Source organism: Lutjanus erythropterus, chromosome 9, assembly GCF_056507025.1.
Source record: "Lutjanus erythropterus isolate fLutEry1 chromosome 9, fLutEry1.hap2, whole genome shotgun sequence".
Classification (NCBI taxonomy): Eukaryota; Metazoa; Chordata; class Actinopteri; order Lutjaniformes; family Lutjanidae; genus Lutjanus; species Lutjanus erythropterus.
The window spans coordinates 33,415,824-33,528,632 of NC_139325.1; the positions used below are offsets into that span (position 1 = coordinate 33,415,824).

At 40.4% G+C, this 112,809-nt stretch overlaps 8 protein-coding genes across 11 annotated transcripts in view; 1 reads left to right on the top strand and 7 right to left on the bottom strand.

The window, feature by feature from the left end:
• The window catches only part of vars1 (valyl-tRNA synthetase 1), a 23,161-nt gene extending 13,020 nt beyond the window's left edge, over positions 1-10,141 (bottom strand). The window contains exons 1-16 of the mRNA XM_084727203.1: positions 10,010-10,141; positions 9,104-9,459; positions 8,878-9,021; positions 7,308-7,512; positions 7,109-7,224; positions 5,708-5,783; positions 4,797-4,897; positions 4,556-4,683; positions 3,771-3,935; positions 3,591-3,672; positions 3,383-3,502; positions 1,401-1,509; positions 1,132-1,311; positions 839-963; positions 610-713; positions 336-494 (exon numbers count right to left, since the gene is read on the bottom strand). Coding sequence (XP_084583329.1) covers positions 336-494; positions 610-713; positions 839-963; positions 1,132-1,311; positions 1,401-1,509; positions 3,383-3,502; positions 3,591-3,672; positions 3,771-3,935; positions 4,556-4,683; positions 4,797-4,897; positions 5,708-5,783; positions 7,109-7,224; positions 7,308-7,512; positions 8,878-9,021; positions 9,104-9,457 — 2,168 coding nt within the window. The 5' untranslated portion in view covers positions 9,458-9,459; positions 10,010-10,141. The remainder of the gene's footprint in view (positions 1-335; positions 495-609; positions 714-838; positions 964-1,131; positions 1,312-1,400; positions 1,510-3,382; positions 3,503-3,590; positions 3,673-3,770; positions 3,936-4,555; positions 4,684-4,796; positions 4,898-5,707; positions 5,784-7,108; positions 7,225-7,307; positions 7,513-8,877; positions 9,022-9,103; positions 9,460-10,009) is intronic.
• A 2,778-nt stretch (positions 10,142-12,919) lies between these two features.
• LOC146321900 (uncharacterized) lies at positions 12,920-18,680 on the bottom strand. Its single transcript, XM_084727205.1, has 3 exons — positions 17,991-18,680; positions 14,461-15,396; positions 12,920-13,839 (listed from the first exon to the last, which is right to left on the bottom strand). Exons 1-3 carry the CDS (start codon positions 18,315-18,317, stop codon positions 13,327-13,329), a joined length of 1,776 nt encoding a protein of 591 aa, XP_084583331.1. The 5' UTR covers positions 18,318-18,680; the 3' UTR covers positions 12,920-13,326.
• A 3,476-nt stretch (positions 18,681-22,156) lies between these two features.
• ino80e (INO80 complex subunit E) lies at positions 22,157-26,594 on the bottom strand. Its single transcript, XM_084727206.1, has 8 exons — positions 26,477-26,594; positions 26,124-26,206; positions 25,950-26,020; positions 25,800-25,852; positions 25,268-25,349; positions 24,101-24,218; positions 23,670-23,768; positions 22,157-22,990 (listed from the first exon to the last, which is right to left on the bottom strand). The coding sequence occupies exons 1-8, from the start codon at positions 26,592-26,594 to the stop codon at positions 22,784-22,786; spliced, it is 831 nt and encodes a 276-aa protein (XP_084583332.1). The 3' UTR covers positions 22,157-22,783.
• A 3,948-nt stretch (positions 26,595-30,542) lies between these two features.
• Positions 30,543-36,808, top strand: LOC146321902 (zinc-binding protein A33). Of its 2 annotated transcripts, XM_084727208.1 has the most exons (7): positions 30,543-30,678; positions 30,887-30,959; positions 31,181-31,276; positions 32,810-33,043; positions 35,298-35,320; positions 35,416-35,531; positions 35,878-36,808. In XM_084727208.1, exons 2-7 carry the CDS (start codon positions 30,894-30,896, stop codon positions 36,429-36,431), a joined length of 1,089 nt encoding a protein of 362 aa, XP_084583334.1. In that variant the 5' UTR covers positions 30,543-30,678; positions 30,887-30,893; the 3' UTR covers positions 36,432-36,808. The 2 variants fall into 2 exon arrangements, with proteins under 2 accessions (XP_084583334.1, XP_084583333.1); XM_084727207.1 differs by having other exon boundaries at positions 30,576-30,959.
• Positions 36,809-41,811: 5,003 nt separating this feature from the next.
• LOC146321903 (uncharacterized) lies at positions 41,812-61,804 on the bottom strand. Its single transcript, XM_084727209.1, has 11 exons — positions 61,534-61,804; positions 52,789-52,854; positions 52,551-52,571; positions 52,145-52,420; positions 48,183-48,303; positions 47,854-48,029; positions 47,429-47,571; positions 46,950-47,097; positions 46,519-46,700; positions 45,718-45,810; positions 41,812-44,121 (listed from the first exon to the last, which is right to left on the bottom strand). The coding sequence occupies exons 2-11, from the start codon at positions 52,832-52,834 to the stop codon at positions 43,423-43,425; spliced, it is 1,905 nt and encodes a 634-aa protein (XP_084583335.1). The 5' UTR covers positions 52,835-52,854; positions 61,534-61,804; the 3' UTR covers positions 41,812-43,422.
• A 2,963-nt stretch (positions 61,805-64,767) lies between these two features.
• On the bottom strand, positions 64,768-78,124 carry mdc1 (mediator of DNA damage checkpoint 1). The gene is made up of 11 exons (XM_084727213.1): positions 77,714-78,124; positions 76,330-76,926; positions 76,170-76,248; positions 74,487-75,754; positions 72,120-72,182; positions 67,977-71,713; positions 67,400-67,537; positions 66,650-66,832; positions 66,417-66,542; positions 65,705-65,815; positions 64,768-65,570 (listed from the first exon to the last, which is right to left on the bottom strand). The coding sequence occupies exons 1-11, from the start codon at positions 77,832-77,834 to the stop codon at positions 65,367-65,369; spliced, it is 6,627 nt and encodes a 2,208-aa protein (XP_084583339.1). The 5' UTR covers positions 77,835-78,124; the 3' UTR covers positions 64,768-65,366.
• A 2,790-nt stretch (positions 78,125-80,914) lies between these two features.
• Positions 80,915-87,407, bottom strand: tubb5 (tubulin, beta 5). Of its 2 annotated transcripts, none has more exons than XM_084727211.1 (5): positions 87,250-87,407; positions 83,817-83,925; positions 82,356-82,463; positions 82,015-82,259; positions 80,915-81,895 (listed from the first exon to the last, which is right to left on the bottom strand). In XM_084727211.1, exons 1-5 carry the CDS (start codon positions 87,304-87,306, stop codon positions 81,083-81,085), a joined length of 1,332 nt encoding a protein of 443 aa, XP_084583337.1. In that variant the 5' UTR covers positions 87,307-87,407; the 3' UTR covers positions 80,915-81,082. The 2 variants fall into 2 exon arrangements, with proteins under 2 accessions (XP_084583337.1, XP_084583336.1); XM_084727210.1 differs by having other exon boundaries at positions 82,356-82,466.
• A 5,720-nt stretch (positions 87,408-93,127) lies between these two features.
• arhgef5 (Rho guanine nucleotide exchange factor (GEF) 5) lies at positions 93,128-110,493 on the bottom strand. Of its 2 annotated transcripts, none has more exons than XM_084727214.1 (15): positions 109,984-110,493; positions 104,391-107,978; positions 103,008-103,053; positions 101,745-101,794; positions 100,601-100,971; positions 98,874-99,034; positions 97,823-97,975; positions 97,479-97,608; positions 97,283-97,357; positions 97,080-97,169; positions 95,960-96,102; positions 95,634-95,777; positions 95,457-95,527; positions 93,970-94,074; positions 93,128-93,878 (listed from the first exon to the last, which is right to left on the bottom strand). In XM_084727214.1, the coding sequence occupies exons 2-15, from the start codon at positions 107,956-107,958 to the stop codon at positions 93,736-93,738; spliced, it is 5,250 nt and encodes a 1,749-aa protein (XP_084583340.1). In that variant the 5' UTR covers positions 107,959-107,978; positions 109,984-110,493; the 3' UTR covers positions 93,128-93,735. The 2 variants fall into 2 exon arrangements, with proteins under 2 accessions (XP_084583340.1, XP_084583341.1); XM_084727215.1 differs by having other exon boundaries at positions 105,063-107,978; positions 109,984-110,491.
• Between the last annotated feature and the right edge of the window lie 2,316 nt (positions 110,494-112,809).

Below are 112,809 nucleotides of genomic sequence, written 5' to 3' on the forward strand. Positions count from 1 at the left end.
GAAGGGTGACAGACAAAATGGAAGAGTGACAGACACAAAGACACTCATCTCCTTCATGAAACTTCTGTCACTGTGCTGCATTATTGTAAACCATGATGAAGTGTCCTGTCTCTGTCTCTCCCTCCTCATCTCCTCAGTGTATGTTGATGGTTAGTTTGCGGTCTGCTGTGGTCTAAAACATCCTCACTGATGTAAATTATCCTGGTTGCCTTAATACAAAATCATGGATAACGAGATTTGAGATTCACAGGAAAAAATGTTTTTATGTTTTATTTGGAAGATTAATCAATAAGCATAAAACAGACAAAAAAATTTTTGAATGAAGAGATAATTACCTGATGTTGTCCATCCAGTTGAACCACGTCTTGAGGTGGTGATCGGGGATGATTTTGAGCTGTCCCTCTCTGACAGCGTCTGCGGCCTGCTTGCCCATATCTCTGCAGTTCACATACCACTGCGGCTTCATCAGCGGCTCCACAATGTCCTTGGAACGACTGAAAGGGCAGACAGATACACAGTGGACCTTACAGGATGATCCTGAATATGACGAAAAGATCTAATACACAAACGGTCTGCATTCCGCTTATGCACACATGAACCTCAGTTTACCTGCAGACGGGGACGACCATAGGGTTGTCTTTGATCTCTTTAAACTGGCCCCTGTCCTTGAGAGCCTGCAGCACTGCCTTCCTAGCCTCGAAACGTTTCATGCCCTGCGGGACGGACAGAATAGTTAAAAATGAAGAATTAAGAAATAAAACTTTGAAGAAGTCTGACTTTTAGTGTCATGGTGGAAATGCACACACTGCAGGGGGAGGGCGATAATGAGACACTATACCAGGAAGGGAGGAGGCACGTTAATGAGCAGGCCATTCTCATCCAGGATGTTGATGAAGGGCAGATTGTGTCTCTCTCCAACCTCGTAGTCATTATGGTCATGGGCCGGGGTGATTTTGACAGCACCTGAACAGAAAATGGTGCAGAGGGACGGAACAGGCACAGAGAAGGAAAGAAAAAAAAAGAACAGGCGTAATAAGGAAAGCGTCTCAGCTTAACGGCTTGTTATGATTACTGATTCTCAGCACACTGCAAAATAACAGGCAGCTTTTCTCCTCCTGTAACGATGCCTACCTGTCCCAAAGTTCATGTCCACAAAGTCGTCGAAGACAATCGGCATCTTGCGGTCACAGAAGGGGTGCAGCACCATTTTTCCCTTCAGATGCTGATATCTGGAGTCAGCGGGGTGGACAGCGACAGCAGTGTCTCCCAGCATCGTCTCAATACGAGTTGTTGCCACGATCACCTCCTCGTCTGAGGAACGGAGAGAAAAGAGTAAAGAACAGTAGTACAGAAGTGGCACAAGGTGGTCAAAATATCCTGCTCTCTATGAGCTCACGTACCTGATCCGTCCACCTTGTAGGCGAAAGACACCAAAACGCCAAACTCCACTTTCTCTTTGTAACCAGGCACAGGCAGCATTGTCCTGCCAGTCAGCTCCTTCTTATCCACCTGCAAACCAACCAGATGATTTAATCAAGAGAGAACAGCACGACCAGGGCTGTTAGGATCTGTCACCATCACAGCCTTATAAAAAGGTTAACAAAGCAGGTCTGGGTGCTGTTAGAAAACATTTGCCATGTATACCAAATTTACAATTTTAAGGATTATTTTGTGGCATTTTGCAGTCTAGTCTGGACTTTGAACAGGGACATCACAGCTTGTATGGTACACAGCTCAGCCCCTCAGCCAGTGACGTCCAACTTGCTGCCTGTGGCCCTCAATGGGGAGCCAGATGGCCCTCCGACCATTTTCTAATTCACCATAAGTGGAAAAAATGAAAATAAGCTGATTCACAGGAAGAAGGGACTGATTTGCCAATTTTGTATGATGGGATAAGTGAGGCCATTAGTAACAAAGAAGGCCAATCTTTGCGTGATGTCTGTGAAAAGTGCAGTGAGATCAGATGGTGAGCTCTGCAGGGAAAGACAACTATTAGCTGAAGAGGAGCAAAAGCTTCACAGAAATGAGGATAATTCTGATCTCATAATTGTGTATTCTGCACTAAATGAGCTTAAATGTGCTCTTCATTCTGTCCCTGGAAGGTGCAGTTTATATTTATCAATCATTACAACGTTTCAGCGACTGCATGATGGAAAGGTTTACAGCTGTTTAATGTTGTATGAACTCTGACAAAATTTGACCCAAGTGTTAACGACTAAATTACAGTTGCGGTTAAATTCAGTAAATATCTGATTAATCTGTCAATCTTTGCACCAAATTAATTTAGTAAATATGTTAATTAGGAAGATGAGTCATTGGGCCTATTAAGGTTTATTCATTTTATCTGACAAATAACGATATTACTCATGTTTATTTAGTAAGTGGCCTCCCGGGCAAAGCAAGTTGAGTAGCTTTCCCTCGGCTAATTTCTTATTTCTTCTGTGACAAACTTCTCAGATACATCAGTGTTTAACTTTGTTTAAACACAAACAGCCATGCAAAAGTATTGCTTGGATGAAATTGAGTATACACTGAACAAAATTAGGGATTAAATCTGGAAATGTCTGATGAAAGAATATAGATCTAAGAATCTAAACCCAGACAACTTTTGGTGCTTCACAGTTTGCAACGCGCTGCGCTTCAGACGCAGTTTTGTAGGTACTCGACCCTCTTGTCTAGACCTCAAATGCCACGCTACACTGAAATGTCTCTCTATATACTGTAGGATCAGTCTTGTCTGCGCATTTCAATGCATCCAGCAGCAAATGAGCAGCCAAACTTTTTGTGCAGTGTGTGTTTTCCCTCAATATATGTAAATGCTCCTGATGTATTTTTCCATCAACAGAATACTTCATTGGAATGACCGCATAAAACAGTCTTTAGCAAATTTGTATTTTATGCAGTCATACCAGTAAAGCCAATAATTGAATTGAATTGAACTGAATTGAGAAAGGAAAGAAGGAGGGAGCTGGGCAGACAGGTGTTGGTGATCAGAGCAAAGGAATTAAAAGTTTAGTACTGAAGTTGTCAAGTGGCAGTAAATGTACAGTTTGTCCATGAACACTGCAGAGGAAGTTCAAGAAGTTCACACTTCCCAGCTGCTGAGTAAAATGAAGGGAGAGTGTGTGGGATTAAAGTCGAGACAGGGGGTAAAAGTTGTGGTATTTAATGCCCAGGTTTCTTAAATATACTATTTCAGCATTTCTTTTTGTTAAATGTCAACCAATGCAATGAGTGTAAAAGCCTAAAATTAAGACGATACGAGAAGAATAAAATGAGTAAACAAAACACGTTCATGACTTTTGTGGTTTTTACTGGCAACAGCCTAAATTTTTAACATTCAGTAAGTTGCATTCTGGATCATTTTAAACAAAATACTTGCCTCTATGTCAGAGATGGCAGAGTTCAGTGAGCAGGACCAGTTGACCAGCCTCTTGCTCCTGTAGATCACTCCCTCATCATGCATGCGGATAAAGGCCTCTTGGACTGCATAGGAAAGTTTCTAGACAGAGAAACGGGTACAGACATGAGAATCAGGAATATAACTTCAGACTCTACTCACATTAGTTCAGGGATTTCACAAAACTCACAGGGTCCATGGTGAAGCAGGCTCTGTCCCAGTCCAGAGAGGAGCCCAGCTTCTTCAGCTGGTGGTAGATACGGTCTCCCTTCCTAAAAAAGGGGCAAAGTTATTACTGTGTCTTTATCCCAGTTTTTATCCCAGTTCAAATCTCTCACATCTCCTCCTTCCTGCTACTTCCGTCACTCACTCGTTCTTCCATTTCCAGACTTCCTGGATGAAGTTTTCCCTGCCGAGGTCGTGACGGCTCATACCCCTCTCTCTCATCAGCTTCTTTTCCACCACCACCTGGGTGGCGATACCGGCGTGATCACAGCCCGGGTTCCACAAGGTGGTCTCTCCTCGCATCCTGTGCCTGAACAGACAGGAAGGCACGCAAATTTCATTTTCAACTCAACTGGCTTTACTAGCATGACGTCTTGCTGACAAAGCGAAAAGTCACACATACGACAGAATATACAGTATACTACTACTACTACTACTACTACTTCTCTTCAGAGAACTCAGAGTCTTTAACAGGATGCTTTATTTTGGTTCAATATTGGGCTGAAGGCTTGAAATTTGCTGTCCAATAAATAACAGCATTCTAATTCATTTACTGATTGAATTTCTGTTTTCTACTGATTGAATTATTTTAAGTTTATTACCATTACTTGTCAGTTGCTTTCTGACAGTCTTGTTGTTACATGAATGCTTTGTACTGACTTTATGAAGTAGTTCCAGATGTTATTACTGTTAATTTTAATTAAGAGGGGGAACTGGCCCAGCTCCGCTCAGCTCTGCATGCGTGGTTCGGACAGTTTCTGTGGACAGGATATTTTTTACAGAAGTCAAGACAGACTTTTTGGACTGCGTTTGAATCCCAGTGCTCGTGTTTGATTAATGAACCCCAAACTTCACTTCCATATAAAAGGACTGGCTCAATAAGTCTGTGACACAGATTGAAATGGATGGACAGAAAGACAAGAGTCTCACCATCTGGTCAGAGTATCCTGAATGGCGTTGGTGAGGGCGTGACCCAGGTGAAGTGATCCAGTCACATTAGGTGGAGGGATACACATCATGAACATGCCATGAGAGTTCTGCTCACTGATGCTCTTCCTCTGCAAAACGCAGTGAGGAAGACAGACGTGTTATTGCAGGCCAAAATTAAAAACGAAAAAAGACAACATTTTCTGTTGAGTGAATACAGCGTGAAGCGGAAGGACTTCCTTACCCCGTACTCGGGCTTAAAGAATCCCTGCTTCTCCCACCACGGATACCAAGCAGCCTCCACATACTGAGGACTGTAGGAGTCAGGAAGCGGACTGACGACATCTGACACCAGAATGGAAAAAGAGAAAAGGTTGACATATGGACCTGAAGCTAATCACAATAAAATATGATAAAATTATTCATATTATGGAGGGTATGCAGCAGTAATGTCAGTTTTTCTCATAATACAATCCCCCTCACCACCACTAAGAGGCAGAAAAGGTCATCAAAATGTGACAGTGAGGTCTGTGGACACTGAAACGGTTTCAGACATAAATATGGACATCGACTATGGAGAAGTTACTGTGAACAAACCCTTAAGTCAGGATCCAATATTAACTTTTTAGCTCACCAGCCAAATGTCTGACAGATGAAAAAATCTGCTTAACTTTAATTTTACCTGCCAAAATATAAAATGTATATACACATGTATAGCCTTTCTGTGTCACATATCATACATGTATAATAACTATGGTTGGGTGCTGATCACATTTGAACTGATAAGGTACCCAGTGGTATCTTTTGTCTGTACTTTACTCTCTCTGTCATAACAAAAATGTGAAGTATTTTATAAAAAAAAAGGTTTAAACTTAGCAATTTCAACATTGTTTTTTAATTAGATTATTTTGTTATTTATTTAGAGCATTTTACACACCATACAAAATAAAAAACTCTCCCTCTCTTGTCTTAAACCGTCCTTACAACCTGCAGCCTGTCTGTCACCAGGGCAAGGCTGTTGTTTATATCATGGAGGAAACGCAAGAAATATCGTTTCTGTTACTTCGTTGTCATTGTTAGCATTGCTGCGTTTCATACACTGTTGTCGTGTATTAAACATGTACATATGTATTCCCACCCACACTGATAAATCACCTTTTTTCTCCCCAGGTGGAGTGGGGATATTGTATGTGATCACTCCCAACTCCTTCTTTTCTGGTTTGGCCTTTTTCTAAAAGAGAAAAAAAAAGAGCATAACATCTGATTTGATGACAAGTGATCTTTAAAGACATAATGCATATAATCTCATATAATCATAATCCCTTTAAATCAACACTGGAAGTGTCTGGTGGTGTCTGTACCTGCAGAGACCCTGCTGCACGATCATAGCCAAAATAATAATCATGATTATTTGATCAATACTGAGATCCCAATTATTCCTTGATTTCAGGGACAAAATTGTTTTATTGCACTTTTCCTTCCATGTTGTACTACACTGCTGCAAAGTGTGCATCAAAAGAGACTGACCTTTATTCACAATCTCCTTGAAGCAAGACATCAATAATATTGAACCAAAACTTTTTTTTTTTTTTTTTTTTTAAAGGTTATTTTTTTGGCATTTTTGCCTTTATTGACAGTGACAGCTGAAGGTATGACAGGAAAGGGGGGTGAAGAGACAGGGGATGACATGCAGCAAATGAGCCGCAGGCGGGATTCGAACCAGTGGCCGCTGCAGAGGACTAACAGCCTCAATACATGGTGCGCACGCCCTACCGACTAAGCTATAGGGGCGCCCTGAACCAAAACTTTTAACCTAAAATTAAATCACCACCAGTGCTTTCACTTTCAAGTTGAGAAGGTGACGCTCTTACGGATGTCTGTGTTGACTCTGAACAGAGACGGGGATTAAATAATAACTATAGTGAAAATATCTTCTTGACCTTTGTCATTCATTGTACCGCAGTTTGTGGCATTTTTTTCAGGTGACTGAAGAAGTTAGTTGTGTTGCTTAGCAGCACAGACACCAAGCGTCAACACTCTTTGCATATCGGTTCGTTCTTGCGTAACATCAGTTACCCTGAATCTAAAATACCTCCAAATAATAGACGATGATCTGTTTCGTGGAACTAGCTCTTCACCTTCAGCACAGGTTGCTGCAGAGTGGCAGGCTGTGTGCTGACCTGTGTCTACTGTATGTTATTTTGTATTTTATGCACTTGGTATGAACCTTTTTGCACAGTATTTATTTATTTTGTGTACTTTGTATGAGCCAGTTGTACTGTAGAATGTGCCTGTATGTGTGTCGATGGGTCCAGCTTTGTACGGTCAAAGTCAAATCTCCCTGTGGGGACAATAAACTATCTAGTCATTTTTTGATCTAGTTTAGGAAATGCTTGATTTGATATGCAGCAGTTTTCTATTAGTGGAGCACATATTTCATCAATATCACAGTCAATCATGTTCATTTAACTGTGGGAGGCCAAAATTGTGATCAAGATTAATATTTCATGAAATATTTTTGTTTCTCAAAGCCGTGCCAAAGTTAAATATCCTTACCTCTGTCGGTGGCTGCGTCTTTTTCTTCGCCTCCATTTCCTTCTTCTGCTGGAACTTTTCCAGCTTTTCTCTCTTCTTAGCTTCTTTCTTCAGCTGAGCTTCTGTCTTTGGTGGGCCTGAAGGAGGAAACACAAAGAAAATCAGAATACTGTTTACACAAGAAGAAATATTCATGAACTGTAACACACGACTTCCTGACCATTAGCTGTGGCATCAGCAGAATCACCAGCAGGACTGCCATTAGCAGCTGTGGCATTTCCAGCAGCATTCTGCAGTGTAACCGGCACCATCTTCTCACACAGAGCGATCTTCCCCAACACCTTCAGGAACTGTGGCTGATTTACGCAGGTTGTGAACCACCTGGTAACACTGGTCAGCACCTTCCTGTCTGATGGCTCCAAAACCTAAAAAGTAAGAAACAAAATATAATTAGACTACGGCTAGGCGATTGGAGGAGTCCATCACTGGTTGTGTTTTTTTCAGGGGGGCGGATTAGACAGAGGACAAGTGAGAGAAAAACTGTAGAGCCAGAATATTTTCACATCTAACTCTGTGAATTCAGGATTTATTTCAACCAAACCAAAGTGGTGATTGTTGGAACAGTGGAAAGGTGAGGGTTTTTGGTGAGTTTTACTTTGTTTTTTGGTCGATTTTGAATGAAGTCTGTTTTACAGTGAGTTAACAACGCATATACTGATTTAACACCAAAATTAGTGTGTATATGCAGGTTTTTAAAATGTGGGTAAACCTGCTACATATAGTTGATTGACCATTTATCCCATTGCTAGTAGAATCTGTCTGTGTGCCGGGAAGCCAAGACTCAACTCGTGTGTGTAGAACAGAGAGAAAGGCATTTTTAAAAGTCTCTGAGTGTGCAGCTCTTTAGTTGCTTTTAACTGAAACTCTGTGGTATGAAGTTTAGTTGATCTACTGTACCACTGTTTGTACTTTTAGCTATCTGTGTTTTTTCTACTTTTTCATAGTAAAATAACTTCTATTATCACGAATTAATAAGAAATAAGATGTTCATCCACTGTTCAGACGCCCCATGAAACATGAGCACTTCATCAGTAAATACACACCTTTGAGTGGGTGCAAATTCCCCCAAACCAAGTCAAGCCAAGCAGCACAGATGTATGAAAAAGGGGCAAAAGAGGCAACAAGCCTACCTTATCTCTGCCAAAAAGGGCTGAAAACAGCATGTCAACCTGGGTGTAATGTTTCCATTACTGCCAATCACAGCTGGAGCCAATAAATACCTGTGACTACTGCAGAGTTATATGACCCAGGAGTAAATTCTGATTGTATCCTTTTTCATTATAAACAAAAGCCAGATGTTATAGAGGGTTTTTTTGCCCAGGGTAAAAGGGGCTTTAGCTCCGTACAAAAGAGAAACTTTCAGATTCAGGGTACACTGATGTAATTTTCCATTTAATAAGGAAAATAAGTGTAAGAGCATTTATTGGACGTAGCAAACGTAAATTGCGTACATAACGTAGCAAACTCGCCACTCACACATATCTACTAGCTGAGACACGGGAGAGCGGGAGGAGGTAATCAACACATAAATCACTAGTTGATGGGCTGATGGCAGTTGGTTGGCAAATTCTGACATATTGCCCAACCCTTAATCAAACCGTGGTTGACTGATTTAAAGCACAGATAAATGCTGACAGGCAGCAACTAATTTCTCAGTACTTCAGATTACGGAAACATGCTGAAAGACAATCAGTAACTATGTGGAAAAGCCTGTAAGACAGCATACATACATATTTGAAAGGCAGAAGAACAGCTGTAGCTACAGCCATGTCAGCCAGGGTGATGCTCTCCCCCACCAGGAAGGTTCTCGGCTCCAGGGCCTGATCAAGAACCTTCAGAAGACGCATCAGCTCTGCACGGGAACTCTGCTGGAGCTGATAACAAACAACAAGTCAAGTGAAAGTAAAACCTCACAATAATACATCCCACAAATGTCCAAGTAAGCATTGCTCTCACCTTCTTATCTACTCCCATCATCCCCATCAGAGGAAAGACCACAGCGCAGGACACAGGGGTCAGTTCATTGTCTGCAAAGCTGAGCCACTGCCACACCTGGCTCTGTTGCTTTGTATCTACACCAGCTCTCTTCCCCTGCAAGGCCAGGTACCAGGACACAGCACTAGCCCCGTTGAGGACGGAGTCACCGTCCCCGGCACCCAGCACCAGGGTCGGTCTGGAGCGGGCATTCAGAGATGCAGGAGGGTCCTCTGTCAGGGTCTTCGGACGGGAGGACGGACAAAACTCTGCAGCTAAGAGAGCCAGAAGACTCCTGAAGTCATCAGGGTGAGGGGACACGTAGAGAGTGGCCATCTCTGGTACAGACACAGAAAAGGACATGTTAATCCGGTTTTGACTTGTGTATTTTTTTTATTTGCAGTCTGTGAGTAGTTTAGAAAAACGAGTATGTCTACCATGTCATTTAAGACATTCAGTACCACAGTGACAATGGTGGAGTGGGTGTGTTCACCGGTAATGTCAGTTCAACGGTAATCAACCATAAGGTTAGTAAGAGACAACAAACTGGTTTTAATGCATTTAACAAAACAGTTCTTCTAACCTAACGCCACATAGCTATATATATTTTAAAGCGTCAGAGGTAACCGCCTATGTTAGCCGGTTAGCTCTCTGTTTCACTTTCTGCAAAGCTGATCTCAGCCACCTGTCAAAGGCTGACGAAATCATGCTAAACAGACTAGTTAGCTTTAGCTAATCAGACAAACTACAACTCGACTTTCACTGTAAGTGCATGCTGAGCTTAACGTTTCTTCACGTGCGTAATCTTTGTTTTAAACTCGTTTTAAAGTTAGTGTTGAATAAAGCTGTGGCTTGTTATTTCAATGTTCTGAAGAAAGTTGTCCATACCTTTGAATGAAACAGTAAGAGACGTCAGCTTAAGTTAGCATACACAGCAACAGAGCCACATGAGTCCTCACCGCCTCTCTGCCGTCTGATGCAACGAGAATGAGAGCAGCAACGTGTTCCGGTTTGAGCCGCTACTTCCGCTACGAAGCGGAAGTGATGTTTTATTATGATTTTTTTTTTTTTTTTTTTAATTATCAAAATAACAGTAACAACCAATGGTAGAAAAGTATACAGATAATTCAAATTCAAATTCTTTTAAAATTATATATATATATATATATATATATATATATATATATATATATATATATATATATATATATATATATATAATAAAATACTTTTTAAAAGTACTGAAGTATCATCAAAATGTACACAAATGTACAAAGTGTATCCAAAGTTAAATAACTAATAATGCAAAACAGTTCATTTCAGAGTGTTGTATAATAATATATACTTGGATTATTAATTATTATTAATATCGTGTCTCGTTAAAATGGAGCCAGTTTTAACTTATTTTATAGTGTTGGGGGGTCTTATTTGTGGGAATTCATTCACTCATTCATTCATTCAACATTGTTCTTGTCATGTAAGAAAAAAAAAAATCCAACCAATGCAACGTACATCCGACTCCTAGCGACAGCTAATTTGCAGTCCGTTTTCCTTGTTAGGCTTTTAAGGGATAAAACACTCTAGTGCAGAAACGGAAATTAACAATAAAACAGAAATAGACAGACAACCACGACAAACACTGATATAATCAACAATGGCTGAAAGTAAACAACCACTATAAATATAATTGAGACTGCAATATGTCCTGTATATCAGTGGTTCTCAGCCTGGGGTCAGGACCCCTAAGGGGGTCGCAAAATAATTTCTGAGTGATGCCAGCTGGTTTTATAAGGATAAAATAAAATAACATATTATGGCGAGCAGCATGGGCCAGCTCCTGTTTAAGTATAAAATAAGATAACATATTGTGGCAAGCAGCATGGAGTGAGAGCCAGGAGGCAGCTCTCAGGGACGTCAGCCCCTTAAAGATATTCAGCATGAGGGACAAGCACTCAAAAATGTGCAAAATACGGCTTACCTCAAGAAATGTCACAGCCACTTTACTAAAAGTTAAAACTACAAATCAGCACAAAAATGACATGTCAAACAGTCTCAAGCTCCCACCGAGCTTTGGAAATACCATCCTGACTTCCTGCAAAATGGATTTTCTTCTTTTTTTTTGTGGGGGTTGTGAACATCAGCCTTTTTGACTATTCTTGAGGACACGACTTGAAGAGACTGAGAATCACAACTGTATATCACCAGCTGATTAGCTATATGTTTTGCATGTAAAATCTTAATCTGTAAAGTGACTAGTAACTACAGCTGTCAGATAAATTTAGTCAGCAGGGGATATGAAGTAGGATGCCATCCCTTTGGTCGGAAAAACCAAAATGCATCCCGTTTGTAAGCCTGCCATCAGAAAGAGTGAATGCTAGTCTAGTCTGCCTGACCCATTGATCCTGTACCTGACTGAAGTTTGTGCAAGCTAGAATCTCTGGTCGTGACCATGACTCTGAAACAGCAGCAGCCTCACTGTGTTGTGTATTGATTAATCCATGCTGCTGTCTGTGGTGCTGAAGTGGCAGACAGATCCCTCAGTCTCACCCTTCTGACAGTTTTGTCTTGGATTTATACAGAAAAATCTCTAAACTATATACTAAATGCTCAATTCTGTAGCCTATATTCTCTGTAGAGTAGTGTTATCTTCATGATCAAGTTGCTTCAAGTTGCAATATTTGGTTGTGGAAAAGCAAGAGGGTCACAGAGACACACTGCTGTCAGTAGTTTTCCTATAATATTTCTATGATTGTTAGAATCTGTGCTGCTGCAAATACACCACCAGATCAGACCTCTGTAAGAAAATGTTTTCAGAGAGACATGACAGATACAGATTTTAGTGTAGGATGAGGGCAAATTCTTAGGGATAAGCTGGGTTTCACCCTGAAAAGTAGTGGAGAAGAAGCTGATAGTATCAGAAATGGAAATATCTAAATACAGTAGGAATATCTCAAAAATACAGTATTGAGTAAATATACTTAGTTATTTTCTACGAGCATTAAAACGGTGTGGAAATACAAGTTAAAATCCTGAATTAAGGGTTTTACTGAGCAAAATGTCCTAAGTATCATCAGCTAAATATGTTAAGTGTATCAAGAGTAAAAGTAGGATACTGTGCAGAATGGACTCCTCAAGATTATATTATATCATGTATGTTTATCACATCATTGAAGTATATTTATTGATGCTTTAAGTAGCAATGATGAGCTGAAAGAATCAAAACTTCTCATGTGTTTTATCTGCAAATTGTTAATCTGCAAAAAATAACTACTTCCTATATCTGTCAGGTAATTAAGTTGAGTATTTAAAGTACAGTGTGTCCCCCTTAAATTTCACTTAAAGTGCAGCAGAATGTTTTACCTATTTTTTGTATTCATATTTCAATATGTAAGTATTGTTTTGTCATTATTCTATTATTGTATGTTACCATGGGCATTTACATTTCTTGTTTTCCCTTTGAAATTATTTTCTGGGATGAACTCCTTGAGAAGAACCATCTCGTTTTCAAGGGGGAAACATTTCCTTAGAACGATGCATAGGCATCAGGCTCATCAAAATACCATTTAAGAAAGGTGCTGGTCTGATAAAAGACAGCAAAGAAAACATAAAAGACAGTCCGCACACTGTGGCTCCCTTAAGTGCACTTTATCGACACATCCACACGTGACGTTTTGAGCTAGAGGAAGAGCATTAGCTTGAAACGTCACCTGTGAATGTGCCAATAAACTGCACTTAAGGGAGCAACACTGTGCAGACCTTCTTTTATGGAAACATTTCCGTTACACAAGCACGTACAAATTACAATAAGGCAGCAATCTCCTTTATTCAAATGTACAGGTAAGCAAACATTTATCATAACAATTATCATACAAGAATTATTTGAATAATTACATCCAAAAGCTTTGTGCACAGTGTTTTTAAATCACAGCTGGGTTGTTCATCCCATCTCTCAAATACAGTAGATTATTTGGACAGCCAGCCACAGTGAAGTGTGAGCCCTACAGTGGAAGAAATCTGTGATTCACTGAGTTTGTTTTAGTGAATAACAATCCTTCTGTAACAGCTAAGGCATATCAAATGACATCAGATTGAACCAGCCCCCCCCCCTTTTTTTTCACACTCAAAAGAAATTTACAAACCAAAGCTAGAGAAAACGTGAAAAGTTTGTTCCTAATGTCCTGTAGTTGGGACTCTTCCTCCACTTTTCACTCCTCCTCCCCAAAAGCCCCTCTTGCTGCACCAATGAACATATCCACCACACCCATTATAAATCCCCCTCCCGTCCTAAAAACATTACCCACCCCATTTCCACTTCTCCACACCAGCTTCCCAAACCCTCCACCTACAGCTTTAGCCTGACCCCCCATCTCCGACACCACTGTTCCCACATACCCCTCGCTCTGCTCCCACAGACGCCCCCCGAAGAACTTGGTCACCCACCACCCGTTATCCAGCACGTCCCCAAATATCCCCACTGTGTCTCCGGCCAGGGTTCCCACGCCTGCGACCCCGGTGTGGCAGCTGTTCAGCAGGGCCCCCAGCATGGAGGAGGTGCAGTAGTACGCGCTGGAGAAGCAGCCTTCCCCGATACCCAGCAGCATGTCTCCTGCAGAGCCCATCCAGGACAGGAGGTCAGATATCAGGAGGTGGAACAGGTTGTAGGTGTCTCCAGGCAGAGCGGACAGAACGCCAAGGTCCTCCTGAAGAACGTATGTCACCTGAGTCAAGATGAGACAAAGATGTCAGTTTTTAAGTGAGATCAAAACATGTGAATAATGAAATTACAGAATAACCCGAGGCAACGTAATGAGCTACACCTCCTACTGTCCTCACAACTCATTCCAGTCTCTGGGAGGAGCAAACTGGAACAAGGAGATTTATTAAACGACCCAGAAAATGAACATGTTAAAATGCCAATAGTTTCTCCACAAACTGACCACAGCAGACCTGTGGTTTTTCTGGCATGCTCCCCTTCAGAAGCTGAGAAATCATTAATAATAACTGGGAAAGCACCTAATAACAAAGGGCTGAAATCAAGGGTCAGCATGACAGTGCAGGAAAACTTTGGTTTGTTTATTTTTCGTACATGAGTCAAACTCTTTAAACTTGGTTTCATGTAGTTTTCCCCGCCCCACAAAGCCACTGCACTAAACTAACATCTTAATGTTTTATTTTATTGTTTTTATCTTCTTCTAGGCTGACCTCTCTTTGACCAGTATCTCCAAAACTTGGAAAGTCACTCTAAAACAAACTATATGGAAATCAGGCCAGAGTTAAAATATGTATTTTTGAGACTGGACAACAAAACTATGTCTATTTGGTTCTGTCACTTGTATCACCTGTCCAGGTAACTGTGTGATTGTGGAGAACACGGGCCGCAGTGGAGCTTTGACGATGGACAAGGTGGTGGACAGGATGTAGACCAGAATGCTGCTGGAATTTGTGTCTGTCTCTTGTTCATCCACGGTCTCATATGCAGCTGCAGACTCAGAGGACTTAGATCTGACAGCTCTTGAACGCGTCACATCACGTTGTCCTCCACTGCTGCTGCTCTTTGAAGTTTCCTCTGTGACGTCTGCAGCATCACTGCTGCTCTCCGAAGTCCCTGCGTCGTCTGAAGTTTCTTGTGTGACTGCAGCATCATCTTCCTCCGGCTGAGCATCAACACCGGCCACCTGTTCTCCTGTAACCGCCGCCTCTCTGCTCTCCTGAATGTCCTCGTTTGAATCTTGGCGGGTGGCATCTGAACCAACCTCCTCTTCCTCAGTGACTCCACCAGCAGTGTCTTCATTTTCTTCTGTGTTCTCACCCGTAAGATCTGCATCCAGCTCTTCTGCATTTCCAGCAGGTTCATCACCGAAAAGACCAGCAGAGATCCCAACAGCCCCCTCATCTGCTCCTTCACAGCCCTCTGAGAACAGCTCAGCCACTCCGAGCATCTCCTCCAGCTGCCTTACACTCACTTGCCGCTCCTCTTCTTCCGCCTCTTTGATAAACCCCACGCTGAAGCCAGTCTTCCCCTCAGGGACAGCGCAGCACACTGCAGACCACAGCGGCCTCGTGGGACACTCCTCCTCTCCATCCTCAGCAGCCCCGAGGCCTCCCACCCCGGTCAGGATGTAGAGATCGCCGCCTAAAGTGGTGCAATCAGGAGTTACGCTCGACTGGACCAGTGTTGTGACTGTTGAGTCCCACTGTTGAAGCAGGGAGTCTGAGGGTGAGGCAGGATGCACGCCTCCTCTGAGAAGAGCTGGTACTTTAATGTCTTCTTCTGTCTGGCAGAAAAAATAATCAAAACCAAGTGTTAAAATATGACAACATTATGTCTGAAAAATACCATTTTCAAATATAAATCAACATATTATTTAATTGAACTTGAGAAAAATTCTGTATTCTGTTCTTGCATATCAACAGCCTCTCTTTCAGATGCAGGGACTTGTAAATTACAAATGTACAGTATATTTAAAATTACATTGTATGCATATTTCTGCATTCTCACTGGTCAAAATACTCATAACTATTTCCTGTTTCCTCAGCTTCCATTGCTGAGAGGATATCGCTCATGAAGGGGCACCGCAGGGAAGACAGTAGAGTAAAACCAGGAATAAGATGCTTTGTTTATAAATGTTAACAGCTTGTTGTTTATTTTAAAGATTATATTTTTTTTTCCAGCGTTCAAAACATATGTGAATAACTATTATTCAGTTTAAAAGCAGTCACATGAACTATTTTTAAAAAGGGAAAAGTGTTATACCTCAAATGGGAAATGTATTTTGAAAGATGCAGAGTCCTAAATTGGAAAATAAAGGTCATGTTATAGAGCAAATCATTATATTTTTTTATTTTAGCCAAGATACATTAGAAAATAGTAAGTAACTAAATATTTATAATAAGTATTATCCACAAAATGTACTTAACGTATCTAAAGTAAAAGTACTCGTTCTGCAGAAAAATGGCCCCTGTGACTGCATGTTATTATATACGAAGATCCATCAGAGGCTGTTACTGTTGTAGCTGTTGAAGATGACGATTTTAATATTTATGTGCAGTTAAGTAGTTAGTCGAGAGTCACTGTTCTGGTCAGAGAAAAAAATCTGAGGTGTCTTAGATGATTAGTGAGGTATAAAAGAAGAAAGAAACAATTCTGTTATTTATTTTTTATAGCTGTTGCTTTTTGTGAAATATTGAATACTTTTACATCTTTGGGCCTTGACCAGATATTTACATTAAATTGCTTTTAGAGGGGAAATGTCTCTTTGATGCAACTGCTCACAACTCATAGACATTATAGGCAACAAATGCTTTATTTGTAAGAAATCACAATCAAAAAAAGGGTGGGAATGACTGGTTTAATTTTGAACAATTAGCTTATCATACACCAAAATCAAAATAGGATATTTCCTCTTTCCTCATCTTTCTCGAAGAAAATAGTTCTTACATGTAACTGATCACAAGCTCTATTGATTATCTTGAGTAACCGGGTCATGATCAGATGTGTTGTAGCATTTTAAGCACCACAAGTCGAGTGCCATCTAGTTCCATTATATTTGAGAGAAAGCAGACATCTCCACGGCTGATATCTCCACGACTCAGCAGCTCATACCAGAGGAGTCTAGATGGATAAATAGCATTACAGGCTGGAGCAGCAAGAAAATATTGATACACATGAGTTATATATTATAAGTTACATCATTATGGTTTGTTATATAGTATCAATTATCAAAAGCACTGTATCATAATATCGCAGCACATTAAAAGATTTGTAGCAGTGGTTCATTTTGTGTACAAATTCCAGCACACTAAGTTTTGTTATGTATCCACGCTGTTCTCTTTGCATAAAGAAGTATATTTTTTCTTTTACAGGGAGATAGCGATATATCACTTTGCCTGCAATATATCACAATATATTTAATCATAACCCCTGTATCATGATACGTAAATCACATCATCAGATTCTTGCCAATACACAGCCTCACTGCAGGCCTGACTTTGGGGTGAACTGTCCCTTTAATCTGGACAGTAACTATAAACAATGGTATATATGTCAGATAACCACAGTGAAAGATAACAAATAGAATGGAAATACCCCAAAATAACAAATACAGTACTTGAGTAAATGTACTTAGTTACTTTCTGCCGCTGTAAACATGCTGGAGCACCAGTCTGGGATTTTGTTCTCTAAAATCCCATTATTCAAAAACAGTAACTACTGCGGGTCTGTTCAATTGGAGGCCCGTGGGCCAAATCCGGCCTTCTAATGACCTCATGTGGCCCTTTGATCATTTAGAAATCTGAATATATTAGTATATCATTATGGTTTTTATTTAAATAACCTGCTAAGACTCTAAGTTTATGGGATAAGTAGACTTATTATTATTTAAAGGCAGTGAATCTAGAAGTGTCAGGATGAATGCAATAAGATGTTAAATGCAGCATTATGTTAAACAAGCTACTTCTAATCTACAATTACAAAGGTGCATTGTGTTTTTGAAAACTAATAAAGTGGAGAAAAAAAAAAAAAAGTGTGGTATTTCACACATTTAAATTCCTGACTTTACAGGTCAGACAGGAAATGTAAACATCCAGACCCTTGGAACTTTTTCAAATCTGGTCCTTCTGAAAAGGTAACAGAACAGACCTGACCTGCTGTATATCTGTTAGATAAACATAATGAAGTAAAAAACAACAATAATTGCTTCTAAAAAAAAAAAAGTATAAAGTAACATAAAATGGAAATCAAGGCAGAGGTGCAGCATTTGAGTAAATGTACTTTGTTTCCTTCCACCAGTGATTTTGTACAATACTTTCAAATTCCATTATTCAAAAACAGGTAATACAACTTTAACAAGCATGATGGCTGCATCCTTACCACAGGCTCTCCCCCCTCCTCTCCCTCTGTCTCTGTCCCTCCATGGCTGAGATGGAAGGCAGAGTAGACAGCTGTGTCACAGGTCGGTCTGGACAGAGTGGCAAACGCCTGTCCCCCGGGAAGTCTGTGGCAGAGTGGGCGCAGCAGTGGCCCCGCAGAGGCTCCCCGAGGAGGCGTCTGTCTGTAGAAGCAGTGGCTGCAGAGGCTGAAGCCTGCTGCCTCTGAGCTGTCCTCAGCTGGAAGAGACAGGCCCGGGCCCAGCGCTGCCAGCAGCAGCAGCAGCCAGACAGCCGCAGCAGCTGCACTGACAGCAGCAGGACACAGCATGGTGGTGGTGAGCTCAGCAAATCCCCCCCCTCTCCTTCACACACACACTCACTCACACACACAGAGCGAGTGGGAGAGGCTTATAAATTATCCAGTGGTTTCCGTATATAGATGGAAAAGATAAGGTGGTCAAGGTTGGCTGCTGGTGCCTTGTTGTTTTCCTCACTCGCTCCTTGTCCTCTCCTTCAGTTTGTCTCCAACCATGTCTGTCTTCTTTTATTGTCAGCAGCTGGACTCTTGAGACACTCTGAGAGACAGAGTGAATCTCTGTTGCAGGCACAATCTTGCTTACTCCTTCATTTCCCTTTCCCTGACAACCTCGCCCCCTCCGTCAGTTCCACCCTCTCTGACTCTCCCTCTGGCTGTACCCCTCCCTCTTTATACTCTCTATGGTTACACCTTTAACTCCCAGTGCTGTTAGGTACACAAGCCAAGCCTACACCCATTTAATGCTGTCAATTACCTGTAAGTCTGCATTCCCAAACAATGGTCGCTGTTCAAGCTTGGCACTTTGATTGACACACTCTTGTTGGCCATTATTCTCAGTGAAGCACATTCCTGAACGTGCTGACTATGTAACAAGTCAAACACTTCCATATCGAGCAGAACTTCAGGTAAAATGTGAGCGACTGAGCTCTAAATTTAACTATGTCACTTCATGAAATCCTCATTAAAGCTTAATCCTGACAGTGTCAGAGCCACGGGTCACTGTCTCACCCAGACTGCAGCTCGCTCCCTTTCATGGCTCACAGATTGCAGCACGCTTTCCTTAATATCAGAAACAGGCCTGTCGAGACATGATGCTGGCACTGGCTGTTCTTTATTAAATCGTTATGTGGTTGCAAAAACAGTAATTTGCATGTAGTCTAATATCTCCTCCTCCTGACTCCTGTCCAGAGGTACACACAGACAAACGTACAGACATTCTGTACTCAAGTAGAAGTACAGATACCTGTGTAAAAAAAATAAGACTCTGGTAAAAGTAGAAGTTCAAATTCAACTTCTTTACTAAAGTGAAAGTGAAAAAGTTCAGGCTCTGACATTACTCAAAGGTTAAAAGTAAAAAGTCACCCTCTGAAAGACCTTTCTACCAGCAGTTTGTGTGCAAAACTAACTGAATCTCACTTTTTCTCTTTCGTCTTTCTCTGTTTCATCTTGTTACGTCTTTTACAATATCTTTTTCAACTTGTTAGCTTTTCATCTTTTATGTTGTTCTTTGTCTTGTTACTTCTTTTACAAAGTTTTTAGTGTTTGCATCTTTTTCATATGATGTTAGTTTTTCATCTTGTTACGTCTTTTTATATCTTTTACAGCATTTTTTATTTTATGTATATCACCTTGCTTTTCCTCTTGTTCTGTCATTTTTAGCCCTTACATCTTTTTTGTCTTGTTATATCTTTCACGTAGTTATTAGTATTGTTACGTCTTTTTCATCTTGTTACATCTTTCTACATTGTTGTGGCATTTTTACATTGTTTTTCATCTTGTCACGTTGTTTTTAGTCTGGTTTTTTGTCTACTTATGTCTTTTATGCTGTTTTTCGTTGTATTACATCTTTTCCGGCTTGTCACATCATACTTAATCCTGTTTAATCGTGTTAGATCTTTTACGACAGCTATGGCTTTATGTCTTGTTACATCTTTTTCATCTTGTTATATCTTATTCGCCTTGTTTCATCTCTTACACCTTGTTACTTCCTTTTTGTCTCCTTATGTCTTTTTTGTCTTGTTATGTCATGTTGTTTTGTCACTAAGGATTTGTCTTTTAACTGTCCCATCCATTTAGGCTGAGATCAGTCTTGATGTTGAGGAGGCAGCGTGCAATGATGCAAAATAATCAATAATTTACCTCAAATGCATTAAAACTGAAGTAATGAGCCTGTTTTGAAAATGTAAGTAATCGAAACTACAGATATTTGTGTTAAAATGTAGGGAGTAAAAAGTTGTCCAAAAAAATACATACTCAAGTAAAGTTCAGATACCTGAAAAATCTAATACTTAGTTACTTGCCACCTCTGCTCCTGTCCTGAGCATGTGTGAGAGTAAACAGAGAAATATCTAGGTCTCTTAGACGAGGTGGAATCCAGCCAGGCTGCCCTCATGTTGCTTAAGAGTTACGACCAACATGAGCCAAATGTTTCCTGGGCTTCTGTCAAGAGTGGTATCAGGATTCCTTTCCAAAGAGGTCAAGCAAGCAAAAAAAAACCCCTGTGCAATAACCAACATGACCCAAGTTCACATGAACATTCCCTTAGTCATAGATTTAGTGTAATGAATGCTGTCAGTCCTGCACACAGTGAGTACTGACAGACTGCAGCATACCTCAGTGACTGACTGGAGCTCTGGAATGAGTTTTAGGGTGTGATGCCTCGGGTGGGGCATCAAGTCGGACTATAAAGTATGTGTGACACTTTCACTGCTTTAAAACAACTGAATTGGTGCGTCCATATGCGCGGACTACTTTAAAGGAAATGTTTACTTCGGTATATGAAGTGGAATTCTCTGGACAAGGATTTAAAATGTTGCTCAAATATTTTTACAATTAAAAAAAAAAATAGCGAGAAAAAATAATTGGATATTGTGAACTTGTTGAGTGATATTTATGTTGCGAAGACTGTCATCTAGAAAATGTTAATTGAAATGAACAAAATAAACAACTGTAAAATAAACTAAACCATTTTCTGCACTTTATACTTTCTACCCATCTACATTTTGGATGCAAAAATTGTACTTTTTACTCCACCATGTTTATTTTATAACTTAAATTACTAGTTTTGTTTTTCAGATTCAGATCATTTATATATATATATATATATATATATATATATATATATATATATATATATATACATACATATATATATGAAAATCAACTTATAAACTAGGATTCATTATTGTATATTATACTACCCAACAATCTATACACAGTAATCAAAATTGGCCACATCATTGCCAGCTGCAACATTAAACCATTATTCATACAACATAAAAGACCCATACAGATAGTAAACGATGTTGGACATCAGGAGCAAACTAACAATTTGTTTTAAAAGGCAGATACACTGAAACTCAGGGATCTGGTATAATTTAAAACTGCACAAATTCTGCACAAAGCAAGAAATAATGCACCTCCTGGCAAAATACAATATTATTGGAAAAGGACAGGGATTATGACTTAAGAAGAGAATTTTATTTGAACAAATTTCAAAAATTTGAAAAGTATGTGGATCAATCTGTGGGGTGATTTTGTGCAGTGGACTAGAGTAAGAAACGTAAGTGAAGATATTTTTGACAGGTACAGATATGACTACGGGGAATGCAAAGCATCTTTAATGATAATATTGTTGATACTTTTTTCCTCTTCACATTCTTGATTATGGAGTGTGGCTGATTAGGTATGAAGAGGATGACCGTAGCGGTTTAGTTCTGTGGTTGGACACCGGGGCGGAGAAGCTTTATGTGACTGATTCATTATTAATGGATTCAGTATAGAACCTAGATGAGCATGTTTCTTCTTCCTACTCATTTTGAGACATGAAATGTTAATTTAATCCAGAAATACCAAATATATTAATCTGATATTGCCCATTCTGTACTTTCACTTTAGGTACTTATAGTATAATCTGATGCTAATACTGTTATACTTAAGTAAAGTTTTGAATAAAGGATTTGAATGAGTAGTTTTACATTGTGATGTCATTACTTTACAGAAGTTAAAGATCTGAGTACTTCCTCTGGTTCCACTGGTTTTAGACAAACACACAGCCCTAATGGAGGTAAAATAGCCTCAGTAGCATGTTGTTGTCAAGCCTGACACACAATTTAAACTTCAAACTGAAATGATTAACATTTTGCATTTTATTCTCTGACACACACAGTTTGATAGGTGCAAAAATAATATATCTCCATTGACATAAAGAAGCTTTGATTTTTTGGATTTGTTTAAAAAAACATCAACGTAGTACAAATAGCAGGTGTAACAAGCAAAGAAGACTTAACAACTGAAACATCAATATCACACTCTAACAGTCTTAATGGTGGTTGCACAATGCAAAACAAATAAACCAAAACTCTCTGTGTACAGGACACACCTAGCTGTAGTCACAGTTTGTAGATTGCTGGATTGTTAAGATGAAAAAAAAAAAGATCAGCAGGCAGCTTGAAACTGTAAAATGCAAAGTCTCCCATGGGCTTTTCTTAAAAAGGTACGAGTTGCAGTTTTGTCATATATTTAATTCACAACATATTGAAGAACCTCATTTATCTGAGAGATAGTTCTGTCAGTGATGCTGCAATGAATCAAAAGTCCACAAGGGGGGGCTTTGTTCCACTTCTGAAAATGTGAAATGGGCAACTGAATACAGGAAGTGCATTCAGTCGAGTTCTGTCTTCACTCTCACACACACACGCACAGATGTACAACCTCTACATCCCCCGTTTTGAACACATGTTAACACACACTCCAGCTCACTCATTAGGGATGTCAATGACTAGTTCGGCCTCGTCTCCCTCCCCTCTGTCTTCATCTCCTCTGTCGCTGTCTGCATCGCTGTCTCCCTCCTCCTCAGCTGCATCTCCACTAAGCATCTGTCTGGGGACCCAGCTGAAGGGGCCGCCGGCTGTCTGAGGGGCCGCGGTGGCTGATGGGTAATTAGCTGCCATTGGGGCAACAACCTGAGAGGAAGTAGGAGTAAAGCAAAGTTGTTGGGAATGAGAAAGGGGTGGAGATATGAAGAAATAATAAGGGCATGATGCATGGATGGCTGCATAACATATGTAAATCAGGACAAGCATGCAGCATGTATATGAAGTTACAGACAAACTGACCAGAAAGCCATTTCATCATTGAGCCAAATTAAAAATGGCTTAGGCATTTTCTACAAAAATTACCCTGAAGTCTCTATTACAACAGGAAAACACTGATCAGATACTGTATTATTTTTATTATTCAAGGAGGCCTAACAACATCTGTCAGAGGGACTGCTGATGAAAACTAGCCTTATCTAATTCAGGTACATTTACATTTGTTTAAATGTTGATTAATGTACATTGTCCCTTTCAAATAAATCAATAAATACAGGAGAAACTGTTTTGTATCAAATCTTGTCAGCATGACAAAGTAAAATGAAAGAATACGGAGAATTTAGACTCTCTAAATGAGTATATCAAAGTAGATACAAATCACTTCTGTGTTTCTGTTCATACATGTGACCAACATATAATGGCCTACTGTATTGTCCAATATAAATGGCACATTTGTGTACAATTTTGAGAAGTAAGCAGCATATCTACATTATCATTATTATTATTATTATTATCTCTGAGCATTTTATTTTCCCTTTTCCTCTCTCACCTTCCCCGTTGTCTCTTTCTTGTTTTTAGGCGTCTTTGTTTTTTTCTCTTTCTTCATTCGTTCAGCTGGAGGAGCCAAATACTCTGGTGGGAAGGGCATCTGCCCAACACACAAGCAGGCCCCAAAGTGCCAAATGACCACACGAACACACATGCACACGGGCACAGGCAATTTACACGACAGACACACACAAAAACAGAAAAAAAAAAACATACGCAGAATAATGAACAATGCAAGGACAGTGAAGCCATTATAAGCATCAAACAAAAACCAAAGGAAGAGATAAAACAGACTTATGAATAAAATGACAAAACAATCAAATTATATAAATAATGCAAAATTAAAACAGGGATTATGTTTGCTGATGAGGAGATGATGTTGGCAGCGATGTTACTGTTATGATATGAGAAAGATGGGAGATGGAAACTCACAGTGTTGAGGTAGGGTCCAGAGCCTGATGACTGTAGGGGATTTACACCAGGACGGGACAGCAGGGAGAGATGAGGGGAGGATGATGAAGGAAGACACGCTCCAGGACTGCCTCTTCGCCTGAAAAGAGTACATGAGAAATCCAGTGAGGAATAACAGCATGAGCATTCAGAGTGCAAAATGTTTCATTCACATTGGTAAATTTGGTACAACAGGCCATACCAAGCTGGATTAAAGATAAGAGATAAGATATAAGATATTCCTTTATTAGTCCCACAGTGGGGAAATTTTCAGTGTTACAGCAGCAAAGTGTATAGCAAAAATAGTAGAAACAACAGCAAAAAGAGACAATAAATAGCAGCAAGCAATATAAACAGGGAAATATAACTGGGAAAAATATATAACATAGGAAATGGTAACAGCAAATATACATTATTTACAAATTTACACCATGGCATAGGGGGATTATGGATATTGCACATTGAGTTAGGGATTTTGGTACAGGTATTGCACACTGGATGATAATACACCTGGTTGGAGTATTGATATTGCACATAGGAACACACAGTTGAGGTACATTATAGTGCAAAAAAATGCATCATACATTTTTTAACTGTGCAATTTTAAGATCAACTAGATCACATTGTATGCAATTCCAAATTAGTAAATACTGTTTTGGTTGAGCTTCTAAAAAACAATAATGCCTGGACAGTAATGACCAACAAAAAAACAGAGGAAAATTCAACTGGCATCAAACAGGAGTTTATAGTTTATGTTATGATTAACCAGAAATTACTTGTATTGAAGTCTCAGTTTAGCACTTAACTTATAATACATTAGCTGATAATACCAGTCAACTCGATCTTATTTTCACCCACTAACTTAAACAAAATAGCCACTAGTTGTTGCAGGCCTTTTTCCATTTACACCCCTGAAGACACTATATTTTTACAGGTTCAATTGTAGTGCACTAATCATGTACCATATATACTGCATGTTCATATTCATGTCATAGTGCAAGCAACCCAAGAAATTTTCACTTGGTTCCAGCATCCCACAGGTGCAGCAGTGAATAGTGAAAGGCTGTTAAGGTACTGACAAGATACTCAAGCGTTAGCCTGATCCACTGGGTCTAATTTCTGAATTTTATGTTAAGATACTCAACTTACTTCTTTACTACATCTCGTTCTCTTTCCCTCTCCCTCGGGCCTTCACCTTCACTATTTTCTGAGGAAACTGTCGCTTCAGAATCTGGAACAAAAGACAGGAGAACCTGAACCAAAAGTAGAGTTTACTGAGGTACAACTCTTATAATAGAAATGAAATGAAAGCACACCACAGTAGAGCTGCAACAATTAGTCAATAAATCAATTAGCTGGTCGAAAGAAAATATATTGCAAACTACTAAGAGTATTTTCAGTCACTTTTCAAACAATAATGGCTCCTTTAACGTAAGAATTTATATAAAAAATGCAGCGTCTTTGATATTTGAACTGTTGGTTCAACAAAAGAAGCAATCTGAAGATGACTTTGGCCTCCTGGAAATTGTGATGAGTATTTTTTTTACATTTTTTTTTAGATTTGATAGAGGGAACAATTATTGGTTAATCACAAAAAATAATTGGTAAATTAATCGATAATGAAAATAAGCATTAGTGACAGCCCCACACTTCATTCTTTGGGATGAGGTCTGATAAATACCTGAGGAGTCTTCATCTACTCTCTCATACTGCAGCAGTCTGTCTAGAAGGAAGCTAGAAAACAAGTGAAGGATATTATTATTATTATTTACTGTTCACATAATAGTGTTTGAGAGCCACACAGTTTCTTGTGTACACAATGTAATCACACCTTTTGTCCCTGGAAACTTTGAGGAGTTTTCTCTGTGCTCTCCTCAGCTCCTCCTGAAAGCATTCCTGTTCCTGGAAAAGATAAACCAAACACGAAATCACAAAATGCATTTGTAAAATACCGAAACAAGATTGATCAAAACTGACGGTGCAGGCTCAAGATGTTGACACTCACATAAACAAGAAATTTTAATTTTCTTTTGAGGTTTTTGTATTTCCGCTTGTAGTCAACTTCAACGTCCGCTTGACCGTTCATTTCTGAAAATACAGCATGCAAATAATGAAAAATTGAAATCTGACGCCTGTTAACAGTTGTAGTTTTACACTGCAGGTAAAATGAACCGCCTGTGAAAACACATAACGTAACTATTGTAAGCTAAGCTAACGTTAGCTAGCTAGTTGGACCCGTTAGCTCACACAGCTCGGCCGCTGAGCTCACGGGGCTGTGAAAATATCCACCACGATTTATACCACATATGCAGACATGATAGCTATAAAATATTTTTATCCTTTAAAAACTATTGATACCTCTCGTTTGAGTCTGTCTGTGCGACATCGTCTTGTTTACTTTCGTGACGTCGTTTTCGTGCGTCCTAATGGGCGGGGCCTTCTTCTTCTTCTCTGTGTGTTTTAACAGCAGGCTCATCATCGCCACCTTCTGTTTCGGAGCGTGAACCGACGACTGCATCCCACCACACATTAATCCTGTTTGTCTTATTTAAAAAAACAAAAACACAAATACATTTTTCTGATCCGTTAAATAAATAAATCAGACATAAATAACTGAATACATAAATAAATATGAAATGAAAAAGGCTATTTCTGTGCTTTTACATAATATTTATTTATTTACAAATTTCTAAATGTATTTATCTTTATTAGCATTATTCATTTGTATACTTATGCTTATATATTTTTATAGGCTTAACTATTACAATCCATGATTACGTGCACAACAGAATCCTCAACCTGCCATAACTCACCTGTGCAATACATGCAACATTTTTATTTTCATTATATATGAGTATAACATGATGCACATTTTTGTACATAATTCTTACATTTCATATTAGTTTTTTTCTATTTCACCTCATACAGTACTTTCAATTTATTGCTGTCTCCATATCTATATATTTCTGGTATATAGTAAAGAATAAGGCACATATTTCATACATACATACATCATACAGTGCACGTGGCACACACTCTACCACCTGAGCTATAGGGGTGCCCCTTCATACATACTTTTAATGTATATATTATTATATTGTGTATATTTTGTCATTTTTATATTAATCGCCATTGCATTTGTAGTAGAATGTATATATTTTCACTTACTTCTAATTTTCTGTTCTCATAATTTCACTTTATATTTTTATATTCTTGAATGGGAGCACCTGTAACGTGAGCAACTGCTGTCCACCTCCTCATTTCCCCTCAGACCTCCATGTGCAGGAACCCACATAAATAGAACTGACATACCTTGTTGAATAAGTCCGGAACATACTTGTAACACGTTGAATAAAATATCTTGACAGCTGAAAATGAAGGATCTCAGGCTTTTGAGAACTGAAACAGAACGAGAGCAGATTAAAGTGTTTCCCGGTTCATTCTCGTCCACCCTCTGCAGATCTCTGACAGCGTCTCCGACTCCGCAGACTCACAGATAATCCTGCATTCACTCATCCAAGCAACTTTTCTTTCTGGAAGTGAAAAGCAGTTCCAGTTGTCTGGTGTTCTGTGGGCAGTTGCACCTTAGTTGGTCATAACTTGCCATTCTAAATCCAACCTAATATTTACGCCTGTTGCACCACCTTGCCTTAAGCCTTCCTCTTGCCAAGACAGAGTTTAAATCTTACACCTAGTCAGGGGAGGCATAAGGTCAAAATCTCAGTCAGCGTTTTCATGTGCTAGCTGTACAGCTCTGGCAGTTTTCTTAATACAAGATAAAATCCTTTTATCCTCCATAATGTTACACACTGCAAGGCAACAGCCATAGTCTTGTGAGTAATAACATGAAAGTGCATTGCTAAGATCAGGCATAATTAAGACTAGGTTTAAGTCTGGTGCAACCCTTTCCTGGATCTTTTGACCCATTATATATCTGTATATAGTGGGAGTAGTGCTCTCTTACATGACCTGGAAAATGCTGTTAACAGATGAACTTTTCCTCTCTGACTTATTGAGCTCCAGCATGTACAGTATCCTACATGTCTGTCGGGGTGTTGAGTGTGTCCAGTTTGATATTAATAACCTGCAGGTCCTCTGCATATCTTTTGCACACACAAAGCTTGCTCTCTGTCCTCTGCCTTGCTCCCTGTTCACTCCTGCAATACCACATTAGTGGGGTGTTGCTCTTTCATGTCCTTTGAGGTTAGCACAGCAGTTGGTCATTAACTGCTTCTGTCTAATATCTAGTGGCATCTCTCCCACAAGGACGTGCAGGGCTGGAGTGACTCGTCCAGTAACACTGTCTTAGAGCTTTACGCTTGTATCTTGTTTTTCCAACAAAGTTTTTGAGGCTCAACCATAAACTACACTGCAAAGCAAAATAATCAGTTAATTTGGCAAATAATATATATAAATATATATATTTATCAATAATCAAAATAATCATTAGTTGCAGCTCTACATGCTTTCCATATATTTTGTACTGTGTCTGTGCTTTTATATAGCAGTAATACTGTAATATATAGCGTGTACGGTATGCAAAAAGTCAAATTCACATGTGAACATATAATTATTAGGTAGTGTTGATTGTAAATAAGCCTTTTGATTCCTGCAATTTGCTTAAACAATTTAGTTAATCAAAAACTGAAAGACAGTTCATTAAGTTAAAATTTAAAAGCCAACAGTAATTCACAGCTGTTTTGATTCTCAGTCAGGAATTGCTGATATTGCACGTTTTGTATGTTATTGAGTCATCCTGTCAGTGTCCCCTCCACCTGCCGCATACTGTGGTGCACTCACTGAGTTTGCAGCTCAACCTCAGCTCAGCACAGTCACTTGCCAGGACCTGGCACCATGAATTATAGATGAGGAACATTTGCAGAGATGAGTAATGCCGCTTCAGTTCACCCATACCCACAGCCAGACCCCCTGGTGTCTGTTTGTGTGTGTGTGTGTGTGTCTGTGTGTGTGCATATGTGTTTGTGCGTGTGGGGGTGATGGGGGGAGAGAGGGAGACAAAGAAGGAGGTAGAGATATAAAAAGTTTAGATGTGAAGTGGACAGACTCAAGGCAGGTTTAAAAAAAAAAACAGAAGAAATTTTAAGAAAAACAGAAAAACACATAATGTTCCAATAAAACTCCCAGAAGTTGGGGTTTCTGTTTGGTAACACTCTCATAACATTATAAGAATGTTGTGCAGATGTGTTTTTTCATCAAAACACACCCAAAATGTTGTGGTAACCTTTTGAAGTAAAGTTTTTGGGGGGCAAGTTTTTGTGAGGTTCTCTGCTTGGGTTCTTTTACATAACTCAACCACAACATTTTAAGAACGCTGCACAAATGATTTTGTTCAACAAAACAATCCCAAAACATTATAATTACCACATGAAGAAACACTTTTTGGATAGTTTTTGTAATGTATTCCTGATGTTCCCTACTGGTGGCCTTCTGAGTAACTGTGTGCAAACGTCGTAGTTCAACAAAACATTCCCAAAATGTTCTAATAATCATATGAAGTTTTAAAGGTAGGTTCTGTAACATATCACTGAGGTTCCCTGCTGATGCTCTTTAAGGCAACTGTCCCACAATGTTTTAAGAATATTTTGTTGAAAGAAACATTCCCAAAAGCGTTCAAGTAACCTTCCTGGAACATTCAACTAACCTTCTGAGAACATTACTCTGTTAGTTTTATAGAGGTTAAAACTGACCTTTTAATATCTAAGGAACATTAAGGCGAAACATTGAAGTAACCCTCTTGGCACTTTACTGATCAGTCCTTGTAAATGTAGAGTTTAATTACTTTGAGTTACTGTTGTATCACTGATTGTATGTCTACACCTCTTGAAGTGATAATAAATATTTGATCACAAAAACGTAACCCTCATGGAACTTTAAAAAAGAAAAACTTTGCAGTTTTAACATCTATGGAATGTACTGCAGGAACATTCAAGGACCGTTTCCAGAACGTTACTTTGACATTTTGGGAACTAAATCTCATTGGCCGGGTTGTGACTATGCAGAAGGATGCAGATATGAACTCCTGGAGGTGCAGAGAGCAGAAACGCTGACTGTACGTTTAGAAACAGCGCTCCCTCCTCTCAGACAATATGAAGCCAGCGGGGTGCAGATTTCCAAACAGCATCCTTTTAGTGAGCACTGCAACAGCTCATAGCCGCCGCACTGGATCCTCTCACACCCCCAGATATTAGAGAGCCACCTAACTAAAATAAACATGCATTGTTTCCCTTCCAGGCGAAACAACTGCTGATATGAAACACAATATCTGAGTGACTGGCTGCCTCGCTCCACCGCCAGATTCTTCTTTGTTTCCAAAGACACTGGGAGACAGAAATAGACTCTTATGTGTCTGCTGCCATAAATCGCTGCTGCCAGCCTGCCAGCCAGCCTGCAAGCCCTCCTGGCAGCTCCAGTCATCTGCCTCCCCACCCCTTCTCCTTTCTCTCCTCCACTTTTAATGGATCCATATATTCTCAAGTCAGGCTGTGGATACTGATCTGTGCTTGTCAATAGCTTTTCTCTTGCTAATTTTCTGCTTGGATGTATGTCCTTGTTGCTCTTTTAGTATGACCAGTCTGTTTTTTTTTATTATGCTGGCATGTGTGTGTTTTCCCTCCCTTCCTCTCCCCTCTCACTGTCTATATTGTTGTGTTTTCATGTCCTCTAATTTGTCCCTCCCTCTCGCTCCCTCCATCACTTTCGTTGCGCTTTCTCAAGAGTCTTCTCTATTTCTGTTTGTCCAATTTGCAGAACTGGAATGTACCAAAACCACACAAAAGACACCAACAACAACTGCAATAAACGGCTTCTCTGTGATTACAAGGTAAGCCTCATGTTTTATGTTTTATGTTTTTGACCTGCTGCAGCTGACATGAGACATTTTCACTCATAATCTAATTGTATTTATTTTAAAGTTCATATTTCTTATGTTTGCAGGATAATAAATCAATAACATTTCTGTTCCATGTGTATTTTTTTCTCCAATTCTCTGTCTCCTGTGTGTGTGTGTCTGTGTCTGTGTCTGTGTGTGTGTCTGTGTTACAGGAAAAGCTTGTCCAGGCTATTAAAAGAATCAAGCACGAGGTAGATGAGTGCAGGGAAGCAGAGAGGGAGACGTACGTAGAGTCAGTGGAAGTAGAGGTACTGTTGCATTATTAATCCTTTAATCTTTATTGAGAAATACACTCGTTTCATACACAGTGATTCCAGTGCAACACAAAATAAACGAGTATATATTCATGGCAGTTCTGCTGAGGCCAGTTTTGAAAATGATTATCCATATTGTCATATCCACACACACTGAATATTTAGTCACACTTAGGCTGAACTGATAACAGATTCTTCCTAAATTTTCTGTCCCTTTTTGCTCGAATAAAAGCTGAGAGCGCTCGGTAACCAGAGGAACCTCGGTCAGATTTCTCCTTTCCTGTTTCCTGTACTTAGATCACTAGATCAGGAGGGTTAAAAATGCATTTAGATTAGTAACCTGATCAAAGTATGACAATATTAAAGTGATGTAACTTAATTACTTTCCATTTATTGTCAATTACCTCGATACCAATATGGTGAAATTGTTTGGCCTACTATAATGTTTTATTTTTGTTGTAGGTTTATTAAAGGGATGTGCAAATGTAGGTTTAGATTAATGGCAGACATTACGCACATTTAAATATACTTTTTAAAGTAACATGCTAGTCATACTTTACACTCATACTTCAAGTAAACTGGCAATAATTTATTCACAGACACACCATCCTGGCCACCAATGTCACCATTTACAGTCCCAAAGTATTTTTCAGTAGTAACAGTACTGACAGGTTAGCTAGCTAACCTGCGATTGTTTTGTGTAGTTAACGTTAGCGGTTTGTGTGTGTAGCTAATGATAGCGGTTGGTCTGTGTACCTAACATTAGCAGCTGGTCTGTGTTGCTAACATTAGTAGTTGGTATGTGACGGTTAAGTTCATGGTTGGTCTGTGTAGCTACTGTTAGTGGTTGGTCTGTGAGGCTAAAGTTAGTGGTTGGCCTGTGTTGCTAACATTAGTAGTTGGTCTGTGAAGCTAAAATTCACTGTTGGTCTATGAAGCTAACTTAAGTGGTTGGTCTGTGTAGCTAAAGTTCTGCAACTGTAACTGTAATGGAATATAGTTACCTTTGTTATGTATCCTAACTATGTAATCCCACAACATGTAATCCATTATTCCCCAAGCTTGTCAGTCTATGCTGAAAAGAAAACCAAATTGTGAAGATGATCAAAAGATGCTGCTGGGAAACAAAAGACTTGCTAACTGGCTAGGTTATGATTGATGTTGATTAGCTAGTCAGCTAGCGTTTTTGCTTATATTAGTTTTTAGACGTACCTAGCTAGCTAATGATTTACGTATATTAGCTTGCTGGTTAACTAATACTGATGTAGATTAATTAGTTAGCTAGCAACATTATTTCACTTAATATGTGATATAGGCCTATATGTCACTTTCACCGGTCTCTCAGAAACATCTGTTTGCCATCTTCAAAATTTGTTGTTGTTTTTTTTATTTGCAACATACACAACACCAGCACTTAGCATATCTAGGTACAGGAAACAGGAAAGAATAAGGCTGACCAAAGGTCCAAAAGGGGATGGATTTAGGAAGGGTCAGTTGGCCATCTTTGTCCTTGTTTTCGTCTTTCAGAGCAGTTTTGATGCCCTGGAACGAGAAATCAGAGCTGAGTTTCAGAACCTCCATCGTTTCCTGGATGAGGAGGAGTGTAAGGACCTGGAGCGACTGAAGAGGGAGAGACAGAAACAACTGAAGCAGCTGAAGGAAAGAGAGAAGAAGATAGCAGAGCAAGGGAGGGACCTGGAGAGAGCCATCACAGTGCTCAACAGCAAACTGGCCGAGGAGGATAGTCCTAAACTGCTAAAAGTGAGGAGATTACATCTGATTAGCATTGAAGTTGGCTTTTTAATGGCTTGAACAAACCGCGGCTATATAAAGCTGGGGTGTGGCGATGGGGATGAAGTAAATCTGGAGGGTGAGATAATGTGTGAGTGGGTACAGAGGAGGAGGTGGAGAATAGTTTGGCCTCCCTCCATAAAACATTCTGGAAACTTCTGTGCACAACAGCGTGGGTTTATTTGGGGTCACTGCAGAAGCATTCCCCTGGGCCTGGGACAAAACATTACTCACCTTACTTGTGACTTGTCAACATAACTGTCTATTATTGTTCCTCCTGTTCCTCCTTTGAGCGCCGAGCTGCTGGGAAACGATGTGACTCTGCAGGTTTGCATCAAAGGCACCCGCAGTGCCACCCCGTTAGCTGCTCTGTTGTTTCTCGGCACTCATTTGATCAATTATAGACATTGATTGGCTAAACAGTTGACTTGCCCGAATTTGCAGGTCAAAATCAATTCCTCATTTAAAAGTGAAAGGACAAAAGGCAGTCAGTGCATTTGTCAGCAAATAGGAAGTGGCTGTATAAGGCATTGTGGCAGCCTGGAGTCCAAACACAAATGTTGCAACCACTCATTTTAAAGGTGCAATAAGCAACTGACCTAAGCGTTACGGGTCAGGTGTTTGCATATCTTAAAAACCCTGACCCATGCATCACTACTTGCAGTTTGAGCTTATTAAGGGACCATTTATTCATTTTATTTTCTGCAAGAGAAACAGAAAACAAATCGGTTTTACCTCCATTTCCTACATTACTTTATGCTGTTTACTGTTGTTCATTAGTGGGTCATTCAATTTATGTGAATTATTCATGTTAAAATACCCTCTGCATCCCAGTGAGTGGACTGACTGTTAAACCAAACTCCACTCTAAAAGCAGCTCTTTTATGGTAGGGCCATATTTTTTCACTGTAAAACCTTTAGTTACACCATCACCAAGAGTCTTTTCTGATTCACTTCGATCTACATGCACAATTAGCACATGTCATTTACTCAGTAACATCATTAGATAATGATGAAGATGTTTGCCACACATGTACTGACTGGCCCGGCACTACAGCACTTCTTTTCACACGATGAGAGGAAAGTGGTACGTGGTTCAGACCATTGAGAGAAGACATCCCTCCCCTTCCGGTGAACTGTAGTCAATGGTTTTATGATCCTGTTTGAACTGTGCTACAGCTGTTTGTTAATTAAAAAAATAATTTTACAAGTCAAGAAAGTCAAAAACTATGTATCAGACTATAAAGATATGTAATTAGACACAATATAACGGTCATTTCCCACATAGTTCCATGCGTCCTTTACATTGTTAATAAATACATTCACTAGAGGGTACTGCTCAGAGTCAACCCTGAAGACAAAGAAAAGTCAAAAGTTTATGACAACAACAAACATGGCAACACTGGAGGAAGTTGTAATTGTGTACAACTTGAAAAGAGGCAAAAGTGGAGGCAGTGTTGTAGACGGAGGTGAACTGTGCGCCATTAAATATTTTTTCACATTTTTTCACTGCCTAATTGATGATGTACATTATTTACAATACTACTGGATATTTAAAACTCCATTGTGTCTCACTTAAACTACTGCCTACACCGCTACACCGCGCCCACAACTACCACAGGTACTGCACCGTCCAGTCCGTGGCCGTATGTTTTCAGAAAACGTGCAAAAATATGGATGAAATTAACGTAGAGTACAGACAGAAGGCTCCATCCATATCCATATGCATACATGAGCCTTTAGATGACCACTTTTTCATTTGTTTGTTTGTCACGAAAATAGAAAATGCCCTTAAATTCCAGTTGGGAGCTGCATCTTGCTGTTAGGCCCGGGATTGTTACCACACAGACCTTTTCATCTAGTAACATTGTAGTCACCGGGCACTGCTGCTAACTGAGCTGCCATTAGCTTGTTAGCTAGCTCACTAAGTGGTCCCATTAGACTAGGACGCAGCCTCCATGACCGACAGAGGCCACTCTGACCACCTGGAATACAGCACCAAGGTGATTTACAGCAGCTCCAACCAGGACTCTGACATGAGTATGATGAAGACACAGCTGGTTCAGATGACGACAGGAAACATGAAGTGGTTGAGTATTTGTTTTTGTGAAGTCGGAAGTTATTTATTCCAGTTTTGAACAATGATGGTTATGTGATTATACTGTGTTGAAATAAAGGTTTAACCAGTTACAACCAGCTTGTCTAAACCGTTTCTCTCTTTGCAGGAAATTCAAGATCTCGTAAAAAGGCAAGTTTTGATCTTGTGTGGGTGCATGCTTGGCATTTCCTCTCCTTTCTGCACATCATCATTCAGCGCTCCCCTTTTCCATTTTGCCCAAGCAGATCTCAGGTCAGCTTCGTCCTTCCAGCGGAGGTGGACACCGAGGTGCGCTCTGGCCAGTTTATTGGGCCCATACAGTACAGGATATGGAAGCACATGAAAAGCTGCCTTTACCCAAGTATGTTCACATATCTTATCTGACACAATGCAAAAGAAGTTAATATCTTAATAACATGCAGCATATCTGCATTTAAATGTCTATAAACATTAGATTTTGTTGAGTTGTGTACTTATATTATCCCACATGTCTCCAACAATGTTAAAACCCAGATAAAAACATAATTCAAGATAACTGTGTATGTGTCCTGCTAGCCGTTATCATTCTAGTTAGTTAGTCTGCCGTTCATCATTTACTGCTCCCATTTAGACATTTTAAAGCAGAAATGTAACATATTATAGCTTTAATGTGAGACCTCCAGCTACAGAACTTACATATTGTGCATTTAATCTCTACTTCCCTTTAGATATTACATCAGTGACCTTTGACCCTGAGACAGCCCACCCTAATCTGTCCCTGTCCGAGTCCTGCACCTCAGTGTGGTTTGACGAGGATAAGGACACGAAGGATTGCCCGGCCCACCCGCGACGGTTCCACTATTATTACTGCGTTTTCGGCCACCAGGGCTTCACCACAGGCCGACACTACTGGGAGGTGGAGGTGGGACATAAGACAGCGTGGAGGTTGGGCGTGGCACAAGAAGATGTCCCAAGAGGAGAGATGGCTGCTACCGGCACCTCCAGTGGCCTCTGGACCCTGGCCCTCAAGGGCGGATCGGTCCTGGCCTGCATCGACCCAAAGCCCATCAAGGTCAACGTATCGGTCCGTCTTGTCCGCATCGGCGTGTTCTTAGACTGTGAAAAGGAGGAGGTGTCGTTCTATAATGCTGTTACCATGGCGCCGATCTACACCTTCACTATGGGAACGGTCATGGTTCCTCTGTTCCCCTTCTATAATCCATGTGACACAGATGACGGGAAGAACACGGCACCACTTGAGATCTTTCACCCTTCACTATGATAATCAACTGTTCTCACCAGCTTGAACGCTGATGGTCAATAGAGCAGTGATTTTCAATACAAATTTTATATTAGTAGAATTATTATTACATTTAGGCTGTGTTGCACAAACAAGTATTATTTTTAAAACCTGATTAAACTAGACTTAAGGAGGTTTAACTTTTAAAATCACTGCCTTCTTGAGATGAACTGAGTCAAAATAATCAAGTCCCTCAAAGAAAGTTCAGGGAAAGACTGAACCCAGTTGAGTTTTATGATGTGTCTCTTCTTTCTTTCACTCTAATTCATAATTCACATTTTTCTTAAAGGAGGAGAAACTAGAGCTTCTCTGCAAGCCATGAGTATGCTTACTAGACCAACTTTTTAGCTAGCAAACAATACAATGTTACAATGTTGTTTTTAAAATACATTTTGTTACTTTTTTGCTAGCTGGCAAACAACGTAACATTGTTTTAACATTTTAGTTAGCTAGCAAACAATGTAACGTTTTAAGTTTTTGCTCACTAGCAAACAATGTAACATTCTGTTAACTTAGTAGCTAGCTAGCAAAAAATGTAATATTTTGTTAAAGAATACAGAGCAACAAAAAATGAATGGCTTCCCCCCCTTCTTTTATATTTACTAGGTCCCAACAGCACTAAAATATATTATTCATTTATTTTAACTTGGGTAAGCGAGCTTCTCCGTATCAATTAAACTTAATTTTGGTCAGGTTTCATTGGGTTACATCACAAAACTTGAGCCTACTAACCTGAAATCAATCTTTACAGACAGAGCTCTGCTGAATTTTAAAGCTGGATTTAGTTTTTCTTTGTTTTTAGTTTTGATAAATTCTGATTAGCATTAATCTTTCATGGTGCAATGCTGTCGTAGAGTTGAAACAAATAGTCTACTGAAAGAGGCATCTATTTTGATTGTTAATTAATGATTTTAAGTAATTTTCCAAACAAAAATGTCAAGCATTTGTTGGTTCCAGCTTCTGTACTGCTGATTTTCTTTTGTCTTATGTGAAAGTAAATGGAAGGTAATTGAGATGGATTTATATATATATATATATATATATATATATATATATATGTGTGTATATATATATATATATATATATATATATATATATATATATATATATATATATATATATTTATATGTATATATATATATATACATGTCTATATATATATAGACATATATATATACAGTGATTAATTCATGATTCACTGAGAAAATAATATTATCTATAACTAATTATCTGCAATGCAAATAACTGTTAGTTTCAGCCCTGTTAGTTGTTAGTTGCATATAATGTGCTCACAAAAAAGTGTTGTAAATACAAAAACTTCACATTAAATGATTTTAAAGAAAATTAATAAAACATGGCTGTTTCTATTTTTAATGTACATCTTCTTCTCATACTATGATTGCTTGAATGTTTGATTTTGAGGGAAATCAATGTTGTCAAATATACAAGTAATTTTTCAAATAAATTTTGATCTGATGCAGTTGTATTCATATGAGTTCAGGAAAACAAAGCACGGTGGAGGTTATAATTTGCAGCCAGTCTGGAGCTTCAGGGTCCACGGCAGGTGTGAACAGTATTATGATGTTACCTTTGGCCTGTATATAAATATCTTTGTTGTGCTTCCTCTGCCATGATGTGTCCTGGCGAGGTCCTGGAAGTGCAAAACAAGGCAGTGGGATTAGTGGCACGCAGGGCCTGAGGGGCGAGAAAGTGGCGCGTGACACCGAGAGAACAAATGATGGCTGACACTGAGTGAGATGACTCACTGAGATGGGATGGACAGCTCTGAGACAGAAATGTCCTTCTGCAGGTTTGTTGCTCCGAGAGGAGGAAGACAAAGAAAACAGGACAGCAAATGTCATAATCACTTGTTTATTCTTAGTATTCCTTTAAACATGAAATAAAGAAAAAAACTATTTTCTTTACAAAACATCTGTGTGAAGTGTTGTGCAAAAAAGGGAGTACAGAGAGGACATGTGGGATGTCACACCACACCAAGGCCAGAACAGCAGAAGTAAACAGAGAGGATCAGGGCAGAGACAACTCACATAGTGCAAGAAGTGCCAGTGGTATTATTAAACGTAGTGCTTTCTATTAGTGGGTTATCAGAGGTGGGTTTGAAACCAGAAATCCCTCTGGCACCAGATGTAATAACTCCAATCCCACTAGACTGAACTGTCTTTGAGATGCTGGTAACGTGTAAACCAAAGGCTTTTCCTGCCCACCACACACCATCTGTCTCTCTCTACTCACTCTTGAGTGGCTTGGTATTACAATCACCTACAATATACAGTAGTGGCGGTGCACGAAATTGCTGTTTTAGCAGTCCCTCATCAATAGCTTCCCACAACATAACCCCGAGGGTCAGCCGCACAAAGCTTTGTCATTCATCTGCTGCTCTCATGAGTTCACTCACACAGTCCAAACTCTGTCTCGATTAATGAAATGGAAAACACCCTCATGTACAAACAGAGCACACTCATCATTCTTTACGCTACTCAGAATCATTCTACAATATGTCACATATCTCCTACACATTAGCATATCATAGGCCATTGTTCAGTCAGGTGTGCAAACAGCTTTCAACTTGCGTGAATATCGAGAAAAAGGTGCCATTAGGAGTGTCGGCTAATGACAGAATATAGGCCAACTATCCAATATTGTACGTTTTAGGCACTAAACAAAGACAAGAGTCACTCAAATATCTCAAAGTTACAATATCCTTTACAATATGTTGTGGCTTTAAACACATTCACACTCATGACTTAAACACAGCACTTGTTTTCTTCACATTGCGAGACGATTTAAGCAGGCACATGAATACCTTACACACGACAGATGGAGAAGCACATAAAGTACAGTTGTTTCACTCTGTACAAACCGCCTATGCATAGACTCAGCACACACACAGAGTCGTAAATCATTCACACTCATACATTATGTTCATCACAGGCACAGAAATCCCAAACACACAGTGATGGCCACATTAAAGGAACAGTTCAGATTATCTGATGTGGGGTTGTATGAGGTACTTAGCGATGGTCAGCGTGTTAGCTACAGTAGATACCTGTCGGCACGTCCCCAGTTGGAGAGGCAGAGAGGAGCGTAAACACAAAAGCCAAGCAATAAACTGGCGTGGACAGCGTCGGCAACAAACGGTATTTTAACCACTTAAAAAAAACGGTTCATCCAAAAAAATCAATATCGGTCTAAGTGTATGCAATATTTAAAACATTTTCCCCACTTTACTTTGCCGTCAGACAGGAAACTGTCATTACAAAAGCCAAATAGCACTCTATCCAAACCAACCAAATTCCATGGGTGAAATCAGTAATTTTTACAAAGGAGTTGCTGGCCTACTGTTGCCTCAAACTGTTAGTTTCTTTGTGTTATTGTGTGACTTCTGTGTTTTGAAAGGTTAGTTTGGATTCACCAGTCACATAATGGCACAAACTAACTAACATATCGGGCAGCGGCAGACCAGCAACTTCCATGATCTGCAAGGTAAAATGACTGATTTCAGCCATGGAGTTTGGTTGGTTTGGAGAGACCAATATTTGTCTGTAATGACTGGCTGTTTTTTGGAGGGGTGGAGGTTTTTTAAGTGGCTAAAATGCATTATTTTGCTGCTCCTATCCAGAGCAGATCACTGCTTAGCTTCTGTGCTCGTGCTCCTCTCTGCTTCTCCAAACTGGAAGCACGCTGGGAGCGATATCCATTGTCGTATCGATAAGTGCATCCCCACAACCCCGCACCAAATAATCTGAACTATCCCTTTAAGCCACCACTCCTCCACACACGCACATACGCAACTTTAGGACAATAAAAGCCTGTTTGTTCAGGATATGTCATGGGCATGCTGCAGTGAATGCTTTAAGTGACATAGGTTAAACATTTTAATACAACATGTAAATACTGTGAGAGATACTGTATGCTGTGACTTATCATCAGGTTGGAATGGCAATAACAGCAGATAATTGATCTAAAAAGATCTAATATAGTCTTGATGGATTTTTACAGTATTTGGTTGTTAAATTAGTTCAAGACGTTAGTGAATATTAGTGTTTATAGTATATAGTAATGTATATATTCTGGATTTAATGTTGGTGAGAAATTTAAATTAGTTTACTTCTTTATTATTAAGTATAATACAACAACCGTTCTATACACTAAAAACATTCAGCCTTAAGGGGTTAAACTGGCGTACACATGCAATATTTACAAGGCTGGAATGTGTGTGTCGGGTTTGTGTGTCTGTGTGTGTAGATATATATCTATAAAGACAATTTTTAGTAACGCCAACAAAAAGGGTTTGTGTTTCCTTCAAAGATCCAGGCTAGAAATTAGGCATATTCAGTGTTTTATATGTTTTACATTAGAATGAGTTTGTTCATGTGTAATACTATCCAATACTGTTTATTTAACTTCGAGGCCTCTTTGATTTTTTTTTTGTTTGTTTTAGTTTATATATTCATTTATCTTTGTATCAAATCTGACATCTAAACCTATCTAAACTTGTCATATGGCTTTTTAAAAATGCTGACATGTCGCCTGATATTAATCTACTTGTAAGAAAAGCTACAGAGAAAGGCCAGTTGGTTGTGTAATTTTTCCCACATTTCACTGATCATTTGATTGAATTTTCATGGCAATCATTTTGTGCTTCTCTCAAAAATCCAAAATGCTTTTTTTTTTTTTTGTTGTTGATTTCAGTGCACTCAACCAGGACAGTCATTGGTTTTCCAGTGGTCAGTTAAAACATGAGGTAGAGACGTGCATTTAGTAACACTAAAATTTATCTGCACACCTTCTCTGTACCACACAAGAGTTTCAACTAAGATTAATTTGTGTTCACTGAACATCTACATATCTCCAAACTCGCGCCAACAGCTCCAGACAAACGATGTCGTGGCATTGGTAAAGGCCTCATAGGAGTATTTTGGAGCCATTAAAGGGAAAATTCATCATTCTTCAAGTGGATGTTCAATCAGTGTTGATGGCAAATACAATCAATTGAAGCAACAAATGTGTGTTGTGAGTTCTCCTGCTTGTGGAGCGATGGCAACAGTGCCTACTGCCCCTTTTACATACACATGTGTTGGTCTGGCCTGACTTGGTATGACTCCATTAAAGCAAGGCTTGAAGGTGTGTCTGTAACTGATACATGCTTGTCTTGAGTCAACTGGCTGTGAAATAGTGAATAAACACATTTCCTTTCCTGTAAGTTCTTCACAATAAAACTTCTCCATCATCTCGCAATTTAAAAGCTTTTATTATGAAGCAGAAAAATCAGGGAATGTTACGTTTTCATCAGCAGTAACTTAACACGACTCCTATCCATTTGGAAGAGACCGTGAAACAGATACCTCAAAGTACAAACAGCGACACAGAAGCGAAACTAAACTTCAAACCACAGAGATTTAGTTAGGAGCTACAAAACTGCTGAGAGCTGAACACCAAGACTTTAAAAATGCTTTCTTTTCTCTCTGGCCTCCAGGCATGAGCTGATTATAAATACAAGCTGAAAATAGCATCAACTACATCACTATGGCATCACTGATGCAGGAAGAACAACAGATTCTGCGGCAGGAGAACTCTCGGTCAAAATAGCAAACGCTGGAATTTATTGCTTCCATTGATTATACTTATCAACAATGATGAGACATCCACATGAAAAGTGGTGAATATCTCCTTTAAGCATACTATACATACATGTTTAAGCTTCTGCCAAATTTCAGAGGGCCAAAGACACAAGAATAAATAAAAAAACTATGTCAAAATTCTAATTTAAGTCAAAGGCCTTGTACAAATGATGCCCAGCAAATGAATGGAGAGAAAAGAAGAAGGAAAGACAGACAAAAGAAAAGCCTGAAAGTAGACAAGAAGTTAAGGAGGGAAGGATAATGAAAGGAAAAAAAACAAAAGGAACAAGCACTATTTGAACTTACCAGACACTTTCATTCAGTATTTCCCCTTTGGAAAGCCCAATGCAGCGGGAACATGGTGGTCCATTAAGTGCCTGGAGTTGCTGCTGGCGTGAGCCTCCTATTAAACTTGAGGAATAATGGGATTTTTATAGAGCCAGCGGGAAATCCAGATCAAAGACAGTAAAGTGGTTGATCCGGACTTGAGGGATCAGTCTGCAAAACACATTTTAATCATCTGAGATATCCCCTGGGAGTCTGAATCTCAATCTCAGAGACTATAAATAGTGGGGTTAGTATTATTAGTACGTGTGGTTAAAGTTATGCAAAACTAATCTTTTTTTTTTTAATATATGTGATAATGTATTGCACATGTTTCTGAAGCCAGAGGACTGGCACAAGCGTATAACATCCACATTTAAGCTATGTACAAAATGCACACAACAGAGTGTCGTTTGTGTGATCAAAAAGGGCTTTCGTTTGTGTCCAATCAAAAGACGGCCATCACACATTTTAGGTTGGTGATGAGATCGGCTGAAAATTTCATGCAGTTTGTTTGTGTGTTTTATCCACATGCTGATAGACGAACAAGCATTTAAATGGGAAACAACGGTTAGTTAAGAAATTCTAGCATGTTCTTGTTTCGATGAAATGTTGTAAACCTTTCCGGCGACCTCATTATGTTAGAAAAGACCTTATTTGTGGAGTTTTATTTGTAAACTCTGCAAAGGAGTTCATTTGCAGTCCGTTTTACCGTCAAGTTACCAAAAAATGAGGCTGCGAGGTGTACACAACTAAAATGTTTAACAATCAACAAGCCACATTTGTTGTGTGGAGTTTCTCTGAATCAGAAAGTCTCAAAGGTTACGTGTTAGTTATAGACGAGTGAGATACTGTTATCAAGTTGTGTTCAGGCATTAGTTAAACCAAAGTCCTCGCCCCGGTTTCAGTGGTTTCTTCATTATTTGGTAGGGGGTGTTCGATTGTCTACAGTGGTGGTAGATGGAGAAAATCTGTGGGGCTTCCCTTGGATTTAGCAGGGGCAGTTCTCAGGTGGTGGTGGTGGTGGTTGAATCCTCAGCCACAGTGCCGTCTTTACTGGCCTCCAGCGCGGCACCACTGGATTTTAGCTCCACTTCAGGGGTTTTAGGGGGAGCTGCTTTTGGACCTGAGCCTCCGATAATCTCAGCGTGATCTGGGCTTGATTTGGAATCCGGACCTGGCTCAGGTGTACCGTTGGTTATAGGTTCTGGTGTGGTCGTTTTAGGGGGATCAGGCGTGGGAGTCAGGGCGCTCTTAGTTTCAGGTGTTGGAGTGGTGGCTTTAGGAGCAGCTGGTTTAGGCTCCGGGCTCGGGCTGGGTGCAGGCTTTGGATCAGCCGGGCTCAGACCAGCCTTGGGCTCAGGGCTCGGGGCTGGGCTGAGCTTAACGTCCGCGGGTTTGGACACGTCTAGCTTTGCTTCCGCTGGCGGATCAGGGGTTTTCTCAGGTGCTGGGGAGGTTTTGGTTTCAGCTACTGGACTGGACTTAATTTCCAAAGCTGGAGGAGCGCTTGGCTGGGACTCGGCAGCAGGTGGTGGACTTGATTTGGTTTCAGGGGCAACAGAGACGGTTACAGCCACAGACTCAGAGGTTGGATCAGGAGCATCAGTGTCAGTGTCCAGTGGGAGGGCGGTGTTAAATCCAACACCAGAGTCACTGGTCTCAAGGTTACCGATCCCGACCTCTTTAGAGGAAACCTCCAGACCCTGAGTTCAAACAGACAACGAGGTAAGTTTATTTGTATAGCACCTTTCAATAACAAGACAAGTGACCATTCACTAAGCCCCTCCCACGAACAGCAACTGCCCAATCATAGCTTAGCAACTGTAACCAGGCACCGCAGGCCTGTCAAGCTTTGCATATCTCTACATGTTTAAGCGGTGGGCATGGGGCTCTAAGAAGAGCAACACTCGGTGTCTCAGTCATGAGTTTGACGACCTGCTCTCATTCCAAAGTTGTCAAATATTGACATTTTGTCCCCGTCCATGCCCGGCTGACTAGCTTACTACCTGCCACTGCATTTGCCAAATTCATTGCTTATCCCCAGGAGTTAATTTGGGATTTGTTATGTATGGGGGTTTGAGGAGGAGGATGTGGGCTGGTACATAACCTACTTAAATAAAATTGGCCACTGGTTAGCTTAGCTTTTATCCCTATTCTGACTGGGAGACCTTAATATAATCCCTGCGCTTCCTTTTCCCATTTCTGTAGTTTATTATAGACGTGTTGTATTGTTTACTAGGATGTAGCTTTAGCCTTAGTCTTTTAGCATTAACGTCACATCACGTACACAGCCGTTACACAACTTTCAGTCCCTTTTATAGGGTTCTCGTTTTAAAAATGTGTCACAAAAAAATCAGCTGGAGAAAGCCTTCTTAGCTGACTCAAGGAGTTTAAGCATTAGCTTACATTAGCTAGCTACACTCTACTAGCGAGAGTCACCGTTTCAGCTGGAAATACTTCTCTGTGGAATCAAAGACATAGTGTTTCAGAAATTACTGCAAATTTCTATGTAAAATATTATCACAACAGCCTTCATATGTGCAGTGTGAGACTGGAAAGCTTGACAGATGTAGCAACAGTAACTAAGGAGGGCGGGGCTTAGTGAAGGGTCAATTCCAAAACTTTTTGCAGAGGAGATAAAAAAGACAAAATATAACATATTCACAAGGCAATATAAAGGGAACATATAAAAAGGAGTTTAAAAACAGTCAAATAAAATGGAAGATAATAAGCTATAATTTAATAAAACAGGAGATTAAAAGTCAGAGGGCAGTTAAAGTGCAGGGCAAGATAGGAAGGTACTATCCCAAATGTAATTTAACAAAAGGCAGTGGCAAACAGAAAGGTTTTAAGCCTTGATTTAAAGGAACTGAAGGTTGGAGCAGACCTCAGGTTTTCTGGGAGTTTGTTCCAGCTACATGGTGCATAAATATGCTGCTTCTCCGTGTTTCGTTTTGACTCTGGGGACATTAAACAGACCTGTCCCAGAAGACCTGAGAGGTCTGGACGTTTCATAACATAGCAGCAGATCAGAGATTTTATTTTCACCTTAAACCATACAGCGCTTTATAAACCAATAGTAATATTGTGAAAACAAATTGTTTGTCACACAGGAAGCCACTGCAAAGATCTGAGACCTGGACTGATGTGATCCACTGTGTTGATGTTAGTGAGGACTCTAGCAGCAGCGTTCTGAATAAGCTGCAGCTGTCTGAACGCAGAAAACAGCATAAAAATTGACACATTATTAGACCTTTTAAAGACTCTGTTTAAAGAACAGAAATGTCACATATGCTTACTTTAATGTCTACCTCAGTGCTCTGAGATTTCTCTGTATTATCTGCCTGGGAATGCTTGGACTCCTCACTGAGTTTGGTGATGTTCTTGACCACCTGAGAAGATGCACATGAAACAACAGTCATGCATTATATCAGGATATGCATCGTCATCATCATCATCATCACCACATTATCATTTGTCCCTCTAATCCACTGGATCCCAACCTGGGGGTTCTGACCCTCAGGAGGGGTCACAAAAGCTTCATTCAGGGTTGTGAGTCCTTTTTGATTTATTTCTCTGGAAAGAAGTAAATTAAGTTGTTATTTTAAAGTTTAGATTATTATTTAAGATATAAACAAATAAATTAATGAATAAAATCTCACAGGATAAAGGCACAGAGAAGACCTGAACACAATACTCAGCGAGCCTTCGCCCATGTCCTGCTTTTTAAAGGTATGCTGGTAAAACAACCAAAGAGCTTGTAGAACAATGGCCAAGCAGAATTTGTCAAAAAAGGCATATTAAGTATGCATGATTGTTAAAAATAAACTCAAATAACACAGAGAGAAAATTGTATAAAAAGTTCCTAATAATATCAGGAAAACTCATTCACAGAGAATAATCTGCTCATCAGTCAAATTACTTGTTTTACATAAATGCCCTGCAGTTATTGTCTTCACTCTTTGGGTTAATTGTAAGGATGTTTTGTACAGTTATTGCTATGCATTATTCATAATATTTATAAAACATCTCTCTTAATCAGGGGTCGACACTTTACTCAGTCATACAAAAGGAAGAAGGTGTGGAACCGCTGCTCTCACCTGTCTGAAGGCCTCTCCTTCATCCTCTTTGCCAGCATTCTGGGCGAGCTTCTCCAGGGCAGCAGCCCTCTTGGCCCTCTTCTTCACTTTGATCAGGCAGGACAGCAGACACACCAGCAGAAGGAAAACCAGCAGGCCCAACAGGGCGATGATGGCCACATACAGTGACTCCAGCTTGTAGGCTGCGTGGAGGCGTGGTGAGAAAAGAGAAAGAAAAACAGGAGAGGGAGAGTAAAAAATTCATCTGACCTTTCTTTGACATGTTGAAATTCCAGTGCATGAATATGGTAGACAAAAGAAGGGGATTATTCTTTCCTTTTTTAGCTACAAAACAATTATTTTGGCACTACAATGTTTTGATACCATCCTTAAGCAGCTATCACAGTGATATAAACCTCGTTTAGCCCGTTCAGCCCCATCCCCATCCTTACGTAGTACTTGCAGGTGGATGTTGGCCACAGGGAACCCCAGTATGTCCACAATTTTGAACTCCCCTGCATCTGAACCCTTGACCTGATCCAGAAAAACCAATGAACCCTCCAAAGAGAGACGTTCCTCGAGTCCCAGGTTAGCTCGTTCCTAGAACGAAAAGACATTCATACATTTATACCCTTAATTTAAAAAGAACTGAAGTGCATGGAAAATATAACAATAAGCACAGTGCTGCATGTTGTAAAATGCAGAATTAGTTTTGCATATGTGTTCTGAGGAAGGTTCTTCAACAGGTGACTTAAAACGATCTTCCTCCTCTGATTTATTTTCTTCTTTTGCTCGGCACTAATCCTGAAAATCTTTTAGATCAATTTTAGCTTTTAATTTTATTCTCAACCTTTTGACATAAAATACAGAAAACAAACAAATAAACACAACAGTGGTGGGACTAAAGGACATAATAAGAGGCTCCAGTTACTTCTGTAAATTCTCCTTTGTCCAGCAGCAGACGGGGTGTGGGGTCATTGCTGGGGCTGTAGTAGAGGCGGACCAACGAGCTGTTGAGTATCAGGTCAATCTTCAGTCTTTTACCATATGGCAAGGTCACAAAGTTTTGGTGCTCTGAGACACAGACAGACAGACAGACAGACAGACAGACAGAGGAGGAGGAAGGATGTACATTAAATACATCACAGCTCTCTTTACAGGCCCATGGATCATCTAAAATGCATTAGCCTGCTGGAGCCCATTAACATTTGGGTCTTTAAAAAGCCATTATGGCAGACAAGAGGAGTGTTATAACCAGAAAGGAAACAACAACAACATCCTGATGGAATCGGTCAAAACAGGTCAAGCATGGGAGAGGGAAAAAAATACACAACCTGTTTTCATTTGTGTTCTCACCTCTGACTTTGAGACACACTTTGCTTTGGATATCGCCTTGATCATCCCTGACAGTGTAGCTGCCTTCGTCTGCGCCCGTGACGGCACTGAGGGAGACGTGGTGCTCGTTGACGTTAATTCGACCCTGGTAGCCGTCCCTGGACATGCCTGCCGTGGTCAGCAGCACCAGAGCAGGTCTGCGGGAGGGAAAGTCAAAGACGGATGAACTTTTCATAACCTTTTCTCATTAAGTCTCAGCCACGCTGTCGCAGTGCATGTGCGTCATGGCAGGAAAATGTCATTACAGATTCTCTTGGGTTAAAATATTGGTGTAATTTTTCTGACTCTACCTCGATGTCAGGTTGGCCTCCACAGCACTGGGTCTGTACTCCAGGGTGATTTCAGAAGTCAGCCCCGACAGCGGGAGTTTGAAGCTTTCTCCATATTTAACCATCTGCTCATTGGAGCAATCTAGAAGGTAAAAGCAGGGTAGTTAATTGTTTGTTCTTGAGTAAAAGGAAGCAACAAGGTTAATTACATGGGCCTGACATTTAGAGGTGAAATGTGTGAGCATTTAAAGGCATTTAAAAATGAGTATTGCAGGCCAAATAATGAATTAGAGCCACAGACAGCACATTAAAGAGGCTGAAACTAGTTTCTCCCAGCCCCCTCCTCCACAGACTTGAACCTCAGGCAGGTCGCCTGCAGGCTGCAGGGACTCTGATTCTACATGGATGCAAGACAAGTGCAAAATTATACTTTGACGATGTAGGGTTTCCCCCAGCAAAATTGTTAGGCCTGGTGGCAAGTATCTTTTAAGACTGATGGCAGCATTAATGCAGAACCCTATAATTTATGTGATAACATAATCACGGCATGTGAACATGTAATTGTTACTACATTTAATCAGGTAACAGCTGACTGCAGATTTGAAAATATTACTGTATCATTTAGGGGTTTCACACAATAGTCGATCAAAACCACTTGTCAACACAGTGCATCACTGCAGACTAATCATTCATCTGTGGTCAGTCATGTTAAATAAAAAGAACGGCTTTCAATATCCCTTCGAGAAAGCAGTTAAATTCTTACTGCAGCCACACAACAGGCTTTTTTGGGGATGAAGTGCCACCCGCTTGAGGAGTATTCGAGATCACGCGGCCACAGCAGGTGGTGGCGACAAAGAACCGCCTCGAAGACACTTTGTAATTGCTTGTTCTGATGAGTTACATATGAATAACATTTATTATTATTAACCACATACCACATTATTAAACCTTCACTGCGCAACATAAGACTAATATATCCAGCGTTTAATATTACAGTCAGTCAGAAAATTACAATTTTCTACAACACGTGGTGTTTGCTGTCAACACTAAGAGCCAATCTGAGTCAGTCAGAGAGCAACTGCAGCGCCTGGCTCTAGAAACTGTGATCTCATGAGGTTATTTTGCCCACATGTGCATGACACCAGAGCAAGTTCGGATCATGTCGGATGCAAATCTAACCGGCATGCATTGTGTAGTTAGTTTGTTCACCTGCAAGTGGCGAACCAACTCATGAACAACTGTTTTGGTTCTGTATGTTTTATGAAGCAACTGACAGCAGGGCAGGAAAAAGTCACAATGTCAAATGCACCTGCTACTTCAGCACCATGGACAGCGCCGTGGATTTATCACTACACAGCACAGTGAGGCTACTGATATTTCAGAGCCATGGTCAGGGCCACAGATTCTAACCTGAACTAACCGCAGTCAGATAAATAATCAATGAGTCAGGCAGCCAGACTAACATATTCAGAGAAACCTCTGCCTCTGCACTCTCTCTGCCATAAGGAGAGGGAGGGAGGGGGTGGCAGGTTAACAAGCTGGATTTTGGTTATTTTGCTAACAAAGGGGATGGAAACCCCCTTCATCCCCCCTTAAATTGCCTACTGGATGTTGGAGAAGCCAATGTTTCAACTTGGCATGTTTCCCTAACCTCTAAGGACATATCACGGTCATTTTATGATTTAGCACAGGGCATATATTACACATTTTTCCTTTAAGAAGACATGAAGGAAGTGACAGAGCTCATTTGGTTTGGGTGAAGGCAAAAAATGACAGAAATATAATTTAAAGAGAGAGAAAGGACAGACAGAGGTGAAGGAGTGAGGACGAAGAGAGGAAGGGGGAATGGCTTGACAGATGTGGCGAAAAGGGCGACAGATTGCAGAGAAAGGCGCACTGATCCAAAAATATCAGGGTAGCTGAAATGAAAGGGTAGGCATACAAACCAAACAGAGGGAAAGACAGTAAGGACAAGATAAAGACAGGAAAACAGCAGGGAGGGAAGGAGAGAGGAGAGGGCTGGTGGTTAAAGAGCTGCATAATTACTGCCTGGCAGCTCTGGCATGCTCTCACATACATGCACACAAACACACACACATCTGTTCATCACCTCACAACACATTACTGCCTCCATATGGAACAGCTTCCACATACTGCTACGCTGCAGTCCCCTTTATCCATGCTGGGTTTGAGCCCACTCCTCCTCCCTCTGTATGTTTAGATCACTCCATCCGTCTCTCACATTTCTGTGCGTGTGTTCGTGTGTCTAATCTCATCAGAATAACTAGTCCAAAGTCAACACTGCCGCAACTCGTAACGCTCCGAGGACAAACAGGATGTGTAACTGAGAGGTTTATTTGGCTGCTGACTGCATGATTAAAGCAGGAGAAATGTCAGCTCCTACGCTACCCTGTCTCTGACTCCACATCAGATATAAGAGGCTTATTCTTCATCCTGAGGTTGTGACGCTGATGTCATCCAGAGGTGGAGGAAGTATTCAGACGTTTGGTGACACTTTTCGTCGAAAGGGTGTGCATAAGACTGTCATTACATTGTCCGAACCGCGTCATGACTCCAATACGAAGGAGTCTTTAGGAATGCTTATGATGGAGGCCAGTATGGTGACAGGAAACACAGTACAAAGGTGGTTTTCTTGTTGGGTTTGGCTTCCGGCAACCCAAGGCTGAGTCGACTAATAAGTCAAGTCAAGTTGACATAACAAAGACATTCTTGGCATGATTAATTGCCTAGATTATTAAAGACATCTCAAACAGTGTAAGCTTTGCATTAAATATGACATAACTGATCAAATTACACTTAATGACAATAGTCAAATGCATTATAAAGGCTAATTTCTGGTCATAACAGGTGTCATGGCATGGTTATGACAGTGTAATAACAGTCTTATGCACACCCCTTCCCAGCAAATGTGGGAAAAAATCCAAGTGAACATGCAACATTTAAAGTATTACTTTATTAGTCAAGTACCTAAGTATTATCAACAAAATGTACTTTAAATATCAAAAGTAAAAGTACTGTGACTCCTCTGAGTGTTACAGTATTATGTATATATTATATTATCATATTATTCATTAATGTGTAAGTAGCATTTTACTACTATAGTTTGTCAAGTGAGGCTAATTTTGACAATTTCATATACTGATAATTGAATCTATAAAACATATAACTTAACCCTATTTGGAAATCATCAATGACTGTCTCGACTGAAGATGTTTTAGATCGCAGTGGTGCAGGCAGCAATTCTTGAGAAAGATGGCTGATTGCTGAATCTCATTCCCAGGTCATCAAATATTTACGTTTTGGGAAAAAGACTCGACAATCAACTATCTTACCGGCCTGGATTTGGCCAAAGTCTTACGTCACAGGACAGATTTTACAGCAGAGTTTACAGCGAACCAAACACATTTCTGCTTAGTCACTGAACTATTTTGGGACTAAAATGTTATTTTGTTGATCTTTATTGTATTTTATAGTTGTATTGATCAATAAAAGCACTATTAAATTGTAATTTATTTTGTGCACTTGACCATTTAGTATCACAGATGATTTAGACCAAAAGGAACAGAACAGATTTTAATTGTAAGAATTTGAGTCTTTACCAATAATATGATGAAAACTGCTTCATTTGTATGACCATGATGATGGATAGAAACTATACCAAGGCATCAATCTGGGTAAATTTTGTAACTGTATTGACCTAAAATATGTCTTGCCTTGTCTTCATTTATTTATTTATTTATTTAGGATTATGGCTAGTGCTGTGTCCTCTTGTTATTATTACTATTATTATTGGCGCGCCACCGATCGAAGGTGAGATTTGATAAGTTAACCTGTAGTGTACCAACCTTTTCAAAATCAATAAACAATTTTATTACATAAAAAAAAAGCTGACTTTGAATTACAGTTTTGAATTGAGGTGAGGTTAGGTTTCTAATATATCTCACACTCATGTCATTCAGTACCTCGGACTATGAGCCTGATGCGTTTGACGTCCCCTGGATTATCTGGATTCTTGATAATGTACACGCCCTCGTCTCCCTCACCCACGGCGTCTATAACGAGGTGGCTGAGGTGGCGGTTGAGTTTGGCCCGACTGTGGGTCGTGTTGATGCCCCGCATCAGGACCACGGGGGGCGACCGCGGAGTCGACTCGTTCTGAAACGTGACCTCCAAGTTCAGTGAGGACAGCGTGATGTGGAAATCTTCCCCGTGGAACAAAGTCATGTTGTCCTCAATGACTGGATTATGGGACGGACAGAAGAAGGAGGAAACATTAATGAACACAAATGAGGGCGAGAAAAGTGAATAATTTAAAACTGATGACTAAACTTAGAATTATATATGATACACTGGCGCACTAAGTCTTACCTTTCACAGGGGCAGAAAGAGCTGTTAACAAGACAGAAAATGAGTTATCATATTGTCTATTAGATATCATGAAACCTAAACTCTTAAATAAAAGTGTTTCTTCAGCAAATCAGACACTGCAGCATAAGTGGCTGACTGCCAAAAGGCTTCACACTGACATCGGCTGAAAAGGACACAATTTCCATATACGCAGATCAGTACAAGAGGGAACAGTATCACTTTTTTTTACTTAACATACCTGTGGCGAGCAGAAAGCTGAATGCGATCACACCGACTGTTGCCATCCTGGCTGATTCTTTTGTGTCTGGAAAGAAAAAAGGATGTTTGTGTTTATAGAAAGTCAACACAATAAGCAATATTATTTCATTGCTTTTATATTTTGTAGAGAATATACAGGACATAATCTTCTTTACTTGAACCTGTCTGGCTCTCTTTGCAGCCCTCTCCTTTATAATTTTGTATATATACAGGTGACAGATATTACTTGACCCTGTTGCTTCACTGTGAATGATATCATCCCTGGATGATCTCACCGTGTGATGACTGAAGCATCCACTGAGGCACAAAACTGAAACTGAAGGTGTGGTGTAGTGTTTTTTGGCTTGATGTTCTTGCTTTGCCTTCTCCAGAAGCAGACAGTCACTTTAAGGACAGTTTGCCTTTATATGAGAAATTACAGGATTTGCTGTACTCTGACTATTGCTGTTAGTATCAATATTGGCTGGTAATAAAATTACAGTGTTCTGGCTCAAATCTTAGATTCAGATCACAGCCCAAATGCAATTAGTGGTTCCTTGGATCAGGGTTGATCTGTGCACCAAGCATAATTGGAATCTGTCCATCTGTCCATGAAGATTTCCTGCTGACATAGATGCACAAACGTTTACACACCTTCCCAGTGTGGACAGACTATGAAAGAATGGGCTCCGGGCACAGACAGGTGAAAGACCTCATCATTCCTCCTTGGGGCAAGACGAAGACTTTGCAACTTTTTTTAGTGACTCTTTGTATTTGTTTTGCACCTTTTTGTTGTTATTTTACATGTCTATGTATTGATTTGTGTCTCCTTGTAGTTGCTTTGTGTCTGTTTGTGGTTGTTTTGTGTCTCTTTGTAGTTGTTTCTAATCTCTCTGTAGTTGTTTTAATCTCTTACTGTATTTGCTCAATATCCTTTTGTTGTAATTTTGCCACTTGTTGTTTTCATTTTGCATCTCTTTGTAGTTGCTTTGTGTTTCTTTGTAGTTGTCTCATGTCTCTCTGTAGTTGTTTGGTCTGTTCTTGGGTCTGTTACCGTAGTCAATTTACATCTCTTTGTTATCATTTTGCATCTCTTTGTAGTTGCTTTATGTCTTTTAGCAGTTGCTTTTTGTCTCATTGTTATTGTTTTGGTCTCTTGTAGTTGCTTTGTGTCTCTTTGCAGTTGTTTCGTGTCTCTTTGTAGTTGTTTTGGTCTTTTTTATGGTCCTTTTGCGCCTCTTTGTGGTCATTTTGAATCTGTTTGTAGTCATTCTGTAGTTGGTTTGTCCTCCATGTTTCCCATTAGATGTAAAATGATATTTACTGCTAAGAATTTAAGAGAAAAGTGTGACAAGAAATTGACGTTTTATTCTGAAGTGCTCTTTCATCCAGTACTTTTACTGACAGTAATCTAAGGTGTAAAATATTCCTCACAATATAAACCTCTTGTCACAAAAAGATTCAAGGACATAAATCTCTCTCATGGCAGGAAAAAACAAAGTTGCTTAAGAAAAAGTCTTTGCTCAGGGGAATTTCAAACAGCAAACGTCCATCACGGGAAGGGGGACAGAGCAAAATATCATTTCCACAAGACCCTGTGAAGGTTTCTGAGACGAATCTTGATTAATTGCACCACTCAGGGGATATTGATGATGTGAATGGCTTTCTTCTGTGCTGAGACATCAGAGGCAACACATCAAGGGGCTGGAGAAAAAGAAACTGTCCTGTGGTTTTCATTTTAAAAGCCCAGGAGGGGACCAGGAGGAAACACCTGCAGTGCTCACAGTCACACAGTGCAGCAGCTAAGGCACATGCAAGCAAGGTTATCTATATATATCTATATATCTATCTATCTCTCTCTCTCTCCATATGTACATATATATATACATATATATATTCTTCATTATTTATACAAAATGGTGTCATTTAAACTTGCATTTGAAACAAGCAATATCTTTCTTTCTTGCTTCCTTTCCTTCTTTTTTCTTTTGGCTTATCTTGTGTAAGGTACATTAAGAATTCAATTAGGCTATCTAATCACGCAAAAAATCGAAAAAACTCTGCTTAAGATCTGCAGAGAATCTTTCAGTCCCTGTAAATTCAATTTATTCGCCATTGCCTGGAGGTTATCATTGGACTTCGGGCATAAAAAAAAACAGCCTATGGTGCAACTTCTGTGGAGAAAGCCAATGACCGAGTCTGTATAATTTAATAGAATACCTGAACTCAATTTGAAATTAGCGGCTGTCTTACATTTATGGGTTGAAGTGTTTAACGGCCATAACAACAGGCATTTGTGTCTTCAAGTGGCTCTTTTAATCTTATGTGCATGTTTACCAGGGCCACCTGGCTTTGGATCACTGTCAAGGATTGTCTATTGATTATGTGCCTGGATTTAAATGCAGAATAATTCATGACTCTTAAGATTATTCAAATCGTGGGGATCTGAGTGAACAAGAGGAAACGTCCAGAATGAGAAGGACTACAGGGCAAACAGATTCTCCCACAAGACCCTTTGTGAGAAGCATCGTGATTAATTGCAACAGCGAGGGGGTTCTGATGATGTGAGCTGCCTCCTGCTACACTGAGGCAACACATCAAGAGAGTTTGTGCAGAAGAGATTTTGCTGCTGTATTCATTTACAAAGCCCAGGAGGGGACTGGGAGGGAACACCTGCAGTGCTCACAGTCACACTTTGCAGCAGCTAATGAACACGCAGTAAAGATTAAAGTGTCTCATTGTAACACAGGAGACATCATAAGACATCCCATTCCTGCTGGAAATGATGCGGCATTAAGCCATCTACACAGCTTATGTGTGCATTTTCTGTATGTCTGCCACCTGTCTCCCATTATGTGTGTCATATGAACAGCAGAGCGACGGCAGAGAGGCCATTTTCTCTGCTGGTTTGGTGAAAATGATTAACATTTCACTGTCATAATCTGTTGCTGTTTCACAGAAGGCCTCATACAACCCCTCTGCATTGTGTCTGCCACATCCGCGTGCCACACTCCGGGCAGAAAGCCTAAAAGCCCACTGATTTTATTGTATCTGAAACAAAATATGGAACAAAACTGCGTCACACAGACCAGTGTCTCTTGCAAACAAACCATTGGTGTCCTTTGCTACAGTCATCTATATAACTCAGATTACACTGTAATTTTATTACTGCAGTCCCCATCCTTGTTTCGGGAAATTTGGCCTTCGTCTCAGGCTTCGAGCCTTCATTTGAGGCCACTGCATCGTGCAAAAAAAAAAAGACTGTTGACCCCTGTAACCCTCAGCATTTAATCAATACAGCAATCTGGCCAAAGACACCTGCATTTTGTCGTTTGATGCCGAAAAGGCAGAGATGAATGTCCTTATTTATTTGATGTATTTTGTCAATTCTGCTGTGATCCTAAATTCTCTCAGTGGATTTTATTACTCAATTGTGACCCATCAGTATATTACAAATAATTGGGGCTGCAACTAACAATTATTTTAATTACAGATTGACCTGTTGATCATTTTATTGATTATTTGATTAGTTGTTTGGTCCATAAAATGTCACAAAATGGTGAAGAATCTTGCTTACTGTTTCCCAAAGATCAAGCTGACATTCTCAGATGTCGTCTTTTGTTCACACATCAAAGATGTTCAGTTTACTGTTACAGAACACTAAAGAAATCCAAAAAAAATCACATCTGAGAGGCTGAAATCAGAAAATTTTGAAAAAAAAAATTTCCTAAAAAAAAGTTGGTGATGAATTTTATTGTTGACAACTAGTAAATTAATCAACTAATCATTCCAGCTTTACAAATAATTTAACTACAGAACTAAACTACAGAAATAAAGCAGGAGAAGAAGAATGCTTAGAAAATTACTGACCGACTAAATGCGGTCTTAATGCTGCCATTTATTCTAACATGAAAACTGCACATTAAACAATAAAACTCCATAAAGCAGGTTTAAACATGAAGAAGTCTGTCTGACACTGTCCTATGATGAGAGACGTGGAGATCACTGAAGTTTTTGATCAAACCAACGTAAAATGAGTGTAACTGATTTAAGATTGTCTGTGATAAATGATGATGAATTTTCTAATCAGTGATCTGAGCTGCAATATCACAGAGACAAAACAGATAACAGTAAAAAGTATTCAAAGTGTCTGTAGTTGCTTCATCATTATTTTAGTGTGTGGATTATATACGATGACAATTTAAAGTGTTAATATTAAATTGGGGGGGGCTGAGTTTTATTTTGTTTCTGTGCCTATGTCTGTTTCCGTCAAGCCAAGAACATCAGTTCTCTCTTTTTTTTTTTTTTTTTGCTGATGATGCATTGTTTACATCTTTCAAATCTAAAAAACACAATTCATACTCTGATTCAGATAATCGATCAATTTGGAACTTTTAATGTCACAAGTCTGACCAATCTAAACCATCAGTACTTTTTCTCAATGAGCAAGACACAAGTAATGCAACCATACTGCACCCTTTCAAGCTGATCCCATGAAACTGTGACCCTGTAGAGATGCGAAGTCCCTCCCTTTCTGGTGGAACACTACGGGACTAATTCATAAAAAAAAAGACGTTTAGTAGGTATTGGCGAGAGACAAATAATTTTTTGATCCCATTTGAATTGTGCCATGAATTACACATATGATGTTTGTCAATTAAAAAAAAAAAAATTTTACAAGCAAGTTATTGTAAAACTGCTTAAGTATAAGACTGTGAGGATACACAACTAGAAGGACCACACACCCAAAGGTTGCATAAGTGATGTCATGACTTTATCCCTCCTCAAGCTAACATTAGCCACCGAAGCTACGATGCCTGTGTGTGTTTTTTGTACTGTGATGTAGTCACACATCAACGGCTTGTACTCATTCTTTTGCTTCCCGGCTGATAAAAGGACCAGGAGTCGTTGAATAAAGACTTCAGATAAGATCTGAGCAGTTTCACGCAAAACTAAATGGAACTTGACTTGTAAAATCATCTGTGTAATTCATGGCACAATTAAAACCTAGATTAAAAAAAACTACTGGTGAGTTTAGCTAATGTTAATATATGAAACAGAGTTATGTTAATGTTTGGCTAGCTAGCCACAAAGCTGCTCGTGCTAATGTCAAATTTATGCTCCCTAACAAGTTGCAAATCTCATAGTGTCCAGTTGTTTTTTTCCAGTCCTGAATAATGTGTCTTGGTATCTCATCTTCCTCTTAAATAACCATAAATTCAGCCATTGTCTGATATTCCACAGATTATTTCACTTTAAAGGGACGATTATAGGTTCCTTAAAATGAAAAATCATCACCAAAGACTGTCTAACAACGCATAAGGGAACACTTCAGTAGGTAAATTTAAGGGTTTTTCCTTAAATCTCCTTATGAAAGTGATTTTATGCATAGTTTTTTCCTTAGACATCCTTTGATGAAAATTTAACCTTAGACTAAGTGCTTTCATGCAACTGTGAACCTATTTTTTCCAAAGTAGCTCCCATTAGGCACGCTGGAAGGGGAGGGACATCACCCTCATCATCCCCTCTCATTAACTGTCAGAGTAAATATCATTAAAACAAGTATTCTGCCCAAATTTTTATATTCATTTCAATCAGTTACTCTTAAACCCCCCTGCAGCCTGTTTCTTCTGCATGAAGAAAACACTCACAAACTTTATTTGGAACGCAGCAATCTGAGATTGTAGGATTGGTTGGCTCTTACAAAAAGAGGAAAGTGAACCGTGTCCATCTGTCACAGCAGTAGGCCTTGCCGAGTCACCCCAGCCAATCTGGTGTTTATACGCAAGATCTGTGAAGCAAGAAATCTAAAATGTTCTCCTTCATTTTTTTTCTGTGTAATTTTGAACATTTGAAGCCACTTCAGGGATCGCCTCACTGAGCACAAACATGCAAGCACATGAAAACACACGCGATAAGCTGTATTATATTCACACACTGTCCTTTGGGCTGTAAACCACGAACAAACACGCCATCTGCTATTCTTCCCTGACTCTCGCCCCCTTCTCTTAGCTTCACTCGGTCTGTATTTCACCTCGCTGGATTCTCCACTCTTTCCTTCCTCTTTTCTTCTCACTTCTGTCGCCATTCTCACATCTAAAAGTGTTACTTTCTACCACCATCACAACCACGTTCAAGTCTGCCTGTCCTCTTCTTAACTCTCTGTGTCTCTGTTTGATAGCTCTGTGTCATCTCTCGCTTTCTCTTTCACCACATGTTGTCTTCTCAGTATGACTCCTCTCAACCAGAATCCTCCGCTCCCTATCTCGGGGCATCTCTATCATTTCCCCTTTTTCTTTCTCTCATGATCGCGTTCTCTTTTTATTATGTCTCTTTCATCCTCTCCTCCTCCTTATCTTATATAATCCGAGCCAGTGCATCCCACTCTGAAATCAAAGCCCGTGCCTGTGTTCCTTCAACACGCTACTTACTGGAAGGACAGACAGGTCTTTGTCCACAGGGCTTTAAAGAGGCGGAAATGCATTCAATGACTGCAGATGTGGGGACCCCACAAAGCGACCTCTGTGTCTTTACCCTTCATCATTTCTCTTTCATTTTCACTTTACTCCTTTTTGGTGCACAAGTGATGAGGAGAGTGACGAGGCTGTACATGGGGTAAGGTCCCCGTGACGATGAGGAGGCATGCTAGAAGTGAGCTCAAACACACAAACAGATGAACAAGCTGTAGGCCTACGCTCTCCTCGCAGCACTACACATTTATAAATCATGAGGCAGCAAAAAGGAAAAAAAAAAAAGGACTGCTGCTTCATGAGACACGTGACGATCGCTGAATGTTTACTTTAGGTACACCATAAATATGTGGTTTTCCTTTGCTGAAATGAGCTGCATTCAAAATGTTAAAAAATGTGAAATTTTCCATTCTAAGACTGGGTTGCACCAACAAGGATTCATTTTTCAAACCTAATTAAATCATGGTTTAACTTTAAATGATGTTGCACCAATCTCCAATTTAAAATGTGATCCACCACTCACTTAAACTTACATTTGAGGAGGTTTCATTTTTTAAAATTCCTGCCTTTTCCAGGTGGATTGAGCAAAATAATCAAGTTCCTAAAAGGATGTTGAGGGACTACAATTGGGCCTACAGGTTCTTCTCAAAAGATGAGAATTAGGTGCTACAGCTTCTTTTTAGCTAGCTAGCTAACCTTTTAGTTAGCTAGTAAATAATGTCACATTTATTAACTTTTTTTAGCTAGCAAGCAAACAATGTCACATTTGATTAACTTTTCACCTGGCAAGAAAATAAGTTCACATTTTGTTATTTTTTTTAAGCTAGCAAGCAAACAATGTCACATTTTATTAATGATCTAACACTTTGTAATACAAAGCAGACAAAAGTTAACAGTCTCCTACCCCCTTTATACATGCTAGGTCCTGACAGCATTCAATTTATTGAATTATTCATTTTGATTTGGGTAAGCAGTTACCTCCATGTTGACTAATATCTAGCCTAATTGCAATTTACATGTTAAATGGAGATTTGTTTTTAAATTTTGCAACAGAGTTTAATTTTATACTTGGATTTATTCATTTAAAACATCGTTTTGTTCAACTCTGATTAGAATTAATCTTAGATTAAATTAATCTTTGGTGGTACAACCCAGTCTAAATATCCCAAACATCCTCCAACCCATATCATGTTTCAGAAAGAGATGACGCAGGGAAAAGAGGCTCAAACAACCAGAATATCTTGTCTAGACAAAAAACAAATATATCATTTTCTAAAGTATATTTTTTACGAGAAGCCTGCAGCAGCTGACAACCTATTTTCCCTCCAAAGCTCGCTGGCTGCAGTGAACTAAAGGATAAGACAGGTTTCCACCATATTGCTTGCACCTGTCAGATTCATTAAAATCAGTGGACATGAGGGAGGAGCAGGGGTGGTGGTGGAGCTATGTGCAGTATTCACAAACAGACTCCGATTACAGCATAGAAGACGGGGTATCTGTTCATGGTAGAGGTGATATTATAATAAAGCCATGGCTCTCGTGTGTCTGGGCCTTCATGCAGCTCTGGCCACAGTCTGTGAGCAGCACACTGCAGGCAGAGGCAACACACACACAGAGCCTTCAGGCTGGAGCCTCCTGTCAGATAATGGATGCTATTAAGCTTTTAAATGTTAACTGTACAGAATATTTAGCCTTTTGGACTACATAACGTCCTTATATGAACATATAGCTTAAGGAGAATGAGATAAGACTATAAAATCTAACATTTTCCTATGATATGAGATATAATAGTTATGTAAGTAGTGGTTATAATTGCCTTTTTTATTATTTCAATTAAGGGGGGGCTAATTCAGGCTGAAGGCGCCTGTTTTAATTTAAGCTGTTTAAATGGGTAAAAGGAAATAAGAAGCATCTGACATCATCTTTCATCCTACAAAATAAAACTGCATTATATTTCCAATTCCAGCAGGAGGTTGAGAAAATAAATGAATTTAACATGAAATATCCAGTGAAGGCGACGCCGGCTCCATCCCGGGACCGCTCAGTCACCAAACCAGAATCCCATCACATTTTCACACCTTTCCTCGTTGACAGCATTAATGTGTTAGTTGGTGATAAACCTCACAGCTCAAAGTCTGAATCAGTCACCTCCGGGCTGGGATAGCCGACAAGCGCATCAACCAAAAAACTGCAGAATTTAACCCGTCATGCACCAGTCTGATGTAGGACACACATCATGCGTGTTAGGTAAAGAGAAAAAAAAAGACACCGCTCACCTTCTTTTAATTGGCCGGTTCGGAGCTGCAGTCGGCGGAGATGTCGGGATCTTCTCAGAGGTGAAATTATATGCGGATGCTGCCTGTTTTCTCCCTCGTCGTCTCCCTCCCTCTCAACCTCGCCCCCCTCAAGAGCAGCACTTCACGACTCGGGCTCAACATTTGGAAGATGTTCAGAATATGTCGGGCTCTCTGCTCGCTCTCGGAGCCACTCGACTCGTGTCGGGAAACACCGGCCACACTTCGCCCCCCAAAAGACACCTATACGGTCATCTGACAGCGAGGAGGGGGGGTTTATTAAATGAGATACCGGAGGATGCTGATTCAGCACACAGCGATGCGCCCATAAACAAATTAAACCCACACATTACGTGCAAAGAGGCTGATAATGTGTGCAGAGTATGTGTGTGTTAGAAATACATGGATGACTTGATGCTCTGCATCCCATCACGTCATTTTCCTCAAAATTTTCCACAAAATAAAAGCACTTTGGTACCACTCTGTAATAACTGATGATTAGTTTTAATTAATCCCCAACTATTTTGATGATCAATTAAATATTTTGCGTCTTTTTTGTGTCCAAATTCTCTGATTTCAGCTTCTAAAAGCTTTAAGAAGCTTAAATAAGAAGAAGGAAATGTCATATTTTGTTGATTTTGGTGGACAAAGGCGATAGTGGCTGCACGATAATCACAAAAATTCTCTAAATAAATCTCTAAATTTCCTAATCATTTCTGCCACTGAAAGAAAAAAAAAAATCCCTGTGGTAAGTCATAGTTATGGGATTTTTAAAAAAGTCAAAATTATGAGGTAAAGTCTAAATAATGAGATATGTTGATAACAGACCAATAGTTTGTGGCTTTGAGTAATTTTAAATTTTTTTTTTAAGTCATAATTCTCTGATTATAGTGCATCAAATGTGTTCACTGTGACAAGAAACACTTTTTTGAAAACACCGTTCGATATTTTTCACTATTTTGTATCATTTAATGGACCAAACAACTAATCAATTAATCAAAAAATAATCAATAATTTAGATAATTGTTAGCTGCAGACCCAGAACAGATAATATTGAAATAGTTGATCTTCTGGCTAATGGTCTTGTCAACTTATGTAAGTCATACAGAGGCATCAGTATTAGGATATCAGAGAGGAAACCAGAAAATAGCTCCTTAATAAAATATGATCCAGTTTCCCCTAAATTAGTGAATTGAGTTATAAAGTGGTACTTTGTGCAGTGACACCCCCAGAAACAGTCCGCAACAGTGACTGGAGGTATTGTCCTTCCAAGCTCTGTTGAGTCATAAGGAAGAAAGAGCTTCACTGGACGCAAAATTAGTAACAACCCCGAATACAGGATCCAACATCGACAGTTAAAAATCATTTTCCAGAAAAACACAAACCCAGAAATGTTAAAAATACCCAAGAACAGCTACAAAATGATTTTTTTTGTCATTGTTAAGCCACAAACTGGTTTATAGGTGAAGATATAGATCAATATAAATGTGATCAAAAAACTTAAAACATCACAAATCAACATCAACAATTTTGGCTTCACTAGAACTTTAAAGGTCCAATGTGTAAGATTTAGGGGGATTTACTGGCAAAAAGTAATCTAATATTCAAGTATGTTTTGTTACCTTAAAAATTACATATCCTGAGGAACAAAATTATATATACATTCAAAATACATTTATTAAAAATGTAATGTTTCCATTGGTAATACAGACAGATTTGTGTTTAAGTATTAGCTAATTAACAGTTTAAAGATCTAACTAAGTTACAACAAGCTAATGAGTCTGTCTTTAAAACACCAATGATGCAGCAAGTTTACAGATATACAGTGGGTCAGGAAAAAGACCAAATGTCAGTTCTGTCTACTAGTATTTTTGAGCAAACCGACATGAGCACATAAGACACACAGTATGTAAATATATGGCAAGGACAAAACACTATGAGACATGGATGTAGAAGCAGCATCAGCATTCAGGTGCCTACATCGTGTCTCAGCCTTGGAGGTAATAGGTTCAGATGAAGCCTTAATGGAGTAGGTGGTGATGGTTAATGGAGAGAGAGAGACGCAAACAGACTGGTCGGTTCATGATTACCTCAGTATAAAAGGCACTACGCACTTCTTATCAGGACAGGAAACAAGCTTTTTTTTTTCCATTCAGTGGCCACTGTGGCTGATGGATTTCAAATCGGACTCCATTGGTTCCACCGTTCCTCCACCCAAACAACCCCCCACTTCATGGCTGGTCACCTGCCAAACGGGTTGATTGAGCTGAAACACTTAGCACACAGAGAGCAGCAGCAATTTCGCTGCATTAATTTCTGCTCTGGACAAGGACGGTTAATGCATAATTATTTCTAGGGATGGTTCCAATATCTGATACCGATACAGCAAACCTGAGCATCTGCCAATACTGATAGCAATAAGATACCATCTTTTTCCTCGATCTGAAACAACTACAATGTTAATAACACAATTGTATGGATGCACTTTGCTTAATTTAGCCATCCAAAAACAACATAATTCTCAAACTGTGGGGCTGATATTCTACACCCATGAAAGAAGAAATGCTGCTTATTTTTGTTTAGCAGCAGCATTTTTAGTTGGTCAGCACCATCCAAACATTTAAAATACGGCTGCAGAATTAATCAAAATATTATCAAAGTTGCAAAAATGAAATCGCAGAAGCTGCATTTTTTTTTGACAACAGAAAAATGTGTGAAAAACAGCATTTTAATGAAGTACTGTAGTTCTGCAGAGAGGCTGCAACCTACAAATCTTGTTCTCCAGATTTAAGAAAAAATGTCTGTTTGATCGAGACCCCAACAAATGTCACATCGTTATTTTTTACAGTGAAAATTAAAATTGTGATGCAAAAATTACCCTTCTAATCACTAACCGTAAATCATAATTCAATTGCAATATCTGTCAACATAATTATAATATGATTTTTTTAAAAACCAAGATATGCAGCCCTGGTTCAAAACGACATTTACAGAAATTGCACTTGGATTTTGGCTTTTTCCTGTCTTGAGCTTAAAATAACTTCACATAGCTGGCATGACAACAGCACTGCTGACAGGCCTCACTCACATTGTAGCTACTGTTCACGAAAGCTGTACCTGTAAGATTTGGCTGTTTAATATGAATATTCAACGCTTTGTTCTTTTTTCCCCCCATTTCGGTGCACCACACTAAATTCCAATGTCAGGCAACATGAGTATATTTTACCAGTAACAACTGTGCTTTAATGCTTTTCTCCCTCATCTGCGATTCCCACAGTCAGAGAAAGTAAAAGCATGTATCCTCCTATAGTTCAGTTGTAAAATCCCAGCGCACAGCGGAGCTTCTGCAGACGCTGTCCGGCGTCACCTGCCCTGCCCGCTCTGCGCTTCTTCATGCTGTGAATTAAGGATTTATTAAAGAGTTGGGTGATTGTTGGAGCAGTGGAAAGACAAACCGAGACGTTCTTGGTCTGAATGAAGCGGACGATGATGTTAAACAGAGCCCAACCGATATATTGGCAGGTGCTTTTAGCTTTTGCGACTATAAAAACTAAATTTTTTCACATGTAGATGACAGAAGATTGTAAGAAATTGACCTCTCTTCCAAAATCAGACACAACTGAACTTTTTAAACAGTATGATTACACTACATCCATGATTTGTTCACCATCATCCAAGCAAACAATCAACTTTAGCTGCATATAGTAAATACATTCTTCAGGTCCTCCATACAAACGAACAGCTGATTCACTAGTGTTTCTACCGGTCTCGTGGGAATCTTTAAGTGTGGGGTTTGACAGCATATCCAGGCGTCACTAAGTCTTCCTCCTGCCCCGTCCTCTGCCTCCTGCAGGTTGTGAAGTGCCTGTAGGGGCAGAGAGCAAGTGGGTCTGGAAGTCGACTTTCTGCTGCAGGACCCCCGTGAGAATGAACTCCGCAGTGACGACTGGGAGGGATGCAGAGAGAGCCGCGGCACACAGCGACCAGTCCTCCTCGCAGGAAATCACTACAGTCTGAGGCTGAGAGGGAGGAAGGGAGGTAAATAAAGAGGTAATTACACATATATCCAATGACACCATGTGAAGACCAGAAAATAATGTTAATTTATTGCATGTGACCCCTGACTGAGAGAGGCTTTAAGTTTGACTGGTACCTTGTGAGAAGAGGGCATCTTAGAAAGAAAGGTAGCTCCACTGCAGGTGATTATGTCTTTCATTTGATCTGGCTCTGGCTTCACTGACTTTGTAACATGGATCTCATATCCCTAAGAGAAAGAAGACAAGAGATGCAGTACACAACATGTAAACAAATATGATTTCTCTCTATTTTTACTTAATCTCTGCAAGAACGTCTCAGGAAATCAATACAGGGCTCTTATGAATGTAATTTGGTATTACACTTGTATAACCATTCCCCAATTTTAGCCAGTATCAGCACAAAATGTGACACCAAACTATCCCTTTGCGGTTCTGATGAAACAGTGTAGGGCAGGAAGAGAATATAGCAGAAATGGAAAACATTACAGCCTGCTTCACTATGTCACGTGCCCATTAACAATAAATGTGAAATAACTTCCTACAAGCTACAGCGTAATGGTAAACAATCAACACTGCACTCCTGTAAAGATGAGGGCACATTTCACTACAAAGAAGCTGAGCTGAAGTTAATGCTTGTGGTAAAAAAAAAAAAAAAAATCAAGCATTTCAGAGCTGAGGATGATTCTTGCACAAACATTTCCGGATTTCTGGATCATTATTCCTCACTGTCAATATAATTCACTACCTCTGTGCCATACTCACTCTTTCAAGCTCTCACTCAGAGCAAAGATATCATAGAAATAAAAGATGTGACTGAGTTATGAGCACCTGTAAGAGAGGCTGACTGCTGGCAATCCTCAGAGAGTCCTGCAGGCAGAAATTGAATTTCTTCTCCTGCTCCGCATCCTTTACAACGAAAGCATTAGGAGACAGGAAGCTCCCAGCCTTACCACTCTGAGACACAGAAAGTCAACAAGAGCAGTGAGTGTCTATTTGAGTACATCTCTGAGAAAGAGAAAACTGGTATGAGGCCAGTTTTAACTGCTAATATAGCAACTAACCTTTTCCAGCCACTGTGTGGTAACAATGGGGACTCCTTTAGCCACGGCACACAGGAACTTGAGAGTTCTGCGCACCTTATCTGTCACCAAAAAGTTCATGTCTGCCACACCTTTTGCAATGCCGCCTCCTAAATGAGTCAACACTCTCTCCCCTTCTTCATCCACCACGCCTGTGAACAGCACCTGAGAGAATGACAGACACACTGTGTTGTTTAGAAGTAATTATTCAGTCATTATTATCTTGTGCTTAATTTTTAGGACAAATACGGTGCTGAAGGGATGACATATTTTTGTACGCAAAGCTGGAATTTAGCATCTCTCTGGCTGCCTACACAAAAAGCAATGGGATTTTTCTATTGGATTTTGGATTAGTGAAGAAAACAAGCTTTACAGGAGTAAAAAGCAACTGTTAGGCTATAAATTAGAGGTTCTCAACCTTTTTTGGACAAGAGTTTGGCATGATGACGTTTAATGTCCACCGTAGTCTCATTTTGCCACTTCTTGTTGTTTTTAAAGACATGTATAAGCTTTAAAATTCATGGGTGGGGTATTTAATGGCATATATTATGCAGAATAAAACGTGAAAATCTCTTTAGCTTGTGTTAACCACAGACCTTATTGGGCAAATAACAAAAGCCACTGACTTGCAGATGAGGGAACTGGAAGTGCTCATGTGCTTACTCATTTCTGGGATTGAGGACTAAATCCTGCAGCACTCTATATGACCACATGTTTACAGAGACACAAAACCTTGTAAGTCTGGCTGGCAGGTCGTAATCGGCACTTAGCTGCCGGGGAAGCAGAGGAGGAGCGAGGGGTCTTTGGCGCATCCGAGGAGTCGGGAGGAGCCTGTCTCTTCCGGGATGCTCTGCTGGTTGGAGTCTGGGGCTGTTAAATGGAAGAAAGGGCAGGGAGGGCAAAATGACAAATGAAGTGAGACAACCCCAAACGGTGCACAAATTATGACAGACAAAGACAAACACACAAGTAGGATGTGACTGTGTGACCACTTAAGTACTTAATTCATTAGCAGGTCAGAGTGCTCTTGTTGCTTAGAGAGTGGGAGAGACCTAGACAGTCCCGGATGATGTTACAGTACATTATGATGTTTGGAAAGGCTGACTCATAGACAGATATGCACCAGGGCCTTGGGCTAAAGTACAAGTCTTGCTCCTCAAGGACAGAAGTTTCTGGACACTAATTATATACTCGTCAGCTTTCTGTTTGGTCTGATTTATGTTTCAGCCCTAGTATGTTTTTGTCTCGATTAAAAGCAACAACTAATGAAATTTCCAGTGCATGTTTAAAAGTGAAGTAATCAAGTCACCTCTGATGCCTCTGCATGTGCATCCTGGTCAACAGATGTTTCACTTTCTTCCTGCTCCTCTTTCTTCTTTTTCTGGACCGCCGACACCCGACCTCTGCCTCTCCTCTCAACTGCTTCCTCCTCCATTTTCTCACTCTCTCCCTTCATCTCCACTTCAGTGGTTGCTCTACTTCTTCTATTAGCTTGAGCAGGAATCTCTTCTTTTGTTTCACCTTGGGCTTTCTCCTTCCCTTTGGGAATTTTGGAGCTACTGCTGGCATCCTCCTCTGTACTGGCCTCCAACTCTCGTTTCCTTCCTTTTCTTTTTTCTTTAGCCTCACCTCCATCACTGACTGCAGGAGCTGCCTCCACAGTCTCACTCTTTACTGCTTTTTGGCCTCTGCCCCTGACACTTCTTTTAGGCGGAAGTGATTCTTCACTTGTACATCCTTCATCTTGATTTGAAGGGTCTTCCTCATCTGCAGTTGCAGGTTTGGAGTCATTTGCATTGGCTCTCTGCCGCCCCCTTGTGGTAGTAGCTTGCTGAGAGACTGCTTTCTCTTTATCATCTTCATGGGGAACCACGTTAGAGGATTCCTCTGCTTTCCTGCTCTTCCTGCCTCTGGCTGTAGGTTTCGGAGCTGAATTTTCAGCACTCTGACTATTGTAAGGAGGGATGGAGTGTGCCTCAGTTTTTCTTCCTCTTCCTCGCTGCCTGCCTCCTCTTCCTCTGCCACTCTGAGAGCTCAAGCTGCAGCTGGAAATCTCAGAGTTGAGGGAGTTGCTGGAGTTGGACCTTGAAAGGACTCCCTGAGGAGGAATATTACTGTCATCTTCTGTTGGCCCTGCAGCCACCGTCCTCCTTCTATTGCTGCTTCTGGCAATGGCTGCCTGGGGCGGTTCACTGGTCTTCTTTGCTCCTTTGCCACGGCCTCTCCCCCTGCTGCTCTCCTGGGTGTTAACACTCGCAGCAGACCTCTCTGAGCTGACAGAGTTGGAAGAGTTGGAGCGAGATCTGGTTCTCCTTGCTGGGGCATCATCATCTTGTTCTTCTTGTTTTAGCTCTGTTGTAGCGGTTGTTCTTCTGGCTGCTCTTCGGCCTCTTGCGGGTGCTTCGGGCTTGTTTTCTTGTTGTTCTTTCATTTGTTTTTCGTTGGCCTCCTTTTCTCGTCTTTCTTTCTCCAAAGTTTCTCTTTCTTCCCTTTCTTTTGCTTTTCTCTCCAATCTTTCTTGTTGCTCTTTCATTTGTTTTTCTTTGGCCTCCTTTTCTTGTCTTTCTTTCTCCAAAATTTCTCTTTCTGCCCTGTCTTTTGCTTCTCTCTCCAATTTTTCTTGTTGCTCTTTCATTTGTTTTTCTTTGGCCTCTTTTTCTTGTTTTTCTTTCTCCAACCTTTCTCTTTCTTCCCTTTCTTTTGCTTCTCTCTCCAATCTTTCTTGTTGCTCTTTCATTTGTTTTTGTTTGGCCTCTTTTTCTTGTTTTTCTTTCTCCAACCTTTCTCTTTCTTCCCTTTCTTTTGCTTCTCTCTCCAATCTTTCTTGTTGCTCTTTCATTTGTTTTTGTTTGGCCTCTTTTTCTTGTTTTTCTTTCTCCAATCTTTCTCTTTCTTCCTTTTCCTTTGCTTCCCTCTCCAGCCTCTCTTCTAGTTCCTTCTTTGCTGTCTCCAATCTTTCTTTTTCTTCCTGTTCCTTTCTTTCCTTTTCTATTCTCGCTTTCTGTTCTCTCTCCAATCTCTCCTTTTCTTCTCTTTCTACCTTTTCACGCTCTAATCTCTCCCTTTCTTCCTTCTCCTTTCTTTCCCTATCCAATTGTTCTTTTTCCTTTTGTATCCTATCTGCCCTTTCTTTTTCTTCTCGCGCCTTTCTTTCCTTCTCAATTGTCTCTTTTTCTGCTGTCTCCTGCTCAAGCCTTAACCTTTCTGCATTTTCAGCCTGCACCCTCTCTTTTTCTTCCTTCTCTTTTCTCTCCCTTTCCAAGTTTTCTTCCTGATCATCTTTTTGTTGCCTTGTGTTTTTCTTCCCTCTAGTTCGCTTTGCCTGCTCTACTTCCTCCTCTTCCTCACTCTCATCCTCATCAGGCCTCAATTTTCCTCTCCTTCCTCTGGCAGTTGGCAAAACTTTATTCTTCCCTCTTGTCTGTCTCTTGGGAGGTTCAGAACACGCTGCCTGCTCCTCCTCTTCTCTTAACTGTGCCCTTGTCCCTCGTTTCCCTCTAACAGTGACGCCACTGGTTACAGCTTCAGATCGTTCCCTCTCAAGCTGCAGGTCAGCTTTTGTTTCTACCTGCTGAGTTTCAACAGTGGAGGTCTCAGAATTTGTGAGCGGTTGTGTCTCCTCTTCTTGGATTTGCAGTGGCTTTGCTTTTCTTTTTCGAGGACCTGGAGTTGAGTCCTCTTCGCTACTTTCCCCGTCTTCACCGGTGACCATGGGCTGGGTTTCAGCAGCAGAGACTTGAGAAATAGTGAGGGACTGTGTCTGCTCTTCTTCAGGTTTCAGAGGCTTTGCTTTTCTTTTCTGAGGTCCAGGAAATGAGTCTTCTTCATCACTTTGCTCATCGTCACATGTACCTATAGGCTGAGTTTCAGCAGTAGAGATTTCAGAACTAGTGAGCAACTGTGTCTGTTCATCTTCAAGTTGGAGTGGTTTTGCTTTTCTTTTCCGCGGACCAGGAATCGAGTCCTCCTCATCGCTTTCTCCATCTTTTCCTGGATCCATTGGTTGAGTCCCAGCAGCAGAGAGTTCAGAGTTTGTGAGCATTTGTGTCTGCTCTTCTTCAATACAAAGTTGCTTTGCTTTGCTTTTGCGTGGGCCTAGAATCGAGCCATCTTCATCACTGTCTTCATTTCCACTTGTAGCCATAGGCTGAGTTTCATCAACACCGATGTGCATGGGCTGGGTTTCACAACTTGTGAGGGGCTGCATCAGCTCCTCTTCAAGATGCAGCAGCTTTGCTTTTCTTTTTCGTGGACCCAGAATCAAGTCCTCGTCATCACTTTCCTCATCGTCATTCGCGAGCATGGGCTGAGTTTCAGCCACAGACTGAGGATGAGTTGCCTCTCTGTGTTCTTCCTTCTCTTCTGTTTCACTTTTTGGCCTTGGTTTAACTTGAAGTACAGTGGAAACACTCTCCTCTTCCTCAAAGGCAGACATTAGTTGGGTTTCAGCCATGGCAAGAGTAGATGAGGTGGGAAAGTCTAAAGGCTGAGTCTCAGCAGAAGCTGTGTCTTTTGTCTCTTTTTCATCTGTTTCATCCTCTGAATCACTGCAGGGTTCTGAAATATATGCCTGTGTTGCTTGTAATGCCAACTCTACCTGGCTTTCTTTTTCAGACATTACTGAACCTCTGGCAGGTTCCTCATCCTCCCCATAAGCCTGTGTAGCCTCCAGATGTGAATCATTCTCTAGGGATGTTATTTCTGCATTTAAGATGGCTGCATATGCTTGGGTATCTTCCAGATTCACACCCCTGTCCACAGAGACAAAAGCTTGGGTGCTCTCCATGGCTAGAGCTTGGGCCTGACCCTGCAGATGGCTGCTGTCAGACAGTCCCAGCTGGAAAGACCCTCCTCTGGTGGACTGTTCACCTTGTTCATCACCAGAAGACTCAAGGCCAAAAGTGTGTGTGGAGTCCTTGGTGCGGCCCTCTGGAGCGCTGGTCTGAAGAACGAAGGACTGCGTCTCATCCAAAGCAAAGTCATCCTCCTCCTGGCTTTCCGAACAGGAGGACAATGCTTTCAGTCTTTCAGCAGGGGCTACTGAACCTGGGAGAAGAGAAAATAAAAAAGTTTGTGTGAGGGTAAAACAAATATTTTCTCTCTGATAAACCAACTGTATTAGAAACAGACATACTGTAAAGCAGGGGTGTCACAATTTCAATACTAAATCAAAAAACAATCAAAATTATTTTTCATTTTCAAGAATCCAATTGAAAGGCAGAATCAGCAACTCTCCCAGTGTCTTTAATGCAAATGACAGTTGTCAGGACATAAAACCAATGCTCCACTGATCTCAAATCAAAACTTGATAGTTTAATAACGGCATAACAGTCAGTACAAAAATACATATTTAAATCAAAGAATGGAATCATGACCTTAAAATGGAAATTCATATCAAGTCTTGGATTTGATGAGAACCCTACTGTAAACTTGTGCCATTTCATTTACTCACATCTAAATGGACCTGAAGAGGGAACCACGAACGCTTGAGTGTCCATATCTTCCACTTGTCCTCCTGGTACCATCACAAGGTGAAAATAAAAAAAATTAAAGACAATTTCATATAGGCCTATACAGTATCTTATGAAATATGCTCAAACACCAGACAAGGAGACCATAATGATAATAATAATTTATTACATTTATATAGCCTTATCTTAGATACTCAGAGCGAAAGAAACTCGCCTAAACCACCACCAATGTGTAGCGCCCACCCAGGTGATGCACAGCAGCCATTTTGCACCAGAACACACATCAGCTTCAGGTGGAGAGCAGGGCTCAACATTACGGATTGCCTGCTTGCCCAGGACCAATAAAATGCCATGTCGAGCAAATAAATCCGGTAATTCACTTGCCTCAACAGTGCATGTAGTAAAGACGAATTTTCTTCATTTAGTATAATAATTAACTGATTGTCTTTGGATTTTAGACTTGCCCAACTTGGCAAGTGAAAAAAACAAGAACTTTAAGCCCCAGAGAAGCAGGGAAACACTGAGCCAATTAAAATGTGGTATGATTATGTGGCCAAATGGAGACAGACAGTTTGGGAATTTTGCCAGAACACCTGGGAACCCCCTGCTCTTTTCGATGAGTGCCACAGGATCTTTAATGACCACAGTCACAAAGGACCTCAGTTTAACGTCTCATTTGAAGAATGTTATCTCCCAAAGCACAACATCCTTGTAATTGCACTGGGGCATTGGGATTAATTAGGACAAGAGGGAAGACTGCCCCCTTCTGGCCCACCAACAGAACATCCAGCAGCAACATGGATTTCCCAAGAGGTCTCCCATCCGTGTACCAGCCAGGCCCACTTTAAAAATTAATATAATCTTTTTTTCCCTTCATTGATTATTTACAGAATCTATCTATTCCAGCACATCTTGATTGATAAAGTCATTCATAAGCAGACAATCTGGCCTCTTTCTATTCTGAGCACCAATAACATGTTTCTTGTATCATATTATTATCGTTATATTTATTTTTGGCCTGATCCTTGAATCTCTGCAGTACACCCCCAAATCTAAGAAGCTGTGATATAAAGAGACCAATGCAATATGTCAGGTTTGAGCTGTCATTAAAATGTATGAAAAGACTTTATGTCGTACTTATACCCATGAGAACTCTGTATCTGTAAGTGTAACTGTAATGTATAATTAATATTAACATAACATTTATGATAATAAAACTGAATATCTTTGAGGTTTGGACTGTTGTTTGAACAAAACATCGGAATACATAACCTTAAACTGTGGGAAATTATTATGCATTTTTTCTCTTTGCTCTGATGTTTAATAAACCAGACAATGAATTGAGAAAATGATTGGCAGATTAATGAATAATGATAATGATTGTCAGTTGCAGCTAGAGAGGAAATGATTACCAGTTTCATACTAAACCACAATGGCATGTTTGATTACTGTGCTTTGACAAACTTGCATCAAACCAGCATCAACCAAAGCTGGCAACAGTCTCCCAGATGCAGGTGCAACATGTATTTGCATCAGTGAAAATAATGATATCGCAAAGGACATGATGTTATTTTGCTGCTGGTGGGCAGGCCCCCAGTTAGGAGATGCAAAGAGGGGCACCATAATGGAAGGTAAGCAATGTAGTGCTGTGTACAGGGTCGGCAACACAACATATTTTAGCTACTAAAAAAGACACCAAATAAAGAAAGAAAAAGGAAAATCAATGTTAGTTTAAGTGCTGTATTTAGAATATTTTAACTGCTTTACCTTACCATCAGAAAGCCAAATATTGCTCTCTCCAAACCAACGAAATCAGTCATTTTACTTCGCAGAACACAGGAGTTGCTGATGTATCTCTGCATCAATCAGTTAGTTTGTTTGTGTTGTTCTGTGACTGGTGAATCCGAACTGTTCTTTTAAAACACTGAAGTCACACAATAATGCAAACACACTAATAAACTGCAGCACTGGTAGACTAGTAACTCCCATGTTTTTGTTTACATAGCAGCTGTTTAAAGGCTGTTTGATGGCAAAATAAAGAGGTGAAACCATTATAGTGTAAACTTAAAGTGATATTAAAAGTGATTTTGATTTTTTTGTGCTGGTGTTCTTCACTTTTCTAAACTGGGGGCATGCTGAACGACATCTACTGTGGGTAATACACTGACTATCATATCCTCACACAACCCCACTTCAAATAACTTTAATTTGTAACAATACCAAATTAATACTGATAACCATAATAATTTTGGTCACTAGAATCGTTATATGAAATTATTTTTCTGTTTCATCTCTAACTGCATACTACATTCATCCCATTCTCATTTGAGGATTGAGTGACTGATTACCTGATGATTGTACAGGAGTAGAGCAGTTCTGCAGAGGTGGAGACAACATCCCAGGTGTGCTTTCTCTGCATAGGCTCGGAATCTGGCCCTCACCAGGCCCTCCAAAATCAACCTCATCTTCCACATTTGTGTTACTGCTCACATTGAGGTTGGCTGGATTGACGGCATCCCCGGCAGGGGGCACGCTGGATTCATCCACATCTGTGTCAGCATCAGACCCTGACTGAAGAGCTTCGGATGTAACATCAGGAGCGAATGACAAGGTTGTGACAACAAAAGGTACAACCAAAGGAGAATCAGCTTCCACATCTGTGTCACTGTCAGACAGAATATCCCAATCAGCTCTCTTGTCTGCAGCGGTGCCTGACTCTGCGACAGCAGACACCGCCGAGGGTTCACTGACGGCAGGGGCAGGAATGCCCTCATCGTCTGTGTCACTGTCTGAATGCAGGCTGGGATGAGCAGCAGGGGCAGACTCAGGCCCAATTGGCTCAATATCTAATCTAGAGGGAGTTTCATCTATTTTAGAGGATGTATTCATTGCTCCACATTCCTTTTCTTCTTCATCATCAACATCTGTGTCACTGTCTAGATGGAAATCTTTCAGCTGCGTTGAAGGAGCAGAGTCAGCTGTGTGTGCGCTCTGAAATGACACAGGTTGTGCTGTTGAAGCAGTGTCTGACACAGCAGCATCATCATCCACATCAGTGTCACTGTCCATAGTGATGGCCTCCGGCTGAATAACTGAAATAACGTGAGGGGGTTTGGCGTTGTCGGCAGAGAAAGGCACAGGTTTGGTAACTTTGTCCAAGGCACCATCATCCTCATCGACATCTGTATCACTGTCCATGTGAAACTGGGCTGTGTCTGGTGGCTGATCAGCTTGTTGGTCTGTTTGCAAGGTCACGGGACCCGCAGATGCCACCCCTTCCTCCTCTCCCTCCACGTCAGTGTCACTGTCCATGTTAAATGCGGGGATTGCATCCGTGAGGAGTGCTGGTCTAGATACAGGCAATTCATCTTCTCCTGTAAGACTGACATTTCTTTCTTGTTTCACTGGCACATGTTGGCCACCTTCTTCAGACTTCAGTGCTGCTCTTTCTTCCTCCCTGTCTTCCTCCTCTTCACTGTCGTCTGCAATCACAAGTGCCTTTTTTTCCTTCAGCTGCTGTCGCCCCACATCTACGTCTGTCTCATCCATGCTGAAGCTGACATGTTTGTGAGACCTATTTTTAGCGGAGGACGGTGTGATTGGACTTTCATCCTCGCTGCAAAACAGCAGAAAACAAGGTGTCAGTCATTAGAATTCATAAATGAAATATGGATAAAATGAATGGTAGAGTTGCAATGATTAGTCGACTGAAATAAAATTAATTGCCAGCTATTCTGATAATCGATTAATCGTTTTAGCCATTTGTTAAATGTGAGGACTTGCTACTTTTCATTCTCATTTATGATAGCAGACAAAGAGTTTTTGGGTTTTGGACTGTTGGTTGAACAAAATTCTATTAATCTATTAATCTAGAACTATTCATTATGAAACTATTTAGCAAATGATTTGAAAATGAAAATAAAAATTAGTTGCAGCATTACTGTATAGAGGCACATACTTACAGGAGTTATGCCTGTGTTATGAATATACATATTTCAAAAAAATACAGAAATAAGATGTTGCTAATATACCTTTCAGGGATGATTTTGTTTGTGGGACTCAGGAATGATGAACAACTGGGACTGGATTTACGGGAGTCAGAATCTGACACTGGAAAAGATAAACATGAACTTGTAAAACATCTGATTGAAAAGAACAGGGCTTTATTTCTATATGTATTGATGTACATACCTAGAGTCTGGAGCTTCCTATCTGCCCCTCGCTCTCTTTCTCCATCCGAGTCCACATCAGATTCTGGGACCAGGGTCCCCTCTGGCTGGGTTGGAGTTGGCGCAAAGGACAGGCAACCAGTTCTGACAGGAGTCTTCGTTGTGTCCTCCAGTTCGGGTAATGCCTCTGTACCTCCGTTGACACACGTCTTACTGCCTGTGCTTGTGTCACCTCCCTCTTCTCCCAAGGCATCTGGCAACCTGGCCTTTACCCCTGAATTTCTGCTCTCAAGAGTCCTTGAGTCCCCTTGAGAAGAGACTGTGTCAACAGCACAGCTGACATACTGACACGGGATGTCTGCCACCACTAAACTGTCACGTTCACTGAGGGCATAGCGTACATTAGGAGTCAGCTTCATGCGGCCCTTGCGGGTCCCATTCATGCTCCCTAAGTCCCAAACCAAAGCCTCTATCTCTTCTTCATTATGAAAACCTCTTCTCCGGTAGACAGTGATGCAGATTGTGGCGTGCTGCTTTGACACAGAGGGTGCTGGCAAAGGCAGGGTGCAGGAGTTGGAGTCACGGCCCAACACATTTTCACCCAAAAAGAGGGGCAACTCTGGGTGACAGAGAACATACATTTTAAGAAATATTTTATATATACACTCAAAAAAGAAAATTAATAATCCAAACTGTTACCAGCACAAACTTCAAACACCAGCATCTGTGATGGAATGGAAGTGTGTTAGAGCCCATAGCATTATGGGTAACTTGCACAACTATAAAGGCTGCATTAATGCTGACAGGTTTGTAGCATATACTGCCATCAATTCAACATCTTTTTCAGTTACATCCCTGCTTATTTCAGCAGGACAATGCCAAGATACATTCTGCATACAACAGCACGAATTCATAGTGAAAGAGGTCAGGTACTAGACTGGCCTGCCTGTAGTCCAGACCTGTCTTGAACTGACATGTGTGGTGCACACTCAAGTGCAAAATACAACAACAGAGGCCCAGACTGTTGAGCCACTGAGGTCTTATATAAAGCAGGAATGGGAAAGAATTTCACTTCCAAAGATTCAATGATTAGTGTCCTCAGTTCCCAAACACTTGATGTAAACAGTGGCACGTATGCTCCTGTCCCAACTTTTTTGGAACCTGTTGCAGGCATCAGATTCATAATGAGTGTGTGTCTATAAAAGACAATAGCTTAACAATCTGTGCATTGAATGTGTTATTGTACTGTATTCAAATTGATATAGGTCGAACATTATTTGCAAATTATTGCCTACTGTTTTCTATTTACGTTTTACACACCGTCCCAACTTTTTTGGACCCGAGACCTGTTTATGCAAGTTAGGCATGAATTATTTATATATTTACAGCAGTAGTAAATCACTCACCTGTCTCAGGGATGTGTTCATTCTTCAGGACGCACAGTTTAGCCAATGGCCTCCTCTCCTCTTCATTTTCTTCCTCATCTGACTCCAAGAATGAGTCACTGATCGCCTGTGTTGCATCCATTCCCAACACAGGGCAAGCCGCTGTACTTAAACACAAATAAATGGCTATTTAGCCTGTAATGCTAACGTCTTCCCACCAGCGTTTAACTAGCCTTGAGAACGTTACCGTTAGATGTTGCTAAGCAACTCCATGTGGCTACCATTAGTCTAAATAACGCATTATCTCTTTAGCTAGTTTTCTTATGCATTTTTTTGCTATCCTGCAGTTTGCAGCAATAATCTAGTCAACGCTAACACAACTTTTATTCAACATGTATGGACGTGTCTGTCAAAACCGCATCACTTCACAGCAATGCCACTTCCGGTCAGCATAAAAACAAGACGTTGGCCGCTAGTTTAGAAACGTCAACATTACAACTTCCTGTTATAACAAACCTTACTGCGTAGTCTATAATTCCGTCTTCTCAGTGAGTAGAAAATAATGGCAGTTTCAAAACTATTTTCTGCTATTTCCTACAGTCCCATTTAACGTTTGCTGTCTGGTCAATTACCTTGAAAACTGTAATGGAGGTTTGTAATTTACATATGTATGTCACGCGAGTGGCTTGACCAACTGCATGGAAACACTGCGCAAATTGTCTCATAATGCACATTTGTTTTTGTGAGTGCATTACGATTTTGTCTTCACATATGGTTTTACTCGTAAGAGAAAAGGTTAATATTTACCTTTGCACGTTTAGCCTTGCCCAGTGGAGCTAGGTGGACACAAACAAAAATGTACATGCACTTCCTGGGAAGATTCGACCACGCCCACATGATATGCCTAAACCGCAAGCGATTGGCCAATATACATATCAGTCATGTCGAACACTGTTGCTATTGGGTATTCAAACCTTAGCGTCACTTTTATTTTCGCGCTACCCTTTTCTTAAAGCGACAGTACAGACATGTTGGCTAGAGTTAGAGCAAAGCACCGATTTACAGAGTTTTATATCCTACATATATCCTACAGATACAATGTCACATCACCATGTAGCATTACAAGTAGCTTATATCTTAAAGGTTTTACCAACATTACCCTTTTTAGTTTCCTGTATTTTCTAATTTAATATCCTTGGCGCAAGGCAGAAGCCCTGACTACCTCCAGGTTATTTTAATGAAAAGTAATGTTTTAAATGTGCACCACCTTATATTATCTTTACATGTGTTATTTATATACACGTTAAATACTTTATATATGAGAAATGCATGCATTCATGATGAGTTAACAGGCTATTTACCTACTGACCTATTTTATTTCCTTTCATCAGACAAACAATGTAGGACATTTCAGCCTACTTAATACATGGGACAAAATAAGGGCATTTAGGTGAAATTAACAGGTTCTTGTTTTTTCTCACATCAGTAAAAGAAAATACACATTTGAAATTATTTACAAAGCTGTACTAAAGATATAAATCTTTAATTTGAAGAATTTCTTCCATAGTCCTTTACTTATTTGGAGACCCAAATAAAATCTCCCATCACCCCCCTGTGGGTCATGACCCTGTCCCCTGGGTATGACTGATAAACAGGAAGCCTGCTTACAGAGAGGTGACACATTTTGAAACATGGATCTTTGTTGTGCTTTCCTTTAATTTGTCCACCTTTTGTAGAATTCTATTGTGAAACATAATTTTGGTTGTTTATAGAACAATAACATCTGATTCAATGTGATGAAGGAATCACATAGAAAATAGGGCCTAATCATTTTTAATCATGAATATATAATTTACCACAGCTGTGGGGAGCTGGAAAAGCTTGAAAATGCACCTTGAAAATACTTAAAAAGTGCTTGAATTTGAGTTTGGAAATGTTGTAGGAACCTTTCCCCTGAACTTCAGCAGCCCCAAACAAATGATTTTTCTAAAATGTGTATGCAAAGCTTGTCAAGCTAAACATAACCTGACATAAGGGCTTCGAGGTGGGTGCTGCTGCATTACCTAAAACTTTAGAGAGGACTAGAAAACAGTACGTTTGTCAAAAAGTAGTTGACCATCATCATTCCAGTTTTATGCTCATATTTTGCCTGAGCTACCAGTCAGCAATGTTGGGACCTGTGTGAGAGGAACACGGGCCTCAGCTGCAGGCTGTAATGAACACATGTTCTTAAGTCTGACTCATAGATGTGGGAATGTGGCTTGGTAGCACAGAGGAAAAAAAAAAAAAAGCTTGGTCTGACTCTTATCATGTTGCAAATTGGTTGTTCGCCCATATAAAGCATGTCTGCACTGAGATTGCTGGAGTTTGTGTAACTGATTTACAGCTTAATGCTTATGGAACAGACATTAAACCTACTTATCCATGCATGACACAGCTATTTTTTTTATAGATGCAGGAAACAGCACGAGTGTACCAGTAGCCTTCACCACAGAACCTGCTGACCTCGACACTACTCGACATTACTCCATCTCCCTTTACACTGTTTTGAAATGTGATTGGAATTTAAAGGCTGAGTTGCAGGTGATGTTTTAATCAGACAATAAGAGTAATTTGTAGAGGTGCACAGACGCCATTATTTCTATCTATTCAATTGACAACGTAATTGTTCTCTGTATCTGTATTCAGATAGAAAAGGCATGGCTGTGGTTTATACCAGAGGTCATGTTAAATGAGAAAATGTTCTGTTTTCTAACCTAATGTTTATTGGCAATGCAATCACTGTGCCTTCGAAGCATCAAGTTGATTTAATATTGACTTATAATTAATTATGGAATATATTTCCACATCCACTTGCTGTACTTTTCATTCCTTTTTTTAAATTCACCTAAGTTTTATGACCTGTCCCTCAACCTGCAATCTTAAATTGCAATTATCCTGCGTTCATGTTTCTTGATGTTAATCTTATTGCAGTTCACAGTATTTTAATATTAGAATATAAAAAATAAGTACTTGTGTAAAAATGCACTTAGATAAAGGTGGCAAATAACACTATTAACATTACTGCATTACATTATGGAAATAAGCTTTTTCCTTAATAATAACAAGCATATTCAAATAGTAAAAATATTTTTCCATCACATTATAGGTGGTTTCCTGAATAACGTATTTGTATTTGCGTCCCTCATCATTATATGAAAGCATTAATGAAACGCAAACAAGTTTTCATTTGACAACTTTATTTGCAGTGACTTACAAGGGATATCTAATGTATGCGAAAGTTTGATTCTAGCAATGACACTATGTTTGTTCTTCGGTTACTTTTGTGGTTGCTCCTTTTTCATTATTTTTCATCGTGGCGTTGATGTCTTGACCTTCACATCTTCATCTTCAAGCATCGTCTTCGGCCTCCTCCTCGAACTCGCCCTCCTCCTCGGCGGTGGCGTCCTGGTACTGCTGGTACTCGGACACCAGGTCGTTCATATTGCTCTCTGCCTCAGTGAACTCCATCTCATCCATACCTTCACCCGTGTACCAGTGCAAGAAGGCCTTACGACGGAACATGGCTGTGAACTGCTCAGAGATGCGCTTGAACAGCTCCTGGATGGCTGTGCTGTTGCCGATGAAGGTGACGGCCATCTTGAGGCCACGGGGTGGAATGTCACAGACGGCGGTCTTGACGTTGTTGGGGATCCATTCGACGAAGTAGCTGCTGTTTTTGTTCTGGACGTTGAGCATCTGCTCGTCAACCTCCTTCATGGACATGCGGCCACGGAACACGGCGGCGACGGTCAGGTAGCGGCCGTGGCGTGGGTCGCAGGCAGCCATCATGTTCTTGGCGTCGAACACCTGCTGGGTGAGCTCGGGGACTGTGAGGGCGCGGTACTGCTGGCTGCCTCTGCTGGTCAGGGGAGCGAAGCCGGGCATGAAGAAGTGCAGACGGGGGAAAGGCACCATGTTGACGGCCAGTTTGCGGAGATCGGCGTTGAGCTGACCGGGGAAGCGCAGGCAGGTGGTGACTCCGCTCATGGTGGCGGACACCAGGTGGTTAAGGTCTCCGTAGGTGGGTGTGGTCAGTTTCAGAGTGCGGAAGCAGATGTCGTACAGGGCCTCGTTGTCGATGCAGTAGGTTTCATCTGTGTTCTCAACGAGCTGGTGGACCGACAGGGTGGCGTTGTACGGCTCAACCACTGTGTCTGAAACCTGAGGACAGAAAACAGAATCTCTTTTGAGTCTCATGATCTCAAGAGGATCAAACCTGAGGCAAAAGAAGCTAAAATTAAAACTCAAAATTCTCATGCTCCATCACAAGGGAACATTACCTTGGGGGAAGGCACCACACTGAAGGTGTTCATGATACGGTCGGGGTACTCCTCGCGGATCTTGCTGATGAGCAGGGTGCCCATACCGGATCCAGTTCCACCACCGAGAGAGTGAGTGAGCTGGAAGCCCTGCAGGCAGTCGCAGCTCTCTGACTCTTTGCGGACCACATCCAGGACTGAGTCGACCAGCTCAGCTCCCTCTGTGTAGTGACCTTTGGCCCAGTTGTTTCCAGCACCACTCTGACCTGGAGGGGAAAGAAATGACACACAGGTGAGCCACTGTTCATAAAAGGGTTTACTCATTCAGTAACGTGAGAAGAGTACGGCTTTATTCCACCCACCAAACACAAAGTTGTCGGGCCTGAAGATCTGCCCGAAGGGTCCAGACCTCACAGAGTCCATGGTGCCAGGCTCCAAGTCCACCAGAATGGCTCGAGGTACATATTTACCTCCTCCGCAAGAAAGAGAACGAGAGAATAAAGGGAGAAGAGAAGAAGGAGAGAAAAAAAAACATACCCACTCAATAATGCAAGAAACCACAGTGTTGGATGTTACACAGGATATAGACTGTGTGAAAAAAAACACGAAAAATGTCTTAAAACTACTACAAGGAGTTTTTAACTGGTTCTTTAAAAGTTAAAAAATGATTACTGATGCCTAATGACCTACATAAGCCGACAAGCCCATCCGCAAGGCTTCTTAATGGCTACCACCGTGACAGATTCTCTGTGAAATCAGATGAAACGAGTCTGTTTACATCTTCCCACATCAGCCAGTTCAAATGAAGCAGGAGATTTTTCTTTCCATATGTTAGTTTTGGTGCTACAGTTTGTGGTTACGGCAGTGGAAACGCCACTGCTTTTGTCCACAGGGGCCTCCAGCATCAACAAAATATGGAATTTCCTTGTAGTAGCTTTGAAGAAGGAAAGCAGAAGCACTGGAAGTTAAAAGGAAAAATGAATCTTGTACAAACAAAATATGCCGTACACATCAGATTTATCATTTAACAAAGAACATTTTTTCATGTGGTCGTTTTTCTTTTCTTTTTAACATCTTGATAAGTATTGTACCATGGATGTTTTAATTGTAATGTGATCGGACCTTGAGTTTTTGGCAGTTACATCCATAATTTATGATCAGTCCCTCCAGGATTTTCTGGCCTAAAATGCCTCATCTCACAGCAGCTTTTTTAAAACAACTGTCGTGCATGTTGCAATGCTTTCATGTTTGTAGACTTTTTTTGCAAGTTCAAGTGAACATTTAACAAAAAAGGTTGCTTTTTTGTACAAGTCATTGAAATTCAAAGCTAAACTGTTCCAGTGAGAATAAAAAAACACACTCCGTTCTGAGAGTTCTAATTAACTTTACCAAAAAGGCTCAGGATTAGAACGATTCTAACAAAATATAATTTATTTGTAAATGACGACGTGCGCCTGGAGGGGATTTCAGTGCAAAGCAAAATATTTAACTGAGCTCAATGTCAGACAAAACAGCAATTATGAACTATAAAAGTGCACAAAGCATTGGCTGCAATTTCAGGTGGAACAACAGCTCCAGTAATTGGTCAAATTTGTGGAAAAGTCGTGGCGATTAGACAAAACTGCGTGACAAAGTTTGTGCAGAATTCACAGGGATTGGTTGAATTTGTGTCAACTGTGGCAACATCACAACTTCCTGAATGGACTGTATAATGTGAGAAAATCCATGCATGACAGGAGACACAAGAAACATGTGAATGGACATATCCCGACATAATGAAGCCTTTATCTCTGTCAGGATGAGATGTTAGAGAAGCAGCTGACCTGTGGCTTCATTATAGTAGACGCTGATCCTGTCCAGCTGCAGGTCACTGTCTCCGTGGTAAGTCCCTGTGGGATCGATGCCGTGCTCATCGCTGATCACTTCCCAGAACTGCAGACACAAAATGGAAGGTATCACATGACAGTTACTTGCAAAAGAAAGTACGCATCTATCCATTAGCAGTGCGGTTTTATGGGACTGGGGACTTTAAACGAGGAAAACAGCAGTGGGTTTGCATTTTTGGATTCTGGTGAAAATGACAGCATTTTTTCCCCTTTCACTCAGCCATATCTTCACCCATTTAATACAATGCAGCTGTTAATATTTCCATAGTCATCGTCTGAGTGATGACTTAGCAGAATGTGGCTCTTTCAGATGTGAAATGCAAAGGAGGGAGTACAAAGGAGCTACACATCACTCCACGGGCAAGACTGAGAATAAACTCCACTTGCAGGCTGTCACACCACACTGAAGACGCTGATTGTCTTCAGATCTGTATTCATGTCTTGTTCTCTCTGTACAGATCACACTCAGAGCGTGTATGCATTAAATCCCAGAAGCGGGTGTGACTGTTGCATACGCAGGCATCCATTTGCATGCACATATATTTGTGATGTCTTCCAACTGAGGCTTTTTTGTCATACAGACTGTGATTTTCTGCTAACAGCAGCATAGGAGGATTTGGAGTAATCTGGATAAGCAGGCTGTATTGCAGCTCAGTACTTAAGAGATTGGGAGTCAGCTGTGGTTTAAGTATCATGACATTTAAATAAGACCACGTAAAACAAAAAATGACCAAGTGACCTTAATACGAGGAAGGTCCGAACGGGACAAAAGGGAGAACAAAGGGTCGAGAAAGTGCGACCAAAAGAGTGAGGAACTGACAAGATAGTTGAGAGCGAGGCGATAGATGGCTGTCAGTAAAGACTGAAAATACTCATAGTGAAAGAATGAGGACAATAAGCAGGGAAGCAATGCCACACCCTGACCTAATTCACCACAATGCAGCCCTTCAGCAGTTCTGTCAATCATATCCACTGGACATCAGAGTCAATGAGTCCTGGGGGAATGGAAACAAATGGAGATCCTCACTGCCAGGACACCAGCAGTCATTTACCACCATACTGGTCAGACACAGACACAAATGTTAAAATCCAATTGTGCAGGCCAGTCGCTTCTTTTGAACACCTTTTCAGAATTTTTCATGAATAGTTTCAGTTTCTGCTTTACTTGTTTTCATTCTGTAATTTCTTTTGTTTTTTATGCTTTTTGAAAATCATTTTGTAACTTGTTTTTTTAAGTGTGATATGAATGACGTGATTATTATTATACATGTTTAGCATTTAAAATTTTTAAAAATCTAAAAATAAAGTCAGAGTTGGGCACAAATAAATCAAAAGTATCTTGTTACAATTTATAAATACTCACTCCTCAAATGTATCAAAATAAAAGACTGATATGGAAAATGTATTTAAATAAATAAAAAGAAATCTATAATTTAAAAGTACAAAAATAAATTCCATATAAACTGATATATCGCATTTTTAAGACATGTAGTAGCCTCAGTATGGGTCTGATCTGTATTAGTGATTTTGTATTGTTTGTGTTTTAACTTTTGTATATCTTTTGGGTGTGGTTTTCGTATGTGCTTACGCCTTTATGAGTTTCCATCCACACCTTACACATACTTTTATATATTTCCTCCATGTGTTTTTCTTTTTGTATTCGTGTGTGCAAAACAAATAAACTCAAATGGACCAATAGCTAAGAATTCTCGTTTAAAAACACAGAAATCATCAGTTAAACAAATTATCAGTAATACATGATGTGATGTCAAAGACCTCTATGTCATCAAGCTGGCCTCTATTGCTTAGAATAAAATGACGTAATGCATTTTAAGATTTTCAAAAACAGGTTCTTATTCTTCTTATTTTTAGTGCCACGCAAAATACGCCAGTTAGTCAGGTGTAATTAAATACACCTTAGATACATTTAATTGAAATACTGCCCTTCTCCTTAAAAAATTGTAAGAAATGTGTATATATATAATGGTTATATGTTGTGTAAATTTCCTGCAGCTAGTCTTCCAAGATATTGGCAGCGTTTGCACATTAAGTCAATTGAGAACCCAATGACTTCACCCACTGTGCATCAGCTGTTTCCTCCATTCCTCCCCCACCCTACACCCTAATTTGGTTTGGGGGAGAGGAAAGACTATTGATTACAAAGACAGTCCCCTCGTTTCCTGGACATTTAAATCTCTGTCAGCAGCAGAGGAGCATCCCTACGATAATGATGTGTCCTACAATATATGACGGGCCATTGTTAACGTGGTCTCCGGACTGTATTCCAGTGTCCCAGTTAAACATACGCTGTCTGTGACAAATGATCAGTTGTAAAAAACAAAGACGGAGGGATAATAATGGGCCAAGGAGGCATGTAGTGGAGCAGACTGCAATTGTTACTGTAAGGCTGGGTGGGAGGGTGATGTATTGTACATGTGAGGCAATGAGACTAAAGAGTCATATGTACCAAATTATATAGAAATTGACAAAATCAAGTATGTGAGTGCATTTAAAATGGTGATTTCTGTCATAAAATGCACATTTTCGGTCTTTATTTCAAAGGAGCAGTTCTTTCTTTCACCAATTATCCATGCCACACCCTTTCCACAGCTCCCCTGCCTCTTTCTCACCAGCTGAAACAGCAGTCTGCATCTACTGCCTGCAGAAATAAAATCTAATCAATATCTACTATTGATCCATCTGTCATTTGAGGGTGGGGGAAGGGGGAGGGAGAAAAAAAATATATATATAACTAGGCCTCCTTTCCCTGCCCAGCTCCCCACTCATTGTCTGGAATAACCAGCCATATCTGCCTGTGCAAGACAAAGAAACCAGAGGACACTGACTGAAGGGCTCTGACAAGTGAAGAATAGACTGATCTTTTTTTTTCTTTCTTTTCCTCCAGACAATGTCTTCTTGAGGTCAGCTGGATCCACGCTGCTGAGACGCAGACACGCCCGGTGGTGCGCGAACAAAACCCCGTCGAGACACAAGAGCCCCCGTTATACCGTTATATCGATGAGAGAGAGACGGAGCTCCACACCCACCCACCCACCACCAGTTACCGCAGTGCACAAGATTGAGACAGAAAAGCACAAAAATACACATCAACAGTTGGCTTTTACTATTTATGAGCCACATTTTAGGATTTATTGTGCGTTTTAATGTATAAAAAAAAAAAGCATGAAATGAATCATTTTTATTTATGCACAAACAGACAAAAGGAGGCTTTGTGTTAATGAGCTGCATAAAGATTTAAAAGGATAATGAGCACAATCTGCATAATGAGTATTTTGGGCGTTTTTATAAATGAGAGGAAACGTTAATTTGCAAATAAATCAGTAATTTATCAATAAGTATATTTCCTTACCTTGGCACCGATCTGGTTACCGCACTGGCCGGCCTGGATGTGCACGATTTCCCTCATAATGGATGCGAAAGTTTAACAGCGACGAGCGGAAAAGCGTTACTTTAAGTGAGCGAGGAGGCGACCGCAGACTGGTGTGGCGGACAATGCATTTATAATGTTGGAGCGATTCCAGAACGAGGCTGGGGCCGGGGGAGGGGGCGTGGCCAGACCCGGACTCCAGCTGCTGCGGCGCGCGGATTGGCTGAGACGGTTGACCCAGGAGCAGGGAGTAGAGGAGGAGGAGGAGGAAGAGGAGGAGGGGCACTGCTGCAGATCGGGGAGGAGAAATTAGATACAGAGATTGACCAGAATTTTACCAGCTGCTGTCCAGAATAAAACACCACAGTATAAAATGTATCACAGCTTTTTTTTCTTCTTTTGTTTGTTTCAGGTATTAGAAGACAATGATTAATAAGGAGTTTTAAATTACCCCTCTTACTGTAACCCCCCCCCTCCCTGCAGAGCAGACAGATCTATGAGACAGATGGCAGGAATTTCAGTTTCAGGCCTCAGACTAGGTGGGGTCAGTCAGTTCAAGCTGCTCTCCTCAGGATGATTTGGCGATATGAGGGAATATCTGCAGGTTACATGTTAATACTCTCACCATAAGGTCCATTTAGTGGCTGTTATGGAGCTTTTTTATCATATTACATCATCTTGATGATTAATTAAAGGGCTCTGGTGCATTGTATATGGATGATCTTGCAAAAAAGTGTTAGACTGGATGTATGATGGAGGATACTGTCTCCTTATAGTCTGCAGACAGATACTGTATACAATTCAGCTGATCTTATTAGTCAGTATTGGCTTATTGCAGGTACGTTCTATATAGGTATTGACATATATGTTGTCTTATATGTGCATTATTTTTTTGGACATAAAATAATGAACATTACTTGCAGGGGTGTGGCTTTGCTGCTGCTCACCATTGTTTGTTTGAGATTTTAGGTCATAAATCATAGACTTAAAGATGCCACAATGAGTTTTAACCGGTTATAAAACAGTCCAAATGTATTACTGATGTCGCCATTTCTGTTATATGAGTTACTATAATTCCTGTCATCGGGTTGGATTCTCCTTTAAATCAGATGAAACAAGTCTGTGTTTGCATTTTCCCAGGCAGAGTTGTAGTGAGATGCATGTTAGCCAGTTAAAAAGAGATTTTGTTTGGATATTTTTTGATGTAATGTTTTGAGATTATTGCAATGGAACCACTGGTTTTGTCCACAGAGGCCTCCAAAATATTAAATGTAAAAGTAAAAAAAAAGGTTAAAAAAGAAATAAATAAAGAAAAGAAAGTAGTAGCTTTAAGAAACGTTCTAAGATTGTGTCGGTGGCAAGTAAAATAATTGGCAAACACAAAAAGCCTCTGACCCAGCTTTTTACAGACAGGATGAGGAAGACGGCGAGGAGCATCATGGCAGATAGCTCCCACTTTCTCTTTAGTCAGTTTAAGCCTTAAAGGGATAGTTCACCCACAAATGAAAATGCAGTCAGTGTTATTATTCAGTCATTCCATTTTCCTGTGAAACTGCAGCAGTGTTTTGTGGACTAAAAAAAACTGAACCCAACCTTCAGTCAGAATGAGTTAGTAGATAGTGACTGAATTGTCATTTCTGGTTGAACTATCCCTTTAAAGCTCAACAAGGCACTGCAGAGTCCCTCTGGCAAATAAAAATTTATTTCAGAAGCCCTTTGCCTCAAGTGCTAAATATTCACTCTTTCATCATTTTTCTTGATAAGCTGAATTCTATTTGTGTGTTTTTTTGTTTTTTTTTTATTTATACATATTTTAAAATAACAGGGACGATTCACTGTTTTAGTGACCTGCTATCATTTTGGACAATATAGTTTATTGGTTATTGTACACTATGCTATCTTTATTACACACAAACACATATGACTTGATGGATCATTGTGATATTGGCTGATATATCAATATTGGACTTTATGGCAGAGCAACTGTTAAATGTGGCGACCAAATTAAAATATGTGGGTCACATCACCAGGAATGATCTAATGGGATGATGACGACACGTAGCGAACTGCATTCATAAGCCAATATGCCGGCATGCAAGTGTCATATGTGTGCAGCTGTTAAAAAACAGGCCTTTAAAAAGCCTGCGCTGCCCTGCACTCTGCGCAGCCCACTTGTGCTGCAGTTTTAGTGGTTAACCTCACTTTGCTTTTAATGATGCATGTAGAATCTTGCTCAAGCTCCAAAGATGGAAAAGTGCAAGTCATGTTTGTGATGAGTAATGCTCCCACCTTATATGATGAATCAAGCTATGTTATGTGTAAATTTCTGTATTTAACTTATTAATTGAAAAATGTAACCATCATGGCCTTAACTGAACATACGCAAAATGACAAAAAGTCCCCTTCTTGTTTTTGGAAACACTCGTACAAATCTGCGTACATCTTTTAATCGCTGAACTGCAATGACTGTATTTCTATATGTGTGTAATTTATTGTTTTTATGTTGATGTGGACGTATGTGTCTGAAATAAAGTTAAAAATTGCGGCCGCAGTAATGAAACTGCACTGCAGCTGATGTGAAACGGTGTACACAAGCACCTTGTGACAAATTTCAGATAAATTAGACAATAAAGTGAAATCAAACGAAACCTTCATTTGAAAAGGGACTTTGAACAGTTGTCATGGAAATGTTTTTCTAGGTATTTCAAGGGCTTCCCTTCTATGTTGGCTTAAAAGCGAATGTTCGCCTTGAAAACAGTATCTGAGAAAAAAAAATTAATCATTTTGAATAGAAGAGCTAGTTCTGTAGTCTTCTTCTGTGGTTTGTCTGTGGGTGTGTATCCGTTTAGTCAGAACAACCTGAAGATCACGTGATCAGAATATCAAGGGCCAGTTTCACAAAAATAGACTTTGACGATGGCTTAGATATAACATGGTCAGACTTCAGATAGATGTTTAAATTCATCTGTTACACAAAGCAGGTTAGTTCCTGATTATCTTAAGTAGGACTGCAGTACAATGAATTCTGGGTAAGTTAAGACATTTTTCAAGATTTAAAAAATGGCCAACCGAGTGACTGCATCTAACCGCTCAGCTCGTTTACCCCAGCAGAAAATACATGTTCATTAGTAGAATTCAACAATTGCAAGGATGTTTTATTTTGAAAGTTTAGTAAAGAGTGTAACAATACAAAAAAAAAAAAAAAAAAAATATATATATATATATATATATATATATATATATATATACATATATATATGGAGAAAAATTGCAGTGACAGTCAACAGTGTTAATCCCACTGCTGAAAGGAGGATTCAAGGATTCAAAGGCTTTATTGTCATATGCAAAAGTTCTTTCTTACCATTCTTATTTTACCACGTCTCTGCCTGGTGCCGTCAATTATTCTATTTACAAATATACTAAAAAAAACTTCAGTTAAAATAAATAAAAAGAGAACAAAAAGGAAAGAAAAGAAAAACATCAAAGGATTTCCTAAAAGACGCAAACGTATGATATCTTTATTCATAACAATGTTAACAAACCACAAATTATGAGCCATGCTTTCATCTTTTCTGTTGTTGAGTGCTGCTGATCAGTTGGTGCCACTGACTGTTGCCATGGTAACATGGGACTTAAGCCTGAGTCAGCCTGGCGGTAAGGTGTCTAATATTTTTGGGCTTACAGTCAGTCAGTCTTTATTTTTGTTAAATTGTCTGATTTTAAATAGACTAATCTATGAGCAAAATTAAGACGAGTCTAAAATATCTTTGTGAAACCAGCAAATGTCATAATGTTGATACAGTCAGATTACTGCTAACAAGGTCTCCTGTAGTGATGGAGGAGGACTCAGGAAATGACCTCATTCATCTCTGACTAAAAGAAATGGACAAAAAATGAGGAGGACACAATCTTTGTTGCAGGAGCAAATGCGCGCACACACACACACACACACACACACACACACAGAAACACAAACACACCTGTGGTAAACACGAGCCTGGGTTTGATGGCTGACGTCTGCTCATAGAGGTCAGGGTGAGCGAACCAGGCTGCTGCTCCCAGCTCCCATTGGACAGACAGCGAGGAAAATCAGGGGCAAATCCACATGTCTCTAAAATAATCAGATTAGAGTTTTAACAGCGGATTACAGAACATGAACTAAACTCTGCTGCTGGAGGATTTTATTTTATGTAAAATAGTCTAGTCAGGTTCAAAAATTCATGTTAAAATTACTTCAACTAAATGTATATCTTACTTAATTTATTTTCTAAATAGAAGAAGTCATTGAGAAGAACCTGGGATGTAAAGAAAGCATGTATAAATCTGTGTTGTATTTTACTACCTTTGCATTTTCCACAGCGAAGACATGTTTGTATTAATGTAATGCATATCAGTGTAGTCGTACCACTGATTCAAACTGTAATACAAGACTCCACTGCAAATGTGCACATTACTAATGTTTGTACATTAGTGCAGCCATCAATCATGTGCAGGAGTACTGTTGCGACACCGTAGTGATTAGTTGACTTTTACTGTAATATGTTGCTGTCATTTCAGTGCATCAGTCAGAGGATTTATACTTTGTTTTTATTTCTCCAAGGTGAACATTTATAGTGAAGGTTAAAATGTTATCTTAGACAGTTAATGACAGTTTGAAAACCACAACGTAAACCTGTGTTTTGTGAGGTGTGTTCTCTGTTTGCATCATGCTGCATCCTTCGTTTTACAGTAAATCAGATACTCAGCGCACAAATAAGCAGAAATTATTATGTAAGTGTATAGATTCAGGCAGGACTGCATACTTCGCTGACCCAGCAGCTGGCAGCTCATGCCTTGGGCGATGCAAAGAGAGACCAAGGTCACAGGGAATCAGCATTTCAAACCATCTCAAACAGCTCAAATAAAATGTTTCCAGCCATAGAATTAATTTGGTAGTCACACACAAGGGGGCAGAATATTGCTAATGCTAAAATATAGGATTGAATTAAGACCTCCATTACAGTGTCAAAAAAAATGAAACGTTATAGGCATCATGAAAGTAGATTATGATGGGTGGAGGAAAAAATAGAGGTGATGAAAATGCATGTGAATGGAAAAATAGAGGTGTAAAAAATGATAGAAAATGAAACAAATGTGCGATAAATTATTAGTGAAAATAAAATTCCATACGGGAAGCTAAAATTTACAACTATTGAAGTGAGGTTCCAAAGTAAAGTAAGTAAAAGTTGCAGCAAATAAATACACGTCCACTGTAATAACACAACAGAATGGTGTATACAACATGATAAATATTACACACTCGCCTTCAGAACTGCCTAATTTCTTCGTGGCATAGATTGAACAAGGCACTGGAAACACTCCTCTGAGATTTTGGTCCATATTGACACGACAGCATCACACAGTTGCTGCAGATTTGTCGGCTTCACATCCATGATGCGGATCTCCCGTTCAACCACATCCCAAAGGTGCGCTGTTGGATTGAGATCTGGTGACTGTGGAGGCCAGTGGAGTACAGTGAACTCACCGTCATGTTCAAGAAACCAGTCTGAGATGATCTGAGCTTTGTGACAAGGCGCGTTATCCTGCTGGAAGTAGCCATCAGAAGATGGGTACACTGTGGTCATAAAGGGACGGACATGGTCAGCAACAGTACAGGCTGTGGTGTTTAAAGGATGCGCAGTTGGCACTAAGGAGCCCAAAGTGCGCCAAGAAAATATCCCCCACACCTCCAGCCTGAACCGCTGATACAAGGTTGGATGTTGTTTACACCAGATTCTGACTGTACCATCACCGTCCTCTGTAAACCCTAGAGATGGTGTACCTTATACGATGAAGGAAATAAGTCACAGCACACTCTCAATAAGACATTAAAATGTTCAAAAGTTATTTTATTCCACCAATCTGAATTCACTGAAATGTTATCACGGTATTCGCTCTGTGCATCTTTGAATCGTCTTGTACATTTTGCACGACTTCCGTCGGCTCTCCTGCACACAGGGGTCAACTTTCCAATAGACATGCATCATTCACTCAACTATTAGACTCTGTTCCATATACACAAACAATAATACACTTTCCAAAAATAACATTACTTGGAAAAAAAGGTGATTTCCCTTTAAAACTATTTCTCTTAAAACACCGGTTTATTGATGTGTTATAGTACACACAATGTTCGTAATGTACTGTAGATAATAGTCAAAATGTCCTTAATGTTTCTCAGGCAGGCCTCAGGAGTTCATGCGTCGCTCGAACGCAACATGTTGTTCCAGCGGGTGAAACAAGCGCGGTCCGATGCTACATTGAGATGCATTCTTACAGCATTTCAGTTGCTGCACGCGTGTGAGCGATTCAATAAGAGGAATCCCCGTTTGGAGCTGAACTGAATGTCCACAGTTCGTATTCCAGCAGTTTGAAGAAGACATCCGAGTCTTATCCTTGACGGTTTTAGTCCCACTCTGAGCGTCCTGGTCAAACAGCAGCTGTGGCCGTCGTCAGCTTGAGGGCATCTGACAGGTTGCGTTGTCGGACTCTAGAGCTGCTTATCGTTTCCAAATGGGACTCGGGCACCCATCCACGCTGCCGATCGGACAGTCTGGTCCCCTCTACCCAATCTAGGAGGAAGAACAAACCCAACTTAAATTAACTGAATGCTTCTGACAATACCAGCTTCGGAGCAGTTTTACAATCAAATATTGCACTTACGGTCGCTGCTCTGCTGGTGCACTAGAAAGACATCAGCTTTTTCCAACGACAGCTCGTCGGGCTGCTGGCCAACAAAAGCTCGGATACACTGCATCTGTGGAAAATCTGTACGGACAAAGACAGAAGAGAGGTCAGACCTACATTCATAAACTTTAATCGGTCAATATTGCAAATTACATAATGCTCTTTTGTGGCTTTGATGTACGAAATTGATGTATCCCTACATAACACGTCCACAGTATTTTACTCAGTAGAGAGCAGAAAATTGAGATATAAGACTTGTTGACTAATCATTTTGAGCCATCGCTGACAGCTGTATATCCAGATACAGGCTCGATTTTAATATCTGCATCAATATTGTAAGTAAAACACTGGATTTGATTTAACTTGCACTGCAGATGATAGTAACCTTGTTTTGCCATGTGGGGCCTTTTGTCACTGTCAGATATTTTCCATGAGGTTGACATAAACTCATTTTTCTCCTTAGGACAATTTAAATCTTTAACTATATCACATTCTTGATAAAGTTGATTCATTTGCTTTAAATTTTCAATGTTTTTATTATTCTCAAGGTTTTATTGTGTCTTTTATTGTTTTAACTTTTATCACCACTTTTATTTTTTTTACTCAGTTCCATTGTAAATGATTTTTTAAACATATTTGCAAGTTAAAATAAAGGTTAAATGAATAATATTAACTGTAAATATGACAATAATGCTTCATTTTGATCACTCTGTTTTCAGCCTGGTGCAGTACACTGTTCATATTATCTGTTTTTTATTTCAATGTCAGAATGTAAATGTAAAATTTAAGCACAATCTTAAAAATTAAACAAAATAAGTGTCACCATACCGTGTCAGTATTTTTGCTAAAAATCCCACAATACTGCAAAACGTCAGCGAATGTTTGGTGCTCGGAGTCTGAATTTACGACTCAAAGTAGAGTAAGCCGTTGAGTGTTTATTACGTGGGGCAGCAGTTCCCAACCTTTTTCCTGAAGGGATCCCTCCTCTATCATTAACCCCTGAGCAAGTGACATATTTTATGGATATTCAAATTATATTCAGTGCTTAACAACAAAAGTACAAAACAACTGAAGAACTCAACAATTCTGATATTTTTTGGAAGTTTATACTGTTTAACAGAGAGAGAAGGCTCTTTAAATATATTATTGAATTGTTTTGTTCTTCACCGTGCCTTTATCCTGAGATTTTTATTATTTTATATCTTTAACAATCATCTAAATTTTAAAAATAACAATTTAATTTTGTTTTTTTTCCACATATGTTAACACAATCTTGAAATGTAGGCCTGCTGTATATGAAGTAAAGGTGTAAAGTTTTCTTACACCCTGTTAAATCAAGAAGGCCTGGCAGCCCCTGAGCTTTGGTGACCTCTAGTGGGGGTTGCATTGAGATGCAGGGAATGAGTGAACTAGACAGGGATTTCAAACAGCTTATGAGCGACAACTTTTTGCAAAGTCTTCACCTTGTGCAGCAGAAAAATCTATTTCAGCATGGGGCCGGGAAAGAGCGGAAATCCAGCGTAGCTTATCACTCCTGAATGGGGAGAAAAGCAAAGACGGTTGTATCTTCTGCAGTTTTCTCCACTTTGCGATGTAACAATGAACACAGACATTCCTCTGCCATTGTGACAGGCTCTTACTGTGTGTCAGTCCGTAGCAGCAGCGCTTTGTGCGACATGTGCAGCCGGAACAGGTTCTTCTGGAGGGAGTGAAGTTTGACACGGCAGTTCTCCGCACGCAGCTCTGATACAGGAGAGTGGTCGATTACTGTGAACCTTCCTCCTCTGGAAGCAGCAGAGAGCACAAAAGAGAAATGAGATGGCGGAAGGAAAGACTGCGATGAGATTGAAGGGGTGATAAAAGACGGATATGAAGGAAAACAGGATGTAGCAAACGATAATCAGATAGATGCCAGGTGGGGATGTATTCTTCTAACATTACACAACATTTGTGTTTGTTGACTCACTCTTTTTGTAGTGAAAGTAGCAAGTAGTCATTGAAAAGGTGCAAATAAATATTCCTCTCTGTGTCCTTCAGAGAGAAATCCATCAGTTCAGTGACGGGCCCTTCCCGCACCAACCTCCGAGACTGACTGATCAGAGGAAGAGTCTGTAAAACACACAGAAAAAAGAGGGAAACAAAAGACAAAAAGGTTAGAATATTGTCCTTTTTGAGGTTGAAAGATCATTTTTCATGATAGAAACAGTAGTTTGACAAAATGATATTACCTAAATGTCCATCTCTTATCATGTGAATGTAGATCATGGTATACCAACTGAGCCATCTCCATGACAACTGGGTTTATACTGGTTGTACACTACATCTGGAATATTTTAATTGCTTTTCCTCGACAGCAGACAGCCTTTTCCAATGGCAAATCACCAAATATCACTCTTTCCCAAGCCACCAGACTCACATGAGAGTTCTGTTAGTCATCTTTTGCTGCCACTGTTATCGTGTGACTCCTGTGAATCCAAACTAACCTTTCAAAACACCGAAGTCACACGACAACACAAACAAACTAACCGATTGAGGCAGCAGTAGACCAGCAACTCCGTGTTCTGCCAGGGAAAATCACCGATTTCCCATATGGAGTTTGGTTGGTGTGCAGAAAGCAATATTTGAGCAATAACCTGAGGTTTCTCCTCAGAAAAGGCTGTCTGATGGCAAAGCAAAGCAGTAGAAATATTCTAAATATAGCGCACACATAAACTGTGGATGAGTACATTGTACAACCGCACTTCAAATAATCTGAACTATCCCTTTGAATCCACCCACTGATGAAGACCCTGATGCAGTTAAAAGCTTGTTAAGTAGACACTGATTTAAGACCAATATGTCACATTAATATTGATATATCTTGATGTGACGCAAATACGGAAAAAGTGCCTGTAAAATAGGTTGAAGTTCATTGTAATTAACGTCTGTTTATGACATAAAACTCACACAAATTAAACAAAACTTTGTTGTTTTTAATTACAGCCTGCTTGAAATCCATCATTTGGACTGTATTTGTTTTAATTATATCATATCATTCTCAAGGTGAACCCACTGATTTTCTCCCATCCCTTGTAGTCATTACTTACCCTGCACTCAAAGTCCACCTTGGCGCTGAGAGACACCAGTGACTCGATGCTTTTCATCTGAGTGATGCTGTCGTTGCTCTCCTGAATCAACTAAAGGACACAGGAAGGAAATAAAGGAGAGGTTAGTCACCAGGATATTATTCAGCAGTATAAAAATACTGTCATCCTGCGTTAATGAACAGTGAAAAGGATGTCTGCTGTACCTTCTCCAGAAGCTTCAAAGCTTTGATGGCCTGAGTCGCCTCCGCAGTACCAGGAGTTGTTCTCTTCACAATGTTCTGCGCAGAGACAGTGTGTGCGTGTCAAAGTGAGATACAGGATCGAACATGTTGTGAACCATCAACTTTTGCTGTGTGAGACAGGCCCTACTCACACTCACTCACTCACACACACACACACCTGGACCAGCAGCTTGATTCTTGTGATCCTCTGGAAAGGAAGAACAAGGAAGGAACGAAGAGGAAGCCGCTGACAAACAGGACTCCTCTCTAACTTCTCCACAATCCGCTTGAATCCTGGATTCTCATTCCTGAAAGAGAAAGAAAAAGAGAAACTGAATGTTTAGACAGGTGAAAAGAACACAGACAAGGAAATGGAAATCATTTTCACCGCATGAAATCTGACAAGCCTTAGTTTCAGAGAGAGTAAATGGTGCAGGGTTTTTCTCAGTAGATCTATTTCCAAACCTCCAACTGAAGTGATCTAACAGAGAAGAAACACAGAAGCTTGACTGAAAGGCTTACATGAGTCTCTGGTAGGTGGCATCCTGATAGGACTGGTTGGTGAGGTAGGGCACATAAACCATTTTGAAGCGCTGACAGTGCCGAGCGATGACATCGCACACTGTGAAGGACATGACGTCTGATTCCACCCGCTCCTCCAGCTTTGATAAAAAGCTAAAGAAAAAAATCACAAAGCATTCTTTTAAGTTTATTTCTCCCACAGATCTGTAACACAATAAGTTTGATATTCATTCCTTTATTTTATTTGGGTTACACCAACAAGAAATCATGTTAAACCTGATACCTGACTAAATCATGCTTTCTTTGAACCTCAGTCTAAATCTAGACTAAATTTAATTCCACTGCACCAAAACTTTAAAATCCGATCTAAAATGTGATCGAATATTAAACTTTTACCTGAAGAGGTTTAACTTTTAAAATGGCTGCCTTTTGAGATGGATTGAGCAAATAATGTTATAAAGTTTCTCCATTAATTTGGACAACAGGTTTTTCTCAAAGGAGGAGAAATTAGAGACATCATGACTAGACTAACCATGTTAAACTAACTTTTTAATTAACTAGCAAACACTCTAAAGTGTTGTTAACTTTTTAGTTAGCTAGCAAACAGTGCAACTTTTCAGGTAGCTACCAAACAATCTAATGTTTTATTGAGAAATGCAGCGAGGCCAAAGGTTTCCCCCCACTCTTTTAAAGTTACTAGGTTCCAAAGGCATTTGAATTTCTTTTCGAAATTATTTATTTATTTGATTTTTGGTAAGCAAGCATCTCCAAATAAATTTAACTATTTAATTTCTGTTTAAATCAAATCAATAAACTTGGATTTATTGAACATATTAGTTTTTAATTGTGCAGCAGGGCTCAGCTTAATCTAAAATCTGGATTTACACATTTTAAACCTAGTTTTGCTAAAATCTTAGAACTAATCTTAGATTTAATTCATCTTTGTTGGTGCAACCCAGTCAATGTATGTTTCATGTCAGATCTCATGAATATATTTAAGTCTAAATAGATAGAGAATTTGCGCAAAATAATGAGTATTAACATTTCTGACCTGTGACTGATGGCACGAACATCTGCCAGTCGGGAAAACAACCAGTTCCTATCCTGAGTGGTCAACAGCGCCCCCAGCTGCTTGGACTTGACGAAGTGTTCAACAACAATGTCCAAACTCCTGCAGTAGGAGGCCTCTGAAGTCACCACCTCAAACCTCACCTGGAAGAGGAAAAAACCCAAAGAGAACTACATAAGAAGAGATAAACACATTAAGCAAGAGATAAGCAAAAACTACACAGCAAATTACAGATAATAAGCACATGGTGTCAATCCTCTTGAGGCTGACAGGAACATGACTAACTAGGGTGGAAGATTTCACAATCAGGACCAGTATTCCAGCTCAGACAAACGTCTGTTTACAAGTTTACAGGAAAACACCTACAGTACCAGAAAAATGCGACATGTTTATGCAATCATGTCTTCTGGCATGAGACACTGCCTCTAAAAAGTGGAGGGTTATTCTGGGATGATGCAAGTCTGAATAATTTGCGGGATTTTAGCTGTTTGATATGTGATGTAATAACAGTGTATAGCTGATTCATGTATGTCATGCCATTTCCCAGAAGCCACCAGCAACAGAGAAGCTGCTGAAGAGAAAAAACGCCCAAACCAGTTAAGTTGTAAATAGATTGGACGAGATGAATCACAATTAGCTATAAGTGACTGTTTTTTAGAGGGAAATACAATCTTTTAATACTCATCAGACACACTGAAATGAAAGAAAAGTTAAAGGTAACCATCGGGCATCTTTCACTGAAGTTCACTTTCATTGTTGATCCCATATCTGTGCAGAGAACGAAACACAAACCTTCCCACAGATTCATTCACTGTTTATGCAGAAATTGAGCAATTTTAGCTGCTCTAATCAAAATTTTGCACCCGGGCAAGATCAAACAAGCTGTCTGACGATAGTAGCACCATAGGAAAAGTAAAAGATAACCATCAGGCATTTACTTGCCTGGAGGATTCTCTTGAATTTCACTGGGATGGAAATGTTGTGCCAGTAACTTTCCAAAGACGTGCAAAACATGATACTGGTTAGACTGGGACTAAACTTGATTGGTCAGTCAAAAGGAAACTGATCTTCATATATTTTGATTATGATCAGTCGTTTCTGTCATTCTTGAAGCAAAAATGTCAAACATTTGTTGGTTAAAGTTTCTTAAATGTGAGGATTTGCCGATTTTGACATTTATGAAAATAAATGTTGGATGGGACTGTTGAGATGGACAAAGGAAATAAATTGAAGAATGAGCATTTTTCAAATTTTCTAGACTAAATCAGGCCTTGGACTTGAAAAAAGTAAAGTGCCAAGGGGTCGGATGTTTACATTTCTGCTTTAACAGTCTGAGTTAAAACTGTATCTGTGTCTCTGTGTGTCACTACATGACACAGCCTATGAATGGACTGATTGGGATACTAATAAAATGTAATCTTACAATATAAGCACCCATAAACTTGAATGAATGTTTGCAGGTTATTTAAATAAAATCACAATAATATACTTTTTCCATATTTATGATCAAAAGGTTGGATTGAGGTCTTTAAAGGGCCACATTTGGCCCACAGGCTGCCAATTGTATAGGCTTGGTCTAAGTAATTAACCTACTAAACTTCAGTGTGAACTAAAAGTTCCCGGCATTAACTGGGTCACAGTTCATTCCTGCTTCAATAAAATCCCGGAAAATCAGAGGTCAAAGTCTTTTCTGCGATTGTATGTGTTACCTCCTGTAATCGTCTCTGGTCGTCTGTGAGCTCCTCCAGCTCTGCACTGTTCCTGACCCCTGGCAGCTCCCGCCACAGCGTGGACGACTGCGTGAGAGAGATGGACAGGCGCGGGGAGGACGGCCTGCCTTCACACCTGGGGGGCTCGGGCAGAGGCAAGCTTTGGACGCTGGTGATGGAGCCTGTGTGGGAGAAGGAGTGGGGGTGCCGGACGGGAGGCAGGGGAGGGAGAGGTCTGCGGGCAGGGGGGGGTGAGGGAGCAGGGGACGGGGTGGTGTCCTCGCACACGGAGATGACATCGGAGCGGGCCTGGCGCAGGATCTCAAAGTTCTGAGCGGCCTCGCTGTACTGCTGGTAGAGCTGGGCGGCATCTGGGAGGAAGAGAGGACGCGAGACAGACAGCAGAAGAGAAGAGGGAGAAATAGAAAGAAAAGAGTGAAAAATACAGGAAGCAAAGGAAAGAAGATGGACAGCGTTAGCCAAGAGGACTTGTTTGCATTTGACATTCCTTTTACACATACTTGTCGGAATGCAAAGTCAAAGCGGCAGCTGTTTTTCCCTCAAGTTAGGAGTTATGAATGCTTGCAGGAACCTGTCTGTGACTTGCACAGACACACGTACATACAGCACATACACTCACTGCTGCCCCACTTCTCGTAATATCCAACTGAATCACAGGTCAAGGCCCGGCTGCCATTTTAGGTTGTTTAAAATATCTTGCGTAAACGGTGTGAGCCAACCATAAACTACACACAGATTTCCTTTCATTTAGAGTCTGAGCCAACACGTACAGAGGAAGAGATAAACAGTTAGTGGGTCTGTATTAACACACAGATGAATCATGCACACTGAAAGGAAATGCTCAACCGCGTCATGTTTTTTTCCCTGACCACAGCCAAAGAAGATGTGATATGAAGAGACGTCACCGCGTCGCCTTCTCTGACAATCAGTTTTAAGATTTAATCTGAAACCACACTAACACTGATTAAAAAACTAGTCAACTGTAAAAGAAAACATATGCAACAACACACTTTGAAAACAGGCATTAATGAAGTTTATTTATGGCTTCAAGAGTTTTTTATAATATACTTTTATCAATACAGGTGCATGTATTGAGAGAAGCAAAAGTAAGATGAATACTCACTGAAAAATCTTGAGCTCCTTTTTCTTCTATCGATTGTTTCCAAAACATTCCTGCAGTGACAAAAAAAGTCACAAAAATTTATTTATAGCCATGAAGAGTGCCAAAAAAAAGTAAGAAAGTAACAATTTATTTATGTAGCACTTCCTAAAACACACAGTTACAAAATGTTTCATACAGACACAAAAAAGTGTAAATGAATAAATAAAGATAAACTCCAAAATAAAATCCAGGATATAATTATAATTATCTTATAATTAGCTAAAACTAAATGTGAGAAAACATTTTAGCTGACTAAAATAAAATAAAAGCAAGACTTAAGAAAACGAAAAAAACTAGTGATAGTGTTTCTAGAAAAGTAACTGAAATAAATCAATAAAAAAATACAGGAAATATCTTCATTTTAGTTTTTTTTAGACTCTTTCCATTTGGTCAAATTTTGTAATCACAGCAACAAAAAGGCATCGGTGCATATATTTATTTCGAGTGTGGGTTAAAAGTGCTGTGTTTGTACTATAATACCTACTATAACTTCTTAAATCTTGCCCCTGATATACAATAAATTAATAATAAATAATAAAATGAAAAGTGCACTCTGAAAACTAAACTGAAAATATAAACTGTAAAACTGAAAATATAAACATGTGGTGTAAGGAGACAGATATTGTATTTTTACTCTCCAACATCTGCCTGACAGTTCGTTTTCAGATTACAATTTTTCCATAAACTATGTAACAAACTATTTAAAACGCCTCTTAAATGATCTGTTAAATGCATCGTCACAAAGCTGAAAGCACGGCTGTTTTTCTGGCATCATACAAAACTTTTCAGAGACACGCGTTTCTCACAGGACAGTGCCTTTACAAACTAGGATGATCTCACACAATATGATGCACTTCTGAAGATTAAACCACCCAAATATATATTATAAAGTAGTTAAAAGTAGCCTGAAACTAAATATCTATGGCAATAAAAATGGAACACATTGATGCTGCAGTAATATTAATCCAAAAACCTCAGACATATAATAGTAAAACACTGATATTATTTTTACTGCACAGTGAGTACTTTTACTTTTCATACAGGTTGCTGATAATACATATATATATTTTTTAGTTAAGTGTAGTTTGTAATGCAGGACTTTTACTTATAGTGGATTAGTTTCACAGTAAGGTATAAATATTTTACTGAAACAAATGATCTGAATAATTCTTCCAGTCTTATATCATAATCAAATTCATCATGTTGTGTGTTTGTTTAACTCACCTCAGCTCTACTTCTCCCCAGCTCTTGCTGCGATCATCCTCATCATCTGAAATAAAAAAGTATCCATTCGTCGAAACATTATAAAACAGCATACCCATCAGTTTTTGAAAGAGCGGAGGATCTCACAAAAGCAAAATAAATAAATAAATAAATAGATAATAAATAGAGTAAATAATTGTTAGTAAACTTTTAGCCCAGCATAAGAGAAAAGATTAGTGTGTTTTCAAAACTCTTGCTTCTCGTGTTGTGTCTCAAAACAGGATCAACCCGAGCCTTTTAGCTCATGCCTCTGGTTTCCCCTTGCTTCCTCCACCTCCACTCGTCTCCGCCCACTACCTGTAACCACAACACTGTGACGCAGGTTCCAGCGTACGGTGCTGCGTTCAGATCAGTGCTCTGATTACGCCTATCGGCAGATGTCTGCCTCAGATCTTGGGTCCCGTGATTGATGTCACGACAAAATGATGCAAGAAGACAGGAAACAGAGGAAATGATCTGGAAGATTTACTGTAATTAAAAGTGCCAGTGTGTTAAAATCAAAAGTTGACTTTTAAAGGTAGATTCCACTAGGGAAAGTCTAGGCTGAAACATGTCAACCTGATCAGATGATGTGCCATGCTAATTGATAATAGACCAGACAGGAAATAATCATGAAAGCCAAAAGGAGATAATTAAAGGGTTCAGATCATTTGATGTGGGGCTGTAAGAGGGATACACCACCATTTGCTGGAAGTCAGTCCGCCCCAAGTTTGGGGAAGCAGAAAGGAGTACTAACATGGAAGTTAAGCAACGTACTGCAATAGACAGGATTATAGGCAAATGTTTTTAGCCACTTAAAAAGTCATCCTTAAGAATATTTTCACTGCTTGACCTTGCTGTCAGACAGCCTCTTCAGACAGAAACCTGCCGCTGTAGAAGACAAATACCTCTCTCTCCAAACCAACCAAACTCTCTAAGTAAAATCAGTAATTTTACTGTGCACAACATGGGAGTTGCTGGTCTACCGCAGCCTCGATCTTTTAGCTTGTGTTTTTGTATGACTTCAGTGAATCTGAACTAACTTTTTAAAACACCAGTGTCACACAATAACACAAATGCACTAAGAATGAGGCAGCAGTAGACAGAGATATTTGGTTTCTGTAACAGTGGTTTCCTGTCAGGAAAGGCTGTCTGACGACAACAAAAACATTCTAAATATAGCATCTGATTAAACTGATTTTTTTTTTTTAGGCGGACCTTTTTAAGTTGCTAAAATACCTTACCTTTTGTATTCCATGCTACCCCACATCAAATAATCCTAAGTATGCCTTTCTGAAAGGTATGGCTTTCTGAAAGCTGATTTGAGCAGATAACCAGTCTCTATCATCCATCTCCTCTCTTTACCTGTTGTAGAGAATATTCTGGTCCTGCGGTCCCTTCCAACACCTTCCTCTTCTTCCGTTTCTACATGATCACCTCCATTTCTTCTTTCTGTGGTTTTACGGATTCCCCGTCTCCGTAATCGAGCCTCGGGACCCAAATCTCGGAAACTGCAGCTGCTCGTCACCGTCCCCCCTCCTATTTTGGTCCCCGCCGCCACCACCACTCCCCCTCTGCTATCAATCTCAGTTCCCTCCCGAGTCTCCCCCACCTCCTCCACTGCAGCACCCCTCCCTTCTTCGGGCTCCCCTCCCTGCCTTTCTTCTTCACTTTCACCCATTCTGTCTTCCAACTCCTGGCCCTCCTCGGCCTCTCTGGAGGCAGACTCAGTTTGATAATTAAGAATGGGGCAGCTGTTAGGCTTGTAGAGCGTGTTGCTCACAGATAAATACATCTCCACCTCCTTTGCTCTCCTTGCTTCTTTTTCCATTTGGGATAACTCATTACCTGTCTCTTCACTAACTGTATCTGCCTTCTCTAGATTAAAGTGACAAGCAGGCTTAGTCTCTTTGTCCGCACTGTGATCCTCCTCCCCTTCTGTGTCTAACAGTGTGTCAGCATGAGTGTATGTAGGTGTGTCACCATGCATGGCTGTGAACTGGTCAGCATGCATGTGGGTTTGACTCTGCCCCATACCTCTCAGTCCTTCCACCTCCAACGGCTCTTCCTCCTCCAGCTCCAGCTCGGAGTGCTGGTCGTCCGGCATCTCTCCAACCTCTTGTGCGACCTCCTCCTGACGTTTGTCGTCCTCAGACTGCCTGACCTCTTCGTCCGCCTGTACCTCTGCGTTAAGCTCCTCCTCGGTCTGTTCCTCTGAGCGTCCGAGAATCTCCCGCACCACACTCTTGGCCCATTTGAGGTGGGGTGCTTGGGAATGTCGCTTGGGCTCCTCGGACATGCTCCACGCCCCGCTCAGTCGGACCCGGATGGCCTCCACCTCCTCTGGGCTCATCGCTCCCGTGTTAAGCTTGTCCAGAATGGGTTGAATTTGCTCGAAATTCACCTGAGAGCAAACATCAGCGTAAGGATTGCTCGGAAGTGGCGACGGTTGATCCCTGTCTCTTTCCGACTCGTCTTTATTTTTCTCTCTCCACTGTATGAGGAGTCTTTCAGTCTGTGAATCTCTGTTTATAATCGGACCGATTTCAGCGTAAGGGTGCTCCTTTTTGCGCTTTGTTACCTCTTCAGTCTCTGTGTTTTGAAGCTCTGGTGAGACTCTGTATCTGATGTCCACATCAGTGTTGTCTGGCATGTTACTCCCACTCTTGCTCTGTGTGTCCTGGTTGTATTCATCATTTCTACTCGGTGTCGGACGCAGGTCATCCTGAGGTGGCTGCGTGGCGTCATCACTATGCTGATGATGCCTTTCTAAATTTGGGTTGTTACTTTCCACTCCCTCCGCCTGACCAACTTGTGACGATGACTTCTCGCCTGTTTTTGACCGGGGCAATGTTTGCCCAATCACACAGAAGACGTATTTTGGCTGTTTTTTCCTCCCCTGTTCATCTTCCTCATCAACTGCCTCCTCTTTTCCTAAAGTCCATTCTTCTTCCCTCCCCTCATCCCCCTTGAAAGCAACAGGTGAGGGCCTGTCGCACACGACTCCTCCACCTTCCCAGTACTCGTGACAGTCCTCAAACTCCTCATCTTCCTCTCTTTCGTCTTCCTCGTCCCCACCACTGGACACGGTCACAAAGCCGTCCTCTCCTGACAGCATTCTGTCTCTCTCTTGCTTCCAGCCCGTCTCACTTCCTCCTTCGCTCTCAGAGCGGCCCCAGTAATCGCTCCCACCCTCTTCCTCTCTGCTGTCACTCTCCTCTGTGTTATCTGTCCCAGCTGCCTCCCTCTGCCGGCTTCTCTCTATCCCTCCATCGCTGTCAGACAGACGCTCCTTCCCTCCTTTATCTACTTCTCTCCAGACCTTCTCCTCTCCATCTGCACTTACATCCTCTGTCTCCCTCTCTGTGTATTCACGTCTCCCTCCATGTCTTTCTCTGTACCTCTCATGTGGTTCCTCTTTTACTCTCCGCCCCTCTGACTCCATACTCCTGTCCTCTCCCTCTCTCCTCCTCCTCCTCTCTCTGTCTACAAACTCTTCTTTACTATTCTTTCCCCTCCGTGGCTCTAACCACATTCTCCTCTGCTCTGAGGTCTCTCCTCTGTCTCTCTCGCGTCTCTTTTGTTCCCTTTGACTCCTCTCAGCGGCTCTCTGCTCCTCTACATCTCGGTCACTTTCTGTAGTGCTCCACTCTCCACTGCTCTGGGCTCGTGGCGGCACCCTGGGCGCCGTCTCATCCTGGGATCGACTACCTCTGCCTGTTGAGTCATCCCACCTCAGATCTGTCTCTCTTTCTTTTGCTTCCCCGCGTCTCCTCTGCTTGTGCTCCGTGTATCTGTCCTCCTCTCTCGCACTTTCCCTCCACCTTTCTCCCTCCCTGCCCCCTCTCCTATCGTACGTCTCCCTATCCTTCTCCTCTGCCCTCCTCCTGGATCGATCCACTTCTCTGTCCCTGTCCCTGTCTTTGTCCCTGTATCTCTGTCTGTCTGCCTCCCTGAATACTCGTCTATCTCTGTCTCTATCCCTGTCTGTTTCACCCGTGTTGTCCCCCTCACTCCTGCTGTGTTGATATATCAACTCCTCCCTCTCTCCGGCCCTCTCCTTGTCCTTCCTCAACTGTCTCTCGGTGCTGTCTCCTTCACTTCTAGTGTCCCTCCTTCTCTCTCTCCTTTCCTTCTCCTTCCTATCTGAGTAAATGTCTCTATCTCTTCGTCTGTGCGGGGAAGACACCCTGGCCTCCCCCTTTTCTCTCTTTCTAGCTGCGTCCCTCTCCCTTCTGTCCCACGAATCACCCACGTCTCTTCTCCTGTCTATGTCAGTCTCCTGGTATCTCTCCCTCTGGCGTGATTTCTCCTCTTCCGCAGGTCTCCGGCCAGTGTTTTTTCCCTCGTCTCTGTACCTTTCCCTCTGCCGTGCCCTTTCTTTTTCTCTTTCCCTTTCCCCGACGTCTGTCTCCACTCTTTTCGGCCTGTCTTTCTGCCTCCTGTCCCCTCTCCCATCATCCATCTCACTGGTGGCCATTGTTCTTCTGCCATAATCTGGGCTGCCTTTTCTCATTCTAGGAAATGTGTCACCCTTCTTCGTCCCCCTCTCCACCTCTCGCTCAGACTCCTTCTCTAAATTCGACAGTGGCCTCCCGTTCCTGCTCCTGTCATCTTCCTGTCTCCTCTCCCTCTCCCTCCACTGTCTTTCTCCCTCTCTGGGCCGGGGCGCAGGAGCTCGGTCTCTTTCGTAGGGCCTCTCTCGTGGCTCCATATCTTTATATCTCACTTTGTCCCTCATTTTCTCCATTTCTCTTTCCCTCCTCCAGTCCTCCTCTCGGTTGGCGTCTCTCTCTCGCTCCGACTGGGCAGTCATCGCTGGCCTGGGACTTGGATCCCGGGAGATTTTTCCACCTGGCTGAAGCTTGCGGTCAGATGTGTTTATGTTAGATAAAGTGTCAAAGAGGGCGCAGCTGGGCCTTTTGGTCCCCATAGTATCATAATTTGGAGAACCTAAAAGACAGTAACAACCCAGATTATTATTATGGAAATCAAATATTAAAAGTCAGGGCATTTTCAGAGACAATTCACTAACATGCAGGTCACATTAAGAAGAATGGGGAGGCTCTGAAACATATTTTGTTAAGCTACTACAAGGAGTTTTTAACTGGGTATGTAAGAGTCTAAATGTATTCCTGTTGCCTCCATATGATTTACACAATTTAATGAAACCATTAGCAAGAAGATTGGCTATTTATTGTTGTTATTAATGCCTGCCACAAGGTCAAATTCTCCTTGAAATCAGACTGTTTACATTTTCCCAGGCAAAGTCACAGTGAGTAGTATGTTAGCCAGTTAAAAGGGAAGCAGAAGATAAATAATTTTGTTTTTGATGTCATATTTTGTGGTTATTGCAGTGGAAACACTTAAAGTATGAATGTTCCTTGTAGTAGCTTTAATGTCACAGGGTTGAAAATGAATACTCTTACCTATAGCACTATTTATCTATTTAGATAGTTTTGGTGTGAGCTGTCGGGTTCTGGAGATATCTGCCACAGAGATGCCTGTCTTTTTTTAAATTTAACTGAACTAGATGGCACTCAGCTTATGGTGCTAAAAGCACCAAAAACCCCCAAACATTTGAACTAAACTCAAAAGCAATGTCTCTTTCCAGAAATCAAGACCCAGTTACTCAAGATGATCCACAGACCTCGTTGTGAGCAGTTTGGTGTGGCTGAAAAACAGGGATTGCTCGCTTGCCCGGGGCAAGTAAAAAGCCCTGTCGGTCAAGTGAATGTGGCAACTCACTCACCAGACTGGGCAAACCGATGAGTCATTTTTCATGTAAAATGGCAGAAAATTCTGTGTTCAGCCTTTCAAATATGGCGATTTTGCACTTTTTTTTTTGTTTAACATCGTATTAAACTGAATATCTTTGGATTGGACACTATTTTCTGACATTTTATTGATGCTGTAGCCCTAAATTAAGAATGACAATTAATTTAATATTTTGTTGATATTTGATAACCTCTTACAAATAAAACAATTTGCAAAAAAAGTAAAAACTGCCTTAAGGCAAGTAGATTTCTGATACTGAATCACACTCACTAACAGAATCACAGCTAGGAAGGAAGTGTTCATTTACTCAAGGATGAGGGACTCATGCTTGTGACACTGCAATATATAAACATTTATGGAGTCCTCTACGCCTGAGCCGTAACCTCTCGGCCATGAGTAGATGCACACTGCCTTCTGTGTAGTAAACCGGTTGACGGGTGAAGTTCAATATAAGAAAGTAGTTCTTGCATGACACAGATCGCAGCAAAGACCGTGGATGAGCTTGAGTAACCAGGTCATGATTGCTGTTGAGTTTTTCATATGTATTTTTTTTTGGGGGGGGGGTGAGCACCACAAGCTGAGTGCCATCTAGTTCCATTACAATGGAGTGATGGCAAACATATATATGGCCGATATCTCCAAACCTTGGCAACTCACACAAAAACAATGCAGATGGATAAACAGCATGACAAGTAAGATGATATTTGAGATTTTTTTTTTATTTCTGGGGTGAACTGTTGCTTTAAAAAGGAAGTTTTTCCTCGCAACCGTTGACTTATTGCTGAGATACCTGCTGAGACAACTTCTGCTATGATTTGGTGCTAGATAAATAAAACTGACTAGACTTGAAATTTCACTAATGTTACTGCTACCTTTGAAAAATCACGATAGATAAAAGCTGAGTGATATTTTAATCCAGTAACTTTAGAACAGAAAGGTAAGATGCAGACCGAAGAAAAGGTGACACCCTCTTACAGTTCTCTAAGAATGCAGCACAGACCTGCAAAGCACCACATACCAAAAGGCGTCTTTCAGAAAGCGAGGGCCTGCCTGTGACACATAGGCACGGCATGTAACATGTAAGCCATAAGTAACCTAGATCAGATCTGTGTCCACACCAGAAGGAACTTACAGAGCCTGATTATCTGAAATCCATTTAAAAAACAGCAAAGCAACTCACCTGAATGTAGTATCCTGGGGAGAACTGCTGTCTCCCCCTCTGATCCAGCTCAGCTCAAAAGCATGGGATTGCACAACACATAAGAATTCATTCCTTGTATTCACATTGTCTGGGTGAGCCAGCAAATGTCCTCCTTTTCCTCAAATAAATCAATCTTTATCTCTTTTCTCTCAATACTTTTAAGTCTTGTGAAAAACTTAATGTTTACGCCTGAGCTCTCCTTGCTTCTCCCTTTTGCTGCCTCTCTGTGTGTCTCTCCCCACCTCCCCTCTCCTTCCTCAAATTCCCAAACAAGTCTCAACAGATTGACACTTATCTTTCCCCTCCTCCTTCTCTCCCTCTGTCTTGTCCTCTCAGCCGCTGCTGTTGCTGAACAGGGAGATCTCTAATAAATCAAACTAAAGCCTGTCCACCACTTTCAGTCCTTCTCCCTCCCCTCTACTGCCGACGTGATCGCCTGTGTGGACCCCCCCTGGCAAACAACATAAGCCTCTCTCCTCTCCCCTGACCCATTCTTCTCTCGCGAAACACAGGAAGTACACCTCCTTGGTGTCTCTGTCTTGCAGCAGCGATTGGTTGATATGGAGTAGCCGGGTGTGTCTGCATAACACACACACAGCCAGGTAAGGTAAAGGCTGTGATAACACAAGCGAGAGTGGGGGGAGGGGAGACAGAGAGTGAAGTTTGGGAGCATTCACACACTGGTGGAGAGCTCACTGAGGCCTATAAAAACTTCCCTACACTCCTCAGAGGAGTACAGAAGTAAAGAAGCTGTTGTGGTAAAGACGGGAGAGGAACGGAAACTCTTTCTTATGGCTTAAAAGAACAGGATTAAGCAACCACAGAGCAGGAAACCAAGGGAGGGGCATTACAGGGGTGATCTGTGAATGATTTGTATAACAATTACTGTTTTACAGGGTTGATTGAGTATCGAAGTGACCTGAGATTAAAGTCTGTATCATTAACATGACCAGATAAAGAGAAGAAGAGCACTACTTCACTTTTTCACTTAACTAATTACACCAGGCGCTTACATACTTTCTGATACATGGTTATTTTTAAGCAATAGTTCACCACAAAATCAAAAATGTATACTTTTCTTCTTACCTTTATCACCATTTATCCATCTAGATTGTTTCTCGTGTGTGTTGCCGAGTTTTGGAGATGTGAGCCGCAGAGATGTCTGCCATCTCTTGAATACAATGGAACTAGATGACACCTGGTTTGTGGTGCTCAAAGCGCCCAAAAATAGCGCCACAAGCATAAGCAGCACTAGAGGCCAAAGGACACAAATGTGTTTTTAATTTTAAGGTGAACTCTCCCTTTGAGACTGTAGTTTGTGGTGACTATTTTGTACATTTTATATCAATGAGGGCATCAGTTTTAACTGAGGATGCATGACAAATATTGAATAATGGGAAATTCATATTATTTTTTTTTTTAGTGAGAAAAGGAAATTATAGCTTTTAAACAGTGTATAATAATATCTTACATCTATTTGACAGATTATATCAGAGCATTTAAAACTCTCAGCCAAAATGCTCAAAGTGATCTGAATCTTTCGTACCTTCAGGTGTGCATAAATTACAGCTTAAAATACAAAAATGTGAAATTATCTTTTATTTGTATCAGCCATGAGAAGCAGGTAATTGACAGCTGAAAAAAATCCCTATCATGCATCCCTATCATGTATTTCCCGTTTTGGGAAATACACTTATTTTCCTTCTTCCTGAGAGGTAGATGAGAAAATTGACCTCATTCTCATGTCTGTACGGTAAATACAAACCTGCAGCAGTTGGTTAGCTTAGCTTAGCATAAAGGCTGAAAAAAAAAAGAGACTGTTTTATTAAATAGGGACAACAAAGTAGAGCCCAACCTATAAATCAGTCGACCTGTCACAGCTGTATCAGTCTACACTGTTATCAGCATATATGCTGTCTGAAATGTGCTGATATGAAACTTTTGTTTTGCAGAACATATTGGAAATTGTTTTTATTTTTTTTGTTTTAAAGGCAGCATTTTATGTATATATTTATCAATTTTCTTAATTCAGATTTACTAAGTACAATATGTATTGCTCCATTTTGTGCTTTGTGCATAGTTATTTACAGTTATTCCAAATACTAGTGAAGGTTTACTGATGTCATTTTTGACAATGGAGTTTATTGTTGAATTCTAAAATATCTCACCTCCATTACATATCTTTGTCACAAGTGTTTGATAATGACATTTGTGTTTATGTATATATTGATATATCGTATCAGCATCTGCCCCGAAAATCCAGAATCGGTCAGACTTTACAACAAAGTCAGGACTCAGGTAAATAAAAAACAAAGTCTAAGCAAACACATTGGCTACTGAAGAATGTTAGTCATCTTTAATCTTATCATTTTAAACTGTTCTTTTAGAATTTAATCATGGATTATGATTAGAAGAATGGAGCAATGGTTCAGGCAAATCAATCTGATCAAACTCAAAGAGGTTAAAAGCTGTTTTGTATTTAAATTCTTGATGGTAAGTTGGAAGGATGATACGAGACAGACTACTGTAGAAAAGCCGCTTGGTGTAGCCATTTGCTGTTTCTAATGCACTTGAAAAATGCTGCTGCAATTGAACCAGTGTACTGGATATACTGGTACTCTACTTTGCAAGGCATAGTAGAAATGTACCCGCCTAACATTTATTTCATACCAGAGCCAAATGTTCTACACATATAGTTTTCAACACAGTCAAACACACACAGACATTTTACATGAACATTATTTTAAGAATGACAGTACATATATCTCCGCTGTCACACCATCGTTTGACTTCTTAAATAGTAGA

What these genes read in the sequence shown, in the direction of transcription:
- mdc1 (XM_084727213.1), bottom strand. Translation starts at nt 77,834, where the DNA reads ATGGATGCAACACAGGCGATCAGTGACTCATTCTTGGAGTCAGATGAG. An exon ending in AACAAAATCATCCCTGAAAG is followed by an intron (nt 75,755 to 76,169) that starts GTATATTAGCAA and finishes GCTGTTTTGCAG; the next exon opens with CGAGGATGAAAGTCCAATCA. An exon ending in CTGCCAGCCAGACTTACAAG is followed by an intron (nt 66,833 to 67,399) that starts GTTTTGTGTCTC and finishes TCATTCTCTCAG; the next exon opens with GTGCTGTTCACAGGCGTGGT.
- arhgef5 (XM_084727214.1), bottom strand. Translation starts at nt 107,958, where the DNA reads ATGGGGACCAAAAGGCCCAGCTGCGCCCTCTTTGACACTTTATCTAAC. An exon ending in AGATTTTTCTGCTGCACAAG is followed by an intron (nt 94,075 to 95,456) that starts GTGAAGACTTTG and finishes TTGTCCGTACAG; the next exon opens with ATTTTCCACAGATGCAGTGT. An exon ending in GCACCAGCAGAGCAGCGACC is followed by an intron (nt 93,879 to 93,969) that starts GTAAGTGCAATA and finishes TCTTCCTCCTAG; the next exon opens with ATTGGGTAGAGGGGACCAGA.
- LOC146321900 (XM_084727205.1), bottom strand. Translation starts at nt 18,317, where the DNA reads ATGCTGTGTCCTGCTGCTGTCAGTGCAGCTGCTGCGGCTGTCTGGCTG. An exon ending in AGGAGGGGGGAGAGCCTGTG is followed by an intron (nt 15,397 to 17,990) that starts GTAAGGATGCAG and finishes TTTTTCTGCCAG; the next exon opens with ACAGAAGAAGACATTAAAGT. An exon ending in TCACACAGTTACCTGGACAG is followed by an intron (nt 13,840 to 14,460) that starts GTGATACAAGTG and finishes ATCTTGACTCAG; the next exon opens with GTGACATACGTTCTTCAGGA.
- ino80e (XM_084727206.1), bottom strand. Translation starts at nt 26,594, where the DNA reads ATGAGCCTGCTGTTAAAACACACAGAGAAGAAGAAGAAGGCCCCGCCC. An exon ending in AATTAAAATTTCTTGTTTAT is followed by an intron (nt 26,021 to 26,123) that starts GTGAGTGTCAAC and finishes TATCTTTTCCAG; the next exon opens with GAACAGGAATGCTTTCAGGA. An exon ending in AGTAGATGAAGACTCCTCAG is followed by an intron (nt 25,350 to 25,799) that starts GTATTTATCAGA and finishes CTTTTGTTCCAG; the next exon opens with ATTCTGAAGCGACAGTTTCC.
- LOC146321903 (XM_084727209.1), bottom strand. Translation starts at nt 52,834, where the DNA reads ATGGCAACAGTCGGTGTGATCGCATTCAGCTTTCTGCTCGCCACAG. An exon ending in GAGGCCAACCTGACATCGAG is followed by an intron (nt 48,030 to 48,182) that starts GTAGAGTCAGAA and finishes TCCCTCCCGCAG; the next exon opens with ACCTGCTCTGGTGCTGCTGA. An exon ending in ACAAAGGAGAATTTACAGAA is followed by an intron (nt 47,098 to 47,428) that starts GTAACTGGAGCC and finishes TTTTCGTTCTAG; the next exon opens with GAACGAGCTAACCTGGGACT.
- tubb5 (XM_084727210.1), bottom strand. Translation starts at nt 87,306, where the DNA reads ATGAGGGAAATCGTGCACATCCAGGCCGGCCAGTGCGGTAACCAGATC. An exon ending in GTAACCAGATCGGTGCCAAG is followed by an intron (nt 83,926 to 87,249) that starts GTAAGGAAATAT and finishes TTGTGTCTGCAG; the next exon opens with TTCTGGGAAGTGATCAGCGA. An exon ending in GCCCGACAACTTTGTGTTTG is followed by an intron (nt 82,260 to 82,355) that starts GTGGGTGGAATA and finishes TTTCCCCTCCAG; the next exon opens with GTCAGAGTGGTGCTGGAAAC.
- LOC146321902 (XM_084727208.1), top strand. Translation starts at nt 30,894, where the DNA reads ATGTACCAAAACCACACAAAAGACACCAACAACAACTGCAATAAACGG. An exon ending in GGCTTCTCTGTGATTACAAG is followed by an intron (nt 30,960 to 31,180) that starts GTAAGCCTCATG and finishes TCTGTGTTACAG; the next exon opens with GAAAAGCTTGTCCAGGCTAT. An exon ending in ATTCAAGATCTCGTAAAAAG is followed by an intron (nt 35,321 to 35,415) that starts GCAAGTTTTGAT and finishes TTGCCCAAGCAG; the next exon opens with ATCTCAGGTCAGCTTCGTCC.